This window comes from Melozone crissalis, unplaced genomic scaffold, assembly GCF_028551555.1.
Source record: "Melozone crissalis strain CALT ecotype California unplaced genomic scaffold, PUWL_Pcris_2 ptg000023l_1, whole genome shotgun sequence".
Taxonomy (NCBI): domain Eukaryota; kingdom Metazoa; phylum Chordata; class Aves; order Passeriformes; family Passerellidae; genus Melozone; species Melozone crissalis.
This window is the reverse complement of record NW_026535801.1, coordinates 25,450,025-25,586,300: the sequence shown is the minus strand read 5'-3', so window position 1 is coordinate 25,586,300 and position 136,276 is coordinate 25,450,025. Positions and strand designations below refer to the sequence as shown.

General features: G+C 56.5%; 8 protein-coding genes across 12 annotated transcripts; 4 read left to right on the top strand and 4 right to left on the bottom strand.

The window, feature by feature from the left end:
• The first annotated feature begins 2,690 nt into the window (after positions 1-2,690).
• On the top strand, positions 2,691-29,309 carry ASIC4 (acid sensing ion channel subunit family member 4). The gene is made up of 10 exons (XM_054277674.1): positions 2,691-3,809; positions 26,248-26,392; positions 26,556-26,683; positions 26,774-26,933; positions 27,334-27,390; positions 27,486-27,639; positions 28,034-28,125; positions 28,437-28,516; positions 28,817-28,921; positions 29,185-29,309. The coding sequence occupies exons 1-10, from the start codon at positions 3,234-3,236 to the stop codon at positions 29,302-29,304; spliced, it is 1,617 nt and encodes a 538-aa protein (XP_054133649.1). The 5' UTR covers positions 2,691-3,233; the 3' UTR covers positions 29,305-29,309.
• A 6,958-nt stretch (positions 29,310-36,267) lies between these two features.
• CHPF (chondroitin polymerizing factor) lies at positions 36,268-41,284 on the bottom strand. The gene is made up of 4 exons (XM_054277866.1): positions 40,957-41,284; positions 39,216-39,780; positions 38,848-39,030; positions 36,268-38,547 (listed from the first exon to the last, which is right to left on the bottom strand). The coding sequence occupies exons 1-4, from the start codon at positions 41,259-41,261 to the stop codon at positions 37,285-37,287; spliced, it is 2,316 nt and encodes a 771-aa protein (XP_054133841.1). The 5' UTR covers positions 41,262-41,284; the 3' UTR covers positions 36,268-37,284.
• A 2,846-nt stretch (positions 41,285-44,130) lies between these two features.
• On the top strand, positions 44,131-49,213 carry TMEM198 (transmembrane protein 198). Its single transcript, XM_054278427.1, has 5 exons — positions 44,131-44,168; positions 46,041-46,291; positions 46,397-46,972; positions 47,206-47,396; positions 47,847-49,213. The coding sequence occupies exons 2-5, from the start codon at positions 46,102-46,104 to the stop codon at positions 47,991-47,993; spliced, it is 1,104 nt and encodes a 367-aa protein (XP_054134402.1). The 5' UTR covers positions 44,131-44,168; positions 46,041-46,101; the 3' UTR covers positions 47,994-49,213.
• Positions 49,214-49,271: 58 nt separating this feature from the next.
• Positions 49,272-64,361, bottom strand: OBSL1 (obscurin like cytoskeletal adaptor 1). The gene is given in 22 exon segments (XM_054278393.1): positions 49,272-50,041; positions 50,169-50,273; positions 50,425-50,586; positions 50,687-50,840; positions 50,987-51,099; positions 51,472-51,738; positions 51,995-52,261; positions 52,344-52,613; positions 55,038-55,313; positions 55,403-55,678; positions 55,826-56,101; positions 56,394-56,669; positions 56,748-56,798; positions 56,801-56,920; positions 57,390-57,662; positions 60,094-60,366; positions 60,494-60,769; positions 60,866-61,144; positions 61,230-61,535; positions 61,860-62,120; positions 62,315-62,584; positions 63,320-64,361. Coding segments are annotated over 22 exon segments (5,997 nt in total). The 3' UTR covers positions 49,272-49,637.
• Positions 64,362-66,744: 2,383 nt separating this feature from the next.
• INHA (inhibin subunit alpha) lies at positions 66,745-68,645 on the top strand. Its single transcript, XM_054278467.1, has 2 exons — positions 66,745-67,003; positions 67,912-68,645. Exons 1-2 carry the CDS (start codon positions 66,745-66,747, stop codon positions 68,643-68,645), a joined length of 993 nt encoding a protein of 330 aa, XP_054134442.1.
• A 1,342-nt stretch (positions 68,646-69,987) lies between these two features.
• Positions 69,988-74,246, bottom strand: LOC128938047 (gap junction gamma-1 protein-like). Of its 3 annotated transcripts, none has more exons than XM_054278012.1 (3): positions 74,215-74,246; positions 70,824-72,019; positions 69,988-70,696 (listed from the first exon to the last, which is right to left on the bottom strand). In XM_054278012.1, exons 2-3 carry the CDS (start codon positions 71,992-71,994, stop codon positions 70,689-70,691), a joined length of 1,179 nt encoding a protein of 392 aa, XP_054133987.1. In that variant the 5' UTR covers positions 71,995-72,019; positions 74,215-74,246; the 3' UTR covers positions 69,988-70,688. The 3 variants fall into 3 exon arrangements, with proteins under 3 accessions (XP_054133987.1, XP_054133988.1, XP_054133989.1); XM_054278013.1 differs by having other exon boundaries at positions 74,208-74,228; XM_054278014.1 differs by lacking the exon at positions 74,215-74,246 and having other exon boundaries at positions 70,824-72,066.
• A 6,418-nt stretch (positions 74,247-80,664) lies between these two features.
• On the bottom strand, positions 80,665-99,836 carry STK11IP (serine/threonine kinase 11 interacting protein). The gene is made up of 24 exons (XM_054278363.1): positions 99,764-99,836; positions 99,462-99,664; positions 97,337-97,411; positions 97,014-97,109; positions 95,991-96,098; positions 95,714-95,785; positions 94,629-94,758; positions 94,364-94,467; positions 93,477-93,566; positions 92,411-92,452; positions 91,746-91,913; positions 91,362-91,443; positions 90,892-91,257; positions 90,518-90,708; positions 89,449-89,559; positions 88,522-88,717; positions 86,638-87,135; positions 85,023-85,138; positions 84,735-84,832; positions 84,382-84,560; positions 84,048-84,132; positions 83,494-83,576; positions 81,763-81,989; positions 80,665-81,459 (listed from the first exon to the last, which is right to left on the bottom strand). The coding sequence occupies exons 1-24, from the start codon at positions 99,816-99,818 to the stop codon at positions 81,319-81,321; spliced, it is 3,516 nt and encodes a 1,171-aa protein (XP_054134338.1). The 5' UTR covers positions 99,819-99,836; the 3' UTR covers positions 80,665-81,318.
• Positions 99,837-100,195: 359 nt separating this feature from the next.
• Positions 100,196-133,925, top strand: SLC4A3 (solute carrier family 4 member 3). 3 transcript variants are annotated; one of them, XM_054277487.1, is made up of 23 exons: positions 100,196-100,258; positions 105,130-105,270; positions 106,492-106,648; positions 110,182-110,516; positions 110,952-111,094; positions 111,664-111,875; positions 117,764-117,915; positions 118,538-118,718; positions 119,256-119,391; positions 119,492-119,666; positions 120,071-120,167; positions 121,874-122,058; positions 123,611-123,824; positions 124,130-124,351; positions 124,669-124,817; positions 126,210-126,404; positions 126,848-127,054; positions 127,645-127,734; positions 129,342-129,508; positions 129,887-130,140; positions 130,383-130,552; positions 131,021-131,194; positions 131,918-133,925. In XM_054277487.1, the coding sequence occupies exons 2-23, from the start codon at positions 105,217-105,219 to the stop codon at positions 131,993-131,995; spliced, it is 3,747 nt and encodes a 1,248-aa protein (XP_054133462.1). In that variant the 5' UTR covers positions 100,196-100,258; positions 105,130-105,216; the 3' UTR covers positions 131,996-133,925. The 3 variants fall into 3 exon arrangements, with proteins under 3 accessions (XP_054133462.1, XP_054133464.1, XP_054133463.1); XM_054277488.1 differs by lacking the exon at positions 100,196-100,258 and adding an exon at positions 100,315-100,378; XM_054277489.1 differs by lacking the exons at positions 105,130-105,270; positions 106,492-106,648 and having other exon boundaries at positions 100,210-100,258.
• The last annotated feature ends 2,351 nt before the right edge of the window (positions 133,926-136,276 follow it).

Below are 136,276 nucleotides of genomic sequence, written 5' to 3'. Positions count from 1 at the left end.
CTGGTGCGGAACCTTGGGGACCTGCAGACGTGTCAGCAAACACTGACACACTGCAGACAGCACCAGCCATTCCTAGCTCATGCTCTGTTCTTTGCTTGTCTGGGTAGAAAGCAGTCCCTAAGCCCTACTGCCCGGCTTCCAAAGCCATGCTGCTTCCCCACTCCCTGCACCTCCATCCCACTGTCTCTCCCAGTGTGCTCTCTCTCCTAGAGCTCCCTGGCTGTGAAGCCATAGTCTCCCCTCTCCATGGCTTGTAACAGGCCTGCAGCTGCAGCTGGGCATGGGGCTTGTGCTGTGGGTGCCACTCATGGGGCACAGCTTGATCCCAACCCACCCTGGCTGCACTCTAGCCTTGGGTAATCCTGCAAGGGGATGAGTCCCCAAAACCCCTTTGGCCTTGCTGGGTGGGCAGGCAGGAGCAGAGTACAACAGGAGAGGAGAGCCAGGAAAGTTGGGAGAGGACTTACCTCTTTGGCCACTCAGGAGGGGATCATGCTGTGGGGATGGTGCTGAAACATGTCCCCAGTCCAGGTGGCAGTTAATAATGGAGCTGAAGACACCCAAAGAAAGCAAGGGTGTGTGATCCACTTGGCATGGGGAACAGAGAAAGCAGGGGTGTGTGATCCCCTTGGTGTGGGGACAGAGAAAGCAGGAGTGTGTGATCCCCTTGGTACGGGGGACAGGGTCCTGGGGAGAGCCAAGGGACAGTCCTGCTCCCGTGCCATGACTGTCCAGCACACAGGACCCTGGGCTCCAGCTGGTCCCACACTCACACAGCTCAGCTTGCCCTGTACCTCAGGGTCTGTGCTTATGGGGTGACCTGTCTGGCAGACCCTCCATTGCCTCATGTCCCTCGCCACTACAGCATCTGAGAGGTGCAGGCAGGGACTACACATCCAGCTCTGCAGACCAAAGACACAGGGCTGGCCATTGCTGGCTCCATGGAAGCTCCTTCCACAGGATCAGGCTCTTTCCACCCATGGTCCTGGCTGGGCCAAGCATCCCCCAGGGGGCCAAGGGTCCCTGTGGGAGCACCTGGGCTCTGGTGGCTGTGTGTCTGGGGCACCTGTGGTGGCAGCAGCGCTTGGGGCACCTGCCCAGCCTGCTCCCACCATGTCCTTGGGAGCTGGAGGTGCAGGGCTGGCACGTGCGTGCTGCATCCCCTGGGCAGGGAGAAACAGGCGGCTGGGGCTGTGCGTGCTCCTTGCCGGAGGCAGCCTATCATGCTGTATTGACCCACAGAGAGGCAGAAACATGTGTGCCATGCACAGATCGATGGGAAGATTGAAGATGCATGTGCGCTTGCCGGACGGCTGGGGAAAGCTTTGCCGTTGGCATTGGCAGCACAGTGAAGGTCACGCTGACCTGCGGCGCAGTCCCCGAGGAGAGGCGAGGCCTCTGTCGTGCTCATGGGCGGCTGTCTCATCACTTGTCCTCCGGAGACCCTGGATTCCCTGCCAGGCACGCACCTTCTCAGCAGAGCCCTGTCTGCTGGGGGGGGTACCCAGCGCTGGGCTCGCTCTGGGGACAGGGACATGGTGTTTCCCCCAGCACTGTGCCACAAGGCAGTGTCACGGAGGGTTGCTTGACTTGTGAGTGAGTGGGTTGGTTCAGCAAACCCTCCATCACCAGCTGGTGAAACCATAGCGGGAGGCTGGGAGAGATCAAAACTTGCTGGCAGAGGTGTTGTGCATTGGGAAGAGACAGACCCAGGTGCCCTGTGGTTGGTGCCTCAAGGTTGAACCCATCACCTCATGACCGAGCCAGGCTGGCAGAGTCCCACTGCCGCGGGCAGGACAGGACGGGGCAGGAGGACACGCTGCTTGTCACGCTGCCTGCAGGGTAATGCTGCCTCGGGGCTGGGTGCTGATGGGGCTGTGCGAGGGTCGACGGCAGCGTGCCCTGGAGGGAGCAGACCCCGGGAGGAGCAAGGGCTCGGCAGGGCAGGACAGGGTGAGGGGCTACCCCGGCTCAGCCTTTCTAGCAGAGTTGATCTCTGCCTGTGGTGCCCCCCAGTTCTTGAGCGCTGCCGTGGAACAATGAGGAGCAGCGAGGGAGGGAGAGGGAAGGAAGGGGGGCAGAAATGAAGCCGGAGGAGCCCATCCCGGGGACACAGCGAGCGCTGTGTAGAGGGGGGCGGCGGACACGGAGCGCGGGAGGCGACACTGCCGCCCTCCTGGCTCCGGGGCACCGAGGAGCACGGCGGGGCCGGGGGGAGGCACGGCAGAGCGCACCCCTGGCGCCCCGCGTTCAGCCCCGGTCCGGCGGCGTCCCGCCGGCCGGATCCCGCCAGGACAGCCGGGACAGCCGGGCCGGCCGTGACTCGGCGCTGGCCGCCGTGGGTCGCGGCGGGCCGCGGCAGGGAGGCGGTTAACGGCCAGGGAGCCGCCGAGGCAGGAGGAGTCCGCAGGCGGGCGAGCAGGAGGGGGCCGCCGGGCGAGCTGCCCGCAGGCTGCCCGCCCCCGCCGAGCCTGCCGCGCTCTGCCCCGGGGCGCACGGGCCGGCGGGGCACGGCGGGGCCAGGCGGAGAGCGCGGCGGCAGCGGCGACGGCGGGGGACAGGCTCCGTGCCCCGCCCGCCACGGCACGGCTCGGCACGGCTCGGCATCGCACGGCGCGGCGCGGCGCGAACGACTCGGCATCGCGCGGCACGGCTCGGTTCCGCTCGGCACGGCTCGGCTCCGGCGGCTCCCGAGCCATTCAAACAAGTGGCTCCGGCAGCACTTCGGGGCCGGAGCTGGGGAGAGGGCGCAGCGTGGCTCCCTGCCCCGGAGGCGCCGGGCCCTTCACACTGCCTCTTTTCTCTGACGCTTGCTCTTTATTTGACGATGAAATAATGTTGACATGTCTTGAATTATTAAGTATTCCCTGGATTTTATTAGCACATGATGCCTAAATGCTGCCTGTATCTGCTGGGGTCTTAACCAGAGAGGAGCGAAGGAGAGAGGCAGAGAGACAGAGCGAGGGAGAGGAGAGAGAGGGGTTTTTGACAGCTGTATTTGTGCTGATAAGCGAAGGCACAAGGAGACGATCGACTAGTGAGACAAGAGGGAAGCGGCGGCTCGGAGCTGCTGAGAGGGGCTGCGCTTCCCTCCCGAGACGGCTCGGCCCTCTCGGTGCCGTGCTGGGGCTTGGGGGGGACCCGAACCCCCTCCCAGCGCCTGGCCGGGCTCTCGGCCGGTGCCTGTGCCAGGGGGCAGCTCGCTGGCTGGGCACACCAGCTGCACGGGGCAGATGCCGATTGAGATCGTGTGTAAAATCAAATTTGCTGAAGAGGATGAGAAGCAGAAGGAGAAAGAAGAAGGGGACAAGGAGAGCCTGATCGAGGAGCCTGCCCGGCCCCGCTCCCGGGATCTGGCCACCTTTGCCAGCACCAGCACGCTGCACGGCTTGGGACACATCTGCCGGTCGGGACGGCTGGGCGTGCGCCAGACCCTCTGGGCATTTGCCTTCCTGGCCTCCCTCGCCTTCTTCCTCTACCAGGCGGCCAAGTCGGCGCTGCTCTACCTGGAGCACCCCCACGTCGTGGCCCTGGACGAGGAGGCCATTCGTGAGATGGTGTTCCCGGCCATCACCATCTGCAACATCAACCGCTACCGCCACTCGGCACTCACCGACGCCGACATCTTCCACTTGGCCAACATGACCGGGCTGCCCCCCAAGGACCGGGACGGTCACAAGGCCACGGACTTGCTCTACCCTGACCCCGACATGGCTGACATTGTCAACCGCACCGGCCACCAACTCGACGACATGCTCAAGAGCTGCAACTTCAGCGGCGAGAACTGCTCATCCCGCGATTTCACTGTGGTGAGTGCACACCTGGCTCAGCTTCCCTAGGGGCCCCTACCGGCACGGGGGGCACCCACCCGGCCGCGTCGCACCGGAGCGGGGCTCCCTGGCTCACTCCGGCTGCTGAAGTTTGCATCTCTCTCTGTTTGAGTTTCCCTCCAAGTTTCACATGGAGAGAGGGAGAGGATCCTCCGTGGGAGCTCTCAGCAGGGCTCTGCGCCACAGGACTGGGCTGTCGCAGGTCTGTCACTGAGGGGCTCACGGGCAGGAGCCGCGCTGGGTGAGCAGCAGGGTTCAGCGGTCCCCAGGGTGGGTGTGCGGCGGCCAGGGGGAAAGCTGTGGCACAGAGTCCTGCTCCAGCCTGCCCTTACCCCGGATCGAAGTGCTCTGACACGGGGTGCTTCACTCAGCGAGAGGGGCTGGAACAGGGGGGGCGGCAGAGACCCTTTGCACACAGGGGAACCCTCCTGCCTTTGCGGGATTAGCGCTGGGATGCGTGTAAATGTGGGGACTGCAGGCATTGCACACGCACGTGTGCACATGGCGAGCACAAACGCCGAGCCGCTCCGCTCTGGAGGCACGGCCACAGCCGGGCGAGCAGGGGATGCCCGGGGCTGCCCACTCGCTGCCCGGGACTGGCAGCACGGCCTCTTCCGAGCAGCGCCCAGCCTGCCCAGGCACAGAGCCCCTGGCCGACCGCCGCCAGTGTGCAGCTCTCACCAATATTGAGCCTGGAATCATAAATCCCCGCTGTGGTTTGGGAAAATAAATGTGCTGAACGGGCGGAATACCTGATGGGACCCTTTTCAGACCTTAATGACTCTGGAAATGAGCCGCCTCTCTCCTACGGCTGCCAGGGGCTACTGCTCAGCTGGCTCCCGCCTTCTGAGGAGCTGCGCTGCCAGCCGGACCCGCTCGTTCCGGGGAGCGGGGTGGGATGCCATGGGCTGTGCAGGATCCTGGGGAAGAGAGGAGGCTCCGTGGGGCTGGAAATGGCTGATGCAGCATGTTCCGTTTCACTTCGTGCCCATCGGTACAAAGCCTGCTCAATGTGCACAGTGATGCTGTCCCTGAGAAAGAGAGTTTGCGGGGGGGCTGCCCTGTGCGGGGGGTTGGTGGTGGCAGGGGACACTGCAGTGGAGGGGGAAGAAGGAGCGGGGGACAGCGGGCGGGCAGCCCCACTCCTCCTCCTGGGGATTTGCTGGGCTCTGTGCCTGCTCCACGCCAGCTGCTGGAGTTTGCCGGGGAGCAGTGTGGTTCAGCAGCGTTTGGAGCAGGAAGCTCTGGTGCTGGACCGTCCTGCACGTGGCTTGGCCATGCTGACTCCAGCCCTGGGATCCTCCTGGAGGATCCTGCACAGCTTTGGTTTGCGGGGGAGGCAGCGAGCCCAGCCTTGTGCTGGGCAGAGGCGCAGCGTAGCAATGGGATTTGGTGTGTGCTGAGCCGCACTGTGATGTTGGCAGGGCAGAGCTCGGGTGGATGGAGCGGTGCAGGCTCCCCACAGCATGGACAGAGTGTGTGACATGTGCTGAGCTGTGTGGCAGTGCAGGGTGACCACCAGGACAGTCACTGGGACCCAGTTTCTCAGCATGTGGCCGTGCAGGACCAGCTGGCCTGCCTGCCTCATCTGCTCACGAGAATGTCCTGGGGAGGCTCAGGCAGCCAGGCTCTGGTGTGCTGGCACCCTGCACCGGAGCAGGTTTCAGGTGTAAGCATGGCTAGTGCCAGCTGATCCATGGGCTTATGGCCAAAGAAGGGGAGTATAGGGCTCCTAAAGCCTCCACCCACTCTGTCCACAGCTCAACATTTCTGGCCTTTGAGGCATCAGGGACTGTCAGCAGAAAGGGGTGTACCTGTCCCCCCTCACTTGCCTGCAGCAAAGGGGTGAACCTGGGGCAGGAGAGGCTGCAGAGATGGGTGTGGGGAGGGATGGTGAAGATGTGATACAACTCTCTGCCACATAACATGTCCCAAAGCCTTGCCAGGCAACAGTGGGACCTGTCATGGCATCACACCATTTGCAGCTGGAACCTTCTACTCCCATTCCCTAAGCCAAATCGGTCCCTTGTGCCTCCTGGGAATGACTGAAACACAACACAGGCCTCTTGGCAGGCAGGTTGAGTCCCAGCTGTGCTGTGTGGGCTTGGGTACTCCTGTGCCTCATAGCTGTGGCCCCAGTGAGGGCTGCTCATGTGGTGGGGAGCTCCAAGCTTTGTTGGTCCCATTTCTGGGTCCCCATGTGAGCCTTCATGTTCAGAAAGCTTTTGTATCTGCTCTGCTGTGGGCGAGTGTGAGTCACAGCATGTCCTAGCAGTGATGGGGGGCTCCCAGACTGCAGCACATCCCAGTAGGGCAAATGGCTTGGGATCCCAGGGCACCGAGCCCACAGTGAGCAGCCTGTGTAGCAGAGGCTGTCCCCCAGTGACACTGGAGAAGGGAAGGAGCTTTCCCTGCAGCCATGCTTGCAGGAGTGCTGGAGTCTTTCCTTCCCTCCTGGCACGAGGTGCACTTTGTCCAGAGGCTGGAAGTTTTTCAGCACGAGAGTGGCCAGGCTGTGGGGCTGCCACCGACTGCCTGTCCAGGAGCAGGAGCAGTGCCAGGGCTGGAGCATGTCCCCTCACACTGCCGCTTGCAGCCCGTGCACGCTCAATAAATAACTCGTGCGGATCCTTTAAGTAAGAGCCGTGAGTGCTAAATGATCTTCCCCTATTCAACGTCACAAATCCACATTCTTTATGGGACAGCAAATTAAGAAACTATCGGGAAAAAAAAAATCCCCAGCGTAAGCATCTTCCATGTAATAAAGCCTGGCTGGGCTGTAAATCTCCCCAGCGGCAGGGACAACCCTGAGCCGCAGCGAGGCTCCCTGCAGCCCCGCTGACAAATGTGCCCCGTGCCGGCTGCTGGAGGGCCGTGCTGGAGCCTTGGAGAGCCTCTTGTGACCCACAGAGCTGTGCCCACCGTGCTGCACAGCCCCCAGGCCCTGCAGGGCTCGGGGCACTGCCCAGTGCCCGCTAACACGCTGTCCCATGGGTGCCTTGGTGGGGAGCACTGCTGGCTGGGCAGTGCAGCTGCAGAGCTGAGGGTGCTGGTGCAGGAGATCCATGGTGCTCTTTACATGCCATTCAGCAGCAGGCTGGGAAGTGTCCCCACCGGGCTGGGGCTGAGCTGCCATGGGTGCCTTGCATCCCCCTATCCTCCCTGCCTGGCACCCCGCTACAGCCACAGCCCGAGGCCAGCTCTGGCCACGTCAGGTGGCCCTGAGGCAAGAGGGAGCCTTCCCGGCAGTGCTCTGGAGATGGGGGTACAGCCAGATGGGGTGTGCAGGAGTCTGGGGGCTGCGGGAAGAAGCACATGGAGGGGCCCCCTCAGCTGGCAGCAGCATCCCGCCTGTTTGCCGGCAGTGGCTGCAGCAGGAGCCTCCGCTCTCGCGGCCGGGAAGGAGCCCAGTGCCTTTCTCAAAACCTCATTCGTTGTCAAAAGCCTTTTGTTTGTGATGTGTGGCTGCCGAAGCCAGTTGTGCCGGGGCTGGAAGCTGGGGGGGAGCAGGGAGGTTGCTGAGAGCTGGCAGTGCCTCTCGGAGCTGGCAGCGGCCCCGGCGCTCCATGCTAGGCCTCCTGCCTGCCCGGGATTCGGGCTGTGAGAGGGATGTCCCCAGCGCCCCATGCAGACCCCAGAGGGGGAAGCCCTGTGCTGAGACGGGCAACATCCCCAGCTGCATTCCACATGCACACAGGAGATCCTGGTGCAGGGGGTGGGCGGGGGCAGCAGGCTGTCGCCTCCTCCAGCAAGGCTCTCCCACTGTTCCTGACTTGGGAACTCTCTGACCTTTCCACCAGAATCGTACTTAATAAATGTCACATTTTCAACCTATTTTTACTGGGTAAAAGAGATGGACTGATTGTTTTTCACCTGCCCTGCCCTGCCTGGTGCCTGCTCAGCCCCTGGCATTCAGCCACTCCATTTTCCCTGTACTCCTGTGCAGAGCTGTGCCTCCCACAGCTGCTCAGTGGGCTCCAGGTACAGAGTGGAACAGAGTGGCTCTTGGGCCAGGCAGTGGCATATTGGTCCCAGCACAGCATCCCCTCCTCTGGAGGGTGACACGGCTGTGACTCTGATGGGTGTCCTGCCATGCCTGGCAGGGACTGGCTGGGCTGGGGCTGGTGTTGTCAGTGCCCAGGAGAGGCTGGAGCATCCCTCACTGATCCCATGCCCGTGAGCCGCTCAGCTGAGCCCATCTGTGCCCATCTGGGTCACAGCACTCCACTCACTGCATCCACATCCTGCAGTCCCAGCCCAGCTCCTGAACCGGCTACCCAGGGGCTCACAGCCCATTTGGAGCCCTCCATCCTCGCAGTCTGGCCGCTGTGCCTGTGCATTTCCAGCCCTGTGTCCCGGGCAGTGCAGGCTGCTGTCCGGAGCAGCGCAGCGCCATCTCCGGCGCTGTTACACATGAGCCGCCTGGGCACGGCTCGAGGCGCAGTTTGTGCCAGAAAACGGGGGACTTTAATGCAATTCGTTGCCATTTAATTTTACACAATTCCTGCTGCTTAATCCGCTGAGAAATGCTAATTTATACAATTCACGTCTAAAAATAAATGTCAGTCCAGCAGCTCCCAGCAGCGGGTAGCTGCTCCCACCAGCCCCCACCGAAGCCTTCTGCAGGGACCCCAGTGTGGAGCCCACCTCACTCCCTGCCAGCCATGCTGCTGCTCCGTGTTCCAGGTGCTTGGGCTCTGGCAGCAAGCGTGTGGATTTGGGGATAATGGGATTTTGGGACACTGTGGTGGGAGAACAAGGGGTCGGCTGCACCTAGGGATGTCACTGCAAGGTCCCTCATGACAGTGGGGAGGGGTGACAAGGGGACAAGCAGGCATCTTGGCAATCTCTCTTTCAGATGGTTGGGAAGATATTATTGCTGGGGGGGTCATGAGGTGTCTTTGGGACCACTGCTTCCTCGTGGATTCCCCCAATAAATCTGGGAACAGCCCCAAGTGCAGCTGCACCCTGGGCTGTGGGTGCATGGAGCAAGAGGGGTGCCTGGTGCAAAGGCCTGGCATGCAGCCACCTGGGCTGCACATGAGGGATCCAGCCGTGGGTCAGGGCAAGTGCCACCTGGTTGGCAGGTACTCATTGGTCACAAAGTGCCATTAATGAATGTGGGATGGGAGGCAAGCATGCACTCCTCTCGCCTGGGTAGTGGGGATGCATCCTTAGGTGTCTGAGGAGGCCGGTCTGCAGGGGACAGTGAAGGGCTGGATCATGGGGACAAGGGGATCCATGGCTGGAAGAACCCATACTGAGCTCCCAGACCCCTGCCTCTTGCACTTGAGCATCTCCACACCCTGCTGCCCTCCACCCCTCTGCCACTGCCCCAGCCATCTCCCACCCATTCCCTCCCCTTCCCCTCCCTTTGCCTAGCAAACCCCCATGCCACCATCCCCCCTGCCTCCATCCATGTGGGGTGGCACTGACACCAGCAGCAGCACTGCAGAGAGGGTGCCAGGGCAGTGGGGCGGGCATCAAGGGCCATGGTGGTGGGTGCCAGCTCCGTGCAGGAGGGGGTGAGGCGGGGGAGCAGGGGGGTGCGGAGGCGACGCAGCGGGGGAGCAGAGATGCTGGAGGAGCCGACGGCTTTCCCACCGTCTCCCTGATTGAGATCGGATCACCGTGAGCATAAAAAAGCTCTCTTCATAATTATATTTAATGAATTGACTTTAAAAGCTCTTATGCTCTTATCTGGGTAATTTAATATCACACACTTAATAAGCCTGTCTGTGATACGGGGGGAGCCAGCGGCCAGGACGCCCGCGCCTGGTGTGTCTCCCCAGGGATGTGGGACGTGCCGCGAGGCTGGGCCCACGTGCCAGGCTGAGGGGAGGGGGGACACTGCTGCCCCCTGGGGCCAGGGCACCCGTGGGGTGACTGTGGGGCACTGCTGGCTGCAGGGGGGCTGGGCACCTCGGATGGCTACGAGAGGAATGGGGACAAGATAGCAGAGGGGATTGGCTCCAGGAGCTGGTGCTGGCTGGTGCCTGTGGGACCATGGGGCAGTGGGGACACGGGGCAGTGGGGCTGAGAGGGGGCAGGTTGGCAGATGGGGCAGGGGGGTTCATGGGGTGCTGCATGACTGGCTGGGCATGGGGCAGGACGGGCTGGGGTGCAGGTGCCCTGTGCCAGCGGGATGGATGGGTGCCATGTGTCCCCAGTGCTGAAGGGCATTACTGTGGCCCCATCCTTTCTGCCAGTGCCAGCTGTGGCAGGGGTCCCTTGGACAGCAGTGGGGACAGCCATGAGTCAGAGTGCACCACAGGCTCCAGTGCCATGATGCTGTTGTATCCCTGTCTCCTTCTGGCTCCAGCCACCTGGGCTAGTCAGCTGGGATGTCATGGAGGTAAAGGGAGGCTTGTCACCACGGTCTCTGCAGTTCTGTCACTCCCCCCCGTACAACCCCCGGCTCCTCGAGTCCCAGAAGGGGTGTGGGCTGCCTCCTGCAGGCCGGCATTGCTGCAGCCCCAACAGGAGTCTCTGCACCCCCACTCCCTTCGCCACCCCCCCCACGATCCATCGCTGCGTGCAGGAGGCGCCTGCGGCGAGCCGGAGGGAAGGCTCTGCCATATGGAGCCGGGGGCCCTGGGGACTGCAGGAGCCTGGGGCTGGGACCTGTGGCCATGGGGGCAGCCCCCAGGATCCTGCGCTACAGACGCTCACTGGGCAGTGGGGTTGAAAGCCATGGCCAGACTTGTGCTCTCTGCATGTCAGAGTTAGAGCTGCTGTGAGCTGGTCTGTCCCCCCACCTGGCACCGTGTCCCCAGTCACCCTGCGCCCTCAGGTCCCTGATTCCCAAGCGACAGAGGACAGAACAGCACCTCCCAGCATCCATGACTGTGCTGCCCCAGGGCAGGTGTCAGGGACAGGGTCACAAGGGCAGGGTGAGTGATATTGGCCCTTGGCCAGCCATCCCCAAGCTCTGGAGTGCCTGGCAGTGCCGGCTGCCATCCTGGCACTTGGTGCCAAGGCTGGGCGGGCTGGAGGGAGGCACATGCCAAGGCTGTGGGGCAGGGGAACAAGGACCCAGCTGCCACCTGGCCCTGCCAAGGCACCGGGGGACAGCCCCAGGCAGAGAGGGGATCCCAGCTCCTCCCTGGGGCATGGGGCAGCCTGCCGGGTCTCCCTCCATGAGGGAGTGTCTGGAGAAGGAGGTTTACGGAGCTGCACTAAGTGACGCAAATGGTTTGAAGCCCATAAAGAGAGACGGTTTTATGTAAGACGACTATATAAAGCTCTGCTGTTCTGCCATTGATGAGATATAGGCCTTTATTTATAGAAGGCAATGTTTGCGGTGCGAGTGCTGAAAGCCAGCCAGGGACCCGCAGATAGGGCGTAGAGTCATTTGACATGCAGCTGCCGTCGACACTGTTCACACATTAAAGAAAAAAATTAACAAGTTTGCAGCCAGTCAGGTGGAAAAAACAATAATTGTAGAAAAACGTATTTCCCCCGTTTTCCAATAACAAATAACTGGAACGCTGTTGGGGAGGCTTCAGCTTGCTTTCCCTCTGGCAAAGGATGGGCTGAGGCTCCAGTCAGGCTGTGGATGGAATGGGCAGGGGGAGGCAGCAGGGTGGGATGAGAGCTCAGACAGGGAATGCTGCCACAGGGTGGATGTCCCTGCCTAGGCATTTTTATGTCCACAACTGGAATAACAGGGCCTGCAGGCAGGGAGAAAGGCACCAACAACTCAACATGGCCATGTGTGTGCTGGGGGATGAGGAGGGGGGTCAAACACTGGGAGCTGAAGATGCTTACTACATGAGGGGCTGTGAACCAAACCCTGCTGGATTTTTCTGCCTGGCCCAGCATTGTCTCTCTCCACCTGCACACACAGGGATGCTCTGAGGATATTTCTTAGCCAGATGTGGCTGGGTTTTTACTGGAGAGCATGCAGCCAGTCCCTGTGGTCAGAGCGCCCTGCCAAATTCTGTTTCATGCACGAAAGGAGGAAAAACTTCTCATGATTAATTGTGCAGTAGAGGAAAACGTGCATCTCTAACCTGCTCCTTGCCGGTTCCTGGCCTTCTCTGCCAGGCACTGCCCCAACACACAGCCAAGGGAGGGTGTGAGGACAGGAGGGTGCTGACTCCTCTGCCCGGTCCTGCCCTGTCCTGACTCTGCCATGACCATGAAGGGTTCGAGCAGGGAGCAGGCAGGCTCAAGGTCAAGTAGCTTCCCTGCAGCTCCCTGCGCTGTTCTGTGGATGGCTGTCCCCTGCTCACATTGCAAAGCCTTCCCCCACCATGCCCTCTGCGCTGTGCCAGGCACAGGCTGGGCTCTGCCAGCCCCATCACCCACCATGCCACCATTGTGCCAGTAGAAGGCAGAGGGTGAGGGTGAAAAATGGCACTGCTGGATTGGGTCAGGGGACTGGACCCACACCCTGATGCACTGGGCTCAGGGCTGCTGCATGTGCCTGCTCTGTCCCCAGGAGCTGTCACTGGCTGCATAGCTGCTCCTCCCCTGCCACCCTCGTGAAGCCCCTCTGCAGATGCTCTCCAGATCACTTTGCTCATCTCTGGGCTCTCAGACAGAAGCTGAGAGCACACTCTGCACATGATGAGCATCAGCTGAGCTCAGCTGGGCTCAACAGGTTTTCTTCCAGCAGAACAAAAGGTTCTCACCTGATGGCAGCTTGGGGGAGGTGAGTGCAGGAGGAGCTGGGGGACAGGAAAGCCAGTGGCTGGAAGGACCTGTGTCCCAGTGGCATGGGGGGTGGGGACCCCTCTTTGTGTTGGAGAGCTGAGTCAGGCAGGGAGCAGGGTCTGAGAGACACCCTGGTCACTGCTGGCCACTTGCTCTTGGATGTGCAGGGCAGGAAGGGAGAGGAGGCACAGCCTTGTCAGAGCAGAGCCTCTGATTAATCACTAACTGCCGGCCCTCCAGCCAGCAGCTCATTAGCAGTTTAATTCCCGGTGCCCGGCATGCAGGAGGGCTGTGCAGCTCTGATTGAGCTGGATGCACTCATCTGGGCAGCTGCAATCAGTGTGACCCCCACTCGGGTCACAGTCACAATCAGTGGCCACATCCCCGTGTGCAGGGTGGGCTGGATAGCAGATGCTGCAGGTACCACAGGTGATGCAGGTGCTCTGGGTCCTCTGGCCAGGCAGGGGTGGAACACATCGGTGGCAGGGGCTGCAGAGAGCTTGTGAGCAGGGTCAGGAGCTGGAGATGTGCCCGTGTCTCACCCTGTATCCATCGATAGTCCGGCTGTGCCTGGAGTGTGGCGGTCCCTGCGGTGTCACGGGGCTGGGAGCAGCTGTCAGTGGTGTCAGCAGCCATGCAGAGGCATTGTGCTCAGTTGCACGAGGATATGTCACAGCCTGTCATCTCTGGGGTCAGTGACACCCTGCACATTCCTGTACTGCCCCGTCCCTCTACCCCCTGCCTGTGCACCCACAGGGCAGCAAGGTGAGGGCTGTGGTCCCTGCCTGCATCCTGGCGTTCCTGCCACCACCCCAGGGTCTTTCCTCCCCTGGATCTTCTTCCTCCCAGACCCCTTCACTGATGGGATGGGGGATTCACCTGGGCCATGGGAGCAGCACTGGGGCAGGAGGGAACTGAGTGTCCCAAGAAAGAGGCACTGTCTGTGGATGCTGCCTTTCTCTCATGGACCTTAAACTCCATCTGGTCATGCAGAGGTGGGCACTGCCGTGCCTCCCAGCTGCCTGGGGGTGTTTGCAGCTCAGCCTTATCCCTTTGCCCTCCAAAGCTTGCTGCGTCCTTCACTCCCAAGCTGCTGTCTCCACAATTTCTTCATAGCACAAGGAGTGAGGGAGAGACCACAGCACAGAGAAGCATCTCCATCTGTCTTCAATGCTCCAGTGGCTGGAGCAGGGCAGGGAAGGGGCCTGCAGGTGTCCCCACTGCAGTGGGGCAAGGAGGGCTAGGGTGCATGTGGGGGCAAGTCAGGGGCCATGCTGGGGCTGTGACTGCTGCAGAGGAGGCAGGGCCAGCCCAGCATCTGGTGCTGCTGCCCCTGAGAAAGGCTGGGAGCAGCCTGCCTTCCTGAGCAGCGCAGGACTGAGGGCACTATGCAAATCCAGCTGAGATTGATGCAAGTGTTAATTATGTCCCATCAGCTCAGCACTTGCCCAGCAAGGCAGGGCTACAGGTCGTGCTGCAATTTGTGCAGGAAAGATGGATTTGCAGTGGCAGTGTGTCCCCCATGCCTGTCCCCCTGTCCACAGCCTGCTCCCACCACCCTGCTGTGACTGTGGTGTGCCATGCCAGGTCAGCCTGGCTCTCCCAGCCCCATGGCACTGCCTGGCTCGGGGGTGAAGTCATCACTGAGCAGGAGGGTGAACAGTCTGAGGCAGGAGCAATGCAAGCGCTGTCAAGCAGTCTGCCATACCCAGCTCTGAGATCCTGCTAATTAGAGAGTGTCTGCAATTACATGTGCTAATTATGGGCAGGGGTTCACAGTAATTCCTGCCCTGTTGGCATGACACTGGTCACACCAAGATGCATTGCTTCTTCATAAGGACAGGAGGAAGTAACCAGGCTGTTCAGCAGGCTCTCCTGGCCCAGGAAATGGTGTATTACCAGGCCTCCTGCCCATCCCCATCCCCATCCCAATCCCCATCCCCATCCCATTTCAGCCCATCCCATTCTATCCTGTACTGGGCATGGTACGGCATGTACAGTGCCATACAGGGAGCCCTGCCTGTGTGGCCATGACAGCTGCTCTGTCCCCGAGCACCTGGCTGATCACATCTCAGTGGAGCTGCTTCTCAGAGGGAGTTTTTCAGGCTCTGACCCCCCTGTACTGCTGCGGCTGCTCTGACATCCTGTTTCCTTATCGCCTGACATGACCTTAATTAACTCCCTGTGCTGATAATGCTCTGGGCTTCTCCTCCAGGAGCTGTATCTCAGCATTGTGTCCTGTCTCATCCTCTTATGGACCACTGCAGAGACTGCACAGGCAGCCTGGAGCAAGGGGGAGAAAGGGTGTGTGGTGCAGGCAGGGCAGGGCAGTGATACTGGGGTCACTGGGATGACATGGAGTGGATGCCCAGCGCTGGAGGCAGGGCACTGGTGCTGCAGAGAGACTTTCAGGGAGGTGCTGACCTGGAGGAGATGGCTGTCATGGTGCAGAGGTGGGGGTCCTGGCAGGAGGGGGGCTGTGCTGATGCCCGGGGCAGGGTGGCAGAGGCAGTGGTGCCCTTGGCAGTAGCGTCCATCCCAGGCTCCAGAGGTGCTGTGCACCAGTGTGGAGGGATCCTGGCTCTCCTTGCACTGCTGCAGAGGGCTTGGGGGGCTGAGCTGGCAGGACCCTCCACCCCTGGGAGCTGCTTGACTGCCCGGCTGCCCCTCCACTGCCAGCCTCAGTGGACTGAAATGCCGGCATTGATGACTTGTAGCCACTTTATCTCCCGTGCTTGGCAAATATTGGCAAAGAGGAGATGTTTCAATAGAGAGGTTTGCCGATGGGAATCTCAGTGTGTGATCCCACCAGCTCCATGCTGTGCAGCAGCTCAGCTGCCTCTGAGGCAGCTGCTCACCAAGATTGAGCCTGGCATGGGCACAGTCTGGGGCCCATGGGGGGCTTCCAACACCTTTTCCCCACGGACTGGTGCCCAGCAGGGTGCTGTTCTGAGCTTACCTGTGTTGCAGATCATATGTCACCCTCCAGCACAGGAGCAGGGCTCTGGAGTAAGGTCCCTGATCAGGGCTCCTGTCACCTGCAGGTAGCTTTGACCTGGCAGCAGCTGGGCCAATGCCACGAGCCCTGCAAAAAGCAAAATTGCAAAATGCTCTCAGTCTCCTTCCAGCTTGCAGCCACACAACCCTCATCTTCACTCCTATTCCCCACAGCTCCTAGTCCCCAAAACTTTAGCCCTGCCTGTCTCACGTGCTCAGCATCCATCCCCAGGCCCACAGCCCAGGCAGTGATTAGGATGAAGGACCAGCTGTACCTGGGGCATGAGTGAGCAGGGTGCATTTTGACCCCTCTGTTCACGCTGCCTGCAGACACAATGGGAATTGTATTTTTCTGAAGCTGGCCATGCAATGGACACCTCAGGCATTATGGAAAGTGTGCACAGATATACCTGCTCCCAGCATGTGATGTATGGAATGCTGGGAGCAGCATACAGTCCTGGGAATGAGGCCCTGAATCCAAGCAGAAGCAAGGGGAAATGGTCTGAAGAGAGGAGGTGGGAGCTGCCAGTGCTGCTCCCCTTTGTGTGGGAGGCAAAGGGGTGTAAGGAGGGGAGAAGGAGGTCCCCAGCTGCAGGGGCAGGTTGCCTTACCCCATTGCTGTCCCTGCTCCCACAGCAAGCCCTGGGAGCTGGGACAAGCTGAAGAGGACAGCTGAGGAGCTCCTGCAGGTGCCAAGGACAAGCACATGGGCAATGTGGCCCAAACACGCAGGAGAAGCAGATGCCTTGGGAGTCCTGACACACGCAGCCCATCACCTCCATGGAGAGCAGACAATGGGGACAATGGGGACAGAAGGACGTGGGCTGCAGGGCTGTCCCTGCCTGCCAGCACCCGCAGCTCTTGCCCTTGCCGGCAGCCCCGAGGAGGGATCCCCTGTCAGTGCCCGGGTGCGGGGGCTCTCTCCATCAGCCCCTCTGCCCGGGAGCACCCAGGCTGGGGAAAGCCAACCCCTATCATGTTTGTTCCATTGATTTAGCGCCGCGGAGAGGGTTTAATCAGCCTTTAGCCTGCACGCTCGGGCATTAAGAACAAATCCATTAGCCACGAGATAACCACAAAGGGCTGCGCTGAGGCTGGATGAGGTCCCAGCGCCTTCAAGATGCAAATTGGCAATCAAAGATCAAAGCCGTGCAGCTCCCTAATCTCTGCTAAAAGGGCTCAGCTATTAAGGAGCCCTTTCCCACTGAGCTGTGATCACCCCACTTCACTAGGACTCCCTGTGTGCTGTCGGGTTGCACCATCATCCCCACTGGCCTCCTGGCCCCAGGATGGGGTGCCTCCAGGGCTCACTCAGGCTGTTTGCTTGCATGTTGTTTCCTTCAGTTCTGACATATTGGAGTCAAATTGGTGTTGTCAGAGAGAGCAAAGCCCACAGCAGTGTCGGGGGTCAGCGGCTGGAGGTGAGGAGAAAGGGAGGAGGTGGGGGTTTGGATGGGGCAGGGTGGTGGGAGAGCTGTGTGGGGCTGATGTGGTGCCTTCAGAGATGGGGAGGATGCTAGCAGGTGTCTGCCCCTCCTGCTGCTCGGGGATTTAGCCTGGTTCAGCCCCTGCCTGGTTGCACCAAGTGGCTCAGGGCAATCCCTGCTGGCCCCGGGGAAATCAATGGTGGAGAGCATAGTCTGGGGGCAGGCAGCAGAGAGCAGCTGAGGGATCATGGCACAGCAGGGTGTTTTGGAGCCAAGTTCCCCTTTTGAGGGTATTCCTGCTCGTCCCATGTCACCCTGGAGCACAGGGGTGCATGAAGCCCTGGTTCCCATAGCCACCCTGCCAGCTTCTGGTGCTGAATTGAGGCTGCAGGATGCTGTCTGTCCCCTGCTCCCCACCCAGGCCATATTGCCTGTGGTGGCTGCACACATGGCTGCCCCAGCAGCCCCACGAGTCCCCATCACCCCACACTGTGCAGGAGCGCCGCGAAGCTGCCGAGCTGTGACAGGAGCTGCAATGCCAGCACTGTCAGCAGATCTGTGGCAGCACAGATGTGTGCTCTGCTCTGCGTGGTCCAGCTCAGGGACCAGTATCCCCTGCATCCTGCTGAAATGGTCAGAGAGTGTGTGAGGCACCTTGCGACAGGTGGGCAGGGAGCCCAGCAGCCCTGGCAGCGGGGAGCAGAGAGTCATGTCTGGCTGTCCTTTTGTTTGGGGACCCTCTCTACTGGCAACTGCTCCTTGAGGTGCTGCTCATCCCCCTCACAACACCCCCCGGCAGGCAGCACAGCCCTGCGAGAGCAGCAGGCAGTGAGGTGCTGGCACCTCCGCCAGGGTGACAATAAATCTTATCAGTGCAAACCCATCCGTAGGCAGGAGGATAACCCCCGTGACAACCCGGCAAGAGCAGAGGCTTCATCTTCACCGTGTCAGAGCTGTGGATTTACAGATAAATGCCACGGCTGGAGGGACCCCCTCCCCTCCTGCCTAACCCTGCCCTGAGGCTGCGGGAGCTGCCAGGTCCAGGCCGCTGTGTCCCAGGGACAGTGGCCATGGTGTGCCTGGTGGGAAGAGCAGGCCTGGTATGGGACACAGCAGGGGGATGCCTGGATGGGTGAGGGTGGAGGGAAGGGCACATGCAGAACAAGGTGACCTTGCCCTGGCTGCTGTCCTGACCCTAGGGTGCTCTACACGCACTGCCCCATGAAGCCCTGCATCCTTCATGAGCCCAGGGGGCCTTGGGCATCGTGCTGGCTGGACCACCGGAGCTCAGTGTGACTGAGTGTGTGACACTGGCAGCGTGTCCCCGAGGCCGTGTGACAGCGCCTGGCGCGAGCAGCGTGCTTTGTGGGCGCAGGCTGTGTGCCCATCCCCGCGTGTGCTCCCCCCACTCCGGCCGGGCTCCGGGGGGTGCGGCGGTGCCAGGAGCGGGGGCTGCTGAGCGGGGCGGCAGGCGGCATCCCTGCCCCGGGCCCCGCTCCTCGGCTCAGCTCCCCCATCTCCCGGCAGCCGTGGGAGCAGTAATGAGATGGAGCAGCAGAAGGACGGCGAGATAAGGCTGCCTGCGCTGCCCCAGCAGATTAAACGCTGGGATTAAGCAGGCGGTGCCAGCTCTGCTGCCTTTTTATCTCGCTGCTTCTCCCCTCTTATTCTCCCGCAGTCGATAGAGAACGGTCTCCGAGCTGTCAGCAAAGGAAATTGCTTGTTAACCCTTTGGGGACGGGCGGCAGAGCTCCCTGTACGGCTGCTTTCAAAGAGAAGCGGTCCCCGGGGGATGCGCTGCCCGGGAGCCAAGGGAGACGCGGGGCCACATCCCCGCAGGGCCCCGCATGCGAAGGAGATCAAGACAGGCCCGGGGGTGCCCAGGATCTGCAGCCAAAAGCCACCAGCGCCCAACCAGCACCATGCAGAGGCACTGGGGTTCCTGCGAGGTGACAACAGTCGAAGAACAGAGGATGCCTAAGCTCCACAAAGGAGCCCCGGGGACATGGCATACCCCGCTTTCCGGTATCCTTGATGTTCCCTGCTTCCTCCAGCCTGCAAGACGTGTGGGCTCAGTGCTACATCTCTGTGAAACCACAGGGCTGGGGATCCTTCTCTGGTCCTGAGGACAAGTGGCACGGGCCAGCTGTGTCTGCACAGTACCGTGCGTGGTGCTGGATCTCCTCCAAGTGCCGAGGGGAGCCCGCTACCCAAACCCATCATTATTGCTGTCCGTGTATGTGAGTGTTTTGTTTGGTTTTGCAGCAGGGGGGCTGAGCTGCAGCCCATCCCAGCGCTTATCCCTAGCGTGCTGTGCTGTGCTGTGTGCCCGGGAGCGGCGTGCCCGGCGCGGGGGTGTCTGAGGGTGGGAAGCCGGCTGGAGAGCGCCGGAGGGTGCACAGAGGGATGGCAGGATTGCTGCTCAGCACACTCCAAACCCAAGCTAGGGAGTGTCTTGGCAGCTCGACAAACTCGTGGTGGCATTTTTGGGGGTGCAGCTTTGGTGCAGTCTTTCCCGTGGGGACCCTGAGCTCCTCCTGAAGCAGGAGGCAGAAACATCATTCAGAAACCTTCTGCAGCTCCAGCACCCCACTCGTACTACGGGGGAGACCAGGGTTGGTGGGCAGCATGCTCAGCAACTCAGAGGGGTTTTCTGGCTGCCCACAGGATGAACTGGACTTCCCCAGCCCCTGCCCCCTCATTTCACTGCTCCTGCCCGCCCTCCTCCTCATATCTTTGCCCTGCACTGCAGCATGTCTTGGCAACTGGCACTTCATCTTCTGCAATTCCCTTGGCGTTGGCTCCTTCACCTGCCCAGGTGTCGCTTTTGGTGGATTCTTACAATGAAAACAAGCTGTATGAAGGCACAAGCCGCCGGGAGATCTGCAGGGGGCAGGTTACCCCTGGTTGGGGCAGCAGTCCCGAACGGCTTGGGATGGTGCCCCATGGCTGCTGTGGAATGAGGGGCAGAGCTGTGTGTGAGCCCTGGGCAGGCAGGGCTGAGGAGCTGGAGCTGATGCTGTGCCGGGCAGCCGGGCTGTGCAGGCAGGCAGAGGCTGAATCAGGAGAGGAAACCAGAAGCAATTGGCACGTGAAGGCTGGCAGGCTGGAGACTGCGAGGGGATAGGATTGCTGTTTATAAATACATCAAGGGAGTAAACACAAGGGAGGAAAGAGAGCTATTTAAGCTAAGGGACAATGCTGGCATGAGAACAAATGGTAAAAACTGGCCGTGAATAAATTTAGGTTGGAAATGAGTGAGATTCTGGGACAAATTCCCCCCAGGAGCAGCAGGAGTAGAAAGCACAGCCACATGATGGCACTTTTCCCTGCTACAACAGGCTGTCATGTGTGTGCAGTGTGCTGCCATGCCTGTGCAGTGAAGTCAAGAGATGAGGAGCTGGGGTCCCCAGCTACTCCCCTCTGTGTCACAGCCACCCTGGCTCCATGTGGCATGAACAGCACAGCTCTCTCCAGCTTCTGGCTTGGCCAGGGCAGGACTCCTGAGGCAATGGTTTGCAGGGAAGGGTCTTTCTCTGGCACATGAATTTGGGGATGCTGTCACAGGTGCTGATCCTGAAAGCTGGATGGTGCCAATGTCCCCCTGCTTTAACAGCCACTGGCAGTACTGGGCAGATATTCTGGGAGGGTGTCCTTGCCCATGTGCATGGTGCACCCCTCTGCCTTGCATTGCATCCCTATGCTCCTGAGCAACCAGGAGCAGGATGCCCTGGTCTAGATCCTACCTGTTCCTGAGGACATGGGTTACACACTGTCCCTGAGGCAGCAGCCTGGTTGTGACATGCTTGCCCTGCCCAGTGCCGGGGCTGGGGTGTCTCCCCCTGCTCTGGCTGGCCAGCAGCACAGCCTGCAGCACAGCTGAGCTATTGGTATTCCAGCAGCGAGCCTGCTTGGCATGAAAGGGGCTCTGCCAGCCCCACACGCCCACAGCTCCACTGCTGGCTCGGGCCTAGCCAAGGGGACTCAGCTGGCAAGGGCTGTCCTGTAGCACAGAGAGAGGCACAGCTGCAGTGGCAGAGGGGTCCTGGCCTTTCTGGAATATGCCTGCAGCAGCTTCTGGCCCCCTTGCCCCACACTGTTTTCCCTCTTCCTTTGGAGGTAGATCAGGGAGCTGCAGGAGATATTCCAGAGCTTAGTCCTTCACAGGATAGGGGAAACAAAAAGCCTAAACCATCACTTATGTGTGCTGTGCCTAAGGTACCCTGCTCTGTTTGGGCTGAGGATGCAGAGCCTGGTGCCCCATGGAGGCAGCAGCCCCAGAGCCTCCTGTGTGTCCTGCAGGAGGCATCCCAGCAGCTCCGTGTGGGGCAGGGGCTGCACTGAGGGGCTGCTAGTGTGGGAGATGGTTGTGCTACTGCCAGAGCTGGGGTCGAGCCAAACTGGCACCGTTCCCCAAATCCTCCTGGGAACGGGGAAAGGAAATGGTGCGACCATGCATGAGAAGGGACGTTTGCAGTGGCAAAAACATCCCACTGGCTCAGAAAATTGCTGCAGAATCGGGCTTGAAATGAGTTGAAATTGCTGAATCCAAGCGGATCTCATATCCCGGGCAGTTGTAATGCTGGCGTCAGCGCTGCAGCTTCCCTCCCGGGGCACCCAGGCGGGGCTGGCTGTGCTGTGCGGGGGGAGCGGGCTGGTGGGGATGGGGGCTGCCTCGGGGGGGGCCTCTGGCATGGGGAGGGGCTCCAGCAGAGCTGGGATGGCCACAGTGTGGGGCAGGGGCAGAGCAGGAGGCAGGGTGCCTGGGTGTGCCATTGCCCCAGCTCTACCAGTGTCATCCCAGTTTGGCCCCAGCTCCTGTGCCATGTCTCCTGTCCAGGAACATCCCTGTGCTCCAGGTGCCTGCACTCAGGCAGGAAAAATAATTTCAGGTTTTGGAGGCTGCTTTCCTTTGTGTCACAGCCTTGCCCATGCTAATTTGCTCTCTGGGCTTAGGTACCTGGACATGACCCTCAAGGTTACCCCTGGGCTGGCATCCCCACCAAATCCAGGTGGGGAGCACTCTGGTGTCCTCCCATTCCTGTCCCCATCCCCACTATGCCCCAATGATGACTGTTCTCAGGGGTGCTTCTATGCTGGGGTGATTGCTCCTGTGTGGTGTGCCCATGCCCAGGGCCTGCCCGTCAGCTGCATGTCCCAGTGGGAATGTGAGAACAGGGCTGGCTGTCCCCGTGGGGATGTGGGAGCAGGGCTGGGTGGCCCAGGCACACAGCAGCAGGCCCCGCTGGCACCACACATGTTGCAGCTCGTTCCCCTTGCATGAAAACATTTGGCTGGAAGCTTAGTGCGGCCTCTTGTCTCCTCAGAGCAATCAGGATTTGTCACTGCCTGCAATGTTTAACGTCGTCTTCCAGAGGCTAAATACCATGGGGAGCCGTGTAAGCCGTGGAAATACCTGCATGAGCTGGGATCAGCTCGAGGCTGGCACAATGGGCTGGCAGCACTGGGGATGGGGGACTGGGAATGCCTGATGTTGGTCCTCGTGCCCCCAGTGCTCACGGGTGGGCTGCCGTGAGCCAGGATGAGGATGCTGGCAGTCAGCATCTTGCTCCCAAAAGGCCCCCCACAGCAAGGGGGCTGGGAAGCAAGTCTTGGGAGCATGGGGGGCACTTTGGGGCCCCCAGAATTGTGTGGGTTGGGGAAGAAGATGCCAGGGGCCCCAGCAATAACTGACTGGGATCTGCCTGCCGAGGCACAGGCAGCTATTTCTGTCAAGGTCAGCGTGTCTCCATGGGAGAGAGAAGAAAATGAGGAATCATGTCAAGAAATTACCTCCCTAATGGGGTCTCCCCTGCATGTGAGCATGGTGTGGGGATGCCAGCATGCACTGGCTGAGCAAGGAGACCAGCATGTAACACGGGAAGGCTGTGTCTCTGGCTCTAAGACTGCAACATGCATGGGTGCCCAGCAGGCAGAGCTGGGTGCCTAAGGGCCTGTATCTCAGTTGCTATCCTTGGCTGGACATGTGCACTTCAGTCCTGCAAGGTATTTTTCTGGGTCAGCTGCGGGAAGAAAATCCTGTTCCTGGTACAGGCAGGCTCTCCTCTGCTCTTCTTCCTCCTCCTCCTCCTCCTCATGCGCTCCCTGTTATCTAATTGGATTTGTCATGCTGGAAAGGCAAAGCCCTTCAGGACTGCGCTGTGCTCTCGCCAGTGTGATTTCACAGCTGGCCTCAGTACCCCAGTAGCCGACAAGTGAGTAACTCAGCTGGACGCCATGGGCACCCCTGCTCCTCACCCTCCCCGACAGCCGTGCCCACCTGCCTGGAACACAGCCACCACCACAGCTGGACCTGGGCCTCCAATCCTGCCCAACACTGGTCCCTGTCCCTAAGATCTGTCCCCATATGCCCCAGCCTCTGCATCCCATCCCCATCCCTCACCCCCTCCAGGGTGATTGCCATGCCGCCCGGAGATGTCTGAACTGACACGAGATGGAAGCGTTCACAGAAATGACATTTTCTCCAGCCTGGGGAGCTTATCCTCCGTTTAAAGAAAACTAATATAGAAGCTGCCCTGGTGTGCCGTGGCTGATGTTATCGGGCTGGCAGCCGCCGGCGCTCACAGCCGCGATAAATCTCAGAGAAGAGCCGAGCCGGCTGCAGCCGCCCCACAGAGAGGGGCTGAGCCGTGTCCTGGCGCTGCTGCGGTGATACAGCGCTGAGGGGACAGCTCAGGGCGGGTACCGCAGGGTCCCGAGCGTGCAGGGAGCGGAGCGTCCGCGCCGGGGATGGTTCCAGCGCTGGACTGGGGGGCGGGTGTACAGCAGGGGCCGGAGAGCTCAGCGGCCGCCCGGCGCGGCTCAGGGGCTGCCCTGGGGCTGGGCCGGGCCGGGCCCGGGGGCGGCGGGGGCGCGGGGCCGCGGAGCGCGGGGCGCTGCTGCCCCCTGCCGGGCAGCGCCCGCCGAGCACCCGGCACCGCGGGCACGGCCGGTGAGGGACGGCGGGCACGGCTTGCGAGGGACAGCGGGCACGGCCTGTGAGGGACAGCGGGCATGGCCTGCGAGGGACAGCGGGCACGGCCTGTGAGGGACAGCGGGCACGGCCTGTGAGGGACGGCAGGCATGGCCTGTGAGGGACAGCGGGCACGGCCTGTGAGGGACAGCGGGCACGGCCTGTGAGGGACGGCAGGCATGGCCTGTGAGGGACAGCGGGCACGGCCTGCGAGGGATGGCATGTGTGGCCCTGCTGCCCTTGGGTGCTGCCCGCTGCCTCCGCTCGCCCCCCTCGGGGCCTGTCTTGCTTCTGACCGGCCTGAAGTCCTCCAGCACCCGTAACCAAGCTGCCAGATGGGATCCTGGCCGTGTCCCCATCATGGCTATAGTTACGTGCTGCTCAGGCATCAAGGCCTGTGGCAGGGATGGTGCTGGGGAGTCACTGCTGAGGTCATCAGGAGTTCCCTTTGTTCCAATCTCTTCTGCCACCACTGGCCTTTTCCTGCCCTGATGCTGCTCTTGACTGGGCCCAGTAGCCCTGACTTGTCCTGGAGCTGTGGAGCATGAGGGACACCCCCTCCCCATGCCAGCCCACGCTGGGTGAGCACTGAAGGTGGGTGCCTGGAAGCTGCAGCAGCAGGAGATGAGAGGCTGAGGAGAGTACAGTGCTGAGCTTTGAAGGCAGCTGACAGGCTGTCGGGGCGCTGCCAGCCACGCTGACAGCTGGGTACAGACACCCACCCCCCCCTCCCCGCCACTGCTGCGCTCTGATCACAGCCTCCCGTCACTTCAAAGCACCCGCCAGGCGCAGGTGGGTTGTCATGCAGCCTCCCACCCCATGGTTCCGCTCCTCCTGACCCACAGTCTCGCTTCTCCCGCCCCACCTGGCCCAGATGCACTGAGGACCCCAGCTCCAGAGACAGGGAGACCAAGGTACAAGGTAGACAAGGTCCCAAGCAGAACTTGCAGCAGGTGATGGCCTCCCAAGTGCTGTCACTGTCCTGCCTCCATGGGGCAGAGTACCCAGCTGCCGAGCAGACACAACTGGGGACCCTTGAGGTCCGGGCAATATTTTGTGGTGACACTGAAATGCATGGCAAGGGACAAGGAGGAAGAGCTGAAGCATGACATTCCTAGGCACAGGGTTCACACAGTGTGCCTGAGACAGGTCATTTCTATCCAGACAGAGATGCCCACCATGCTGGGACACTGGGGGCTGCCAGTTCAGCTTGCCTGGGGTAAGACAACACACACCCCTGTCCCGACCCAGCTCGAGAAGGAATTTTCCATTCCTGAATGCAGGTTGGGGAAAGGCGTGTTTGCAGCAACCCCCTCCTCTCCCTCCCCTCACCCATCACCAAAGCAGCTCAGGAAGGCGCCTGCCTTGTTCGTCTCCAGGAAGGTGCAGAGCAAAAGCCTCCCAGGAGAGGGAGATCCCTGGAGGGGAGCAGGGACCCTGGGCAGCTTCAGGGGCAGTCTGCAGCCCACTTTCCAGAGGAGCCACCCTGAATGCAGCCATGCCGCTGCCCCTTGCCTGCTGCCAGGACGGGGAAGTTCTGACACCACCCCAGGACAGCAGCGCGCCCCAGCTCGTTGTCGGCATCCTGCGAACCACCCGGATCCCCGGGCTGCACTACATGTGTACCCGGCCCCAGTCCCGCCTGCGCCGCCTGCTCTGGAGCCTGGCCTTCCTGGCCTCCGCCGGGCTGCTGGCCACCGGCGCCGCCGATCGCCTGCACCACCTGCTCTCGCGGCCCGTGCACACCCGCGCACGCCTCGCCTGGGCACCCCAGCTCCGCTTCCCGGCTGTCACCCTCTGCAACCCCAACCGGGCACGCTTCCTGCACCTCACCAAGCCCGACCTCTACTCGGTGGGAGAGTGGCTGGGGCTGGCCCGGGAGAACCACTCGCTGGTGCCCGAGATGCTGGCCGTGCTGGGGGAGGACCAGCGTGCCTGGCTGACGCGTCTGGCCAACTACTCGCGCTTCCTGCCGCCCCGCCGCTCCGAGCGCACCATGCAGAGCTTCTTTCACCGCCTGGGCCACCAGATCGAGGACATGCTGGTGGAGTGTCGCTTTCAGGGAGAGCGCTGTGGCCCCCAGCACTTCACTCCCGTGAGTTCCCTGCTGGAAGGTGCAGGACAGCTGGGATGCCCCATGGCTACTGGGAATGATGCTTCACCCCCCCTCCAGCAAGGGTGGAGGAGTGGTACAGTAGGGAGTCAGGCTGAGATGAGCTTTTCCAAAGGTCATGAAAGACTGTACCTTCCTTCCATCACCTCCTTGGAATCAAAAAGGAGTTTCTGGACCTCATCCTGCTTGCAGAATGCTCGACCAGATCCCTGCCTGCTCCCTTACCACTGCTCTCTCCATCCCCAGGTCTACACACGCTATGGGAAGTGCTACACCTTCAATGGGGATCGGAGGAATCCACGTGTGACCCGCCAGGGTGGCATGGGCAACGGGCTGGAGATCATGCTGGACATCCAGCAGGAAGAGTACCTGCCCATCTGGAGAGAGACCAGTAAGTGGGGCTATGGCTCAGGCAGGGCACAGGTGATGGGTGCTAGGATGCAGGTTGCTGGGCAAGCAGAGCACCCTGTGAGGGGACTATGGATGAAGCAGGGCATCAGAGGGGTGCAGGTGATGGGCCAGTGCAGGCATGCAGCACCTCTGTACTCCCATAGATGAGACATCATTTGAAGCTGGCATCCGGGTCCAGATCCACAGCCAGGACGAGCCACCCTATATCCATCAGCTGGGCTTTGGTGTCTCGCCTGGCTTCCAGACCTTTGTGTCCTGCCAGGAGCAGCGGGTAAGGCGGGATGCCCCACAGCCCCGGGGTAGTGCCTGCTGGCACTCAGCCCAGCACAGCCCTGTAGCAATGCCCTTCTCACCCCAACAGCTCACCTACCTGCCACAGCCGTGGGGGAACTGCCGGGCCAGCATGCAGGGGGAGCAGCTGCTGCCTGGCTATGACACCTACAGCATCGCTGCCTGCCGCCTCCAGTGTGAGAAGGAGGCCGTGGTGCAGAGCTGCCACTGCCGCATGGTCCATATGCCAGGTGAGGGGTGTGCATGATGGTGTGAGGGGCGCCCCACTGCCCCAGCTGGGGTTGCTGGGGTTGCTCCGACTCCCTGCAGTCTGCACCCAAAGATCACCTCTGCCCCAACACTCTCTACCCAAGGATTCCCCTGGCCCCATCTCTCTCCACCCAGGGACCACCCCATCCTGTCCACATGCTGGGTCAGCCCTTGTCCTACCCTCCTTACACCACAGGTCAGCACCTTCCCTGTTTGCCTTGTACCTGGGCCACATCTGCCCCAACCAGCCTGCACCCAAGGGTCACTCATCCCCATTCTCTTTGCACCCTGCCCTCTGCACTACCTCCAAGGGAGTGAGTTAAGAGTGGGGGGGCAGAATCTGACTGGACTCCCCCCCTCCCAACCACTGCTTCTCCACAGGCAATGAGTCCATCTGCTCCCCTAATGTGTACATCGAGTGTGCTGACCACACACTGGGTAGGTGAGGCAGTGGGTGGGCATCTAGGGGCTGGCTGAGTGCCCCGGGGAGGGGGCTGGAGATTGTGCCTGTGCCAATGGGCGTCTGCCCCCAGACGCAGCAGTGGAGGACAGCCAGGAGCGCTGCAGCTGCCCCACACCGTGCAACCTGACACGCTATGGCAAGGAGATCTCCATGGTCCGCATCCCCAACAAGGGCTCGGCGCGCTACCTCGCCCGCAAGTACAACAAGAACGAGACCTACATTCGGTGAGTTGCCAGCACTGGGGTATTCCAGGGCATGGGCAGGGGGCTGGGGACCTGGGGAACTTCCACTCCACTCCTGGCAGCATGCAGGGAGAGGGTCCTGGCATACTTGGTTTCGCAGCATCCTCTGTGCACGGGTGTTTTCACTAGAGCTTCTTCCCAACTTGTCCAATCTTCCCAGCCCTCCTGCCAGCACCTGCCCACCCCACTGTCTCTCCTGGCCTGGGACATGTCCCCTCCATGTCCCCACTGCACCAGCCCAAATATTCATGAGGGCCATGGGAGCATCTGGGAGAACCTGAGAGCTGGAGGGCTGGGGGACACGGGAGGTTTGTGGGAAGTGATGAAGGAGGGTCCAGATCAGCCCTTTTTGCTCAGCACAATGATGTCCCCACAGGGAGAACTTCCTGGTGCTGGACATCTTCTTTGAGGCGCTCAACTACGAAGCCATTGAGCAGAAGAAAGCCTATGACCTTGCTGGGCTTCTCGGTGACTCCCCTCACCTTCCTCTGGGGCCCTAAGGCGCGGAGCTCTGGGTCCCAGCCCTGGGAAGATGAGGGTCTGGAGGGGAAGGGATCACACAGAGCAGCAGCCAGACGCAGGCTGGCTGAAGGGTGGAACACTGCTGACTGTCCCCTATCCTGCATGTTCCCCATGCCCTCGGTCCTGCTGACCCTGCCCCCATGACTGCTCTGTGCCCCACCATCTGGCAGCCTTGGCACTGCCCTGCTGGCCCACTCCAGGCTTCCAGTGGGCTGCACAGCATCTCCTGGTGACCATCTTCCCCTCCTCCTCCCCAGGGGACATTGGGGGGCAGATGGGCCTGTTCATCGGTGCCAGCATCCTCACCATCTTGGAGATCCTGGACTACATCTATGAGGTGTGTTAGCCTTCAGGGATGTGTCTCAGCAGTGGGTACAGAGACAGGCTTCCTGGGGAGGGTGTAAAATATGTGGCCACCCCAGAGGGCTATAGCAGCCCCCAAATTAGGGAACACCCGGAGGAAGGCAGTGGGAGGAGAATGGGTCCCTCTGCATTCCTCAGTGACCCGAGGACAGGGAGGGGGTGTGCCAAGGTACTGTCCCACTATCCCTGGGTGAGAGAGGAGCAGGCAGCAGTTCTGTGTAGACAGGGTGCTACCTGTGTGCAGGTCTAGGTCTGACCCCCCATCTGCACCCAGGTGATCCGAGATAAGGTGAGCCGGGTCCTGCGCCGCTCCAAGCCACCTCTGAAGAAGCCCTCGGGCAGCATCGCCACACTGGGATTGGAGGAGATGAAGGACCAGGTACCCCTGCAGGGCTGGGCTGCCTGGAGGTTGTGAGAACGGGGCCTGGCCATGTGTCTCCCTCCATGGGGAGGGCACATCATCCCGTCTGTGTGGCTCTGCATTTGGTGCCTTCAAGCTGCAGAGTCAGAGCAGTCCCAGGGGGGCAGGGAGCTGGGTGTCCCCTGGGGAGCTCCTGCGGACAGGCTGTGATGGGTGGGAGGACTAGGGAGGTGGCAGGATGCATGGAATCTGTGCCCACCCTAATGCCTGCTTCCCCACAGAGCCCCTGTGAGACACTGGGTCGGCACGTGGAGGGCGCCTACAACACGGGCATCCTGCCCAACCACCACCACCGCCACCACTACCCTCACCAGGGAGTCTTCGAGGACTTCGCCTGCTAGGCAAGATTGGGTTTGGGGGGCAGCCCCCTGTCACCCCCCTCCCCAGCGTTATGGAGAGGGACCGTGGCACTGGGTGCGGTGGGCACAGGCCCCTGCCTCCCCCACCCCACTGCCAGGACCAGCCACACCGTTCGCCCCCAGTGATGCCACTGGAGCTGCCTCAGCCCCGGCACTGGGGCAGCCCCCTGGCCCTTTTGCCTGTCCCCTCTGCTTGCCCCTAGCACGTGGGCTCAGCCCAGTTTCAAGCACACAGCGTGGAGGGCGATGGGCATGCCAGGGGAGTTTGGGGGAGCAGCAGGTGTGGGCCAGAGAGGCCCTGGTGCTGCAGAGCGTGAAGGGGGAAGCTGAGGTTCCTGTGAGCCCCTCCAAGACCTCCCTTGCTGACCCCTCCTGGGTGGTGGCCTCTGCCCTGCATGGTTTTCCCTAGGAGAGAGACATGCCTGGAACAGCTTCCCTCTGCCTGGGAACCACCTCCTTCCCTTCCTGCTGCAGGGCAGTGCAGCATTGCAGGGCACCCCTCTGAGCAGCATGGCCCCCGTGGCCAGCCCAGGGACACCCCAACTGCAGCCACACCTGCATGGCACCACCCTGACCCCTGGCACCACCACCACCACTGTGACACTCCCCTAAGCATCTGCCCACCCTTGCCCAACCTCATGCAGTCTCTCAGGGCTGCAGCCCCTCCATCACCGTTCCCAGCCAGACCCCTGCACTGTGACTCCCCCTGCCACTCCAGTGTTGGCCCCCAATAATCCCCAGTCATTTCAGCACTGCAAACCTACTGCCTCCCCCGTCTCCTGCCCCAATCTGTTGTGAACCCATCCTCTCCTTGCCCAGCTATTGCCCAGAGTGGCTCATCCCTTGGTGTAGCTGCCTGGCACAGCCCAGGCAGCGTGGCGGGTCCTGCCCTCCCTCCCCTGCCTGTCGCTGCTCTTTTGCACCGTGCACGTACCCCTTGCCATGCTCCCGGCCCCAGGTGCTGAGCACCCTCTGTGCCTCCCCCAGATTGCACATGGTTAGGAGGGTGCTCCGTGCCCAGCCCTGTCCAGACAGCCACAGTCCAGCCCACTAGCCGGAGCCTTGGCCCAAACTGGCACCCACAGCCCTCCTGCCTGCCCTGAGATGGCAGGACACACGGCAGGACACACGGCAGGACCCGCAGCACTTCCCCTGTCCTGTTGTACATTGCCTCCACCCCCTCCACTGTAGCAGCAGACACCAGCGCAGGGCAAACTGCCCCAAAATATCTCAGGAGGGGGGGCGAGCTGGCAAAGCCCCCCTCAATACACACACTTGGCAGAGGGGGACCCCAAGGGCAGGAATTTGGGACCTCTGGGGAAGGCTGGGGCTGAGCCAGGCAGCCTCTGGCCCTGCTGGGTTGGTCCCCGTCCCTGGTGCCCACAGGTGGATCACGGCCATGTTGTGCCGTGCCCAAAGCCATAGACGCAGGAGGAGCCATCATCCCTGCAGCCCTCAAGGCCCCACAGATGGGAGGCGCAGGGCAGGGACCGGGGCACAGCAGCCCTGGCTCTGGGTCTGCATGGTCCAACAGCTCCCCTGAAGTATGCACCCACAGTAAGCATGTTCCTGTGGGTGCAAGCACCCAACTGCGTGGTGTTCCACATTCCCCTGTGTGGGGATACACGGCGAGCCTCCCAGCAGGCCAGCCACTCTGGTGCTCCCCAGGGAGCCCTCCAGAGCACCCTGTGCCAGCTCCCCATGGGGTTCCCATACACAAACCTGCAAGCAGGAGGGTTCCCATAGGGGCACCACATGTTATCCCAGGAATGTGCCACGGCCATGCCAGCCAGCCTTACACCAAGGTCTCCTGTGACAAGAGGGGTGCAGGATGTGTCCCCTTCTTGCCAGTGGGAGCAGCAGGCCCTGAGTGGGGTGGGCACGGACACCATGGTGGGAAGGCCAGCACAAACTGCCCTCGTGCTGGTGAACGTGAGAGATGTGCGTCACTGTTTTATAAATGTACAAATACTCCCTAATAAAGAGGCACAAGTAGGTCCAGAGATGCCTGTGAGGGCTGATGGGGCAGAGAGATGGGTGAGACACCACCCTAGAGGACGTGGTGGTGGGACCCAGGGAACACTTCACAGTCTTGTGCTCATGTATGAGGGGTGCAGGGTGGAACTGAAACAGGGGAGACAGAGGATGGGTGGAGGGGAAGGGGAGCCCTGCTGAAGGTTCCCCTAGCAGAAATGTTTTTCCTGTTCCTGCCTTCTCCAAAACTTTATCCATCTGCCCCAGCTATCCTGAAGCACAGGAGAAAACAGAAGCTTCTCTCTTGGAGAAGGCTGCCAGCACCAGGTACCACAGGTTTCCTTCTAAAGCAGTGAGGGCTGAAAAAGCCTGAGTTAACTGGGTGCAGCTGGGACACAGGGCCACATCCCACAGATCACACCATGCCTTGTGAGAAGAGCATTGAGCTTGTGTGCTAAAGGGAAAAGCAGGGAAATAGCTACATGTTCCACATCTTGTTATCATCAAGTAAGAAGATTGGATCCCTTTGGGATGAGACTGTCCCTGCCACCAGATTCTGACCCATCTGCCCCTCCACGATGCCCCATCATTTCACCTGCACCAAGACAGTAACTGGGAGCCTCATGGTTCTTCCTGCTCTACAGTGAAGACGTGTCACAGGAGCTGAGTAAGGAGAGCAGGATTGTGTGGTGGGCCCACAAGGTCCTTCCTCACGATGTCCTCCAGCTCCTCCAGCACCATGCACAGGAGTGAAGCATGGCAGAAGGAAAGGCTGAGCTTCATGCATGGCCCATCCTGGCTTCTATGCCAACAAAGGAGCCTCAGGACCATTCCCAGAAGCCCTGTAGTGATAACCTAACGAAGATTTGACATGTATTTTTCTCTGTTGCTCTCAGCACCTTTATTCTTTAATTTGACAACTTCCAGGTGCTATCTGGAAGCGACAGCTCCTGTCACTTCCACTTCTCCAAACAGGACAGGCAGATGACATGAACCCAGCACCACCTCCCGCCTGTGATATGCCTCATGTCCCAGCACAGATGGCACTGGGCTGAGGAGGGCCAGTGGGACAATCCAGGTTTAGCACCCCAGGGTCAACCACAAACCCCAATGCTTTGGCTCCTGGGTGCCTCCTCCCATGCTGTGCCTGTTCAAGGGCCAGCAGAGGCTTAGTCCTGCCCAGAGATGGAGATGCTGCCACCTGGGGCTCACCCAGCACAGCACTGCTTGAAACACCTGTAATGAACCACATGAAATAGCTGGGGCATAATTAGAAGGAGATCCACCACAGTGAAACAGGCCCTTAATTTTAATGAGCACAGTGCTCTGGACAAATGCCAAGTACCTGATCACAGCAGGACCGGCTGTACTGGCGACAGCTTCTGTCACCGTAGAGGTGACAACCCCAGAAGACACAGCAGGAGAGGCAGTAGGGAGTAGGCACCAGGATGGAGCAGGCAGCAAGGATCTCTACTGTGTATGGGGTAGGCATCTCCTCTGGGCACTTTCCAACATGCCTCCACTGCCACAAACAGTAATTACAGCTGTTCTCATAGAAAAGCTGCATTTCAATGAAAGAAAAACCATCCAGCTTGGGAGCAGAGGGTTTGAAAGTAAGCCCTGAAATGCAGTGGGACATGTGGCCTCACTGCTGTCACCTCCTCCCCAAGCATGGAGATGCTGATGGTGACAGGCAGCACCTGGAGAAAGGAGTGACTCTCAGCATGTCTGTATGACGTGCAAAGCTCACTGCTTTGCTCTTTGATCATTTGCCCATGACGCCCTTGCTGGAAAAATGGACTGGTGGTGCCAATCAGTTGGGCCAGGTAAGGGACACACAGCATCCACTTTCCAGTACTCAGCTCCTGACAGTGGGCAAGGAGGCTGGAAAAACTAAGGAGGCAATTTAAAAAAAAAGTCCAAGCAAGCTGCCTGCCTCTTCCCCCAGTGCCACAGCTTCAGGGTCTTGCATTCTGCCAATGCTGGGGTGGTGTGGCCCCAGAGGGGACATCCCTGGGCATAGCCAGATATGCCAACACCCCGTGGAAGGAAACCCCTGCAGGCAGGCACACACCGACAGCAGCTGTGCCTGCACCTACAGCTTTCCTTCTTCTTCCATTGAAATGCTCTGATTTCCCTGAGCTTGGCCAGAAAACCCCCTAACCAAAGCCCCTCACACCCTTCAGAGGGCCTTAGCAGTAGGTTGGACATCCAAGGCATTGGATGCAGGCACAGCTTGGTACCTCCCTGTCCGCTCCTCCTCCTCTTCTGCCTTCACTTAGAGAGGAAATGTTTGCTGGAATTGGGTCCTGGCCCATGGTCGGTAGAGCTGCTCCTGTGTGGCAGGCACCCCTGGCCCCTTCCCAAAGAAAGCACAGGGAAAAAAGGGCATTGCATTTCCCCTTGCCCTCCAGCCCTTTCATGGCACAGCTGCAATTCCCAATCCTCCCAATTCCCATATCCTCCCAAAGGTCAGCCATCAAACTGAGTAATACTGCTGGGCCTGAAGTAGCTTTGCCACAGAGTTGAGCACACCCTGAAGTGACCCAAGCAAGGCTAGAGAAGTAGGTTTTGCCTTCCCTGCTCACAGGCTCACTGTTGTGTTTGCATACACAGGAAAACAAACCACGGGGAGGAGAGAATAGCAGTAGCTTGGGTTTTCCCCAGTTTGAGTCTCTTTCCTTGCCACAGTGCAAAAATGAGAGGAGGCAGGAGGGAAGTCAGGTGCCCACCCAGGCCCAGTGTATTCAGACATGCCCTTGTGCTTCAGAGTGCTCTGAACCACCTCTTTACTCTCTCTTCTGAAATAGTTCCCAAGAGAACATTGCTCTGTCTCTCTTGATTGCTGTGGTGAGCCAGTAACACTTAGAACATTTCCGCAAGGGAAGCAGAAGTCTGCAATGCAGGAGACAAGTTTTCTCCTGCCTCGTTTGTAAAATTGACCTTTCACTGCCCTGCCTCTGCAACTGGATAAGTGCAAAAATCCACACATTGCATGAAAGCACAGGTCAAGCCTGAAGAGGGATCACAGAATGTCTCTGTTTTCTCATCTGCCCACATCAGCTGTTCCTTCTGCCCCTTTCAAAGGTGTCACTGTCCCAGTCTGGCACCCTGCCTGCACCTGCTAGCCCTATGAGGGCAGGAGAGGGGCAGTGCACCTGTGCCCTTGCTCCTGTTGCCACAGGTCTCTGCCACGTCCCAGTGAGCACAGCCAGTGCTCACTTCACAGCCAGCACTCGCCTGCGTCATCAACCCCCTTCCCAAAGTTTTGCACATCCTTCTTTGGGGTTTCAACATGTTATGATGCTGCAGATAGCCTGGCAAACACTAAAACAGCTTCAAACCTTGCAAGCTCCCTTGGAAAGGGAGCAGTAACTGTGCTGGGAGTGCCACAAGCAGTCATTTGCTCATACATATGCCAGAGCAGGGAGCCTCTGCTGGTATTGACAGTGCAAAGCATTAAGTATGCAAATACCTCTAACTCGGTCTGGGTGAACAGCAGTGAGGCAACAGCAACTTTATCTTGACAGTCTCATGATAATTAAATGACAATTCTGGGTTTCTTTTTACAGCCAACTTGATTTGAAGCTGCTTTATTACCATTTGGATACTCTTCTAATGCCTAATCACATCTTACTACTTGGTCCACTTTTCAAAGGATAAATCTATCTGTAACACACCTGCATCTGCTTCGCTCCCTCTGCCCCAGATTTCCACTTGAAGGGAATTAAGGATCTGCTCAGGGAAGATCAAAAATAGAAATCCTCAGAACAAGCTAACAGTTACTGTCTGAAATATAATAAAATTATATTTAAACATATACACTCCTACACCATGGATACAGAGACTGGAGCAGGAAGAGATGAATGAGGTATCCTTGGAAAAGGCATACCACACAGCTCAGGGGCCTCCATGAGTTTTGCTGAGCACTAGCAGCTTTGATAAGTAATAGCGAGTAGGTTCAGTTGATTTTCTTGAGGGTGTCTCTTTGATACATGTGTTTCATGGAGCAGTAAAACATGATGAGTAAAGGCCTGGTGGGAAGGGCACATGGAGTTGTGAAAGTCATGCCTGGAGCAGGAAGCACAGGCAGGGGACACAGTCCCCACACCTCATAATGCAAATAGGAGTGTTAGGTGATGAAACAGTCCAGGACAGCACCACAGTGCTCTACCCAACTAAGAACTGGAAAACACAAGTGCTGAGAAGCCCTGAGATGTAAAACAGCTAAAAAAAGAGCGAGAACAATGCAGAGAGCAGATCCAGCACCAGTGATCCAACACAGTGCTCAGATCAAGTTTCTAGCCTGGGAGCTTTCTTGAGAGCTGATCCCAGATCCTGGAGGGCAGAGTTCACCTCACTTGAGCAGCCAGCTCAGTCTGCTCTGACATGGGCCAGGAGTCCCTCATGACTCACATACAGACCATGAAGGCTGTTACAGAGATAGCAGATGTGGGAGGACACACAGCTCCACCAGCCCTTTACTGGTGCTTTTCCACCCACACACAGGGCTGAGGAGGACTGGTCAGTGGGACCACAAGTTTACAGGAAAGACAGGGCACTGGACACTGCACTGGACTTCCCATGTCAAGGGGCTCAGCATTCTGCCACACCACCAGTGATGGCAACATGCAGCTCCAGCAGGACAGCCCCAGAGATTGTGAGCATCAGAGGAAGCGCAGGACTCCTGCTGCAAGCTGCAGGGGTTCAAGCAGGTATTTCCAAGTGTCTGCTTGGCACATCTGCCAGCCTGTCCATAAGGCAATGGGCAGCCACAGCCTCCTTAAGAAGCAGGCATCTCCCTGCTCAGGTAAAGGATGTTGCAGGTGCTCAGGGAAAGAGGCATCTCTGTAAGGAATATGTCCAGCCAGCTGCAGACAGAACTTATACAAGCAGCCAGCACCTACCACCACAAAGATCCCAGCACAACACCCACAGTTGCCTCATGAGAGAATCAGCCAGACCCACAAGTACATCTCTCCATTTTATTAGTGTAAATGCACCCCATCCCCCCTCCTTTCCCCCCTATTAAATACAAACCAGGAGCAGTGAGCGGCTCCTCAGTCGCTTTCTCCTTAGGAGATGCACAGCCAAACCCTCTGCCATGCCCATCAGTGTCAGGCACAATGTCCCTCGACCTTGAGGGCAGCCCCACAGCGGGGAGGGATCCCACCTCTGTCAGGAGGCTCTCGTCTGAGGGCTGTGACCTCCGACGTCCTATCAATACTGCGAAGGCCGAAGCGGCCTGGGTCATGGTTCCCATGGGGAGCAGCTCACGGTACATGAAATCAGCAGGATCCCCTCTGGCACCCCCTACACCCACCGGCCTCAGGGGCCCAAGTTCCTCACACCCCAACCGGCCAGGAGCACTCCAGCTCATTGCCAAGTGGCAAAACCCCAAAACCAACATCCTTATTGCTCTTTTGGGATGGGATGTGCCCCATTCCACTGTCCAAGCTTGTGGCAGGCACAGGGACATGATCCTCCCTGTACAACCAGGCCAATGCTCCAAAGGAGCAAGGAGCACATTCTCATCCTAGGACACTGGGAGAACTACGAGGGATCACTCCAGGCCCTGTGGCAGCCACAGCCCTGCAGAAGGGGGACTTTGGGCTCTACGTTCCCCCAGTTAAGGGGGGACAGCAAGAGACACAGTAGCCCATCTCCCCAGTGCTCAGCAGCAGGGCCAGGACAGACAGATGGAGCCAGCAGCCACCAGCTCTGAGTGAGGAGCCAGGTGTTCCAGCTTGCAGCTCAGTGACTCTGACCCCATCTTGCCCGGGGTCTGCACAGCCATGGCTGCTTGAGAAAGACCCAGGCACCCTGGGCTGGCAGACCCCGGCCTGGGGAGCCCCAGCGGGGCAGGTCACGAGCTTGGACACCAGCACTCTCTGCAGCCACTGCAGAAGGAAGACAGATTAGGGCAGAAGAAGGGGAGCGGGCAGGCAGGCATAACATGGCAGGGCCAGCCCCTCCACCATCCAGGGTTCAGGTGCTGTTCCCCTGCTCCTGCTCAAAAAGGACCATGGCCAGCTGGGAGCGAGAGCCTACGCCCTCCAGGCTGCTTTGCACACAGCGGTGGTAGATGTCCTCGCTGAGCCGGGGGTTGCAGGCCTGGTGCCGGTAGCGCTGCAGCAGGGCAGGCTCCACAGCCCGGAAGACGTGGAGGTTGGAGTACTTGATGAACATGTCGTAGATGTCCAGGGTCTCCAGGATGTCCTCATTCTCCTGCACGTCCCCCGCCATGCGGGTGCGTGCTGCCATGTAGTCAGCGTTGTAGAAGCAGGCTTCGTGGAAGACGTCACGGTCAAAGCGCCCCATGTCCCTCAGCAGATCCAGTGTGGTAGGTGGCACCTGGTTGTGGTAAGCAATGGCTGGGTTGTAGCCCTGGAAGTGGATGGGGAAGAAAACCTGCCAGTTGTTTATGGTGTTCATCCGGCAGCGGTTAAGGAAGTCAATGGTGATCTCTGTCCCCACGCCAGCCACAAAGAAAAGTGTGTCCACAGGATGCTTCTTGGAGATAATGTCCATGACCTTGATTTGGGAGGGCGCGTCTGTCTTAACACTGATCCAGGGGATCTTTACCTCTGCATACTTGCGCTCGTACTCAGTGATCTGGGACTTCACAGAGGCAAAGATGTCATTCTGGGTGACCTGCTGGGCCTCAAAGGGGTCATAGATGAAGAGGAAGGTGAGCACTGCATTCTCACTGCTCTCAAAAGCGGCTGCTGCATAAGCCTCCAGAAAGCGGGCGGCGTAATCCCGGTCGTGGGCCGTCAGCGGCAGGATGACATTGATGCGACTGGCCTCTGTCACATAGGGCATGGGGATGATCTCCACCTCGCTGAGGGGCCGCACCAGGTGCACTCGCTTAGTGACGGAGCGGCTGTGTCCCTTCTGGGTGACCACCTCCACCTGAAGGTCCAGCGTGTACTCCATGCCACGTGTGGGGTCGAAGCGCCGGTAGCCGTTCACCAGCTGCTGCTTGCGGACGTGAAGCACCGGCTGGTACTTGCGGTTCAGCTCCTCCATGGCCGTGGCCACCACGTCGGCCACGTCTGCCAGATCTGCACCATGCAGCTCACACTTGGGGGAGCCATCCACACAGGCATAGACCTGCTCCTCTGTGAAGTAGTCCCAGCGCAGCACCTCAAAGCGAGTTTTGGGCTGGAATGGGGGTGGGATGCCAATGGGCCATGTGGCGATGTGGTCCCCATCCGCAGACAGGCTGCTGGCATTCTGGATCTCCATCTGCAAGACAAGAGATGGACGAGTGAGAGCCCAGGCAGGCACAAGCAGGTCTTCCAGCTCTGGCAGCACTCAAACTGATTTCTGATACGCAGAGATTAGCCAGAGCTGGCTCAAAAAGCAGTGCCAGAACAACTCTGCCCTCAACCGGACTCCTGTCCAGCACCTCAGGTTTTCTCCCCACCCCACCCAGCCTTTGTGACAGACCTCTGCAGCCTTCTGTCCTCATCACCCTGAACCACCCAGAAAGCCCACAGGGGTGACAAACAGAACCAAGACCCTCCCAGCCAAGCCAGGTCTCACCTGGAGCTGCTGGATCTCCTGGTAGGTTCTCTCGAGCTCCACCTGTGCAAAGTACTTGTGCAGCCGGTACATCTGGAGGGGATCCAGCACAGGGTGGACAGTGAAGGCGCTCTGGAAGCGGAGGTCGGTCTCCCGTTCGGGGTCTGCGTTCTTCCCCAGCTCAAAATAGTGGTAATGCAGACCCTGTGCCAGCCAGGAAAGACAGGTCACAGCCAGCCCCAACCTGTACTCCCACACCACCAGATGCCAGCACAGCAAGCTCAAAGGATGTCAGGGTGCAACAGCTAGTCCTCCCAGGGTTGAGAGAGCCCACAGGGAGGAGGGAGAACACTGGGAATGGATCCAGACATCTCTGTTTCAGGACCTACCTCGTGTTCCTCAACACAGTTGACACCTGTGTAGTCAATGATGCAGCGGCCCAGCCACTCATCAGGCCGGGCACTGAGGATGTCATTGCGGCAGCTCTCCAGGTGCTGCTGCAGGAGCAGGAGGAGGCGGCGGGACAGCAAGTAGCCAAACCCTCCATAGCAATAACGTCCCTCAGTGTCCCCGCCGATGAACTCCTCAGGACGGCCCAGGTAGAGGTGGGTGTCAATGCTGAGGTGGGCAACCAGGCGGCTGATGCGGTGCGCCTCCGTGTAGGTATCGTCCTGCACCAGGAAGAACCAGTCGAAATCGTTCACGTAGTGGTCCAGAAGGTACCTGACGGTCTGGTACATGTTCCAGATGGGCCGCTCGTCGCTGTGTGTCACCACCGTCATGCCGTGGGGCACCTTGCGGCCCCGCGTGCCGGTGAAGTACACCAGGCGCTCCAGGCGGTGGGCCAGCGTGCGGTTGACAGCCACCCCCAGTGTGTTCAGCGTGCTCTTGGAGGTCAGCACGCCCACGAAAAGCCGCTGCCGCATCCCCAGCTCGGTGCTAATGTACCGGGTCCTGCAAGAAGAAGACAATGTATGGCCCCTAGGGCACTGCAACCCACCCCAGCCTGCACTTCCCTGCTGTAACCAATGGCACCGACCTCAGTTCCTCTGCAGGAACTGCTCCCAGGCTTCAGCCATGCATGTAAGACATCACCCAGTGTCACCAGCTGCCACTACACCTGTCTCAGAGGCACTGCAGAGCACTTTGCTGAGGTCTCCCGTCAACATGACATCAAAGGGGACCCTACTTTCCCATAAGCTGGCCAGTCCAGCTCAAAACAGATGCTCTCAAAAGGCTGAGCACAGCTAAAAGCAGGAAACAGGGCTGCACAACCCAGCTGTAGCAGGGACATGACCCACCAGACACCCCAACCATGAGGCTAGTCCCAGCCCCAGGTCTGAACTGGGAAGCACCTTCCTGCCATCCCTGCCAGTCATACTACTCTAAAGCAGGCCGGCAGGAGAGCCCGTGCTGCCCTCCTGGGGGAAGCCAGGCCCCACACAGGTTGCTGAAGCCGGCAAGGGGGCTGCTTGTGTCCCCCTCCCCAGCACGGCCCCCAGCTGTCGCACTCACAATGACTTTCAGGTTTAATTCTCCCAGTCTGGCGCAGTAGCAGGAAGCGACCCCCCCCAGCACGTCCCCCCACCGCCGCCTGGTACACAGTGGCCCCATTCAGCCCCCTTCATCCGCCCACCACCTCGCCAGGACAAGGAGGCCCTTTCACTGCCTGCTCCCTGTCATCCAGGGGACGCTGGGATGGGGCCGCAGCCGACTCCGGAGCGGGCTGGCGTTTGCAGCACTGGCTGGGGACGTGCCACCACGGCAGGGTCCCCGCTCAGACAGGAGGGGACCGTCGCAGGGCGCCCGGCAGCACGTGCTGCAGCGGGCAACCTTCGCACAGCGGGCACCAGCATGAGCGGGAGGCTCTTCGCTGCGGGCTGGGATCAACGTGAAGTCGGGCACAGGGGAGGAAAGGAAGCAGCTGGGAAAAGCACTCTCAGTGAGAAAAACCCGTCTAGATGGCTGAAAGGAGGGCACAGCCTACCGCCAAGCCTTCTGTAAAGCCCCCTTTGAAGCCCCCAGCCCCGCCAAGGCAGGGACCGGAAGCTCGCCCGCAGCTACCCCCAGATAAACCCCGGTGAGCGGCGGCCCAAGTCCCCAGCCCGGCCCGGCCCGGCCCCCCCGCACCTGACGGCCTTCTTGGCGGCCCTGCCGGGGCTGGGCGGTCGGTAGGGCACGACGCGGGGCTCCCAGCTGTCAGCGCCCAGCGCGGCGGGCACGGCGTTGGGCCTGCGCGCCGCGTTGCCGTTGGCGGGGCCGGGGGGCGGCGCGGGGCCGCCGTCGGGGTGCGGGCGGGTGGCGGGGCGCGGCGGCGGCCCGCAGGGCTCCTCCACCCAAGTGACGCTGAGCAGGCTGAGGGTGAAGCCCAGCGAGACGCCGATGGCGACGGGCCCGGCGGGCCGCAGCACCGACAACACCAGCGACAGCCGCATGGCCGGGACGGGACCGCGACCGGGGCCGGCTGCCGCTGCCGCTGGCGGCGCCGCCGTCCGACGTGTCACCCGCGGGCCCCGCCCTGCCGCGCGTCACCCGCCCCGACCAATGGCCCGCGCTGCGACCGACGTGTCACGGGGCGGGGCGGCCAATCGGGGGAGGGGGCAAGCGTGGGGGCCGGGTCAGGTTGCCGGGAGACCGCGGGGCAGCGGCCGGGCCGGGGACGGCGCGCGGAGCTGTGTCGTGCCCCGCACTCCGCACCCCGTACCCCGCACCCCGCAACCCGCGGGACTGCTCCGTGCCCCGCATTCCGTGCCCCGCACCCCGCATTCCGTGCCCCGCACCCCGCATCCCGTAACCCGCACCTCGCGGGGCTGCTCCGTGCCCCGCACCCCGTACCCCGCGCCCCGCCGGCTGGGCCGCCGGGAGCGCCGCCGGTGCTGCGGACCAGCAGGGCAGCGCCTCAGGCCCCGGCTGCCGGCTCACAGAGCGGAAAGCGCATCCACCGGGGACCGGCACCTGAGAGGGCTTCAGGGAGCATTTCCCCGGCCTTTTGTGCCCGGGACACGAGGACCTCCGCGGGGCCGTGTGTCCCCTCCCCGGGGCAGCCCAAATCACGGCGCTGGTGAATTCATGGTGGTCTTGAACCGCCACGTTCCCCAAACCGCTGCCCGAGGGTCGTCCCCTCGGTGTGGCTGATGGCTGAGTCGTCGGGGGAACTAGCGGGGGCTGAGTGTTTGAGGTCAGAGCAGCACAGTGCGGGCTGCGGGCTGCAGGAGGCAGCTGTGCACGCCGGGTGCTTGGGGAGCAGGCATAGCAGCAGAGAAACGGCGGCTGGAAGTCCTTTGGATGCACAGAACCAAACCATCCGGGGCAGTCGGAGGGTAGGCAGACACCAGGAGATCCCAGCAGCAGAGGCCTTTATCATGCATGTGTTTCAAACGGGAGCGAAGGGAGCTCCTCCAGCTGGGGTCGGGTCACTATCCCACTGTGAGCTGTCTTGCAGCATAGATGCACCATTGCACCGGCCGCCAGAAAGAGCCTTGGGGCAGACAGAGCTGAAAGAACCGTATCAGGGCAGAGTTTGCTGCACAAATGGAGCTTCCAGCACAGGAATGATTGGACCCAGAAACTGCAAGGCAAGCAGCCCTACATGGCTGCTCGGTGCCAGGCGTTGCTGAATAAGGGCAAGAAGGAGGACCTGGCCTTTCCACCCGTTCCCAGCCTATGGCTTCACTTCCACAGCCCTGCAGCTGTTGGGACTCTCGAGCGCCTCTGGATTTACTCTGGGCGGACAGACCATTCCACCCTCCCCATGAAACACAGCCCACTTGCCCCGGGGAGCACCAGCAGCCACAGAGCACTGCAGGGCACTGAGGGCATGTGGGGGCCCACTCAGCTCCAGGATCTCTTTCATTTTCTAAAACAAAGCAGCCTGTTTTCATCGGAAAGCAGTTGGCAGCATCCCACCCCCCTGAGATGCTAGACCATCATCCAAGCCCGGCTGCTTTTCATAGGCCTTTTTACTCTTGAATAGACCAAGACAAGCAATAGGCAAAAGCAGTCACGTGGATGGCAGTTTAATGAAGAACATATAAAAAGTAGAATCAGAGAGAATGCGATGGGATGAGGAGATACCACAAGGAAAAAAAGATGCAGAGCTAAGAAAGGAACAGAGATCTTCCATGCACAGAGGTCAAAAAACAGCTGTGATGATAAAAAAAACAAAGTATCCTGTTTTCTGTACATAGCAAAATGCATTAGAAATAGGTGTATTTGATTTCCTGTATGGGTTGGAATATTTAACTTTAGCCACCTTACACAAACCCAGATCATTTCATGTGAGGGATGAGAGGTTTCATTCTGAAATGACCCTGTTGATCTGAACTTATATTCAGATAGAGGTGCAGATCAGAGAAAGTAATGAAGTTTCCAGAGTCTGAGCTCAGGAAACATGCATGGGAAGCTGAGGGCACAGCATACACCTCCCCATGGCTTGCCTGGCAGAGGCTGAGCCCAGGGCCCCCATGCCTGGCGGCCTTGGAAGATTCTGTAGGGAAGCAGCGGGAAGGCAGCAGTGCCGTTCCTCCAGCAGCCCCTTCTCAGCCCCCTGCCAGCTGCAGCTCCCGCCTTTGTCTCCCCAGTGCTGGCAGGGGCTAAGAAGGGCTGCCAGAGGGAACGGCAGCTGCTGCCAACAGTCTTCTGTGTGCCAGGATTTCCTGGGGGTCCCTAGGCGCTACAGCCAGGAGGTGCCAGCTCCAGAGAGCTCTGCCTCTGCAGAGCACCATGTCCCCCCACCTGCTTGCCATGGCCGTATCTCCCATCCACTCATGGGGGACGGGCGGGCAGCTGCTCCAGATGCCCCTGACATGTGTGTTTGGCCCTCTTGAACGCAGGCACTCCAGTCCCCATGGACCTGGCACACTGCACCGTCAGGTCCCACCTGACACAAGAGTTTCCTGCAGCTCTCACATCCACACCCCGGCACCCTGTACTGCTCTGTCCCCGCACACAGTGCCGAGGAGCTCGCAGCCCTCGCAGCCGAGGCACGCCGAGCGCATGGCACACATGGCCCAGCGCGGGGTGAGCTGTGCCACATTGCACACACAGCCTTGGGCTGCGGCCCCGGCACAGGGCACGGCACGCCGATGTACCCCCAGTGCGCACCCCGGTGCACCCCCAATTTACCCCACCTCAGCCCCGCCCTCTGCAGAGGCCCCGCCCCTGCCACCGAGGCCCCGCCGCCGGCGCGCGGTGACGGCGCGGTGACGTCAGCGGAGCTGTCCGCTCAGCACCGCGCGGCGGCCGCGCCGCCACCATGCGCGGGATCCGCGGCCGGGAGCGCCGGGAGCGCCGGGAGCGCCGGGCGCCGCGGGGCCGCCGCCGCTGCCGCGCCGGGAGCGCAGGTGGGAGCGGGCGGAGCGGCAGAGGGGGGGCAGCACGAGGGGATCCGGCCGGCGGGTGACGCGCCGGACCCCTCGGGGGATGGGCTGGGGCACCGGGTTCCCGATCCTTCCGTCGTCCGGCGGAGCGAGCGCGGAGCCCAGGATGGGCGTGCGGGGAACCCGCCGTAGCGCCCCCGGGACCCCCGCCCCGAACAAAGAGAGGGGCGGAGCGGCCCCGCGCCCCGGCGGCCTTTGCGGCCGTCGCTCGGCAACGCCGCGCCCGGCCCGGGGCCCGGCGGCCCGGCGGGTGCAGCGGGGCCCGGCCGGGGGACGGCGATGGGGGCGCCGCGGCGGGGCTGAGCCCCGGGCGCTGCTCCCGGCCCCCGCCGCGCCGTGGCCTGCGGGGAAGGGAGGGGGCTCGGGGGCCCGGGGCGGGCGGCAGCAGGTGGGTAAGTCCCGGCGCCAATGAGCAGGCGCTGGGCTCCCCTAGCAACAGTGCCCGCGCCAATGGGCGCCGCGAGCCGCCCGCACCGCTGCCCGCAGCCCGGCCCCGCAGCCCGTGCCGGCCCGTGCCATCCCCGCACCGCCCCGCCAGCCCTGCCATGCCGCATCCCCGGTGCCCCGGGCCGGCAGAGCCCTGCTCGCACTCCTCACACCATCGCCCATCCCCAGCAGGGCCCGAACGTCGCGCCTGGGCTCTGCGGGTAAAGTCCAATCCTGCTTAGCGTCCCCCCGCGGGCTCGACAAGGGGCCCGACGCTTGGCTGCCCACTCCCTGCCCGCCTGCTTCCTTGGGATTAGGCTCTGCTCGGCTTCCCCACGGGGATTTGCCGGGGCTGGTGTTGCCTTCCCCAGCCAAAGGGAGGAAGGAGGTTGTCGGCAAGGGATGAGATGCCAGTGGAGCCCGTCTGGGCAGCAGCAAGATGCTGGGCAACAGGAAGCCATGCCTGCAGCCTTTGCCCTCTTCCCAGCTCCTTCCCAGAGCGCTGTTTTTGTGAGCTGTCCTGAACTGGCCGCATAAACTTGGCACTTGAAAGGAGTGATGTTGGCCTGGGGACAATTTGTGACAATAAACCCATTCTAAACCAACTGAGCCTATAAAGGGACTAGGGGAGTGAAGGGGTGATGGAACTGGCTCCAGGTGGGAGCAGGCAGACGGACGCTGTAATTAGGTTTAAACTGAAGCTGGATCAGTCTTTGCAGGGGATTATGACCCCTCCATCTGTGTAGGCGCTGCAGGGGGCCCGGTAACTGTTTGCTCAGCATCCCGGCATAGCCACAGTGTTATGGGTGAGCCCTGGGTAAGGGGCAGTGCCAGCTACAGCTGGTGCCCTTCCAGCCCCATGGATTGGCATGGGAGGGCTGGATCTAGCATGAAGGCCCAATTTGTTTTTACAAGGACAGTGGGAGCTGGAGCAGAGATGAAAAATAGCCAGAAATATGATTAGAGGATTGGAGAAAATGCCTTGGAGTACAAGCTTAAAGAGCTCAATCTGTTTAGCCTATAAAAATAGAAGACTGAGGGGTGACTTAATTACTGAGCATAATTACTTCACAGGCAGAAAATACCAAGTTGTGGAAGTCTCCTGGTAATCGAACAGGGAAAGGGTGCTGGAGAGGCATGGGCAGGAAATTGAAGTCACAGACAAATTATTAAGCGACACGAAGCTCCCAGGGACACAGGCAGATTCTCTGGGGACAGCACATCCCTTCAGCCACAGGTTGGGTGACTGTCTGCACCCCCACTGATGAGGCTGTTCCCCCATTCCCTACGTTCCTACCCACACAGTGGGGAGACAGAGCAGGGTTTCTGGTAGCCAGTGGTGAGTGGTGGGATGGCTGCTGGGTGTGTGCCACCAGTTCCTCCATTCTCCTTGTCTCTCTCTCACGCCAGGTGGGGCGGGTGCCAGGACACAGTTCTGCTGGCGGGCTATGAGGCAGGAGTGGAGATTCTGATGCCTCTCCCAGGAGTCTCCAGAGCCATGACTGCAACTGTGCAGACGCTGCGGTTCAAGCTGCTGCCGCACGAGCCAGGCCAGGAGTGGGGGCACAGCTGCCAGCAGGAAATTGAGCGTCGCTACCAGGTGGTGCCCTCAGTGGTGTGCGCCATGTGCTGCCTTTTTGGCATCATCTACTGCTTCTTCGGTGAGCCAGGCCAGCCCAGCTGCTGGTGGGGCAAATGGGGAGGAGGGCAGAGGGGAGCTGGGGGTGCTGGCCATCCCCTGCCTGACTGTGGTGGTCTCTCCACAGGCTACCGGTGCTTCAAGGCTGTCATGTTCCTGACGGGGCTGATGTTCGGCTCTATCATCATCTTCATGCTGTGCTACAAGGAGCGGGTGCTGGACACACAGTTGAGCGTGGAGGCCTCAGTGGGCATTGGGTTGGGCATTGGGGTCTTGTGTGGGCTGGTCACCATGCTGGTGCGCAGCGTTGGCCTCTTCATGGTGGGGCTGCTCCTGGGGCTGCTGCTGGCGGTGGCCACGCTGGTGGTGATGGAGCAATTCTACCACCCACCAACGGTGTGGATCCCCATCGCACTGCTCTTGGGTGTGGGCATGCTCTTTGCTGTCCTCACACTGCAGTGGCAGCGCTTCTTCACCACCCTCTCCACCGCCGTCTTCGGCAGCGCCATCATGACCGTCACTGTCGACTACTTCATCGAGCTCTTCCTCCTGGTGCAGTACATCTATGAGCGCATCAAGGTGGCCCCTGCTCGCCCCGTGTGCTGGTACAGCTGGGTCATCCTGGGCATCTGGCCGCTCCTCACCACACTGGGTGTCCTGGTCCAGTGGAAGGTCACGGCTGAAGGCTACTCCCATACAGAAGGTGTGTGGGTACTGGGGCAGATGGGCATGGCACAGGGTGAGTGTAGGAACTGGGAACCTGGGGACTGGGGTGGATGTTTCCAGCATGGGGCTCACAAGATCAGATGCGGGGTTCAGGACTCTGTGATGGCACAGTACCCAAGGGAGACCTGGTTGCACGAAGTTGGTGCTGGTTTGGCTGTGGGGATCGTTTGGATGTGCTCCCCAGTGCTCACAGGCCACTTTGCTCCACAGTGATCATCAGCCGGCAGCAGCGCCGCGTGCAGCTGATGCGCATCAAGCAGCGGGAGGACCGAAAGGAGAAGAAGAAGAAGCGGAGACCCCACCACCCCCCACCCCACCAGCACAAGGCCCACCCCCCCGAGCCTGCTTACCGCCGCAAGCCCAACCCTGTGCGCCGCTTTGATGGGGACGTGCTCTCCCCCGTGAGTCCCGCAGCCAGGGTAGAGATCTCCCCCAGTCTCCACACTCATTCCTTCACATCGGGGGGCTGGGGCATGGAGAGGTGCCCAGGCACCAGCTAACATCCGAGCTTCTCGAGGGATGAGATTGGGGTGTCCCAGGGACTGAGCAGCTCAGGTTGGAATGGGCCATTCCTACCACGGAGCACTTCAGCCTTTGCAAGCAGATGGAAACTGCTGGCCAAGAGCACTGTTGGCATAGCAGAAACAAGCAGTAGGCAAGGTGCAAAATGCCTAGGGGATGGATAAGGCTGTGCTCCCTGCTGTGGCCAGCTAGTGGAGGGCCTGAGTGCTGGGAATTTCACTGGGCTGTTTTTGGGGAGGGGAGGGCAGGGAGAGGCTGCAGCAGCATTTAGGATGGGGTGGAGTGGTTCAGGAGCAGAGCCCCCCTCACTTTCTGTTCCTCTGTCACAGAGCTACATCCAGAGTTTCCGAGAGCGGCAGACAGGACCGTCGCTGAACAGCCTCATCGCCAGCTCCCATGCCGTGGTGGACCTGGACTATGACTGCAGCTCCACCGTGCCCCTCACCTCGGGCTCTGGCCCTGCTGTGAGGGTATAAGCCAACCCAGTGACCTCGAGCAACACCAGCACCCCAGCCTGCTCTGACAGAACCCCTGAGACAGGCAGGGCTTTGTCCTCGGGCCCAAGTGGCCACATGCAGCTTGGGGCTGCAGATGGAAACCCTTCTTGGAGACACATGGGACTTGTCTGGGGAAGCCCCAGCTGCCAGTGGGGCCCAAAGGTGCTGGGGAAGCCCTTTGGCAGGGACTCAGCCCAAGGACCAGAACCCATGGACATGCAGTGCAAGTGGCTCTGCTGGGGTGGTGGGTCCCCGAGCCCCCACTGCTGTGCATTACCCTATGGCCCGGGCACGCTCATCCTGCATCTTAACGTTTCCCCATATTTGAGTCCCTCCCCTTCCCAGGAGCAGCTCCCCACCCCATTGCATCCCCAGCAACTCCCCAAGTGCCTGTCCCCTATGTCCCTTCCTCAAAGAGTAGGTCCCATGGCCCTTTTCCCAGCAGGGAATCCCCTGAGCATGTGAGCCCTGTCCCACCCTGTCCCCAAGAGCAGCTCCCAGGCAGTGCTTCCCAAAACCTGCCTCCTCAGAAGATCCTCCTGCCCTAGCCACCCTCCCTACACCCCAGAGCGGCTTGCCACTCCTTTTTCCCAAGCTGGACCGGGGTGGTCCTGGGGCAGAGACTGCCACGGCCAGGTGGTTCCCAAGGTGATGCTGGCAATCGGTGCCTGTCCAGCGGGAGCTGCACTGGCAGGGTGCATCCCCCACAAAATGTTTTGATGGGAGACAGGACATTGGCTCCAGCCTTTGGGCAAAGGCTGGGCTGCCTCAGGGATGCGGGGACCCCTGCAGCATCAGAGACCGTCGCTGTTTTGCTGGCGACTGGATTTTTATAGTGGCCGGGGGACCCTGGGGCAGGGCAGGGCAGGAGCCCCTGCCCAGAGCACTGCTGCGGGCAGAGGCTCACGCCTTGTATATATTTCTCTTGCTGTGATTTGTATTAACTTATTACGGAGTGAGCCAGGATTTCCCCATGGCCAGGCAGGCAGGATGGTGGTGAGACTGGACCGGGGAGCCCTCGGCTTTGGGAGCCCCCCCAGCCCAGCCCAGCCCAGCTGGCCCCGCTGCCCCAGGAACTGCATGTTTCTGCCAGGCACCCCCTTCCCGCAGCATTGTGCTGCCATCCCCCTTTTCAGTCTCTTTTGTAAATGTGCCAAACGCTGTTGAGGCCTCGGCCACACAGTAAAGAGCCTTTCGGAGTCTGGCGTGCAAAGCCAAGGACTGTGGGGAGCGGGGGGCAGGGGTGAGGGGGGCCCAGAGGGCCGGGCTTCCAGGGGTGCTGAGCAGGATGTAGAGTGGTGCCACCACCTTTTCTCTTAATGAGACCCCAGCTTGCTGGTGTGGAAGAAGCCATGTCAGAAAAAAAAGGCTGTTTAATGCAGAGCCCTGAGGCTGAAGCAGGCTGGGGATGGTGTCCATGTGTCTGTGTATGCCAGGGGGAGCATGACCCCATCTCTCAGCAGTGGCATCTGTCAGTCTGCGTACAGGCCCTGAGAACCGCATCCGGGCTTCTAGCTCCCTGTAGGAACAATGGGAGTCAGAGTGAGCTGGGGCATTGCCAAAGCAGCTGTGCCACCCAAAAGTTGTATCCCAGACAAGGAGGATCAGACCCCTGGCCCTGTATCAACCTGCTGCCTCCAGCCCAGCACTCAGACTCTCGCAAGCAATGGGGGACAGGGGCACAGGTTCTGGTGTCCCTTTACTGCAAGGCACAGCAGCACTGGCAGCTGTCAGTGGGTGTCCCTTAGGTGCCCACTCACCCTCCACAAGGAGCCGGGCAGTGGAGCGGTCGTCGAAGGCATCGCAGGTGTACGAGTCCTCGTCCTCAGGGCCCACACGGTGAATGATGAGTGTGCGGTAGCAGTCCAGGTTGCAGATCTCATACTTGTCACCGGCAAAGATCTCGGTGTCCCCACGGAGCCAGCGCACGCGGCCCCGGGCGTGGGACACGGTGCACTCCAGTGTTGCCTTGTGCCTCGCCAGCACCGTCTTGTCCCTCAGTGGCTTCACAATCCGGATTGGCAGTGCTGGAGGTGGGGACAGGGTGTCAGCACTATGGGGTGAGCAGGCTTCCATGGGCACACCGCAGGCTGACCTGGTACACCCCAGCCCTGGTGCTGGAGCCCAGCCAGACCTTGCAGCCTGCACTGGTACCTTCCACCTGCAGACTGGCCTCCGAGGTGACTGTCCTGGCTGTGAAGCGGATGAGTCCCTGGTCCTCAGGGCGCACACCACAGAACAGCAGGAAATGCCGGGTCCCTGGGGAGGGAGAGGCTGGCTCAAGGCGACAGCAATGCACACCCATAGGAAGCAGGGGGACAGGGACCTGCCTTTGTCTACACAAACTCCCCTTGCTTGAATTTGCCCTATCCCAGCCCCAAACCGGGTGTGGAGCCACCTGCATCCCCACCTTCTTGCCGTATCTTCACTGTGCTGGAGACCTTGATCTTCTCCCCATCCCGAAACCATTCGCCCTTCACATCCCCGTGTGACACCTCGCAGGTGAAGACTGCATTGTCACCTTCCCGGACCTGGACGTCCTGCAGCTCCTGCACAATGTGGACCTGGCGCTCTGCAAGTAATGGACAGGGTGCCAGGGCAGCCAAGGATGGGGGGAGCAGGCAGCGCAGGGTTTGGGGGTGTACACCCTGCTGGGAGCTGGGTGACCGTACCCTGTACGTGCAGCGTGGCGGAGGCCTGGCAGTCACCCACATCGCAGGTGTAGCTGCCGGCGTCGCTCAGCTCGCAGCGGCTCAGCTGCAGGATGCGGCGCCGTCCTGCCGAGTAGATGCGGCAGTTGGGCCCTGGCCGCAGCTCCTGCCCGTCCTGCACGGAAGCAAACAGGCAGCACCCCACTGCTTTGGCCCCTCTGCTCTGCCTGCAGCCCTGGCAGGGACGGCAGCGGCCAGGGGACAAAACAAGGAGGAGGACATGGCCAGGTGCTGGTGGAGGGGGCAAGGGTGAGCCCTCACCTTGAACCATTTCACCTCTGCATTGGGGCGAGACAGCTCACACTCAAAGCTGGCGACCCCCGTCTCTGGGACCCCCAGGTCTCGTGGGACCCTCACCATGGTGACTGGAGGCTCTGAGGAGGCAGGACACAGGACAGGAAGGCTTGATTGGACAAAGGCATGGATTTGGGGCTGCAGGGAAGAGTAGCTGTGGCTGTGGCATTTCAGCATGGGGTGAGAGTGGCACCACCCATGGGCAAGCACTCATCAGTGATGTTCCAGCTGGCTCTGGACCCAGACCCTGGCTGGGTGTCCCCACTGCTCAGTTCACATCTTTTCCCTGAGGACACGGGGACACTTGCCAGCACTCTATCACCCCTGCTGAGGACAGGGGAATGCATGTGCCCAGTGCGGCCCAGCTCAGCCTCAGTGTCTCCCAGTGCAGAACAGCAGCAGGTCAGACAGCGCCAGTGCCACCCACCCCCAGCCTGCCCCAGGGACCGTACCCCGCACACGCAGGTGGGCACTGCAGCGCAGAGTGTCAGCAGTGAAGGTGACGGTGCCTGAGTCTTCCAGTGCGAGCCTCTCCAGTGTCAGGCTGTGCCCACAGCCTGTGGCACTGATCCGGCACGTACTGCTGGGCTTCACCCGGATGCCGTCCCGTGTCCACACCCCGGCCACGCCAGGGTGAGACAGTTCCAGGTGAAAGGTGGCTGTCTCCTTCTCAAAGGTCTCCACATCTGTCAGCGGTGTCCGGATCGACACCTTCCGGGCTGTGAGGGACCCATGTCTGTGAGTAGGTGTCTGCTCCACTGCAGAACCCCGGCTTCCCAATCTGTGCTTGCTGGAGTGATTATCTAAATCCAGTTGTCTCTACAGGATTCCCACCCCTGCCCATACACCCACCTCTCCGAGCACCCCTTCCAGCCAAGTACCAGCTCTGCCCACATGCTCCCATTGCAGCAGTTGGGTGCCCTCCCTGTCCCCGGCCCCGTTGCCTTCCATCCCCATCCCCAGCCCGGTACTCACGCTCCACGTGGAGCTTGGCCTGCGTGCGGTCGTGCAGGCTCTCGCAGCGGTAGGTGCCGCGGTCAGCAGGGCCAAGGCAGCAGATGGTGAGGGTGCGCCGGCATCCCGACTCCTGCAGCTGGTACTTGCTGCCCGGCTGAAGGAGGATGCCCTGCTTCAGCCACTGCACCTCGGCAGCCTCGTGGCTCACCTCCACCTCCAGGCACACGTCCCCCTGCTCCTCTGCCACCACATCCTGCAGCTTCCGCACAAACAGCACCTGTGCCTCTGCATGGCCCGTGTGCTGGGTCAGCAGCCGGCCCCAGGGCTGTGTCCTGGGCTGAGCCCCAGCTTTGTCCTTCCCCCTCACCTTGCACACTCAGCCGAGCTGTGCTCACCAGCCCCTCGGCATTGGCTGTCACAGTGCCTGCATCACCTGTCTGGCACTGCCGGAGGGTGAGGCTGTGGCACAGCCCGCTCCTTGTCACCAGCAGACGCTCACTGGGGACCACGGGCTGGCCATTCAGCTGCCATGTCACAGCCACATCTTCGGGGGATACCAGACACTTGAAGGTGGCATCCTCACCCTCCAGCACTGTCAGGTTCTGCAGCTCCATGATGATCTCCACCACCCTGGGGACTACAGCCAGGTTGTCAGGGCACAGCATAAGGGGCCCCCCGTCATGTGGAGACGCTGAGCATTTCTGCAATCCTGACATCGCTGTGCCAGCATCCCCACCACCCCCATGGAATAGGCGTCCCCCAGGTGGTGAGGATGCCTTGGGCTCACCCTGCACCGTCAGCGTCGCCAGGGTCTGGTCGTCGTTGGACTCGCAGCAGTACTCGCCGGCATCCCCGGGCTCCACGCGGCTCAGCACCAGCGACCGCTCCCGTCCCTCTGCCGTCATCTGCCGGCGGGGGCCAGGCGCCAGCACCCGCCCGTCCTTCCGCCACACCACGTCGCCCCGCGCCTTGCAGAGCTCGCACCACAGCACCACCCGCTCGCCCTGCCGCGCCCGCACGTCCGACAGCCCGCGCAGGAACTTCACCCGCAGCTCTGCACAGTCAAACGCCCCAAATCAGCACCCGCTGGCACCGCAGGGGGATCCCCGGGCACCACCACTGCCCCCCTGCCCCCACCTCGGACGGTCACGTCGAACTGCATCTGGTCGTGCGGTGAGAGGCAGGTGTAGGTGCCCGCGTCCTCCATGGCCACGTTGTGGATGATGAGGCTGTGCACGCGGCCGTCCCGGCGCAGCTCGCAGCGCTCCCCGGCCACCGCCGCCTGCCGCGGGCCCAGCCAGGTGACATCGCACCGCTCCGTGGAGGTGACGGCAGAGAGCACGGCACTGCCGCCCTCCAGCACCAGCAGCTTCTCCTGCTCCTCTCGTTTGTTCACGAACAGCACGGGTGCTTCTGCCGGAGGAGCACTGCGCTCAGCTGTGGCCCTGCCAGCGGCACAGCGTGGCATGGGGATGCCAAGCATCCCGGCGTGAGGCAGGATGAGACTGCTCCTGCCCCTGGCATGGGCGAGAGACACCTCCAGGCTCACCTTTCACACGCAGTGTGAAATGCACCTCATCATCACCCGCGTCGCAGAGGAAGATGCCACCGTCACCCAGCTCCGCTTGCTTGATGGTGAGGCTGCGTGTGGGACCCTCGCTGCACACCAGCAGCCGCCCACCTGAGCACAGCGTCTGTCCATCCTTCTGCCACTGCACTGCGGCTGTCTCCGGGGACAGCCGAGCCACCAGTGTCACACTGTCCCCCTCCTGCACCTCCAGCGGGCTCTGCGCCTCCTCCTTGTTGACAATGCACACAGGCCGGGCTGAGGGGTGCAGGGGACAAGACTGGGTTCAGGGATGTCCCCACAGTGTGGAGCAGTGCAGGGATAGGACTGCTTCAAGAGGAGAGGTGATCCCTCAGTGTGGGGCAGAAGGGCTGTGGGGCTGGCTGGGGGTCATGGTGGGACTAGACAGGGGTCCCAAGGGGCAGGCATGCAGGACGGAGAGGTCTGGCAGCTCAGGGTTCCCTCAGGGAAGGGACAGCAGCAGAGCCCATCACTCCCACATCACTCCCCGTACAGGCAGCACAGCTGCCATGTTGAGACCATTAATTCCATTGTACCCCCCACCCAGAACACCTTGCTGGGGAGCTAGGACACCCGCCTGCAACAGGCCCCCTCCCACCCTGCACAGCCCTCCATCTCCAGCTGATAAGGGTCCAGGCTGAGCTCAGCCTTTGGCAGCCGAAGCAGGAGGAGCGGCGCCTGGGAGCCAGCCAAGGCTAAATTTAAACAGCCCCTGGCTGGGGGAGGCAGCAGGGACATGTCTCGCCACGACCCTGACGTGTCTCTTTCTAACCAACGGCTCCTGGAGGGTTGGGGACAGGGCTCCCACCCTTCCCTGCCATGCTGCCACCCCAGCCTCTGCATCAGCAGGGCCACAGAGGCTTCCCCTCCCCTTGTGTCTGTGGCACAACCCCACCATTCTGGGGGTCCCTGGGTTCTGAGCCAGCTCACCCGACACCTCCACGTTTGTCACCATGCGGTCGCTGGCAGCGTCACAGATGTAGCACCCCGCGTCGCTGGGCTGTGCCCCGGTGATGGTGAGCTGCCGCAGCACCCCGCGGGCCTCCAGCTGCACCCGCTCACCCGGGTGCACCTCCTGGCCATTCCGGAGCCAGCGCACAACAGCGTCGGGTCGAGAGAGCTCACAAGCCAGCACCAGGTCTTCCCCAGCCACCAGGCAGCGATGTGCCACGGCACCCGTGCTGCCCACAATGGTCACCGGGGGCTCTGGGGCTGGAGAGATGGGCTGTCACAACAGCAGCCTGTGCTGGGTGGCACAATAGCCAGACCCTGTCCAGACTCCTCTGGCTGCAGCTGAGCAGCGCAGGGGTTTCCACAGGGCCACCACACAGATACAGCTCACTCCCCATGTGCCCCCCACCAGCCTCCCTGTGCTCACTGCCACCCAGCCCAGCCTCACACCACCCCGGCAGCAGCCACAGACCCACCTCCCTCCTGTTCCCCCCACCATCCCCACCAGGAGCTCCTGCTCACCTTCTACAGTGATGAAGAAGACGATGCTGTCATCACCAGTGTCACAGAGATACTCCCCAGCATCCTTGCCCGCAGCACCCAGGATCACGAGGGATCGGCGCACCCCGTCCTCCTCCAGCCGCACACGCCCCGTGTCCTGCAGCTTCTCCCCGTCCTTGTACCACTTCACCTCCCCGTGGGTGTGTGAGAGCTGCACCTCCAGCACCAGGTCCTCCATGGCCTGGCAACGCCGGTGGGTAGGCAGGACATCCTTCTCCAGGATCCTGACCAGCGGATCTGCAGCATCCAGCACCAACAGAGCTGAGGTCTCTGGGGTTTGTGCATCCAGCAGCCCACACCAGGCTCTTCCCTACCCTCATGCTCACCCAACACTTGGATGGTGAAAGTCACTGTGTCATTGGCGGTGTCACAGGTGTATTTTCCAGAGTGCTCAGCTTGGGCAGCGGGGATGAGCAGCCGGCGATGGACACCCTCCTCCTCCAGGACCAGGCCGCCCCCAGCCTCGAGCCTGACACCCTCCTTTGCCCAGCACACAGGTGTATCCGCATGGGACAGCTCACAGCACAGTGTCACCGTCTCCCCCGGGGACACCGTCATGACAGGGACAGGTCTGCAGGGCTGCAGGATCCTCACCGGGGGCTCTGCAAGCATGGCACATCTGTGATACAAAGCAGCCCAGGGACAGCACAGCCCTGGGCACCCCTCTGCTGCCAGCCCCGGGTAAGCCTCTGTGCTGGGTGACCCAGAGGATGGGCACCCACCGTGGCCAGAGCCACATCAGCACTGACCTGACACCTTGACATCGAAGGAGACGGCCTCGTCCTTGGTCTCGCAGATGTACTCGCCTGCATCCTCTGCACTGCTCCTGGGGATGAAGAGGCAGCGCCAGGCCCCTTCCACCAGCAGCTGCAGGTTGTCAGTCTCGTCCACCTCCAAGCCGTCCTTGAACCAGTGCACCGGAGCATCCGGCACGGAGAGCTCGCACCGCAGTTCCACACACCCCGGCGCCTGAACCAGCAGCTCCAGGGAGCGCTGTGGAGGCTGCAGGATCCTCACTGGTGGCTCTGTTGGGGGTGTAGAGGAAGAGTGTGAGACCTGCTAACTGCTCTGCTCCTGGCTCTGCTGTGTCTATTTGCTGTCACCTGTGTCCCTCTCCCCTTGGGGCTGTATAGAAGCTATATCCTCTCACCCCAGAGCAAAGAGCTTGGAACTGCTCAGGGCAGGGGCAGCAGGCACAGAGATGGAACTGCATGCCCTCCTCCACAATGCTGAGGGCAGGGAGCAGGGCTGGGGACCCCAGAGCACAGAGATGGGGCAGTGCTACCCTTTCCAGGATGTCCCTGCTGTGCCACCAACCTGCCACCAAGATGGAGTAGGAGACAGATGCATCGCTGGCATTGCAGAGGAACTCCCCTGTGTCTTGTATCCGGGCACAGGGCAGCACCAGGCGGCACTGCAGCCCTTCCTGCTCCAGCACCAGGCTCTCGCCCACCTCCACTTCTTTGCCATCCTTGTACCAGTGCACCGGGGACACTGGGCGGGACAGCTGGCACCACAGCTCCACACGCTGCCCGACCACGTAGGAGTGAGAAGCCTCCTTGTTGGAACTGACAATCCTCACTGGTACCTCTGCTGGGGACATGGCAGGGCTCAGCTGTGCTGCTGAGTGAGTCCCACGTGAGGACAGGAATCCCCTGGGCAGCTCACTGCTCACGGTCACCCCAAAGCTGGCAGCATTGTCCCCAGCATGGCACAGGTACCCCCTGAGTCAGGCAGTGCAGCTGCAGCAATTTGCAGCCTCTGTGAGCGTCCCTCTGAGCAGATGGCCAGGACCTGCATGGGGACCATGGCCTCCCTGTCCTTCAGCCAGTGGACAGGGGCATCTGCTGGGGACACCTGGCACTCCTAGACCAAGGGCAGCCCTGCTAACACCTCCCAGAGCTGCTCTGCCTCCAGCACTGGGGTGAGGCGGACCTTCAGGGCTGAGAGGACCAAGACCTTGTGTCACTTGGCCTCCCATCCTACCTGCCCTGGCAGCAGTGGCCATGGATATCCCAGCCCTGCAGTGCTGCAAGCTGAGGGAACAGCAGGGCTGGGGTGTGAGGTGGCATCACCCAGAGGCAGGCAGATGGTTGTGCTCTGGAGTGTAGGGGGGCAGTGTGACACAGAGCTCTGGGAGGAGACAGACCAGCTTTTATGCTCCTGCCCACATCCCCTTCCAGCCCAGGGGCACGGGCAAGGAACTGCTCTCAAGGAGGTGAGAGGCAGCTGAGGTGCTGAAGCCACAGCATGAGCAAGGAGCTGGGGCAGAGGGAGAAGGGGGAGAGGGATGTAGGTGTCTGTTGTACCCACCTGCCACGGTGACTGTGTAGAAGACAGAGTCCCCACCAGCGTCACAGACGAACTCCCCTGTGTCCTGTGGCCGGGCGCAGGGCAGCACCAGGCGGCACTGCAGCCCCTCCTGCTCCAGCACCAGGCTCTCACCTGCCTCCACCTCCTCCCCGTCCTTGTACCAGTGCACGGGGGCTGCCGGGCGGGACAGCTGGCACCACAGCTCCACACGCTGTCCGGCCACGTAGGCGTGGGAGGCCCCCTCGTTGGAGCTGACAATCCTCACCGGCTCCTCTGTCACGGAGAGAGATGGGGCTCAGCCAGGACATAAGGAGCAGAGCCAGTGATGGTGGCCATCACAGCCCTGTGTGGAGTGATGGCTTCACCACTTGTTGGCTTTAAGGTCGGAAGACACCAATCACCTACATTCTACACAGCACAACCTTCTGGACCATCGTGCCTGGGTCTCCCTCTTCTCCTCACACACTACAACCAGGAGGAGCACCAGGCTTTGAACTGGCTGTAAATTGCTGCAGTGCCCTTGCTCCCACAGTACCTGCCCTGCTTTGCCCTGTGGTGGAGCTGAAGGTTGTGGAGGGAGGATGCATATAGACAAGCCCCAGCACTGATAACCACTGTCTGTGGTGCCAGCAGCAGCCCCTGCAGCTGCTCTTCCAGGGGCTGCCCTCCCCTCTGCCTATTGCCCCATTCAAGTGCCAACCAGTGCTTCTGTCCTGGCTCAGCCTTGACATTTGCTTTTACTGTGGCACAGGAATGTGGTTTGCTTGCAGCCAGCAGCCCCGTCCCTCCAGCTTACCAGGACCCAGGACCCGATTCCAGATTGCAGTCATCACTAAAATCACCATTAATTTGCTATATAAAATGTGTGCCACTGCTCACACCACCCCTCTGAATTGAGTCAGAGCTCTAAAAACAGAGGGGCTCCCAGCACAAATTTTATCTGACCAGCCCTCCTCTCTCCTGGGAAAGTTCAGGATGCCACCTAGAGCCAGCACTGCCTGCCTGGCCGTGCGCACTGCAGCCAGCCGTAGCTGGCCTGGACTCTGGTGCTCACAGAGCCCACGGCTCCATGCGGACACAAGGCACGGCCAGCTCTGGGCCACAATGGTGGGCAAGCACAACCTGCCCTTCCACAGCCCTCATCTGCTCCGTGCTGGGTGTCCGGGTGGAAGCTTCCCAGACAGCTCCCAGCTGCGCTGCCAGGCTCAGCAGCACAGCGCTGCCCCGCAGCGTGCGGAGCGGTGCGGCGCCGCTTCGCAGCGATTAACCTGCAGCACGCTGAGCCTGCATCCGCCCAGCCCCTGATCAAAGCACTGCCGGCCGCCTCTCTCCCTGGACCTGCTAAAAGCAATCACATTGCTGGAGTGCAGCTGGAGATGTTGAGCAGCGCTGAAGTGAGGGGATGGATAATGTGCCAGCCCTCAGCGGGCAGCATCGCTCTGCCCTCAGCCTCTAGCTAGTTCTGAGGGAGCTCCAGTGCTCAACAGCTGACAGAAAACCCAGAGGATGCTGGGGATGGCCGAGCTTGAGGCAGGCAGGCTACATGCCATAACAGCCCGATAGCTGAGATGCCTCAGGGAAACCCAAGCGTGCCACAGCAGTGCTTGACTGCAGCAGCCAGCCTGGCACTTGTGCCAGAGAGGTGTCAGCCTGAGCCTCCAGGCACCCACCCCCAGCCCTGCGGTGACATTGATGTCCAAATCCAGATTGAACCAAGACAGCCTCCCTAAGACCCTTCTGTCAAAGTTATGCAAAGCTGCTCAGCCAAAAGGCTGAGCTTCAGCAGATGGTGTTCCCTCTCCCAGCCTAGGGAAGCAGAGCTCTCCATGCCCCACACTCCCACACAGCACATGACTCCTGCCTCTTCCCAAAGCCCATGCTGCCTGTCCTTCCCACTGGCAATTTAACCTTTATCTCACTAGAACCCCCTCCCTTCCTCACCCTCCCAGCAGTCACCACTCCACTGACTCTTCAGCTTCTCTTATCACTCATCCTATCTTCACTCCTACATCCTTGGCCATCAACTTTGGCCCTTTGCCGTGTGTTAATATCACAGCAAGGCTTTACCACTGTGGTCACATCACCTTTCAACTGGGCTTGAGCTCTGCCCCTGCTTGCCTTCCTGTGGTTGTGGGATGTGGGTTTTGGGGCCAGCAAGGGGAAGCCTTTAGTTTGCTTTCAGCTTTCATTATCCTCTGCCAGGCGGTGACGCCAGCAGCCGCTCCACAGCCGGGGCAGCCGCCCCAGGTGCTGAGCCCTGCTCCCATCCAGCAAACACCTCCCAGCCATCGGTCTCCAGGCAACTGCTCATTTTCAGGTCAGCAATTAACGCTGTCCATCAGAGCAATGACCAACCATGAGTCACCCCAAGCCAGGTGCCAGGCCCACTATTTTTAGGACCTTGGAGGAGGGCTTGGTTACTAGCCGTGGCAGAAGTCCGGCAAACACCCTGGGTGCTCTCGTGTGCTCTAGTGTTTCAGACAGGCTGAGTGAGCTGTTCCCTCTGGCAGCTGGTCTGAGTCCCACAAGGACCCCAGCAGAGCAACCAACCAAACTGCTGGTGAGCACCTGGCAAGATCAAGTCTGACAAATATCCCATCGCAGCAGGTGACAGCAGTACTGACACCAGCACATGTGTTGTGGCATCCTGCACCGGCAAAGAAAGCCCCCTGAGACCCTACCAGCCCTCCTGCATCACACTCACCTGCCACAGTGATGGTGTAGAAGGCAGAGTCCCCCCCAGCATCACAGACGAACTCCCCTGTGTCCTGTGTCTGAGCGCAGGGCAGCACCAGCTTGCACCGTGGCCCCTCCTGCTCCAGCACCAGGCTCTGGCCCACCTCCACCTCCTCTCCATCCTTGTACCAGCGCACGGGGGCTGCTGGGCGGGACAGCTGGCACCACAGCTCCACACGCTGTCCGGCCATGTAGGTGTGGGGAGCTTCCTCGTTGGAGCTGATGATCCTGACCGGCACCTCTGCCAGGGATAACGTGGGCCTCAGCATGACTGGCTGCAGCTTTCAGCCACATGATGGTGCAAGAAGCAGGGCAGGAGCACTATCAGGAGGTAGGGGTCAGGCTCCCACACACAGTCCCCAGCTCACCGGTCACGGTTACCACGAAGCTCACGGCATCATCCCCAGTGTCACAGGTGTACACCCCAGTGTCTGAGGGACACGCTGAGCGGAGCAGCAGCCTCCGCACGCAGCCTTCTGCCTGCACTGCCATAACGTCATCCAGGGGCACGGCCTTGCCATCCTTCAGCCAGCAGACAGGGGCATCCGGGGTGGACACCTGGCATTCCAGCAGCACAGGCATTCCTGCTGGCACTTTTCGGAGCCGTTCAGCCTCAGACACTGGGGCGATGCGGACCTGTGGGGCTGAGAGACATTGAGGAGCGGTGAGAAGCATCCTCCAGCATGACAGGCCCTGCTGCTGGGGTCCTGGTAGGACCCCAGGGTGAGTGCCCTGATCACCTTGCACATGCAGGATAGCCGAGTCCCGCACACCACCGGACACAAAGGTGACCTGGGCCCCACTGTCAACCAGCCGTGCTCCTCGGATCAGCAGCGAGTGCTCCATCCCATGGCGCTGTACACTCCACCGGCCGCCCGTGTCCTCCTCCTCAGGCAGCCTGGCACCGTTGAGGAACCAGGACCCATGCACCACAGCCGACAGCTCCAGGGAGAACTGCGCATCCTCACCGTCCCTCACCCACGCGTCCTGCAGACCCCTGTCCACACGAGCTGCTGGGGCTGGAGCGCAGTTGTATTGAGCCCCAGTGGCACTGACTGCCAGCACACTGTGGCACGACATCCCAGCTTTTGCCTGTCTCCTCACCAAGATGCACGGATCCCGGGAACTCCACGGGGCTGCTCCTGCCGTGCTTGTTGGCGGCAGAGATGCGGAAGCAGTAGTCGGCCTCGCGGGGCGCGCTGTCGCCCAGCACCCGCACGCTGCTGGGCAGGTCGGTGGCAAGGCACTGCACCCACTCCCCTCCCGCCGCCTCCCGCCGCTCCAGCAGGTAGTGGCTGGCGGGGCGGAGGTGGGAATCGGGCGCGGGACACCAAGTCAGCAGAGCCGTGTTGGTCTCCACCACGCTCATCTCAGCTGCCACCGGTGCGCTCGGAGGGTCGTGCTTCACACCTGCAAGTCACAACCCAGGTTGCCTGCTTGGGGAGGCTCTAGGTGGGACGGCAGAAGGGCTAAGTGGGGATACACAGCCTGTTTCTTTGAGGATTCTCTCTCTGGTGGAGAGGACGGTCTTGCTCCCATGTAGCTGGCTACAGGGGTTTCTAAGTGCCTGTAAAGCTGGGATCCTGGAGCCCTGCTCAAGGCCCCCTCCCCAGAAAACACATTGCAGCATCACACCCCCAGCATATTGGGTGCCTATTCCATCTCCCCCTCTGCATCATCCCTCTCGAACAGGCAGGAGAGAGGACACAGGACCCCTTCAAGGCTGGAGCTTACACTTGATTCGGAGCTGGGAGGATGTCTGCGACTCCCCGACAGTGAAGGAGATGATGCCCGCGTCCTGGCGGGTGACATGCACCAGCACCAGGAGGTGTGTCCTGCCGAAGCTCTTGAGCACGGTACGGGGTGACTCCCGCAGCTGCAGCCCGTCCCGGCTCCAGCAGCTGCCCTCCACCACATCCCGTGTCTCCACACAGAAAACTGCATTCTCCCCCTCCATCACATCCAGCTTCCGTGGCAGCCGCTTCGCAATCACCCCTATGGGAAGAGATATATGAGGGAGGAATTCTGGGGAACAGGATGGGCTCTTTGAGGTGGGAGAGGAGGAGGAGGAGGAGGGGCAGCAGCAGTCACCAGCCAAATGGAGGGAAGGCGAATGCAGGGGGCAGTGGAGACCCGGGCAAGGAGGGGAATAGGAAGGCAAAGCTGTGCTCCCGGAGGCCTGAGCCCACCTCGGACAGAGACCTCGGCGATGCTGCGTCCTTTGTCCTTCATCTGGCAGAGGTAGATGCCGTCGTCGTCGATGCGGGCATCGCGGATGGTCAGGCGCCGCACCACCCCCTGCTCCTCCATCACGTACTTGTGGCTGGGCTGCAGCTCCCTGTCCTCCAGGTACCAGGAGGTGGGGATGGTCTCCAAGGGCACCTGGCACTCCAGCACTGCATCCTCCCGCTCTGCGACCTCCACGTCTGCCAGCTGCACCTGGAACCGCAGCCGGTGCTCTGCCACAGAAGAGACAGGAACTTTGGGCATGTGGGGTACAGCATCCACTGTCAGCCCTTCAAGGTGCTGCCAGCTCACAAAGAGCAGCAAACCCTTGTCCCTCCTTTGCCCTCTCATTTGGCTTGCAAGAGACAGACACTGCCCTGACAAGGACATCCCCCAGAGCAGGGAGGACCAGGGCATAACCTGGGGAGACGCAGGGATGCCTCCAGTATCTCAGCAGGGAGTTCTGAGGGATGCAGGAGCATGGAAGCCAGCATGCTGCAGCAGGCATCTCAGTGGAGGGGAGCAGTGGGGTGTAGGCAGCGGCTGCACCAGTTCTGGGTAACCCCGGCCACGGGCTGTCCCCAGCTGGCTGGATGGCTCGGGGGGAATTGGGCAGCTGCCAGTGCAGAATGTTGGAGCCGTGCCCTGCAGGGCTGGCTGCCAAAATCACTCAGCACTTCCAGGGGAATTTGTCACCAAGGCACTCTCCCTCTTCCCTGTTTGTGGCTGGACGCCTGCAGTCATCTCGAGAAGCCACACCTCTGTTTGCAAGGAGAGGGACATGGAGCAGGACACAGGTCCTGGAGAAGCCCACAGCTCTTTCCTGAGGAGCCTGGGGTGATCCTGGCTGCACGGGGCAGGAAGGAGCCCAGAGATGCTGGGCTCCCACACAGACGCACCCCTGCCAACAAACTTCCCTGAGCCCCCAGGGCCTGGCCACCTCTGACACTCCTTGGGCGTGTTCCTACCTTTCACCTGGAGCTGCACTGCGCTCAGGGTCTGGCCAGCAGTGTTGGAAGCGGTGCACATGTACAGCCCCTGGTCCTGAGGTTTGCAGTACAGCACCTTGAGGATGAAGTAGCCCTCCCGGTCCTCGTAGATGAGATGCCTGCGGCCGGGGGCAAGGGGCTCACCATCTTTCTGCCAGATGATCTCTGGCTTGGGCTTGCCAGTAACGTAACAGCGAAACTTGGCGTGCTTCCCTGCGCTCACGGCAAATGCCTTGGCCCCTGGCACCCTGGCTGGCACTACTCCATTGGGCACCCAGGTGTCCGGTGCCAGGCGCCGTGCCGCTGCGTGGCGCCGCCACCGCTGCCGCTCCGCCAGAGCCTCGGCACCATCGGCCGGGGGGCAGCCATTGGGGAGCCCGTCCGGCAGCGCCCGGGGCTCAACCAGGAGCACGGCAGCAGCCAGGGCCTCCTGGGAGCCGCTGCGTGCCCGGCAGACGTACACTCCTCCATCCTGGGGCCGGGCACCGAACAGCTTCAGGAAGTGCCAGTCCTCTGGTTTCTGCCCCACTGCAAAATGGCTGCTCTCAAAGAGTTCGGAGAGCTTGTGCCCGTCCTTCTCCCACTCCAGCACAGGGCAGGGCTGCCCAGACACCCTGCAGGTGAACATCACATCCTCCCCCCGGCACACCCGCAGGGACGAGGGGGCAATGAGGAAGGCAGGTGCGACACTGCCTGAGCATCCCTCCTCCTCTCGCCGCTCCGCTGGCTCCACCCTGAGCATGGTGGCAGCGTAAGTCTCGCCAACGCTATTCTTGGCCCTGCAGACGTAGAGTCCACTGTCCTTGGGGGTGGCACAGGACACCAGCAGGCTGTACAGGTCCCCTTTGGACTCCATGTGAAAACGGCCCGAGGGCTCGATGGTGTTCTTGTCCTTTTCCCAGAGGATGCTTGGCTGGGGATCACCCATGATCTGGCAGCTCAGGACCGCATCGGTGCCGCTTTGGACCGTGAAGGCGCGTGGATAGGCCAGGAACCTGGGGGCTCCCCCGAACCCCTCCATCTCCAGCTGCCAGGGTCACGGCAGGCAGCTGGCTGGAGCAGCAGTGGGGACCATCAGCCTGGGGGGATGTACACACAGACTAGAGTGGAGGCTCGGGCTTCACCAAAGAGATCAACCAGTGAGGAGCCCCAGCCAGGAGGGACCCACACCTGGAGCCAAATCCCCATCGTGGACCCCCTGCCCTGCTTCAGGAGCATCACCCTCATTCGGAGCAGCACAGCCCCACTGGATTTGCCCCCGAGTCACCCAAATCATGCATTTCCCAGCCCAAGGCAATAGGAGAGGTGACAAAAGGTGGCTCTTTGCAACCCGGGGGGCTGAGGCACTTGGAGCGTATCCCAGGGTTGCAGAGGGGACTCCAGTTCCAGAGGGGGGGGACTCCTGTCTAGACCGGGTGCATGGGCAGCTGCTTGCTGGGTGCTGGGGCTGGGGGACAGCAGAGGCAAAAGGGCCCCCGCCCGCCCCTTCCCCACCCGCCGGGCATTCACATTCCTGCAGTATCGGGTGGTGGCAGAGCCGCATTCCTGCAGCATCTGGGCCGGCTCAGCGGGCAGGTGCTGACACGGGGCTGTCACGGGCCCGAGGCTCCGGCTGGACCCGGGCTGGGACTTCGTCCCAGACTTGGGTGGGCAGGAGACCCCCTGTGCCACCCCACAGGGAAGTGCTCTGGGGCAAAATGGGGCTCTGGGAAAGGGTGCCCCTTCCAGAGAGTGGTCCCACAGGCAGGACCCAGCCCCTGAGCACTCAAAACTACAGCTGGAAATCATCAGTCTCAGGCAGAATAAATGAAAGCCGGGGAGGTGGGTCCTGCTTTTGCAGGGCACTGCCTCCATCCCGGCTTTGTGGGTAACCGTGCCCACCGTCAGGGGCAGGAGTGGGGCAAGGTGCTCTGTGGCACCCCCCGGTTAGTGCACCCCACCCTCTGCCCGCACCATGGCCGGGACTGGGGCAGGGTCGTCTGTGACTTGCTCAGGCAGGGGGAGGGGAAACAAAAATACTTCTTGAATGAGCCAGAGGGTAGGAGAGGGCTGGTCCCCAAGGAGCCACAGGGACTGCGGCCAGCTTCTCCTCCCAGAGCCTTACCCCAGGGACAGTGCACCCATGCAGAGCCACCTCTCCATCCACACGGCCCTGACCCGTGGGCCACCCCACAGCAGCTCCTTCGGACACAAAGGGACGGCTCTGATGGCTCGGCCACACCATTGCACCCTTCAATCCCCCCTTCCCCAGCCCCCCTGCCCCAGGCAGCCCCCAGCCCAGCCCCTGCCCCTCTCAGGTACCTCGCTATGCTGCGTGTCTCTGCGTCTCTCAGTGCCGGCACCCAGCTCCTGCTGCTTCCCCCAGCTCCCCTCCGGGGTGTCAGTGCGCAGAGACCAAATGTTACAAATGCCTGCAGCTGCTGTCCCCAAAAATACCCTCTGATGACACGCGGGCTTGATAAGAGTGAGCCTGCTCCGTTCAGTGCCTCGCCGAGGCTGGGCTGGCCTACCTATGTATAGCAGCCACCCCAGGGAGCTGCAGGGGTGCTGCAGGCCTGGCTGTGCCTCTGTGCTGCCCCAGCCAGCAGTGAGGGACGGCGTGCCCTGTGGAGAGCATGGCATGGCGTGCAGGGTGTGCTGTACCCTGAGCTGGACACCAGACTGAGTGGGACAGGACGTGTCACCCGGGACATGCTGCACAGGGGGATGTGCTGCACTGGGTGCTGCATGAGGTGCCAGGGATGTGCAGGACACTGAGCTGCCAGAGGCACAGAGGGGATGCACAGGCTGCCCACCATCCACAGTGCAGGCAGGGTTGTGGAGATGCCACAACCACCCTGCCCCTCCCCTTGCCCTTTTCAAGGCCCCATCCTCACATTTTGGCTGCCCTGGGGACTCCCCCATGCCAGATCCTCACAGGCCTCTGATCCCAACCAGGTCCCTGCCCGGATATCCCTGCTGTGCACAGCTGCTGTCACTTCCCACTAGCTCCCCAGAAGCCCTGGACCTTCAACTTCTCCGCCATGGGGGGCACCCAGCATCAGCAGCTGCAGAGCTACCCAAGGTACCCCCCTGCATCCCTGCCAGCTTTGGCTCCTGGCACCACCCCAGCCCCACACACTCACTGCTGCCGGCAGCATCCCCCACACACACCCCCCTGCCCGGGCGCCGGCCCCCCCAGACCACACTGTCCTTGCAGTCCTCGCATTCCAGACGTCTCAGCGCTTTCACAGCTCAGAGATAATATTCACGGCGAGCAGACGTTTGCGTCAGTGTCAGATAGATCTCAATGCCACCCTGCCCCGGGGGGAGCGCCGCGGGCAGACGGGCCGGGCGGGCAGGCAGAAGCCCGCGGCAGAGGAGCCCCCCGAGCTGCCAGCCTGCCAGCCGTGCGCCCCACGGCCATGCTGCTGCTGCTGCACCTGCTGCCTGCCATGCTGCCCAGCGCCGCCCTGGCCAGCTGCACCGCGGCCGGCCCCGACCGGCAGCTCGTCCTGGCCAAGGTGCGGGCCCGGGTGCTGGAACACCTGAGCCCCCCCCTGCTCCAGGAGGAGCCGCAGATGGAAGCCAGGAGGGTGCACCGGAGAGACGTCCTTGAAAGCACCGAAGTGGAGCCAGAGGAGCTGGAGGACACCTCCCAGGTGATCTTGTTCCCTGCCACAGGTGAGGACATCCTGATGAAAGGGTGAAGCGGGGTGGGGGGTTGGAGCGATGCAGATGCTGAAGGATGGAGAGGCTGATGTGGTGGTCTGGGGGAGAAGGGGAAGAGGATGTGCCAGGTTGAGACATGGGCAAAAGTGAGATTTGATGGAGAGCCAGGAGATGGAAAGGTATGGCAGGCAGGGACAGGCAGAACAGTTCATGAGGACAGACAGCAGAGGGACAGGCAGCACAAGAGGGTGCTGAGAGGCTGGGAAACAGGTGGCCAAGCTGGATGCAGAGACATGGGGAGGGCTGAGGAGCAGGGTGGAATAGGGTGGGATGCTAGGGAATGGGGCCGGATACTGGAAGGTGGATTGGGATACTAAGGGACAGGGCAGGATGCTGAAGCATGGAGCAGGATGACCAGCTAAAACAGCAGGGATGGGGCAGAATGCTGGGGGATGGGATGGGATGTACATGCTGGAGGAAAGGAGCAGGATGACCAACTAGGGGACAGGACTGGGAGATGGGCCAGGATGCTGGGGAGATGGTCAGGATGCAGAGGATGGGAGAAGGGGACAGGATGACCAGCTATGGGGCTGAATGCTATGGGGCTGAATGCTGGGGGACAGGGCATGATATGGACTCTGGGGGAAAGGGGCAAGCTAACCAGCTGTGGGGCAGGATACTGGGGGACACAGGGGACAGTAATGGACCAGCCTAGGGCATAGCAGGGATCAGCTGTGGGGCACAGCACAGAAGCTGCTGCACAGCACAGCAGCTGCACTGCACTCTGCCACAGCCTGTGCCAGCAGCCAGGTGCCCTGCCAGCACTCCAGGGACCTCTGCAACATCCCACTTGCCATCTGGCATTGGGGTTTCTCCCCAGGTTTGGCTGCACACCCTGATCATGTTTTCCCACCCCACAGATGTTCCCTGTGAGCCCACACAGCCAGACAAGCTGCTGGAGGAAGAAGGGATTTTCACCTACCTCTTCCAGCCCTCGGCACACACCCTGAGCCGTGTGGTGACTTCTGCCCAGCTCTGGTTTTACACGGGCCCCTCGGCCGCCCCCAACCACTCCACCCCTGATGTGCTGACCCTGTCACCTCAGGGCCGGATGCCGGTGCCGGCCATGGTGGAGCGGACACCCGAGCACTGGACCGTGTTTCACCTGGCCCCGGTGCTGCTGCCCCAGCTCTGGCAGCCTCTCTTCGTGCTCCTGGTGCGCTGCCCCGGCTGCCCCTGCCTGGCCGAGGGGGAGAAGATGCCTTTCCTGGTGGCCACCACCCGGGCCAAGGGCAGCGAGAGGGCTCGCCGCTCTGCCATGCCCTGGTCCCCAGCCGCCCTGAGCCTGCTGCAGCGTCCGTCCGAGGAGCTCGCTGCCCACACCAACTGCCGCCGGGCTTCCCTCAACATCTCCTTCGAGGAGCTGGGCTGGGACAAGTGGATCGTGCATCCCAGCAGCTTTGTGTTCCACTACTGCCACGGGAGCTGCGCCGCAGGCCACGGGCTGAGCCACCGGCTGGGCGTGCAGCTGTGCTGCGCCGCCCTGCCCGGCACCATGCGCTCCCTGCGCGTCCGCACCACCTCCGACGGCGGATACTCCTTCAAGTACGAGACGGTGCCCAACATCCTGGCCCAGGACTGCACCTGTGTCTAGGGCACCCTGCAGCCCAGCCCCAGACCGTGAGCCCACCCAGGAGGAGTTGCTTGCCCAGTGGAACCCTGGCCGCTGGGATGGGGCAGTTTGGCTGTACCACCCTCCCCTGCACACGCCAGATTTTTGGGCTGGCCCTGGTACCATCACACTGCCAGACTTGCCCTAGCGCCAGTCCCAGCTCAGAGCAAATCAGGGCATGGCTGGGCATAGATAGGCACAGCCTATGGCAAAGGCATCGCTGCCCTGCCAAAGCCCGGCTGCTGTCTGCAACCAGATCAGCCTTCATCTCTCCCACCTGCTTCCTTCCTGCAGTTCTGCACCTCCACAAAGATCAGTGTCTTCCTCCTGCTGCAGAGTTCAACAGCATCCCCCATGCTCCAGGCAGGGCCAGGCTGCTGCAGCAGGATCAGAAGGTGCCTGGGTGAGCCCATGAACCTCACACTGGTGGGCAGGGCTGGTAGCACACATGGCACCACAAGTGAGCCCTCTCCCAGCAGCACAGCTTGTTGGAAAGCTTCATGGGATGAGTGAAATAAACCTGTTCCCTTTACTAAAGCAGCCTGGAAACGCCAGCTTCTATCTAGATGGAGAAATGAGGGGATGGGCAAATACTGTTAGAGGAATCCAGTTCTGATTTGGGGTACCAGGGCGGGCACTGGAGTATGCTGGCCAAAATGGGCACGGTGTGGCTGGGTTTGATCCTGCCCCAGGCAGGGGTGTGCAGAGCAGAGCAACATCCCTTCTGCTCTGGGCAGCAGGTTGTGCAGGAACGGGGGCAGTGGAGGGCTGGGGAGACATGGGCACGGTGGGAGGATGGGGAGGCAGAGGAAAGCCCCTCGTCTGGCCCCCTGACAGTGATAGGGCCAAATGGGAACGTGGCCAGTGCAACCCCTCTCCAGCAGGATGATGACGGCGGCCCCGGCCCGCCGCAGCCGCATCCTCACGGCAGGAAGGACTGAGTCATCCTGGGCAGCAGGGAGGTCCGAGGCACGGCAACGCCGGCCCAGACGCACAGGATTCCCTTCCCACCCCTTCCTCCCAAATGAGCGGATGCAGCAGTTCAGTACAAAACGTCTTCAGCCTTTACTAATATAGATATTAAAAAAAAAAAAGAAAAACAGAGTGACAATCATTTCCGAGTAAAAAACAACGCTACAAAAGTCCCCATGTGACCCAGGCTGAGATGATGAGGAATGCTCCACTGGCTCCCGGCCGAGCCCAGCTCGGGGCACCACGTCCCCACTGTGAGGCCAGGGTCTGGCTCCGTGCAGGGGGTCCCAGCCCTGCAGCCAGAGTGGGAGGAGACAGTTTTGGTCCGAGGGCGGCCTGAGGGCGGCCTGCCAGGACAGGGCGGAGGCAGTGGGAACAACAGCCCCTGACCTCTGCACAGACATTTCCAAGCAGGCCAGCCACGCAACTCACAGCCCCGTGCCAGGATGCTGCGCAGCACGGCCCCCCAAGGTACAAAGTCACTTTCTGGCAGTGCAGTGCCACCAGGACCTCTCCCACCGCCTCCAAAAGTAATGCCAGCCCAGCCCTCTGTCCCACAGCTTGGCACAGCCAGCCAGACCCCCAGCTTGCTCCCCTAAGTCCCCCACACGTCAGGGAGCCGTACCAAAATCACCGGCACATGCACAGCACCAGCCAGTGCTGCCATGGGTGACAGAGGGCATGGGGGGCACAGGGAGGTGTGAAAACAACATGCTGGGGAAAATGGGTGTGGGAGGAGGAAAAGTGGGTGAAACAGGAGATGGGGGGGCACAGGCCCAGAGTGGAGGTTGGGATGGAGTATAAAAATGCCAGGGTGCACATGTTGATGAGTTTATAAAAACGTACAAAAATAAGATATTCCCTTTTTGAAAATTAAGTAGGAATGAACCCCATGGCCCCCGACCCCTCTGCCGCCCACCGGGACAGGGCTGTCCAGACTGCCTGGCTGGGCAGGCGTGAGGCATCCTCTGCCCTGTGCTCCTGGCAGGACGCCTATCCCACGGTGGCAGTGGCAGCCACTCCGGCAGACACCGCTGTCGTCCCTGGTGACACTCACAGCCCTGTGGGGAGCAAAAAGCAGGTTAGCACCCACCCCATGGGGAACAGCATCCTCTCTCCAGGGGAGCCTCGGGGCAGCCCCCCACGCCTCCACCCAGTGGGCGGGATCCATCCCCCGTCCCGGCTCACCCGTGGTCCTGTCGCAGGCGGCGGTCCCCTTCTCGTGGGCCAGGTTGAGGCGGTTCTGCTCGGCGGCGATGCCGTTGGCCTCGGGGCTGCTGCTGCGGGCAGGGCTGGGGGGCCGTGGCGGGGGCTGCAGGTGGAAGGCCACCTCCAGGTGCTCCTGGGCCAGGCGCAGGTGCTCACGCAGCCGGTCCAGCTCGTGCACCGGGGGAGCTCCAGCCAGGGCGAAGCGCCCCTGGGCCAGGCTCTCCCGGTAGTCCAGCTTGCTGTTGGTCAGCGGGGCTTGCGGCAGCTCCTTCTTCAGGGAGTGGTAGGTGGGGGGGGCGCTGGGGGCTTTCTTGGGGTATTGTGGTGCAGGGCTGTCGCCAGCTGGGAGTGGGGGGCCATCGGCTCGGCTCAGGGCATCGCGGATACGCCCCACGCCAAGATGCAAGAGCTCGCAGAGGTTGAGGAAGAGGCAGAGCCCGCTGACGGCGTACATGATGAGGAGGAAGATGGTCTTCTCAGTGGGGCGGGAGACAAAGCAGTCGACAGTGTGTGGGCAGGGGCTGCGGCTGCACACGTAGGAGGGGCTCACCTCGAAGCGGTACAGCAGGTACTGCCCGAAGAGGAACACCATCTCCAGCACGGAGCGGCACAGCAAGTGCAGCACATAGGCACGCATCAGCCCGTCCTGCTTGATACGGCGCCGGCCGTCGTGCTTCTCTCCGCCCTCCGGGCTCTTCTCCTTCTCCACCTCGATCTCCTCAAAGATCATGGGATCTTCTTCATTGTCATCTTCCGCCTCCTCGTAGTCTCGCCCGGCTCCCCGGCGCACCACGGGCATGCGCGCCCGCCGGGCTGCCGGCGGCCGGCGCCGCGAGGCCTCGGGCATGCGGGCGATGCGGTGCATGGCAAAGCCCAGGTAGAGCACCGACGGCGTCGCCACCATGATGATCTGGAAGATCCAGAAGCGCACGTGGGACAGGGGCGCGAAGGCGTCGTAGCAGACGTTCTCACAGCCCGGCTGCTGCGTGTTGCACACAAACTTGCTCTGCTCGTCGTAGTAGATGGACTCTCCCCCCACGGCCGTCAGCACGATGCGGAAGACGATGAGGACGGTCAGCCAGATCTTGCCCACGAAGGTCGAGTGGTTGTTGATCTCCTCCAGGAGCCGCGTCAGGAAACTCCAGCTCATCCTGACCAGGCAGTTGACTCAAATCCTGCAAGGAAGGGGCAGGCAAAGAGGCACTGAGTAATTTCACAGGCATCTCACATCTCACTGGGACCCTGAAGTCTGCCAGCCGTTAGCCCAGCTCTGTCCCGCTCCCTCTTCCAGCACCACTGTCCCTTCCTTTACCCACAGATCCATAAACACAGCCCTGCTCAGGAAGGGCCTGCCTTTATTCCCCAAAACTTTATTCCCTGCTCAGCACCGCCTCCCTGTGCTCCCATCCTGCTGCCAGTCAGGTGGGTGGAGGGATGGGGAAAGGCTGGGACATCCTGGTTGCCTGCAGGGACATATCTAGGGGAAGAGTGAGCACAGTCACAACCAGAGCAAACATGCCAGCGTAGGGCAGCACCAGCTGGGGACTGTGAGGGGACAAGCAGGAGCAGAACCACTTCCTTCTCCCCTAGTGACACAACACCCTTTTATCACCTGGCACTGAACAGGTCCCTAACCAGCGACACACCCTGTGAAAGCACTCACACCTTCCCATGGGGGTCCACAGGCCACTGGAGGAAGGCAATACACGGCAGCTCCACTGGCCCACTGCAGCTGCCAGCCCTGAGCCCTGGCCGAGGGGGGCAGGTCCCCAGAGCAGCATCCTCCCCATGTGCTAACCAGCCAGGTCCCCTTCACTCCACAGAGCTCTCCTCCGAGGGCCAGTAGAGATGTAGCATCACTCTCCCACCAAACCTCAGTGCTGTGCCCTCTCTCCTGCAGGACCCCAGCCCCCAGAGCCTGCAGTGGCCAGTGCTCACAGCACCCTGCAGCTCAATGGAAAGGGCTGGTGGGGGGGTGGAACAGGGAACAGGACAGTGATAGCAAGGGGCAGTGAGGGGTAGCCAAGGAATTGCACAAAACCCTGGCAAAACAGCTGACACTAGAGATTGGGGAGGAAATTACAAGGACCATGTCACATCTCCCGACCAAAGAAGACACAAGACACCCACACCCACCCTGGTTTCAGCAGCTTGTGCATGAGATGATGCAAGCCAGGGCAGCAGGTGGCAGGGATGGCCCAGGGTGAGCAGAAGGTATGTGTCTGCACAGAGCCCCCAGCAGCCCCTGCCAGCCCCATCCCATCACCTCTGGCCAGGGCATGTCCCTGCAGATGATGATTGGTGCTACACTGATTCCGCTATTGTCCAGAACAAGAGGATCTCTTACACCAAGCTCAGCCAGCCTCCCAACCAACCTCACCTAAGCAGAACAGTCCCTCCAGCACAAGCATCTGTGCTGGGACATGCTCTTGCTGCAGGAGGTGGCACAGGCTGGCGGCACCAGGGACCCAAATTCAGCCCACCAGGGCCACCATCCTCCTGTGGTGATATGCCCTGCAAGGTTTCAGGGCTGCCCTGTCTCCCAGGTGTGAGCCCCTCTCCCCCAGCACCTCCCTGGAAGGTGGGTGCTTTGTGTCTGCCTTTACCCCAGTCTCTGGCAGCACACCGCCCTGGCACCGGGGTGAAGAACAAGGTGAGAGGACGAGGCAGGAGGACAGTTCCAGGAACTAAAACCCAAGCTATGTCAAACCACGACAGGTACCAAGCCCAAGGAAATCAAAAATAGGGCGGCATTGCTGTGATGGCAAAGGCACAGTATGGAAGTGTGGCATGGGAATGGCTGGCGACGTGGGATGGCAGCCGGGGCACAGCTACCTGCAGGCTGTCCCCCAGCCGGGGCAGGTGTCCAGAGGCCAGTTCCCAAAGGAGCACAGCCACCCAGGGCCTCCCGGCCACGCTGGGAGTCAGGACTAGCACCACATACCTTGGCTGGGCCCCACGCCCACCCCTCAGTCCTACCGACCCCAGTCCCCCCGCGAGGGGCTCCCAGTCCCCTCTGCCCTGCCGGAGACCCCCAGTTTCCCCTGCCCGGGGCAGAGCAGCAGGCATCCTCCCCTGGGGCTCACCGGCCCCTGCCCATCCGGGATCGCTGTCCCACTGACCCCTGCTACCCTGGGGACCCAGCCCTCAACCCCAGCCTTCTCCGGGTCCCCGCTCCCACCGACTCCAGCGCCCCGAGGGCCTCCAGCCCAGCTGGCCCCGCCGGTCCGAGACCCCCAGCCCGCGATCCCGCCCGCCCGCGGCCCCAGCGCACTCCTGGGGCTCCCGCCGCCCGGGGACCGTCCCCTGCCCGGCCCTGCCCCGCCGCCCCGCTCCCTCCCGCAGCCCCCCGGCCCCACTCACGGCGCACCGGGACGAGCGGCTCCCGCCGGCAGGGCGGACAAAGCGGTGGGGCGGCGCGCCGCCGCCTCCCGCCGAACAAAGGGGCCCGGGGCCGCCCCGCCCCGCTCCCGCCCCGCTCCCGCCGGTGCGCACCGACCGCCCCGCTCGCATCCCCGCCCCGCGGGTCCCGCTCCGCGGCGGCAGCGTCCGCGCCACGCGGCCCGAGCGGCGGCCCCGGCCCGCCCCGCCCCGCTCCGCTCCGCTCCGCGCGTCCTGCGCCCGTCGGGCCGTGCCGCCCTCGGTGCTGCCCGCCCGCGGCTCGGGAGGCCGCGCTGGGCTGCGGGCAGGGACCGGCGCCGGCCACAACTCTCCCAGAGGCGCCTCCCGCCCCAGCAGTTCCGCCCGGCCCCGCTGACCGGCTCTGTGTCCGCGCCCAGCGCAGCTCTGCGCTCCCGGAGGCCGCTCCCTCCCTGGGCGAAGCGGAGCCTCCCTGCCCGCTGATGGCTGCGAACCGCGGGTGCGGCTCAGCCCGCGGGATTTTCAGGGTGAGTCCGGCCGCAGGGTCAGAGGAGGGAGCCCCGGCCCTGGCCTGAGAGGCTTCTGCACAATAACCTCCTGTTCCTAATAGCGTACCTCCCCGCCCAGTGGAGAGCGAGGATGGAAGCAAGGAGAGATCTGGTGGCACAGAGGAGAGGTGGCCGCACACATGGTGGGAACGCAGAACAAGACGTGCCTGTGTGGTGGTAATGTGCCTCAAGCCTTTTGAAGCCCGTGCTGCTTCTGGTGTCCCAGGCCAAGTTCCTGCAGCAGGACCGGGCTCAGCATGCAGCACCTCGAGATGTGCCCTTAGAGTCACCTACTGCACCGCCAAGGCCAGCACAGAGGCAGCAGCGGCTTTGAGTCACCACCCTGGAGCCGTGCCCTGTCCTTTCACCAAGGGACCCTGGCCACTGAACTTCTGCATTGCTAAAATTGGCTCTGTGGGAATTTTGTCGGGGCTGAGTCTCCACACTGGACCAACCACACCCTTGACATCCTGGGCCCCCTTGTGTGGGGACCAAAAGGGATACTGAGCAGTCTTGCACAACCCGAATCGTCATGCCAAAGCTGGTGTCTGCATAAGCTCATGAAGAACTGCTTCTCCTTATTGAAACACCTGCTCCTTCCTGCTGAAGGGTTTCTATGAACTGGCACTCTGGTGCAGCACTGGGGCTGGCCGGGGCAGGGCTAAGGCCAGGAGGCTGGGGCAAGGACAGTTATGGGGACTATGGCCATCACATCCAGTGTGGGGTCTTGGTTATTCTGCAGCAGCTCTGCTGCTTCCCTAAATCAGCAAAGCCACCTGGGCATTTCATCAGCACTCATAGAGCCTGGACACAGGCTTAGTGCTCTGACATGGGAGGGCAGCTGGAACCCCCCAGAGCAGTGCTCTGTACCCTGACAGAGATGCAGGTGTGTGCACAACAGGTTGGGGGAAAGGGCGCTGCTTTGGGCTCTTGCTCACTCCTTCCTTCTCCCCAGCTCATGGATGGGTCAGTCCCAGGTAACGCATTAAGTTATATGGAGGGAGAGCTGCAGCAAATGGAGAGGAATTTGACCAGGACATGAAGAAATGGTTTCCATTGAATCCCCTTCTCATGCATACAACTGTGGCATTAACATTTCTGTAAGGGAAAAGTTCGTTCCAGATTCAGCACAGACACTCTGGTCACAATCTCCATCCCAGTCCAGGAGAAACGGAAGAGGTGGGTGCAAGGAGACAGCAAGCTGTGCATGGAAACTCAAGCTTTTTTTTTTTTTTTTGAAGGATGTAGGGAAACTTTCAGCTCCAGAAATGGAACCTAGAGCTGCAGGAAAGTGGCACCTGCAGTGCAGCATGGAGAGGTGGGAACAGGGCAGTGGGCTGCCAGCATGAGGATGGCTTTCCAGCATGCTGGGGAGGTCAAGCAGCACATGTTCAACCTCCTGCTCTTGCCTGGCAGTTGAAGTGACTTGTGGCTTTCCCACAGTAACCACTTGTTTTCAAGTGCTTCCAGCCTGGAAAGCTTGCCTCCAGCCTGGCTTCAACCCAGGCAGCCGAGCAGTTTGCCAGGGGTAAGGGACCGATGTGACCCCTTGACTCTGGTGCTCAGTGCATTAAGAACAAGCCCCTGTTTCACCAGCCTCACGTTAAACCGGGAGTGTGACCTCTGGGGCGCTGCAAAATGAAGCCCTTGTGCCCAGAGAGAAGGTGCTTGTTGCACTGGGGTCAGGCACCACTGCTGCAGCATTTTTGTACAGCACAGCTCAGCCCAAGCCTGGCTGAGGATGGGGATGGCCTTGGCAGGCCAGGCCTGGGGCTGGTGTCACACAGCCCATGGACAGCATTAGTGTGCTTGTCAGCATCCGAGCATTGGCGTCAGAGCCCTCCAGCTTCCCCTGTGCTGTTGCCCTGAGTGTTCCTGCACTCCACCCTTTTCTTAAGCTTGCATAATCCAAATGCCTGCGGAGGCATCATTCTTTCAGCTTGGGGCAGAGGGAAAACCCACATCATCCGGGAAAGGAAGACGGGGGACAAAGGGTGTTGCCCACCCTCATCCCTTTCCACATCAGCTGAGGCTGACAGCATTGTGGGCAGGAAGGATGTACAGAGCAGCAGTCTTGTGGGCCCTGGCCAAAGACCAGCTTTGCAGAGGAAACAGGGGCACTGTCACTAAATCAGCCCCAAACCACTGAGTCTGTGGGGCAGAGCCACGGAAGGGCAGCTGCACAGCCCAGCGAGAGCAAGGGGAGCTGGCAGAAGAGGAGATAGTGGCTGAGGGGGAGTGTAAGCAGAGGGATAAGAAGAACATCCACTTCTTGGACAAGTGCTGCAGCTCAGGATGGACATTGGCAAGAGCTGGTGCAAGAACTCCCTCTCTGTTTAGGCACAGTGCTGCAAGAGAGGCACCCTCTGAGATGCCAGTGCCAGCCCCTGCTTTGGCCACCAGACACAGCATGCAGGGCCCAGCCTGGCTCTTGATAGCAGCCTCAGTTTCTGCTCTGATCAATACAGCAGGATGGGCTGGGCCCTGCTATGACTGCCTCTGCTTTTGGGGACGGTGGCAGTAAGCAGATGGTGGGGCTGGGCGCCCTTGCTGTGGGGTGACATGGACAATGCCTGGCTGGTGCTTGGCAGCAGGCTGAGGAAGCCAGCTCCACCCTCTCCAAGCAGGGCCGAGCAGGCAGCACTGCAGGTAGGCAGCATGCAGCCCTGGCAGCAAACACGCTCTTCCCAGATTAAACAGCTTCTCTGGCACTGGGACAGGGAGCAGACAATTCTATTTGTTTGTCCTGACACAGGACAGCTCCATAACTAGCTTAATACCCTTCCTCTGATAAGGGGCAGAGGCACACTCCATTGCAGCAGCACAAAGGGCAATGACCATGCCCTCCATCAGAGGCTGGGCAAAGGCTAAGATGGCTTTAAAATAGTTTCCTTCCCTTTTATCCCCCCACTTGATTCACAGCACAGTGGGGGCACAGCCCCTACTCTCCTCTCTCATGCTACAGTGTCCTTCACAGTTCCTGGGTACTTCTGGTGACTTTTGCCAGCACCATGCACAGCACTGAGCCCAGCCTGTGTTGGCTGCTCTTCCCCTGCCTGCCAAACTGGAGGGCAGCCCACAGGGAAGGGCTTTACACAGGCCTGGACACTGCTCTGTGTGCTGGGTAAGGATCACTGGCACCTTGGAGAGATGAAGCTGCCCAGACAGGTCCATGACAAATGAGGAACATGTGCCCTTTGCTGCTACATCTCACATCCCCTGGAGATGAGGCCAGCAGGGATATTCTGCTAGAAGTAAATGACCAATCACTCCAGTCACCAGGCTTCAGTAGTTCAGCACAGTGCAAGGGGGCTATGAGCATACAAACTATATATGCTCAAGGCAGCACTGCTTTAGGGGGCAGAGAGATGCAGCAAGAAGCACTGAAATAGCCAAGCCCACAACTGAAGGCATCATTTTCATTGATAACAGCAGAGCAAAGCAGGGCTGGTACGTGCCCATGGAGCAGTGGTGGTAGCTTCAGGCTGGTGGCAATGGCTGCCTGAGCCCACGGCTGCCTGCAGCCTGTCTCCAGAGCCCTGTGGCCACCCCGGCCTGGGAATCCTTGCAGCTACATACACCTTGACAAGAGACTGCTACAGGCAAGCACAGGCAGGGAAACAGAGGGTCAGACCAGCCTTGCTCTGTGCTAGCAACTGAATGCTGGAGCGCAGTGCACCCAGAAAAGGAGAAGAAGGAGCAAAATCCAGATTGTTTAAGAGCACAGCTAGGGGATGTCATAATCAAAACTGAGACAGGCAGAAGGTATCTGCAGCTGGTTCAATGTATATTCCACCTTTCTGCAAACCCCAGCTGTCCTAAACAGCCCCGGCTCCCACACAGCCATCAGTGGGATGCCTGCAGTGCTGGATGGTGGAATGTGTTAGGGGAGCCCTTGCACACACCCAGCTGATGCAAGGAGACCAGTTAATGTAATCACTGCACCAGGTGCAGGAGGCCCTACAGCAAAGCATTGTGATCATGGAGTAACCAAAAAAGGGTTAATCTGTAATAACCAGGAGAATATGCTAAGTGAAAACAAAGCAAATGTTTCGTGAAAAGGCAGGAGACAGGTTGCAGCAGTGCATGTGAGCTTTCCTGTCAGTGGAGCAGCCAAAGGAATGCAGAAAAGCAGGGTGCTGTTAAGGGGACCAAGAGGCTGGTGCTGAGCTGGGAGCACAGATACCACAGACATGGCAAAGAAGAGAGGCAAATAAATAGTCACCTCTGAAATAAAACGTGAGAAGAGCTGTGGACAGACACACAACCAAAACCTTTGGTTCTGGCAGTCCACACTTTGTCAGGCCCCTCAACACACACCCAGATACTGGAGTAGCAAAGGTGCAGCTTGGCTAAGACCAGAAAAGCAAGTTCCAGGGATGAGTTTTCTCAGGGAATCAGCTGGAGCAGAAGACACATCAACAAGCTGGTCCAGTAACTCCAAATTTGACTCTTGCCCTTTGTGAAAAACACAGCTATAGAAGGTGAAGGCAGAACTTACACAAGCTCCTTAAATGGCAAGATGAAGACATAAAATCCTACTGGTGTTTACTGGCTCGGCTCTCCCAGAGTCCTTCCCCCAGACAAAGCTGGGGACTGAGCTCACTCACTCTGAGATCCCCAAAGGAACAGAGAGCAGCAGCCGACTGAGGAAGAGGGGAGAAAGTGGGATGAGTTGTGACATCTGCCTCCAGACAGTACAGATCTTATCAAGTCTATAGATGGCTAGATAAAAATATTGGCCACTGCGGGCCTTCAGCAACTCAACTGCCTCTGGAAGTGACAGAAAAATGTCCAATAGTACAGTGACCCCAAGAAAGAGTGGCCTTCAAACCCAGGATGGAAACTGAACTTCCTGCTCTCCTAAGGCTATGAGAATGGCATAGATGGGTTTGAGCAGCAAGGGAAACTTTATTGCATCTTTTCAGGGAAGCAGCAGGATGCAGTGGGGCCAAGTCCCTGCTGTTTTCTCGATGACAGAAACTGAAGCCACTGACACCAACTTTGGGCATGTGGAAAGTTTAAATGTCATAAAGACTACTGTGAATAGCTGCTATATTCAATATCCAAAGAAAACAAGCATCAGGTCACTGAATGTCAAATGCACATCTTTATAAAAATCAAGATCACATTGACATAAAATACAGGTTTGTCACTAAGGACTGAACAGTCAGAAAACTTGCCCTGAAGCTGCAGACTAAACATTCATAGGAAAACAGAGATGCTGTTCTGGGAAAAGCTACCATCAGTAAAGGTCCCTACTTAGGGTATCAGATCCCACTATCAGCACCTAATGTAACAGGTCCATTTCTGCCCACCCCCACAGGGAGCTTCAACTGCATCAAAACATCACACACAGTTCTGTCTTTGCTCTTCTCTGGGCAGGGGCAGAGACTGTGAAATCAGCAAAGCCAGCATTTTCTGAGGCACATTTAACTCTGTAGGAGAAGTTGGGACAAGGTAAAGCTCTGTTTGGGGAAGAACACAGAGGCAGACACTCCCACCTCTACAGCCACACCAACAACAGCTCCTGAGACAGGCAGGCCTCTGAGGGTCTGTGCAGCCAGTAAGCAGCATGCTGGGGCTGAAAGGCCACAGGATGCCCACATAAGGGCAACAGTCAAAGGAGAACACCACAACCTGTACCTGGTGTCAGTCTAATCCTGTTTAAAATTGTTCCTTTGTTGCTCCTTGGAAGAAAGTGGAGAAGATTAGCTTAGCACCCCATTCACACCCACCCTGAACAGGACAGGAAGAATGGCCTAAATCCAGTGAGATGTTAGGGAACCCTTGAGGCAGCAGTATGGAAGCCCTTAGAAAGACATTACACCACTGCAAAAGAATGAAACAAGGAAAACATGACAATTCAATAAATATAAGCTTTTATTACAATAGAAAATAGTAAAACTCATGTTAAAATAGACTCTTGCTTTTGGACTTCTCAGAAAAAGCCTAAGCCCTGCTTATTCTTGTTGGTGCCCATCAAGGTCCTGACCCCTAAGCGATGAGCAACACATTTCTGTGCTGAGAACCTCGAGGCTCCTTCCTCCCAGTGACAGTGAAAGACTACAGCAGCAGACTGAGCCATGCCCCATCAGGCACAGAGGCAAGGGCTCTCTGTGGGGTTGTGTACAACATGCTTCATCCCCTTGTGCAATCAGGCTCCAGTTTCAAGCAGGTAGCTTTAGGGAAACCATGGACAAGAAGGAGGGAGAGGAAAAAAAAAATCATCAGCATATGGTGATAGCTGTCCTGAAACAGCTAAGAAGGCAGCAAATGCATCTGCCAGTAATGGCACCTGACTGCCTTTGGGTACCTTACACACTATTTATTACAAGGAACACTCTCCACTTTCTCCTTGGGTGTCCAATCCAGTGCAAATAACTGACTGTGCAGCCTGAACCATCATGTGCTCCCCTCTTACCCACCAGAAGGGGCCAGGGGCAAGAGTAGAGTGAAAAGCAGAGGCCACAGGACAGCAAGGCCAGATGGAGTGGGAGACACTTTGCACCACTGCTGGCACAGCAGCACTTGGCTGCAAGCCCCGGCTGCTCCAGCCCCCAGGCTCACTCCAGTGCCTCATGCACAGCCTTCCGGAGCTCGATGGAGAACATCTCCTCCCAGGGCCCGCGGATCCACTCCACCAGCTCCACCAGGAGCTCCGGGCACTCTGTGCGGATGTGCCACGTGCTCTCTAGCTTCAGCACCTGGCAGGGAGGAAAGGCAGGCAGGTGAATGAGCAGACTGGCCTGACAGGCACCAATCAGCCCTGAGCCACCATCCCCCAGCACAGCTGCCGGCTCCTCCTAATGCCTCTGTGACCTCCTCGACCCTCTCTGCTGCCAGCAGCCGAGTGTCCCTTGCAAGACTTTCCAGTGTGCTCCCCTGGCTCTGTGGTACAAGGCCTTGGGTTAGGATGGGAGATGACAGCCCCGAGACACTCCTGCAGGAACAGGATCTGAGCACAGTCAGCCCCCAGCACCCTGAGCCCATGAGCACCTCCCGCTTACCTCATCGTAAAGCATCAGCTTGATGTCACAAGGGCAGAGGCGATAGGTGATGATATTGCTGATACTGGTGATTGGCTGCTTCTCCTTCAACTGCATGTTGCTCCTGGGAGGCATTTCTGCCTCATGGTCTTCATCCAAGGAGGGCTGCACCTGCCACTGGTGATTCTCCTCCAGCAGAAATAGCATGCTTCGGGTACTCAGCAGGGTCACAGGAAAAGCAGATGCCCCTAAAAGGATATGAGGGAATAAGAAATGCTTTGCTGAGAGCCTGAGTCACCACAGAACCAGCTTTGCTCTCCATTCCTCCCCTAGGGAAATCCTTTACAGCAGCAATAACTTGGGTGAATGACTTTATCCAGTTTCCTGAGTGAAGAGGGGACCAGGGTACTGAAATGTGGCTGGGCTTGACCAGCTTATCCAAGGATGTTGCAGGAGCATGCACATGAAAGACCACTGCCCAGCAAGGCTTGTCCAGCCCATGCCCTCAAGTGAGGCAGGAAGAGTCATCTGAGTCCTTTGACCTCTTAAACAACATTTTACTACTCCTTAGTTAAAATTTGACAGCTGCAGCTCAAAGCCTGCCTTTTTTGGCCTGAATTTCTCTGGCTGCAGATATCTGATGGGTGGAACAGAGAGCACACACATAAAGTTTAACAACAAGCTGGGATGCGTCATAAATACGACAGGAAGTAAAGTAGTTTTGATAAACTTTAGGCAACATAAATATAATCCAGCTCTTTCAGTTGATGCAAATTAAAAGCACTACAACTTGGGAATAAGTTAGATGCACAGTAATAGAAACCATTAGCAAAACTGGCTGAGGTCACAGGGGATCACAAGCTGATGCAGCAGTATGTTGCTTTTCTCATCACATCTCACTCTTGGGAATTAGTAGGACTATCAGAAAGGGGATGTTTAATTAATCCTGTCTAATTGGTAATGAGATCTCAGCTGGAACTGTGTCCAGTCTTGGGCACCATACTCTAAAAGAGGAGAAAACTTTAGAGTAAGAAAAACACACTGTAAGTTCTCCCTCACATACTATTTGTTCAGCTTGGGGATAGCAATAAACATACTTCCCACAGATTCCTTCTGATCCTCACACTCCCGTGCCTCCCCAATGGCCAATGGTGACCAAGGGTGCAAAAGCTTAGCAAATTGGTCAGAATGTGATTAAGAATTAGATTGCTTTTTTCAGTGTCCCAAGCTATGACAACACTGGAATTATTCACTCAAACCTCAAGTTTAACACGTCTGTCCCTCGCAAGGCCTGGAACAAAACCTGAAGGGCTCCAGCAAGCTCCTCCTGTACTATCATCTCAGGTTCTGGTCACCTACTTCTGTTTTCCCAAATGAAGAAGCCTTTCAGCAACTCAGACAAACCATCTGTTTTTATGACTCCTCATCTTTCCCTCAGATCAGGGCAATGATCCAGCCCTCAGATAATCTCCAGCTTCTCAAGCTGTCACCAAAACTGGTGTGCAGGACCAGCTGCTCCCTGGAGCTTAGACTTCCATGTAGAAAAGGACTGGGAGATTTGCTGGATGAACAGAAGTATGCTGCTATTCTACACAGCCCAACACTAGAAAAGAGCCCTCACCCATGCCCCCACCTAATTTCACTGCTGGAAAAAAGGCACAGCTCTTTTCCCCCAGACTGTGCACTAAAATCACAAGCATGTAAGCAGACAGCACAATGTGCAGGACATCTGGCTACTGAGATCTCCTGTACCTTGGATCAGGTATGCCAGCAGGTAGAAGAAACAAGTGTCATCTGCAGCTGCAGAATCTGTGCTCTTGGAGTCCAGCAGAGGCCTGGAGGAGATACAACATTGGGCTGATAAGGAAGCAATCTGTTTCCAGTCTAGGCTTGCTGTGAACTAGCTACTATTTCCAGTCCTCCCAGTGAAGGGAAGGACCCATGTCTCCCAGATAATGCAAAGTCCTCCTTCTCCTGGTCCTCTGACTACCACCTTGACAGCCAGGAGCCAAATGTTTCTTGCAAGTAAGAAGGCTGCCCTATGCCTCCCACTTTTACTCCCTCCATTATAGTCTGGCTCCTCCAGAAGAGCTGAAGTTGCCCTGCCTGGCTCAGCCCATGACACCCTTTGCCTGCTCACCCTCTGTGCAGCAGGCACTTGAGACAGCTGCCCTAAACCACTAACACAGGCCTGGCTGCAACTCCAGTGGTGCCTCCTTCTGTGCTACCCCCAATGCTTCCCAAGGTCTGCTGGACAAGCAGACATCCCTTCCTACCTGAAATCCAAACCTCTCACAGGCTCTTACCATAGCCAGTGCTGGGGATTCATTTCCACAGTGGGGATTTCCTTCACCTTACTCCTGTGCTTAGCAGGCAGCTCTTGCATGAGATCTAAAGAGGGGGAAAAGGCAGGTGTCGTTTATTGCAAACCCAAGGGCAGCACCAAACAGCTCAGGACACTTCTCTACTGTTCAGAGAGGTGTTCCAAGTTATGATGGCAGTGAGATTCTCTCCCAGCTCTTTTTCTGACCTGTCAAGAAGTTTATTTCCAACATCTATCCAACAATAGCTGTCCTGATAGTTCCCCAAGAACGAATCTTTCAAATCCTCTGCCCAATGATCCTACAGCTCTACTCTTACCTGTCAGGGTCTGCAGGAACTGGTCACAGCAGCTTTGGTTCCGGATCAGCAGATTGTAGGAAGTTTTTGGGTTCTCAAACTCCATTCTCAAGGTCTGGTGGCAGAGTCCCACTTCCAGATGAGAAATATCAGACAGGTAGTGAGAGTCATTCTTCTTCAGCCAGTCTGCAGGTTGTCCCCTAATCACAGAGCACAGCCCCCAGTTGCAGCAGGCTGCCCCATCTCCTCTCCCACTGCAGCAGGGGGTTTGCCAGCAGAGCCTGTGCATGTCACCACCCCTGCAGGGTAAGGGCAGCAGGGCTGGCACAGGCTGGCACTACCCAGCACTCACAGACTTGCTGCAGGGTCCTCACCTGATAGCTCCAGTGACTTCCAGCACATAAATCTTGAGGTCAGAAGCAACCAGGATTGAGAGGAACTCTCCTGGCCGGCCAAACTTCACCATGACCACCTAGAGCACACAGAGGGTGGGTCACAGCTTTGGCCTGCCCCTTGACAGCTCATCCACAGAAAGGCCAGACTCAAAGACACTTCAGCTCCCTTCACCTCCCACAGTCTCTGAGACGCCACCTCAGTGCAGAACTCACAGGGTGGCAAGAGGGACAGCAGAGAGCTGTAGGAGTGGTGCTGTGGGAGCTCACCTTGAGGAAGCACTGGAACTCCTCAGCATTCTCCTCAAACACTTCCATGTCCAGGTAGAGCTTCAGGCGATGATCCACTGCGCGGAAGTCCCTTGTGTTCAGGACGCTGTTTAGAGCTGAGGAGAGCAGAGGGCAGCAATGACACTGTCCCCTGGCCAGGGGCTGCTCGAGCATGCACACAGGCACCAGGGCACAGTGTCACCCCCTCTGCACACCTGCTTCCATCAGGTCTCTCCTCAAGACAAAGGGCCAAACCAGTGGGCTTTACAGGCCACAGGTCTCCATGTGGAGATAAAACAAAATTCATTCCTCCAACACTTGCTTTTTTTTTCCAGATATACAAAGCTTTGGTCTAAGTCAGATTCAAACTGTTCTTGGCTGTTTAGTCACAGAAGGACACTGCTTTGCTGCTGGATTTGGCAGGAGGACAATTCTTTATCACAAAGCCAGAAAGATATTTCTTATTTCAGCTGGTGTCAGCTCAGGTCAACTTTTTAACTGGCTTTGATCATGGCAAGGTTAAAGAGGCCTGAGGAAGACACCAATAAAACTGCTAAAGAGTATAATTAGGTTTGTCATGAAACTGTATAACCAAAAAATTTATACAACAGCCATAGTACTGCCTGAGAGTGCACAGTTCCCAGCAGAGCCTGTTCTCCACCAGAAGTGCTACACTAATCAACCACTCCTCACCAGGAACTTTCCATAGGCTCAGTTTTAAATTGGGACCTTGCAATTTGACCCCAGAAAAGAGACTCCCTTATTTCTCATACTTCAACTGTACAAGACTGAACATAGCAACCTTAAAACTTTGATTCTACACTGACTCCTCTTCTGAGGCACAGAAGTCTTGAAGGACTGGGGGAGACCTCTATAGATCAATAAAACAACAGGTTGTAAATCAGAACTACACTCAGCTGCAGTAGAGTCACTTGCTGGGCTAGACCAGATAACCTCCACAGCTCCTTTCCAACTTGTTATTCTGTAAATCACAAGCTGCTACCCAGCCAAAGGCAGTCTGATAGATCAGAAATCCAAGGTCCTTCAGAAAAATAATTTGTGGACCTCCTGTCTTACATGACAGCACTCAGTCATGTAAGACTTACACACAGCCAGCATGCAGTCTCTTGGATAGGTTTTGTCATCTGAAGCTCACAAAAAAAGTGAGGAAAGCACAAGCAACTGTAGATCCACAAACCAGAGCCTCCTACTAGCACACCAGCCTCACACTGCACTTAAGCCAAAGAATAAATAGAGAGTAATTGTGCATACTACTCTTCAAAGGTAATGCTCCAGCTGGCAGCTCATGGATGCCACAGGAACCCAGTGTGTCCATAACTGAGCAATGCAGCTTCTAGAACAAGACCCTATTACTCAGAGTCTAAGCAATAATAGGTATTAGGAGCTGACTCACTTTTCCTACCTTCAGGCATGAGGATTTAACAGAGAGGGGAATGAAAATCTCTGCTTATAAGAACCACATATTTATGGCTGCTCACATTTGATGTCCCCCTTCCCCATTAAACAGGAGAAAGTGTACCGTGCAAGCACCAGTGATAAAACCAGCAACAAGCTGCCAACACCCCTAAACCCTGCACAGCTTCCTCATACTCACAAGGACTGAGATTCCACGTTTCCTCGGACTCAGAGTTCACAGAGAGCGGGGAAGGCGTGGGCCCCCGAGAAGCGCCGTGACGGCAGCTTCCCACCAGGCTGGCCCCGCTGGTGTCCGGGTGGCTGAGGGACAAGGACGGGCTCTTCACACCCTGCTCCTTCCCAGGGCCACCCTCTGATCCACGGCAGGTGGGATGAGGAGTGCTGCCAGGCTCAGGCTCAGCGCTCAGCTCCGGGCTCCTGGCGCTGTTGCTGGTGTCCATCTCCGAGCTGTCCTCCCCACCAATGTAGAACTGCCCGCTCCCAGTGGCCAGGACAGACGTTTCCTCTGGGCCCTCCTGCTGGCTGCCTCCCTCCAGCACGGAGTCTGACAGGTCCTCACTCGTGCTGTCGGCACCGGGCGGCAGAGGTGTGCTGGAGCACTCCTCTGAAGGCAGAATGACCACATGGTCACTGGAACAACTGGGACAGGCTATGGGCTCACCAGCTGCTGCAGGACCTGTGAAAGAGTTTGTCAGGTATAAAGAAAAGGCAGGATTTTACTTCCCCCCACCCCCTCTGCAAACCAAGAAACCTCCCTTTTCAAAGTAGAGAATAGTTACAGTCTGACTTGAGCAGCTTGTTGAGCAACTTGTTCAGAAGCATATCCTACATACCTCCCCTCACAAATCAACCAGAAATTCTGGATCAGTGCCACATGAAATAGTTCTGCTCAGATTTAGGGTAGCCCAGTGTGTGCTGTGGCTGCAACTGAAACTGTACCAGGGCTTTGTCTCCTGACTTTCCTCCACTTCACATCTGCAAGTGCCCACAGAACCTCGGAAGCTCAAGCTCATAACCAGTCAATCCAATCTTCCCTAGCCACCTCCATCCCCAGCATGCTGTGTCCCTTCCCCAGCTGTCCCCATCCCTTCTGACACTGATTCCTGTTGCTCCCTTCATCCACACCAGAAGAGACTCCCAGCTGGATCATGGGATTCCCATTACTCTGGCAGGGACAAGAAAGTATCCTGGGGTGGAGAAAAGTGCTGCAGCCAGGACAGCACTTCTGTGTTCAATGCAGTACTTCAATCCCAGGATACTTTCTCAAAACAGCATCTTCTCAGCTATGGCACTCCCCACTTGGAATATAAACTGAGCTTCAAAAAACACAGCAATCACAAGATGCCTACACAGGAATAGCCACATCTCAGCTGAAATACCACATTTAGTTTTAAACAGCCAAAGAAAAGCGTGGACAAATGGGAAAAAGTACAAAGACCAGCAAAAAACTGAATGTATGAGATATGACTGACAAGTAAATTATCTAGAGAATTGAGCTTATTTAGTCTAGAGGACAGAAACTAGGAAGAGTTGCCAGGGGAGAACAATGGCCCTCAAGTACAAAGAAAAAAATAAATTGCTCCTCTGAAGTGACAGCAAGAGTGGGCTTAAGATCACAGACAGGGAGACTTAGATTAGGGTTCTGGTTGTTTTTCTGATGTCTAACAGCCAAAGTTTTACCTGAAATACTGAAATACAGATTCCCTGGAAGCTTCCATTAGCAAAAGCTCTTTTGAACAAATAAAGTCTCTGTGGCAGAACTGACTACATGAACTTTAAGTCCTCTCCCACACTTCAGTTTCCAGCACCCTTGTGTTCCCCCAGGCCACTCAGCACAGGAGTGGTGTTTGCTTAACCTTAAACCAGTGGTTTATTCCTGCTAGGAAACAAGGCTTTTCCCAGTCCAAGTAGGCCAAGTGAGAGTTCATCCCAAATAGGTTTTAAATTCCAGTACAGACAACACATCTCCTATACATTCCATGCTCTGCACCACAGCTGCCACCCTGGAAGTGTGCCTGGGCATTAATTAGCAAACATCCTTCTTCTGGGCACTACAACCTACCTTGACCTGGGGCAACTAGAGTCTCCAGGATTTTGGTGTCTCCAAGCTCTGAAGAATAGGAACCTTGATGCCAAGGGGGCAGGGACTGTGAAAACTCCTGCTTGCATTTCAGGCACTGGAGCTTCATGGATCCCTTCTCTTGGTCCTGATTTCGCCGATTCTCCTCAACAGCTGGGGACAACACTTCAAGGATACACTATAAATAGCAGCACAGGGAAAAGGGTTCTGTCAGGTAGCTATGATTGTACTAATAAAATCAAGCTTCTGACACCAGCAAGTCTTTTCACATGCCTCACTATAGCATTTCAGAGTGTAAGGGGTGCAAGAATATTTCCCAGCTGTGCAAGACTTGCCAAGGGCATGGAGTTTCACTGCAGAAGACCAAGACAACCTGTTTTTGCAGGTCTGTGCCTGATAGCTACATACTGACAGGCTCCCTCTGGAACTCTGATCTCAAGTACCCCATCTATTTGTGTCTTGTCCCTAACAACTTGTTCAAATGTACTTAAATGGTTTCTTGAGAGAAACTACTGAATGAGAGTTCAGAGTCCCTACAGCAGCTGTGTGGACATAGCACTGACATTCACTGTCCAGAGGACCAAGCACAGGCCAGCACATCACTCAGCACTCACAAAATATTACATTGCAAGTGCACAAGTAATGATCACTAGCTTGACTACAAACTTTTCATCCCAAGAGGGAGGAAACTGCAAGACTCTCTCCTTGAGAGCAATGTTTATGCTACAGGAGCTCCACTGCCCAAGCCATGCTCACAGGGCCCTCCACAGGTCACCTGTGCAGAAGAAGAAACCCCTACAAGCCAGACATGGGCAGCAGGTGCTCGTGTGATCTGAGAACAGCAGCCCTATGCTGGCTGGAATAATTCAGTGCCTTGCAGTGACAGTGTCCCCTCCCCAAGGCCCCCACCTGCAGACACTGCTCGGGGCAGTCGTCAAGCACCACGTATCTGCGCTTCTGCCGGTCCTTGCGGATGTAGCTGAAGTGCAACGTGAGGACAGGGAAAACTCGCTCCAGGTCCTGCAGGAGACAGAAAACACCCTTTCTAGGATGAGGGAGAAGCTTTCACAGACTACATTTGCTTGCAGAAGGCTGAAACATGGTCATACAAGAACTTAATTTAGTGAGTCCTAAGCATCCCTCCACAGCTGATAGCATTTGGGAGTCTGGTAAAATGGGCAGAAATAAATAAACAAATATAAAGCTATTAAGTGCTGACAAGACTTGCATTGAGTGCTTGAAAAATTGCATGAGCGCTTGAAACTTACAACAGTAACTCTCAAGGCCTAGAACAAAGCGTTTCAAACAAAACATCTTTTTCATAAAGGTATTTCAGAAGAATATCAAACCACAAACATTCAAAAAGGCACAAGGGCAGGGTTTAAAAATGAGTTGGAGCTTTTAGAGAAAACAGAATTAGAGAAACCTGTGAACATGTCTGTATGCAGACTGAATGTTAAAATCTTACCACATGGAAAAAGGGATTTCCAGACTCCCTTTCTAAAGAACCACAAAAGCCAAATAGGGCTGGTAATGCTGAAGTGTGCACCTAGAACAGATGGCACACTGCCCACTGAGCTGCTAAACTAGCCTCTGTGCTGCTCTAGAAACAATGCAATCCACAAAGAGTCCTCGAAAACCAGGATGATATCCCAGTGAGGAATGGATGGGAAGGAGATCTCCATTTCATTTAAGTTCCTCTTGAGAAGTCTCTCCTTCCTCCACACCAGAACAACTCCAGCCACTGTCTTTAAATTCCAGCTTTGGAATGGATTTGATGCTGGCTTCTGCTGCATTATCACAGTTAGTCTAAGCAATAGAGATGCCATTAGATATACATGCATTGGGTTGAAGGGATGCTCAATCAGGCTTTGCAGGAGCTAGGAAAAGACCTGCAGGATTCTCGACAGGAGCCCAAATCTAGAATGCTGCCATACACAGGGAGTAAGACAAAGGCTCACAGAGAAGTGCAACTCACCATCCTCTTCCAGGTCAACTCAGAGGTCTCCACATTCTTCAGGCATTTCAGCTCCAGCTTGTGGAGGACTCTGGCAGCCTTCAGCTCCACCTCAATCACATGCTTAGCTGTGACTCGCAGGAAGATCCACTCTGGCTCTGGATCCCCTTCTCCTTCTATTTGGCTCACCAGCACTGGCTGGCACAGGTCCACTGCCAAACAAGACACAATACAGGTCAGTACATGCAGTAGGCCTTCAGTCCTGCTGGACCTAGGTCCTTAGCATTCACACAATACTGGGCACCATGGTACAGCTTCAGAGACAAATCACATTTGATTGATCTATTTTGTTGTCATCCAAGCCCTTAAAAACAGCAGTGAAAGGACCTGTTTACCTTCTACCTTCTCGTCTTCTTCCTCTCCAAGCATTAGCTCATCTGCCTCCTCCTCTCTCTGTTCTCCTTCCATAGGCTCATCCAGCTGTACTTCAGGCTCTTCCGCCTTTGCAGTGTCATTCAAAGGAGGAGAGGATCCTTCTTCCTGGGATACTTGGGGCTTTCCTTGCTCTGGGTCAGAGCTCTCGCTCTGCAGGTCCATTGCAGCAGGTGTGCCTGTGATCTCCTCTGCAGAGCGGCTGCGGGACATGACGGGCACTTGGTCATGCTCCTCCAGGTGTCTCTTGTACTGCAGCCAGTCGGCACCAAAGCGATCCCTGAAGCTGGCCAGGCGCTTCATCTCCTTCTGATGCTCTAGGACCAGACCTGCAAAGAGAAAACTTGGGAAGTATGAAGGTAGTCACCAGGCCAGAGCCCTCTTACTGTGGGCACTTTAGCTGCTATGTTATTAAGGAGACAACAAGGCTCACCAGCAGAGAGGGGTAATGCCTGGGGCTCATGTTCTGTGTCACTTGGCTCCGAAATACTTGCTCTGCGCACTTTGACTTTTCCCTGGGAAAAAACAGGATAAAAGTAGTTTTGAGGAACTAGAACAATGAAAACAGCACCTGATGAGGGGCTCTGCCAAGCTGAAGGGTTTATAGCTGTTACAGTATAGGGACACACCCTGAAACACTTGTGAGGGTATATGAAGATTAACATTAAAGCCCTTTCCTAACACACAGCAATGTAGAGGCTCACTAACCACACAGTCAGTACCAGACCACATCTCAGTGCAGGAGGCTTTCACATCAAGGCATCCCCTTCACCCAACACACCAGCTACATGGCTAAGAAGCTATGTCAGTCTCTGACCTTGCTTTTCTTTCGGGAGACCTTGACAGCCACATTCTCTGATGGGGACTGGCTGTCGCTGAAGTCTGCGGCACAGGAGCTCTCCAGTGCACTGCGGTCCAGTGCAGTCTTCTCTGAGGTAGAAGTGTGGATGGACTGGGACACACTTTGCACAAGTCTTGGAAGGTGCTAAAATAAGAAAAATAGAGTATTTCCAGCTGAGTGCAAAGGGCAGACAAGGTAACCAAACCACAACTCAGGCTGACAGCTTTCCTGCTCCTTACCTCAAGCTTTCACCATCTCTAAGCACTGACAACAGATCCTGCCTGATTGATTGGATTGTTTATCACAACCACTCTCATTTACCTCAATCTCTGCCTTTCTTAAAAATAGCAGATGGGAAACTGATAACTATTTTGCTGACATGTAGCTCAAGTGTCAAGTACTATACAGTACCTGAAGAGGAAGCAGGCAAGGCTCCAAGTCCTGCAAGGCTACATAAGCCAGAATAAATTACACTGGCCAGTTCCAGCAATTATTAGGAATCAGCATGAACTGAGACAAAACGATCTGTGTCAAAGTCAAGGTAGCCCATAAAGATTTAATAGGACACATGACAATGCAAAAACCTGTCAGAGTTCCCAGTCCCAAAGCCAGTAAGATCAGTTTTTAAGAATTGTACTTACCATTAGGTCTGAGGAAGAGAGTGGTTCCCCGTCCAAAAAGAACTGTAATTAGAGACCCATTTGCAGTCAGATTCCATTTGGCTGGCACATACTCAGGACAACTTCTGCTGACTCCTACATCCCTTCAGGCCACCCTAGGGTTGGGATCCCTGGCAAAAAAACTGCAAAGAAACAACCCTGTTCCTGCCTATCCACCACTCCTTTAGCTGTAGCTACCTAACAGCATGTAAGGCCAGAAGGGACCCTCATGGCTTTCCTGTTTACAGACTTTATAACTTCCAGAAACGTATCCAAGACAGTTCACGGAAGAGGTACAATGGATTATTCTACAACAACTCAAATTGTTTTGAAAGGTACTCACTTTCACCTCAAAGCCTTTATCCTACTTCTACCCTGACTTCACATAGCTTCCAGTAATTTGAGCTTTTTCCAAGATGCAGTTTGAAGACAATGAATCCAGCCATTTGCCACTAATCTGAAGGGCAGACCAGCTCTGGAACACCTTTGACCCTTAGCAAGTAAGTTTATTCTGCTAAACTGCCAAACACTGGATTTGCTGCCTTCTTTATTTGAAATCAGATTACCAAGAACTGACCTAAGCACTGGAGTGTAAGGGAACAGTAATGACACCTGACTGAGAACAGAGTGAAGGAGACAAAGAGGTGGCCATGGCTGCCAAAGTAGTACATACTTTGGTCAGGTGGGCAAAGACGTGAGTTCCTTCTTTGCACAGTCCAGCTACATCATTACTATCTAGCATGAACAAAGTTCCACCAGTGAGCAAAACTGAAGAGGTAGACAGTGAAGCCATATTAAGATCTGAAGTGTTGCAAACCTGAGATCAGTATTCAATTCTGTGCTGGCCAGCACATTACTTAAAAATTTAAGGTTAAACTACTCTACTGCAGGTAAAAAAAAAAAAAGAAAAAAGAAGCAACCACAAAAGAATCACCACTGTTACACAGCTGGAATAAATCTGCAAGTTTCTTTTCCCTCATTTGCCCCAAGTGTTAGAACACCCTATGCCTTCAACAGCAGGGGCAGAAGGCAAGTGGCTAATACTCACATTGGAGAAGGCTGCCCTGGGAGACACATGGACAAGAGCTGCAGATCGGTGATTTTGATGGAACCATATTGGGTTTCCCTCCAAATATAGCTGGGTGAGGGAAACACACAAGTTGTTATTAGAAGCAATATTCTCTACCCCAGTCTATCCTGCCTGCAGGCTCCAGTCTTTCTCTCTGCTTCGAGAAATATCCTTGCAGTGGAACAGTTATCAAGCCAGGAGAGGACTAGGCTTTTAAAATGCTTCTTGAAATTAGTTCAGCAAATAGAGAAGCAGATTAAAGTATCTCCTATTCATGACCTAAATCATTATGAGTTTTTTCAGTACTGACTCTGAGAAGTGTCGAAAGAACAGTCCTTTGCAGGCCCAGAGAAGCTGTAGATGTCCCATCCCTGGAGGTGTTCAAGGCCAGATTGGATGTGGCTTTGAGCAACCTGGTCTAGTGGGAGGTGTGTCCCTGCCCATGGCAGGAGGGTTGGAACTACACCTTTGAGGTCCCTACCAACCAAAACCACTCTGATTCTATGATCTTCCTTCACAAGCACTATAGTGACTGCCATGCTCCTTCAGACTTCTCTGAACACACAAATCCACAACAGGATTATGGGAGGATCTTTACTGAATTTGACAATGTTAAAATCAGAAAGGATGAGCAAGGAAGTGGGGATGAATATATGAAAAAAGGTTAGCTTGAGGAAGGGTCACTAAAAATGAAGGTTGAAACACGGGTGTCTATGTAAGGCTCCCCCATCAGTTTCCTGCAATAAAATTAAATGCTCAAGAGTTGAACCTATCTTTCAAAACTCTCTGGTTACCATCAAGTCTCCATCTGGCACACCCTGACCATGAAATCCCTAATTTACCAAATCCTCAGGCTTTATGCTTACTTTTTTTAAACAGTGCAGAGTGGACAATGGTGCTAGCTGGGTATGTTCCAGCAGCAGGTTATAGGCCACATCCAGGTGCTGCAGATTCACAAGCTGTTCCACCCCTGTGAACAAAGCAAGAAGCCATCAGCATGCTAGACAACATAACCTCCCCCAAAACTGAACCCTAGTAAAAATAGTTGTGCCCAAGATTCCAAGTTCTGTTCATTCCCAAGGACGACAGAAAGGCTTCAAACTCAGAAATGCTTCTCCCCTGTGGGCTCACCATTGATGCTGTCGAGCTCATTGTTGCGCAGGATCAGAGTCACCAGCTTGGATCGGCTGAAGATGCCAAGGGCTGGCACCTTGGACAGGAAGTTGTATGCCAGATTGAGGTATTCTAGCTCTGTAAGGGTCTGTTCAGAGAGAAGAGCAGCATTGGATCAGTTGGGACCTTATCTCAAAGCCTGGCCCTGAACTCAAGGCAGGGCACTAGCTTCTACCATTTTTTTTCACCCCAACAAGGTGAACCAACAAGTGAGTTTCTTTAGACTGTTTCTGCAGGAAGAGTTCGGTGTTCACATTGGGAGTGGTTTGTTTAGGGGCACTCAGCATCATCTGACTGCTTTACAGAATTTGCCAGGAGCACCTTTCTCTTTCCTCACCAACTTTGATGGAGCATAGGAAAGGACTGGACATCCTGCCTCAGCAAAAGGAGTGAACTACCAAAATAAACCCTTTCTTACCTTTGTAAAGATGATGGGGAATGATACATTGCGAGCCCACCAACTCCACAAAAAGCTGTTTCATAGCTTTCCTTCACAGAAGCAGATCCAGCCCAGCAAAGCATGGATTTCACTGCTTTTCCCCAGAAACACACATGCCATTGTGATGGACTATTCCTTTTCTAGAGTAACTGACCAGTTTCTCAGAGCAGGAAGTAAATGCTGCTGGCAGTTTGGACAAACTGAACTACAGCCCCATGCCTGGCGACATAATTCTCACTGGCTGCACAGATTACAGCAAAGCCCTGGCCACAGTGGGGTGCCCACCCTGTGGGGGGGCTGTACACCCAGAGTACTCTGTGTGTATCAGCGCATTTACCACTCAGCCGTGCTGGGCTGCCAAGTGACAACTAGAGCTAACTCTCTGTCTTAGAGGTGAGGAACACAGCGTTCTCTGCCTCAGTGGCACTCGACTGCACACACAGGGCAATGGTTTCCAGGCTGCAAGCACTAGCTCTAAGCCACACCACGTCTGTCATTTCTTTTACTATACCTCACCTGTAGGAAAGTGATGTCAATGATTACAGAATTTTAGCAGTATCCTCTGCACAGGAGAAAACTCTGCTGGTCAGCCCAAAATACTCACCGTTAAATAGTGCTCACAATCCTGGATCTTGTTGTGACTCAAATCCAAGACCCTCAGAGCATTCAGTAATTGCTGAGGGACAAAAAGATACTAGATCAGATCCTACAACTGTCTCTGTTACAGCATGAAAAGCCTCTCCTGCTGGGAGAGGCCAGCAAAATTAACACTGCCCGCTCCCTCCCACCCAGACCTAGCAGCATCAGTAACAGAAGGCCTGGCTCTTGGCTGTGATCACCTCCTCTTCTCCTCAGCCACGCAGGAAGGATGCCCCACTCACCAGTGAGTCATCCAAGGCAGTGATTGAGTTATAGCTGAAGTTCACAGTCTGCAGTTCCAACCACGGGAGAGCACAGCTCAGATCTCCACCGCACGCTGAAATTATTTCCTAGGAGGAAGAGAGGAGCCATACCTTGGTTAGTACTAGCTGTTAAAGTAAAAGCAGATGAACACAGGAGAACAGTCTAGAAGGTGGCTGACATACTTGTTTTGCTTAGAGAGGCAGTGACTTTTATGTCCCTAATTCAAGTATTTGGAGGTGATGTGAATCCCATGGCCAGATATTTAGAAAGAAGGGAGATGCTTTTGTTTCCTCTGAAGTGGCAATAGTTAACCTAATCTGTTAGATTTCTTAGGCTCAGAACACTGAGCACAAAGATTCATGCTAACAAAATCATTTCCAGGTCTCCCTCAAATAAAAGCAAGATACACACCTGTATCCTAACAAAGAGCTCTGAAAGCACTCCCTACCATGAGCCCCTGCTCTCCAGCAGGTGTCTGCTTCTACATCCCAGAGAGAAGCCCAGAGGCCCATGGCCAGCACAGCCCATGCTACTCAGCTCTTCATGGCTGGAGCTTGCCTTCATGTCTCAGAAATGTGCTGGGCAGCAGTGCAGGTAAGACACTGTGGCACAGTATTTCCTCTGACAATAAGCTCTAAGATGGCTGCTGAGGTATAAGGAAATAAACCTTGACCAGCTGCAGTCCTTGAATGTGGAAACAGCCAGATACACAGAGCTGTCAGACCTAGCTGGCACAAATGTTGTCTAGAGCCAGAAATTCTCAAGAAGCTAAAGAGAAGATTACAGAGCACATGTGCTTGCAAGCAGGGGATCCTTCAACACTGCTTGAGACAGGAGTAGGACCCCAGAAGAGGGAAGGGAGATGAAACCATACACAACATGAACGAATAAAAGGAGTGACACAGTTTCCTACATCTTCCCTGCGTGAAGAGCTATAGGAGCTGTAGGATGAAGACAGCCTTTCTCTTGCAATTGACCCCATGAGCTGTGCAGACACTCACCTCCAGTGTACTGATACATTTGCAGCAGGTCAGAGATTCTAGCTGAGAATAGACGAATCGCAGTCCCCGGAGGCAGTGTGGAGGGACAGACCTCAACTGCAGCAGTGATGAGAAAGTAAGAACAACATACATCAAAATATTACAGTGGTGAAGCAGGTCCAAGTTTTACCCCAAGCAAGTGTTGCAGGAGCTTAATCTTAGCCTTCCAGGGAAGCCACAAAAGCCTACCCAGTTTTTAGGAGCAGAGGCATTCTGCAGCCACAAAACTAGCCAAGAAAACCCAAACAGCAAGACTCAAAACCATTCTTGCCATCTATACTTACTTCCAGATGCCGGAGGGACTTGAAAGGGAAGATCTTCACAGTAGATTGCAAAACACAGTTTGGAATGTGAACAAGCTGGAGAAATTAGAAAAGAAGTCTCATGTCAAGCTTGATTTGTGCTGCATTATCACCTTCCTGATGCACCAACTGCAGCACCTTCAACAGGCTGTCCCTCCAGCTCGGGTAATCCCTTAAAAGCCCTCTCCCAGTGCTGGTAGTGGCACTGTCTCCCTGGATCCATAGTACAGTAGAGGTCACAGAGAATAGCATGTTAGTTAGTGTGGTCTGCCAGCCCACAGAGCTCCTCTTCATCTCCCCTGCCCACATGGCTATGCCACTTTCAGCACCACTGGGAGGTCTGACAGCTGGATTCCTCATCAGCCACAACCAGCAAATCTACTAAAGACAAAACTAACTGCTGGAGGTATGTTTATCAAGCAGCTGAGTAGAACTAGTACTCTGGTGGGAGGTGTGCATGTACATTTCACCACAAGAGGCCAAATAAGGCAAATCACAAGCAGATACAATGGAAAACAGTTGGTATCCAAGGCACTGTTAGTGTTAGACTGAGGTGCCTGCAAACCTCCTTTTTGCATTCTGTAGTACAGCCACAGGTCCTTTCAGCACAGGGCAGTTAGGCTGTGTTCATGCACCATAAAGCAGCTTATTAAAACCACCTTCTAACCTTTTTAGCACATAAACAGTGTTTCTGGTTGCTACTGGAAGTGAGTAATGAAACAGTTACCACTTCCACTGTGGACAGCAAAGTACAACCAGAAAGACCATCTCTGCCAGTTACATATACATTCAGATAGAAGTGACTCATCAGATGCAGAACTGACATCCTAAGGTCTCATCACCACTACTGCATCCACAGCTACAGCCCTGCCAGGAATGAATCACTGCCCACTGCCTGTCAGCACTAATGTTGCGCGTTGAACAAGAGCATTTGTAAGTGGAGCTTGCACTGGCAAGCTTTAATGACCAGGTCTAGCAAAGTTTATTTCAGATGCCATTCTTGCTGTGTCTTGATCATCTCCTCTCCCTCCACTGTCTTAAAAATCTGTCAGGCTGATATAAATTATTAGCTTCTCCAAGTAAATGAGTTACCAGACATCAATGGACAGAGGCTTCTTTAGAGGCTTGTTCCAGAGAGAGCACATTTTCCAGTGAACAGGAGCACTCACCACAACATCTCTCTGTTTGCAGTGTCCCTCCCTGCCTCCTCCTGCCAGGAGACCCATATTTCTCCCCAGACTCTGGGCCCCTCTTTACTACACTGTTACAAAATCCTCCAAATAACATTCTGACACTGCTCCACTCTCACAGGGAAAACAGGTTTTTAAAGACACCACAGATTTTAGTGCTCAGCTGTAATACCTTTTGAGCCCCATGGCAGAACCCAAAACAGCTGCTAATGCCTCTTCCCCCTTTCAGGCTCCTTTCACCTCTGCTACCCACCCAGCATGTCTCAGTGCTGAGCAGAATCAAGTGCAGCATCAATGCATAGGCCACCTTTCAAAAACCTCTCTGAAGAATTTCTTGATCTGCAGTTATATCTTTATTACAGCCTCTTTACTACAGCCTATTTATTGTTAAAATTAATGAGGATATGTTACTAGAAACATCACGTGCTGTGAAACTGATCAAACAGAACCACTGCCCAGGCTGCCGAAGTAAGCAGCAGCCTCAGAGTGTGCACAGCATCTGACCCCTCTGCTCAAGTTCCCTGGCTCCGCTGCCTTGGGCACATCAATTATCACTCCAGGAGCACTCAGCTGTGCTCAGGTGCCAGATACTGCCTGAATTGCTCAAGCCCTTCAGGAAATAATCCTTTCCCCAACAATAACAACACCTTACCAAGGTCAGAACTTAATTAACTCCTGTTGCCCCTGTTTTTAACTCCGAGAAACTTTCTGCTGAGTTGCACGGCTGACCCTAGGTAAGCAGCTATAGACTATCGTGCTAAGCGACGACTCCACGCAAGAGCCCTGGGAGAGCCCTGTGACCCACGAGGCCCGCAGGTCACACGGGGACAATGGGCACCAGAGGAGGCTGCTCTGAGGCTGTGCCTGCCACCTCCCCGGCCGACCCTGCAGCACGCCCGGCCCCGCTGGGTACGGACCTTCAGAGAGTGAGTCTTCTGCAGGACATCGAAAAGGAACTGCGCCTGGAGGATGGCGGCTGTCTCGGCGGGGTGCGAGGGCAGCGCCACGAAGCCCCGGTTCTGGTTGCGGGAGCCCAGGTGCTGTTCGAAGACCTGCGTGAGGTGCTGCAGGGTGGAGGTGAGCAGCGTCAGCGTGCTGGAGCCGTCCAGGACGAGGTCCCCTGCAGGACAGGGAAGGGACGGGCCAGGCCGTGAGTGCCCACACGCCGGGGGCACTGACGCGACCCGGCCCGGCCCGGCCCGCGGCGGCCGCCACTCACCCGCGTCCTGCAGCAGCCGCGCCAGGCCGCGCACCAGCGTCTCGGCCGCCGCCATCTACAGCGGGGAGGCCGAGGCGACCCCGGCCCGGCCCGGTTCGGCACGGCCCGGCCGGTCCCGCCGCCGCTGCGCCGCTCTTCCGCGTTGCCGCCGAGGCGCGCCCTTCCGCCGCACCAGCGAGGCGGCCGCCGCTCACATCCGGTTGCCATGGAGCCCGCCCCAGCGTCCCCCTCCCGCTCGGCGGGGCCCTCGCCCCCCGGCCCCCGCCCCGCCGCCGCCCCGCGCCGCCGCCCCGCAGCCCCCCCGGTAAGCGGCGGAGGCCCGGCAGCGGCGGCGCTCGGCGCGGAGCGGGCCGGGCCGGCGGGAGGCCGGGGAGCAGCGCCGCCCGCCGCCAGCGCGGCGCGGCACGGCACGTGTCGGGCGGAGCGCGGCGGCGGCGGGGCCGGGGCGCGGCGCGGCGGCGGCGGCGGGCGGCTCTCCTGCTCCGGCGGTGCGAGGTACGGGCCGGAGGGAGGGGGTCGGGGGGTGGGTTGTACCTGCGCTGCTGCCCCGGCTGCAGCAGCTCCGCCTGGCTGCCCTGCCCCGGGCCCGTCTGCGGAGCGCTCCGGTGCTGCACGGTGCGTGGCGCGGTGCGGGTGGCTGCCGGTGCGGGGCATGGTGCATGGCACGGCACGGTGCGGGGCGGTGCATGGCACGGGGCACGGCACGGCACGGCACGCAGCGCGGTGCTCGGGGCTGGATGCGGCGCGGCTTGGAGCAGTCCCGCGCTCCGCACCGTACGGGCTTGCACGGCACGGCACGGCACGGAGGTGGTGCAGTGACCCCGGTGTCTGTCTGTCTGTGTCCCTTTCCTTCCCCGACTGTACGTGTGTCTGTCAGAGCCGTCCGTACGTCCAGTGGAGGGGTGGCTTATTGTTACTGTCTGGTGTTGGCACTTCGTTCTGGAGTGAATTTTGTTCCGTGTGTTCGTTTATGTGTCTGTGGACCGTGCAGGCTCGTCCCGTCTCGTACCCTGTGAAGGGCCTGTTGAGAGGGAGAGTCATGGAACAGACAGTGCTTCAGGAGTGAATGGCTGTGATGGTTCATCCAGGGTAGTTCAGTGGAGTAGAGGATTCATTGAAATATTTAAGCCTTCTAAAATGTTTGTGTAATAATATAGATTTCAACATAGCCATGTGGGAGAGAGATCTACAGGTTAAAACCTTCGTGCCACAAAACTTTGTGTGTTTACTGTCTTATGTGTTGCCTTTTCATTCTGGTATGTGTGTCCTGTTCCTCGGCCATGACAGAGGAGAGGTAGGGTCAGCGCAGCCCACTCCTGTTTTGTTTGGCTTTGAGGCTGTCAGTGTCACAGTAGCATCCAAATGCTTTGATGTATGCAGCAGCACCCCTCCTGCTCCTTTTCTCTGTGGATACGCACATCAGTATTTCTTCCCAGGAAAATCTTCCAAGGCCTCTAATCCTTCTCCTTTGTGAGCTCTCCCAGTCTGTGTCTATCAGCCAGAGTCCCTTCTCCTCCCCTGTCCTCAAACCAGCTTTGCCCCTGTGGCTTTATCCCTATCTTAACATCCACTCCTAGTCTAGACACTCCACAGCTAAATTATTTTCGGCCAATGGCCAAGGGATTAAGGAAGAGCTGAGGGGATGGATGTGGGACCTGATGGCTGTCTCCATGCAGCCCCTTGCCCACGGAGCTGGGGCAGCCTGCCTGCTGCGTTACTGACTCATCTTTGTTGTTTGCAAAGGGACAGTGTGAACTGCTTGCCTCGGTCCTCAAAGATGTGCCAAATTTTGTTTTTCTCAGCAAAACAGGGAAGCACTGGCACTGTGAAGCAGCCTTTGGGGATGAGGGGGAGCCCCACTGGAGTCCCTGGGATCAACATGTGGGAGATGCTGTAGCTGCCAGCATTGCAGGGATGTGCCTGCTCACTTTCCTTCAGAATCCCTTAAGCCTAGGGGGTCGGTACAATGGTCAGTACAAGGTATGGTGGTTTTTGTGAGCCAGTTCTGTTTACTGATGTGCTCCTGGAGAGAGCAGGGATGTGTGAGTGCACACAGGTTGGCAGGCTGTGGATTTTTCTGGCCTCCCTTCGAATCTGGCCTGCTGGCATGACGCTTCTATTACTGAAAATTACTTCTAGCGGGAATGCTGAATCACGTACTCCCCATAACCAGGAGATACAGTAAGATGAAGGTATCAGTCATTTGCTTTTCTTTAGTGGTGTTTGTTTTTTTATTTTCCCATTTTATCTTGTGCTCTTCTTATGGCAACCCAGGCAGTGATGCCGGCAGGCTGGGTACTTCAGCATGGTGCTTATTAGCAGAATTCTCCCTGATACTCCTTTTAAGTTTCTATTTTCAATTTTAACCTATTCTTAAGTCTCTTTATGGAGGGCTGCCTGACAAAAAAATAATCTTCAGTTGTGTTTTACATCCTTGAGATCTTTCCAGACTGCTGGTTTGTTCCATCCCCATCTTAGTCATCCCATATTGTGCTAGATAAAATTAGCTCTAACCTTTCCTTATAAATCAATCCCTCTGGCCCACTGGCAAAATTTTGCTCTTCTCTGAACTCCATCTGTTGAGGGTGGTAGAAACGCCAGGCAGGATCCTGAAGGTTTCCATCCCACCTTCCTCCAGAGGTGTCACAAAGTGAGGGGCAAGTGGCCTCTAGTGGCCGTGGACAGCCGTGAATGTGCCGAAGGGGAGCAGCAGTGTTTCAGGCTGTGGGCTCTCCATTCTTCAGGACCAGGAGAGCTGGTAGGGTTAGAATCAGAGAACACACCTCTCATCCTCACCTCCTCTCTTGTCCCCAAAGCATCAGAGCCTTCCAGCAGCTGAGCCCCAAGTCCTGTCCGATTGAGGTGCCCACACACTGCATCGTGCTTTCATTGATGGAAACCCCATGGGTATCTCCCAGTCCCTCTGAAATTTCAAAGCAAGTCCCCAGGGCTCTCTTACTGCTACAACTGTCTGGCTTTTAGCTGTTCAGCCTCATTAGAATGATGGCTTCAGCATAATTCTGAATGTGCTGCTATGATGGGTAAAGAAAGACTAGGTGCTGGATTTTCCCTCCCTTTTAACTCTGCTTAGGCAGTCGGGCTGTAGTTTTAAACTCAGTATAACATCTTAGAAAGCTGGTGTCAGCAGAATACCCACATCTCAGTAGTTCTCCAGGATGTGGGTTTCCTCCCTCCCAGAGCACAAAACGCCCCTGGAGCCTCTGCCTTGCTTCAGACATACCTAAGGTTGCCCTGAAACAAAGCACATTGCTTCACAGCCCTGCTGGTAGTTTTAGTTTACTTCAAAGGCCCCACAAGGCATGTTAGTGGCACAGAGGTGAAGCTGAGCATTAGCATTTCTTTTGTTAAATTACCTTTACCATTTTGCTAAGTATTAGGGATTCTGCTTCTACAGGACCCGCTGTCCAAAGCTCCATTATCTTTTTACTCCCTAAGTTATAGTCCTTGCAACATGTTTTTTCAGTCATTCTGTAGCTGTGACCGTTCTGTTCCTTAAAAATGTCTAATCCTTTCTTTAACCGTGGTGATGCCATGACCCTGCAAAGTGAGGTTCCCCTGCCAGCTCTTCCCACTGGAATAAAATGTTCCCTGCCTTCAGTTCCAAAAGTACTGCTGTTTGTTTTCATGGAATTATACCCTTTTCTTGAATTAAATTAAAAAAAAAAAGACTAAAAAAAAGGACAGGTATTAACCTTTTCTCTATCATGTCTCCTACTAAAAGGATGGCCTGGTTGCTGCAATTGCTGTTTAGCTGTTTAGATGTCTGTCTTGGCAGCCTATTTCTCTTGAGCTGTTGATGTCTTACTGAGGATGAAATTAGTGATGAGTCCAATGAAGTGTGTTTCAGGGGTTTCTTCCATTATGGTTTGCCTCATTCCTGATAATTAGGAAGGTAGAGCAAAGAACCATCGTTCATCAGTGGTCAGATTAGCTCCTCAAAATCTTGCCTTACAGATGGCCCTGGGATTTTTGATTTGAATAAGCTCTTCATGTAGGCAGAGTAAGCAGACTGTAGACGTTCTGGAGATCTTCAAAGATAGAAGGAATGATGAAGTGACCTTACTGGTTTCCTCCTTAGACAATCTTTAGTGTTTTGGTCACCTGTCTTGAACAGTGTCCCATGCTACGTACTTCAGATGAGATAGTAAGAAGCCCCTCAGCAGATAGCCAGGACATGGACTGTAGTACTTACTCCAAAGCTTTCATAGCTGGAGAATAGCTTGTTCTGAAAGATGGGTTTAATTTCTCTTAATTTTATTTGCCATAAATACAAGTTGTTACCAGAGAGATGGCCAAGCTATCCTCTGACATTGCAGTGTTTTGCTTCTTGATGACATCACTGAAAAAAAACATTTTGTCAATTTTGAATTAATTTGTATTCTACCCTTGTAGTTTTAACGAATGTCCCTTTTCTTGTGCTGTGAGCTGAGGACACTTTGCTTCTCCCTGTGCCCAAATCACTGTGTATATGCTTACATCTTCTCTGTTTCAGATGAGTTTTTTGGGATCTTCCCAGTGCCAGCCTCTGTATCATCTCCAGTTCTTCCTGGAGTGCAGCCCATGCTGTTTAGGCTGTGCTGCTGCTGTAGATGGTTTAACCTGAGGTGTTTCTGTGTTAGTCTGTATCGCTGTCCTTGTCAAGCATAGCACCTCTTTGCCTTCCTCACCTGCAGTTGTGTATTGAGCAGATTGTTCATTTGTGCTGTCCTCAGGGACTTCTTGTGTCCTTTAGCCCTGCCAGTGCTGACAGAGCACAGATCTGCAGCCTTGGTCTCCTTGTAACATGTATTGTTTTGTGTGTGGCGTTTGAATGATGAACTGTTCGTCCTTGTCCTATCTCTGTGGTCTGCACAGCTCTCTCTGTGGTTCCTTCTGGCCTTTTTTGGGATCTGTCCAGTTAAAGCTAGGTGCCACAGGACCACTCTGCTGCCTGCTCCTGGCATGTACCCCCAGCACCTGATCTCTCCCACTTTTTCTTTCCCTGGTGGTCAGTCACGCCCCAGCTTTGCACTGGTGTGCTGCTGTAGAGGTGGCTGAGCAGGAAGCTTTCCTTTCCCTTGCACAGCCCATGCAGGAGCTATATGTAGCTGATGTCTCCATTGGCCCCTCTGACTTTTCAGAGAAGGACAGGATCCCATTTATCCTTGATGAGCTGGAGCTGGTGGCCAAAGCAGCATGGGCTGGGCCACTTGTCCCTGCACACTGCTGGGGACAGGCCTGTCCTAGTGACGCCAGGGAGGTTCTCCAGGGGCTGCTGAGGTGACCTCTGGATCAGGAGCCAGGGGCTTGAGGGCAGTGGCCAGCAGTCTCCCACGACATTCCCTTGTCCTGCCCTCTCTCCACAGGTTATGCCACTCTCCAGGTTTGCTGGGTGCCTGCCGGTGAAAGAGAAGGGTTGATATTTTGCCCAGGCCCTTAGGTCCTGAACCAAAATGGCAGCTGGAGAGTCCCCTCCCGTAGGAGATGTCTTCATCAACTTGCAGCAGGTGAGCTGGGAATCCAGCAGCAGCAGCAGCAGTGGGGCTGTCTCTTCCCCGGGGGCTGTGCTCCTGCTGGCTGAGAGCAGGGCGGTGTCCTGGGTGTCCTGGCAGCGTGCTGCAGCAGGGCAGGAGACACAGCCTGCGCTTACCGGGACAGGCTGCACCGAGCTGCCCGTGAGCCTCGGTCCTCAGCACGCAGACAGCAAACTGCGGCCCAGGAAAGGCCAGAGATTGCTCTCTGAGGTCCCTGTGCCTCCACATGCCATTGGGTAGGCTACACAAGTGACAGAGGAGCTGAGCAGCTTGAAAACAGACTGTCCCTGTTTAAGCTGGGCTTGGGACACCTGTGCTAAGGTGAGAGGAGGAGCAGTCGCACCCACAGACACAATGCTGCTCCTAGGCCACAGCTAAGAACAGTGATGCGAGGAGAGGGATGTCTCAGCTAAAGCTGCCTTGCTGCCTCTTTCTGCCTAGCAGATTTGTCACAGTTGGGCCTCCTCCTGTTTCCATGGAAACACGGGAGTCCACAACAGCTCCACACAGGCATTTCGGCTATATTGATGGAAAATTTTACCAGCTGCAGCTGCTCAGGAAAAAGGAAGAAAGAAAGAAAGAAAGAAAGGCCAGCGGGCACCTGGTGATGCTCATGTCAGGGCACTTCCACCAGCAAAAGGCAGAGAAGTTCCCATTGTCTGAAACTAGAGGAAAATGGGCAGAAAAGCCTGAAGAAGGCATCCAAGAGGAATGGGGAGTCTCTAGATTGTGGAGGGGAGGTGGGAAGGCACAGGGTAGTCACTGACTCAAGGGCAACTTACCAGAGCAGGGATGCTGTCTCCCAAGGGGAAATACAGAGGAGGTCTAAGAATGAGAGAGATGGCAGACTGGGCGAAGGGAAGACCAGAGAGCAGCAGTTAAATGTGAGGAGAGAGCAATTCCTGCCAAACAAAAGCTATGCATTTCCTGTAACAGGAAAACTGGTGCTGGCATATTCCCTTGATACCTGCCACTCAAGAGAGGTGTGGAGAACCACTAAGGTATCCCTGCAGAGTGTGCCTTGGAGCTTGATGGTCCGTTCTGGCACTTGATTTTGAGCAGAGCTGTGCCTCTATGTGAGACATTGTGCCCCAGGCCTGTTGTATGGAGCCTGGTGCTGTTGGAAGGGCAGGAGGATCCAGAGGGCTTTAGGGGTCTGCCGTGTTTGATTCTTACCTGGCGGTTTCTGTGCAGGGCAGAGATGACGCAGAGAAAGCCTCTCCTGGTGCCGAGGACGATGAGGACTTGGATAAGACTTTGTCAATCGAGAGATTTGGGGACCTGATAAGCAAGTCAGCATCGAGCAATCTGGAGAAGCAAAGTCGCAGCTACAGTGAGAGAGATTTTGAATGTATGTAGGTTTCAAAACGTTGTACCCCCTTCTACCCTCACCACCAGCCCTCTCTCAGTTCCACGTGCTCTGCAGCCTTGTGCCAGGACTGCAGATTGTATTAGCCTGCTATTCACTTCCTTCCTCCAGAGCATTCCCAAGGTGCTATGTACACACAGTTTAGCACCAGTGCCCACGGCCTGTTTCCAGTCTGTTCCTGTTTTCTCTGTCTCCATAGGCATAGCTGCTGCACAGCCCACCCAGCAGCCGTAGCTCAGCCCAGGGTGTTCATTCACCTCCTAGACCAGTCTCTGAGACCTCTGCAGCTACTTCTCCAAGTTGAATTTTCCAGTTTTGAAACAATTTTTCTTCCATGTGGCTGCAAAGAAACAACCAAACATGACCAGAAGCCAGGCTGTCCTCCCCAGTCTGAAAGCAGACGGCTCCAGTCAGACATGCCTGTGTATTTCTATTTAGAATCCAGAGAATCCACTGGGCTTATCTGATCAAAGAAAGGAACTGCAAAATAAAAATGGAGTGTGAATTTAAAGTGCTGTAGTTATCTCACCTGAATTCATCTGAGCAGCATATCTCTTCCTCTATCTGCTCTTTCATGATGAAGGCAACTGGCCTGCCCAAAGTCACTTTGTGTGTTAGATGAGAATGTACTGACAAGAGTGACCATAAGCTGTTGCCTGGTGTAGGTGGGTTATGTTACTTTGTAGTAACAGCAGTGAAGGGCAGGAAGAGGCCCCCATCCAGCAGCCTGTTTGTGTGGCAGACACGTAGCAGTGGTTGGGAGATTTTCCCAGTCTGTGGCTCTCCACAGTCACATATTGCTTCTTTTCCAGCTTGGCTTTGATGAGCTACAACCTTGGGAACATTATGTCCCAAGTACATCACCAGGCTGTTTTCTGCTTGGCCACTCATTTCCAATGGCTGTTATAAGAGCTTGCTGGTAAAAGTCTATTACTGTAGTGCACCTCAGCTGCTGTTTTTTGCCTGTGTCATTTCTCTACAGAGGCTCCATTTAAATAACACTTGCCATCTGGGCTCACAGTCACTCGTGCACATGGCTGCAAGGTGCTGATAGCTTTGCTGTGGATTGAATTCCTGTCCTGTAGGACCTACCTGCTCAGAAGCTCTGCCTGTGTGCACAGGTGTGCAGGTTGGCTTGGAGGACATGGATGATCTGCTTGAGCATGCATGGCAGAAGCTTTTTGAAAATTTTAACTAGAGATTTGTACTGTTTGGGGTTGGGTTTTTTCCCCTTATTAATAGGAGAATAATTTTTCTTTTGTCAGAATCAAGCTTGTTTTCCTCTGAACTCCTGATGTATTTCTCTTGTCTAGGGCTACATCAACCTTGGTTATCCAAAGTTTTATGCAGTTTGTATTCATAAAGCTGGAAGATCTGGTTAGGTCATTAGACTTTTAAAGATAACATACCAGCCCATAGAGGTGAATGTTCTCTAGGCTTAGAAATGTTTACTGCTCTAGTCGAAGCCAGGAATTCCTAATATGTAGGCTCTTCCTTCTGGGCTCCCTATCTAAATTATTTTTTCATATCTCTTGTATCAAGTTCACCAAGAGATGTAATCAAACATCTGGGACACTAGTTTGGCAGTAACTTTCCATACAGGCAAGGAAGGGAGCAGGGAGGGAGGGCAGGGACTGGATGCACAGGAGGACAAGGAGGAAGAAGAGGGAGGTATGAATCCTTTAGTGTTTGGGAGAGGTGTGTTTTTCCCACCTGCAGACCACCTCTGTGGAGATGTGATCAGTTGACCTGAGGAAGGCTGAGTGCAGGGGTGAAGAGGAGAGCAGTGCTCCCCTCTTCTGTGCCGGATCACACACCATCACTGCCTTCCCTGCAGCCCAAGGCTTCAGTTTCCTTCTGATCCAAAACATAAATGTTTCTGTCTTGGACTGAAGTGAACATGCCAGAAGGGAAAGATGGACTGTGTCCTCATCAGCAGCTTTGTGCTGTTGAAGGAGCAATGTGTGTATAGTTGGGGTCTTCCTTGCTTCTTATATTAGAAATTCGTGCCTGACCTACCTGTGGCATGCTATGGAAGTACAGCAGCAGGACAGGAGGGTTTATCTTCCACATCTTGTGAATGAAATAGGGTACACCCAGTTAAGTCAAAGAAAAAAACACTTTTGAGAGAAAAGTGTTTCTAAAGAGCCCAAACTCTTTCCAATGTGCAGACGTCTGACCATTCTAAATCTCCTCAAATCTTGCCACAAGCTGCTTCTTCTGAACCAGGGGGATGTGTGAAATATCCCTGCTGTTCCCAAGGGGGGAAACAAGGAAGAAAAGACTTGAGAAACCAAAGGAAAGGAAACATGACAGCAGAACAATGAACCTGCCTGGCTCTCCCAGGGAGAAGGTTACAGCCTACATTGAAAATGTCCTTTGAAGGTAGTTTTCACTATAAACAGATTTTGCTGCCATGTCACAGGAAAGCTGGGAAGGAACCAAACCTAAACCGTCTGGAAACAATTGCTCAGGAAGAGCTGCCGAGCAACACCCCCTTGCCAAGTGGCTGGTGCCCCCTGATTTCAGCCTCTCTGGGTGCAGCCCCAGGACTTGTGCGTCCTGCAGACTGTCCGTGGGAGGCTTTGTGCCTGCAGCTAGCCCTGGCAGCAATGGCTTCTCTTTCTCTCACAGTGGGGTGCTGAACTTACCCTCTTCCCTGCCTGGTGTGTTGCCTTTGTTTTGGAATGAAGGCTCAGAAATGTCCTTAATTTCTTCTCATTCTGTAATTCCCATGACACCCAGGTCAAACCTGTATGAATTTCTCTTTGTAGATTAGTTTAAAGAAAAGTCCTTCTGCCCTGTTTCTTTACCCTGGTTTTTAAAAGACAGCCTCCTAACTGAACCTGAATTTCAGAGGCTGGTACAACACATACTCTCAAAATACCTGGGATTTGGACTTGGGTTACTTCTGCACTGTTGTTCCTGTGGCTGTGTAGGAGGAGTTTTTTGTCAAAGCCTGGGGGATAAATAAGCTACATCTATTCAACTCAAAGAAACATTATGCAGAAAAGAAATCATTACCATTTAGGATGGAAATGACCTTTAAGATCACCAAGTTCAACTGTAAACCTAACACCAAGTCCACCACTAAGCCATGGCCTAACCAATAACTAATGTCCCTAAAAAGTTTGTAAAGGGTTCAAATTATGCTTGTTTGAGGATGCAAGAAACATTTCCCCATGTTTAGGAAGGGGATGTTGCCCGTGGCAGGTCACTGCAGCTCTGCACAGCCATGCAGATGGCTTTTGGCAGCACAGGGAGAGTGCTGCCTTCCCCCGGGCAGTAGAGCTGTGTTGGGGTGGTTTGGGATTGCACAGGGGCTCTATCCCCACCTATCCGAGGCTGGACACAGCCTGCCACATCAGTGAAAGAGCTTTGCTATGTCCCTGTGGGCTGGTGGCTCTCCTTGCCCTTCCTGGCCCTTGATCTTCAGACCATGCTGTTTCCTGGAGGGGCGCCTGGCAGGTTCCTCCCAGCCTCTTCCTGCCCCTGACTCTCTTTTTCTCTCTCAGTCCACCGCCAAACCTCGCACCACATCCATCATCCCCTTTCCACTCACCTCCCTTCTGCCCTCAAGTTCCAAAAGAGGCCACCCCGTGCCAGCAGGAGGAAAAAAAGGAGGAGGAAAAAGAAGAAAACCTCAATACCTCCTTCGGAGGTGACCCCCACCATCCAGGAAGAGGACGAGGAGGGAGGAGAAGAGGAGGAAGAAGAGGAAGAAGAAGAAGAGGAAGAAGGAGAGTCTGAGGCAGAAGAGGTCCAGGAGAAAGAAATCTCTGTAGAATCTGAGGCCGAAGCTCGTGGGAAGGACACATCCCCTAAGCTGGAGTCCCCAAGCAAACCAAAGGCAAGGCCAGGATGTGCCTATCTGGATGGGGCTTGGAGTCTGGAGGGAGGTGGTAGGAGGGTGCCAGCAAGTTGCTGCTCAGGGATAAGAAGTTGTAGCTGTGCAGTATTGTGGGAAGAGTGTTTTTGTCCTTGCCTAGTAGAGATGGTCTGGTAGAGATGGCTGCCAAAGGACAGTGACAGGTAAGTCATATCTTGGAATGGATGCAGAGGTGGGTGTGCATGAGCATTTTGGGGCTGTAAGACCCATGGGGGAAGATCACTGTGTCTTGTTCTTAAGTTTTATAGTACAGTGGAGGGCTCAATATGAGCAGTCCCAGGGTATGGGGCATGTGGGGAGAGCCACTGTGGCCCATTTTGGGGCGGATGTGTGTGCCAAGGATTGGGGTGAAGGCTGCCTGCCCAGCTCCTGCTGTTGGGGCTGTTGTCTCTGCAGTTCACCGTTGGCAGCGATGAGGAGGAGCCCAGCAGCACTGCGGCCCCCGCGCAGTTCCGCGTGGAGGAGGAGTGTGGCATCCTGTCCCCCATGCCTCGCTTTGCTGACCTGCTGCAGGACAAGGGCCCTGCCTCTCTCCACAGGTAGGTGAGCGGTGCCAAGCTGCCTGCTGCTCTCCCTGGCTCAAGGTCACTGCACAGAGTCTGTCCCCAGGGGCAGTGGCTGTGCTTAGCCCAAACTTGCCTGCTGAGTCAGAATGGACATGGATGCGCCCCAGAGGGAGAGCATCTGTGAGCAAGAGGGCTGCTCTCTGGGAGGATGATGATTCCATGGGACTCCTGCAACCTCCCTGGGTCCCTGGGATCCCCATTGTGTAGGGTTAGAGGCACTGGGCTGCACACCTGAAGTACCCTTCCTCCCAGCTAACTTGTGCTGTCATGCTGAGCTGCAAGCTGGGAAGTTCCAGGAGGGGACCATGAGGCCATTGACTCAGGGTTAGGTCCCTGACACTGGGCACAAGCTGATCCCACTCTGGGGTAGGGAAGAGGAGGAGCAGAAGGAGCAGCCTTCAGGTTTTGCAGGAGATGACTCCTGGCCCTGCTCCTTCTCAGGGGCTTGGTGGTCAGGGCTGGGCCATGGGACCCCAACCCCGAGGCCACTGGCCGTTGTCATTCACCCTGCTTACTACTGTCAGTCTCTTTGGTTCCTACAGCCCCCCTGGGCCTCGAGAGCGTCTGTCCCGTGGGTGGGAGAAGCGCAAGGCCTGGGGCCAGGTGGCGAGCGGCCCCAGGGGTACCTATGACTTGAAGGAGAGGATGTGCATCGGCAGCATGACCACCCTGGAGAGCGCGGCCTACCAGCGCGTCCCCACTGACGAGGCCGAGGCCCAGATGCTGGCGTCTGCTGACTTGGATGGCATGAAAAGTGAGGCTTTACAACACTACTTGTCTTACCAGTGCCTGTGTCCCTTTGTCCTGTGCTTCTCTTGGTGTCCCTTTGTCCCATGCTTCTCTGGCTCTCCCCTAGCAACCTCAGGCATGGTCTTCAGCCTGCCACAGGACCTGGTCCTCACCTTCCTGCTTCCCACATCCTTCTTTTCCATCAGTGTCTCATCTCTGTTAGCTTTGCATTGTCCACAGTGCTGATCCTTATGTTTTCAACATCTCTACTCCCACCTACCCCATGGATGCCCGCTCCACCGCCCACCCCCCTGTCCTCTCCAGTTCAGGGTTCCCAGCATTTCCCTGAGACCCAGCTCTCTCCTCTCCTGACACACTTTCCCAGCAATCAGCCCTCTGTGTGACACGCTGCCAGCTCTGCTATTGCAAAAACCTGAGGTGAGGAGCCTCCCCTCTCCTCTGCTCTCCTGGCAGAGGCAGCTGCCTCCTCTGGAGCGCCTCAGAGGGGGACTGCCCCTGTGCGTGGCACGAGGACAGAGACAGAGACGTCATGGAAATGCACGCTCCGGGCCTGAGGACATGGAGAATTCAATAGGTTGCTCTGCAGGCTGGAGAGGGAGGGAGACACCAGAGGGGAGTGAGGGAGAAAAGCGGTGCTGCACATGCAGCCTGGCTGTGCCCAGGCCACGGGTGCTGCATCCCTGGGCATCTGGCACAAGACCCCACGGAAAAGCAAGGACCCTGCTCTGGAGAAGCTGGTGGGCAGCCCCCCACAGAAGCATCCCTGGGTGGAGCCAGGCTTCCTGGAACCTCATCAGTCCCCGGGGCTGCTGCAGCCGGCGTCTTCATGCCCCGTGAGCAGGGGAGCGAGGCACCGGGGCTGGCCCCAGGGCTGTGCTGAATCCCCCAGGGGGGCAGCTTGCTTCCCACACGTCAGCCTGCCTGTCCTGGCTCCTCATCTGAAGGCGTGTCATTCATGACACCTGACCCCTGACCTTCACAAGGACAACATGACAACCCTTCAAGAGAGAGAGGAGCCAGCAAAGGAATCAGAAGGGGGCAGCAGCCCGGAGGTAGTGATAAGCACTTGTATTCGCAACTCACTCGGCTATGAAGACTTTGATGAATTTGCCTTCAATTTTGAAGACTATGATTTATGGGAGGCCATCAGAAACCATCTGGGCTACCCAGGCGGGGAGCCCACCTGTAAGTACCAGAGCAGTGACCCCATGATTGCAGCTGTAGATCAGAGCCCCCTGCTACAGTGCATAACCCCCTCCTGTGTTTGTTGTCTGTACCCTCTCCATGTCAGGTTGGTCTTCTGGTTTAGAGGAAGTACAGTCTGCCCCACTGTGTGTCTGGGGACACCAGAGGAACTGCCTGATGCCCGTGTGTCTGTGTGAGGTCTTAGTACCAATGTGTGTTGTAGTGCTGAGGTGCTTTCCCCTGTGTGTCTTGCTCAAGCAGCTCCAGAGGCAGCTGCATCTTGCTGTTTGTGCTTGTCAGGATGTGTCCCATGCCGTGGGCAGAGAAAAATCAGCTGCTCTGAGGTGTGTAAGGACAAAGAGATTTCCCCTTCCATTTGTAGCACAAGGTGACAGTGTACTGCTGCTCTTTTTCCTGGAATTTGAGTTGAGGTGCGGATCTGACAGCAGAGGTGGTATCAGGTTCTAGCTCTGCACCATAGCCTAATTGCCCAAAGGAAAAAAAATAACCTAGTCTTTGTATCTGCATGCTTGAACATGGCTGTGAAACTAGCTGATGGCAGGCTGGCTGGTGTGCCTGGAGAAAAGAGGAAGAAAGGAAGCAAGAGTGGGAAAAGCAGGGAAGGAGAGAATAGGAATCTTGAGAGTCAAGAATGTCTTCCTGTTCTCTGCATCTGTTTCTGTACTTCACATCCCCTGCAGAGCAATCTCTGAGCTGTTTCAGAGACCGTGCAGAAACCAGAGCCTCACTCCCATCTCTCACAGGGCTCCTTCCTTGGTACCTGTTGCTAAAAGGTAGCCCACCTTGGGAGTGGTACTACTCATAGCCATGGCTCATGGGTGTCTTCATCTGGATCATGTGTTAATTTTTCAAGGGATTTTAGGAGTGCATATGGGAGTGTGGTGTCCCAGAACTAGCCCACTAAACAGCTTTACACAGAAGAATGGGAAAGCAGAGTGATTGTAACTGGAGCTCAGGATGCCTCGGTTCAGCTTCTGCCTCTGCCACAGACTGTTTGATCTCAGGCAAAAAACTTAATTTGCCCTGCCTCTCAGTCCCAATATTGAGTTCTCTTTGTCATCTGTTCCATCTTTACAAGCCTTCAGGAAAAAATGTCTGCCTATGTGCTTCTGCAGGGACCAGCTAGTGGGGATTAGCTTCTGGCTGTTACATTAACAACTCTGCTACTTGTTACTGTAAATTGATAGGGCATATAATAGTAGCAAAGTTCAAAATAGAAACCTGGAGCAAATTGGTCCCATCAGCTGTCCCAAGCTGAATGAGCTGTAAATTAAAAGTGTGAAGAAATTGTTCCAGGTTCACCTTGGAAAACATGGATATTCTTGGGAAGGTAAAAGGGGCAGATCACCCTGCAAGGTGTGATAATGCATCACTTACAAAGTGGGGAAAATGGGCTTTCTAGTAGTTAACACATTCATTGATTGCTACTGCTAATACTGTAGGTGCTCTGTACAGCAAACTCTTAATTGTATAATGAATCCACATTGTGGGTCAATCCTGCAGAGAGGTATGGCAGAGTCAGACATGGCTGAAACATCAGAGTCTGTTTTGTGCAGAGCCAGCTCACTTTCAGCCAGTGCCATTTGCCCACCTATTTACTCCATGGCAATGTCTCTTCCAGAACCAGCTCAGATCCAGGAGGAATATATTTTAAACAGAATTGAGTCCTTGGTCTCCTTGCATTCTTTTAAGTGTTTGGGGTGTGGGGAGTGCTGGAGCTGGCACCTGGTTGGCAGCAGGGATGAGCTATCCCTATCACACTGAACTCAGCATCAGCCAGGAGAGACTTGGGCTCTGTGCAGGACAGGGCACTAGCTTTTTCCAGGAGCCAGCATGAGGCTGTGTCTTACAGTATGTTGATTAGCATTTCATTTAGTCTAGTTTGAAATATTTCAAGAATCTGAGTTTTAAGTATCTTTTTATATATTCCAAGAGTCTGAGTTTAAAGTCTCTTTTTTCTTGCTATAACTTAAGCATTGGGGTGAATGGGCAGTGTGCATTATCCTTGTGATGCCAGGATACAGGTTGCTCTTTAGTGCTGATACAAATACTCGGATATCTCTTCCTGGTCTTCTTTCTTGTGGATTGAGGGAAAAGAAAGGAGGGGAGCAGGAGCTATTGAAGGTGTAAATTAAAGGCAGTTGCCTGTTAGTGAAGGCATTCTTGGGGAAGACTTTAACCAGTAGTGTCATATTTGTCATATTCAGATTTAAGCTGGTGGAAAATGAACTTGTTCACCTGAAGAAATCTGACTGTGGAAGCTAACGTGACGAGATCATCTTCTGGAAGAGACTGTAGGAGATGCTGTGTGGGAGGGTGACATATCAGTTCATTGTAGTGGAGCTACCATAGGAATTGCTCTCTGTCCTCTGACATCACTGTCTTCACACTCAGACCCTGGGGAGCACTGGAGAGGAGCTACAGCAAGAGCAGCACTCCTTGGGGAGTTTGGCTTCAAGCAAAAATGACAGATGTATGCCCTGAGCATATCACCCTTTGGTCTCAATCTAAGATCCTGTCCTGAATAAGGACTTTTAGGTGCTCTATTGAGCTTGACTTTCATTGGGGAAGGCACCAATCTGACAGGATACAGAAAGGGTCTCTGTAGAGCAGCCTGGAGCACTTCAGCTGGGTTCTGCTTGGGTCTCCCTAAGCCAGTGGTTCTCCTAAATTAAGACCAGGTGCCCACCCTGCTCCTATGAGTTGTATCCCCCAGCTGGCATCTCAATAGGCACAAACACTACCAAGGAAGAGCAGCAAAGTAGATCTCTCCTTAGTCTGCTGTAGGTAGGGCTCTGGAGATATGCATTCACTGATGCTCTTTGACCCTGCAGCATTCTGATTCCTGTCCCTGTCAGTGAATGTAGGAGTCCCTGGAGGTGCTGTCAGGAAACCTTGCTTTTTATCTGTCCTCCAGCCATTATCTGACTAAGACTGTGGATGCTTTCTAGGGCTGTTGTTGAAGAGCACTGTGTAGTAGGTTGTCATTGCTGAGAGGAAAGCTTGCTGTCCTCTGTCTTGCTGGGTAGAGTGTACCTGGGGCCTGGTTTTCCAGGGACACAGAGAAAAGGAGTCCCAGGGTGCATAGGAGAATCAGAAGCTGCAGGGACTGGAGCAAAGGTGCCAGATACCAAGATCATCAGCACGCTGGACTGCTTGTTTCATGCATGAGTTCATACTGAGTGTGCTGAAGTGGCTGCTGTGCGTGCAGGAACGGAGAAATCCATGTGAAACTCAATGGAAGCCCCACACGTGCCCGGCTCCCAGAAACGTTCGTGGTGGTTATTGGGCCGGTATTGGCTCCTATCGACATTGCAGGGCAGTAAGTGGAGCAGGGAGGAGTCCCACCATCAGCAGGACGTGCATCAGCAGGGCAGCCAATAGGGGAAAATGCCCTCAGGCTCAGTATTGATTCCTTTTATATTTAATTTAGCGACCCAGATTTCCAAGGTGCAAGGCCATGGTATGCCTGGCCTGATGCTGGGTGTGTCTTTCCATGCCAGAGGTGTACAGATATTTTTCTGCAACATCAAAGAGGCCACTCAGACTTAAAACCCTCTGCTTTTTACTGTTTCTCATACCCTGAAAGCTGCAGGTCTTGAAGTTAGGTGCAGAAAGATGTATGCAAGCAGAACATTCACCCCAGTCAATGGAGAGCTGCCCTTGCTCTGCCAGGGAGAAGACCTTGGCATTGTCTTACAAGCACAGCCAGCAAACCTCAATTGACCAAAGCTGAGCAAGAGCCCTGACTCCATATTCTAGTTGGGTGAGCCTGCCCATCCTGTAATGAGGCTCTGAGGGTTTCCACATTCCTGTGGGTTGTCTGTGCTGAGAAAGATACACTTGCTGTCCCTGGGTAGTGTCCAGGGAAATCCTCCCTGGCAGGCTGTTGCCTGGTGCTGTTTCTCTCGCTTCTCTTGCAAAAAGGCTGGCATGGTTGTGGCTGCATTTTGGTGGGCACTGGCTAGCCAGCTGCACAGTGATGGGTCTGTGGAGCAGCCTTAACAGCCTTTGTTGAGGCTTTGCCTCAGCCAGCCAGTCTCTAACTCAGACCTTTTTGAGGGCATTACAGCAGCACTGCGGATCATTTAGAAGCAGCGATAGCTCAACTTCACTGCCAGCCTCTGAGCCAGCCCCAGGCTGCAGTGTTATCCTACAGTCTCGTCACACAATTAAATAAAACAGACATTGATATTTCCTTATGTCTCCCAGACCAGCAGCTAAATAGCCTTCCCTTTCACTGCCCTTCATGCTTGCTGAGCACCAGACCTTCCCTGGTGCAAGGGGTGAGGCTCAGCTAGGTGCCTGCCTTTGCTGTGTGGGTGCAGAACTGTGCAGGCAAGGCTGCAGGTTGCTCTTTTTTGGGAGATTATGGGGAGGATTCCCACACCACTTATTTGAGTGCCATGAGTAAAAGCATTGGTGATGAAGCCCCAAGAGTAAGCACAGCCTAGGAGGAAGCCTTCTCTGTGAAGAGGTTAGCTCACATCTCTGGAAGAGATGAAAGTAGGCAAATGAGGCAGAAAGGATCTTCAGAATTCTGGCGGAGGATGGTGAGTTCTCCAGCTGCCAGGGCTTTGATAGCCTAAGTTAATGACAGAAGGACGTGCTTGGATGTGTTTCCCTGCCAGACAGTGTATATCCACTAGACAAATTGGTGGCTTTTTTCCTTTCCTATGTCTTCAGGCCACCGCTTTGAAGACAACCCAGGTGTGAGGAGGCATCTGATGAAAAAACCATCTCGGAGTCAGGTCACCAGGACAAGCAAAAAATTAGCATCAACTCCATCTGTCAAGAAAAAGAAGAAGAAGAAGAAGTTGGATAGAAAGCCCCACGAGGTATCCATGTGCTGTCCTCCCAAACTTGTTCAGAAACCATAAATCGGGACTAGAAATATGCAATTTATAAAGTGATGTGTTTCAATATAATTAATTATTTACATGACCTTGAGGGTGACATTTCATGCTGTTATCCATTACCATGAGAGCTGAAAATACACTTTTTTCAATATAAGGGGAGATTTCCCTGAAACCACAAAGCTCTGACTTTAGGAAAGACATTTAAAAGTCACAGAAATTGTGATGTTATTGTGGCAATTGGCAGCACAGTAACATCACTATCTTTGGTAAGTGTGGGAAATTTAGGGGCGACACCAAGGAGAAGGCAGGGGACAAAATTGCAGCAGTTGGTAGAAAGGGATGCTGCATTGCATTATTCTCTCCTTTCTGCCCACATCATGTGACTTGGAGCTTTCTGGTCCTCCATGTGCTGATGGAAGCTCCTGCCATGCTGTCAGTGATATTTATCCTGGCTGTTCTGTGCAGTACACCTCTGGTTAAACCATGGCAGGTCTGTTCCAGTATCCTGTCAGACCAGGCAGTACCTTGAGAAGAGAGCTGAGGCTTTCTGTGTGCTGCTGGTAGAGCTGTATACATCTCATGTCCTTGTGGTCCACATTAGGTGTTTGTGGAGCTGAATGAGCTGGTGGTGGATAAGAACCAGGAGATGCACTGGAGGGAGACAGCCCGCTGGATCAAGTTTGAGGAGGATGTGGAGGAGGATACAGCAAGGTGGGGGAAGCCCCATGTGGCTTCACTGTCCTTCCGCAGTCTGTTGGAGCTCAGGAAGACTATTGCCCACGGTGAGTGGGGAAGAGCAGACCAGGGTTTGTGTCTTGCTCTAGGACAGGTTTTGCTGGATAGCTTCTGTCACTGTTAGGTGCCTCACTGGAAGCATGAAACAACATCTGTGTCTAGGCTTCATGTAGGGTCTGTGGAGACAGACACTCTGCAGCCTGTTTTCAGGGTTTGCATTAGCTCAAGGGTGCCTGTGTTAGTTCCACACTCTGCTTCACTGGTCTCAGGCACATGGAAGCTGCAACCCCCAGCTGTGCCTTGGCCAGCAGGCCTTGGACCCATCTTTGATGTGGTCAGTGAATTTGGTCAGAGTGGGAGACTGAAATGAAAGGAGATACCAGAATGACAACTGCATCTTGGAACTTTTGGGTTCTCTTGGGGCAAGGGTTTACAGAAAGGACATGGGGCACTTGGGCATCTCTCAGCTGAATCTGTACCCCAACCAAAGCCTGGCTCCTGGTGGAACAGCTGTGTCCCCAGAGTGTGAATGCAATGGGGAATGTTGCACTCTAGGAGCAGGGCTCTTCCCCTCATGCTGGCAGGTGCCGTCCTCCTTGACTTGGAGCAGACCACTCTGCCTGGCATTGCTCACCTCATGGTGGAGACCATGATCATCTCTGACCAGATCAGGGCAGAAGATCGAGCCAACGTGCTGCGTGCGCTGCTGCTGAAGCACAGGTGGGTGCATATGGATGTGGGCTCTCAGGGCTGGGGGTTACCTGTGAGCCCCAGGTGGCAAGGGAGGTACGTCCCCTCACGGCCACCACTCTCCCCTCAGCCATCCCAATGATGAGAAAGAGGGCTTCTTCCCGAGGAACCACTCCAGCTCCAGCATGAACTCCATCGTGGGGAACCACCATCACAACCACACCACGGACACATGTGTGCCCCTCATGGGGGAGGAGCGCATTGAGATGGCTGACCCCAAGGCCAACGAGACCGAGTGCAAGGAGGTGAGGGTGACCTGGGGGGGTTACTGTGTTTTTTCCACATTCTGGGGACAGCTGTTGGCTGCCAGCAGGCCATGGTGCCCACCTCTGAGCCCCTTTGTGGGGAAACTTTGTAATGCAAGAACTGGATCACCTGGAGCACTGGACATCGGGTTGCTGCATTATGATTTTGGTACCTAGTTATGGTTTTGCACTGTGTGCAGATGTCTGCTTGAGCATGTAGTGGCAGCAGCAGCCCTGGCATTTGCAGGGTGGCCTTTGCTGTGAGGGTGCCTTGCTGTGAAGCAGGCATTGGGTGTGCAGCCAAGGCAAGCCCAGCTGCATTTGTGCCAGTGGGGTGCGAGGCTGTGTGGGGAGACCAAAGCGTGGGGACTTCACCCTTACTTATTTGTATTCTTTCTTGGCAGAAAAACCCACATCTTCATAACTCTGAGGGCCATCGTAAATACTTGAAGCTGATGGAGAAAATCCCTGAAGATGCAGAGGCCACAGTGGTGCTTGTGGGTAAGAGGTGGCATGTAGAGTCCCCCAGTGACTAGTGCAGATCCTGGTGTGCCCTCACTGTATGAGGGTCCCCTGGGATATTTGGTCCTCTCATACATGTTCAGCTGGGGAATGAGCCTGGTACACTCCCTCCTTTGTTGATGGTTCATCTTCTGTTTGTGTATAGCAGATATATGGCCTGCCAGGCTAGTTCTTTTCCTAAATTAAAAAAGAGGTTGACTGATGTTGCTCCTGGGAGCTGGGGCCCAACTTAGGGGTGGAAGTCCTGCTAGACTCACAGTATGTCTGGTTTTGCAACTCAGAAGTAGGTGAGTGGTGCCTGAGGGACTGATGGCCAAGCCATCCCCTTGGCCATTGCTGCTCTCTTGTCTGGCCTTTTAACACCTTGCAAGCAGCTGGGCCCTGTCCATGACCAGTGTTGGCTGCTGGCTGTGTGTGCCAGCAAGCTTTGAGCTGACAGAAGCAGGGCCTGGCTGGTGGCAAGGTCTCAGGTATTGGCTGTAGCACTGCCAGGACATATTTCCCTGTACAGGAGGGCTGTGAGCAGACAGGCCTGAGCATCAGTGGGCTTGGTGCCTTCTGATTGCAAGAGTATTCCTCTTGGCACTTTGCTGGCATTAACTTCTCAGCTAACTACACTACAAGCAAAATAAATGTCATTGTCTACCCAGTAGATTAAAAGCTCAGGCAAAGAGGCTTGGCAGCTCAACCAAACTAATGCTTAATCACGATGAGGCCAACTCAGGTTCATAAGTGCACTTTTGAGTACTCAAATAACTAAACATTGGCTTGTTTCTGAGCTAAGGCTGTGTCTTGGGATTTGCTTTGACTCTCAGAAGGCCCAGATTTGCCAGCCTGACATAGAGCACAGCTCTTTGCTGGACACAGATGGCAGAAAGATCAGTAATAATGCCAGTGAAATACCAGTATTCAATAAACATTTGTGCTGGGTATGTGAAGGAAGTGGCTGGTGTGCTGGAGAATGCAGGAGTACTTCCCAATCTGTTAGGAACCAAGGAGACTGCCAAGCACTGATGAGATGCAGACATTGTAAAACAAAATGTGCAGTTTGCACCTATGAGCCTTTAGAGCACTGACTTACTTTTCTCTGGAAAAAAAAAGTTTAGGAATACAGGGAAGGTACCAGTTAACAGAGAAAACTCATAGCTCAAGGAGGGAAGAACAGTGAGCCAGTTCCTATAGGCTGTTTAACCTGACATCCTTCTCGGCCAGCATACGGGCAGAGCTAATATGGGATTCAATTACTAAAGAGCTAAAGAATATGAATGTAATTATTGCCAAGCAGTAAGGTTTATGGGAAATAGGTCATGTCAAACAAACCTGATTTCATTCTTTGATGAGATTAGAAGTTTGTTTGATAAAAGTAACATGTAAAAGTTTTCCTTCCATAAGTGGGAAAAAACCTTCTGATTTAAACTTAGACCCTTATAGTGTAGGTAGAGCCCATCTATAGGGGTTGAGACTGGGCTAACTGGGAGGCTAAAGAAAGTAGCACTGCTTTTGAATGATCAGTGAAGCACTTGGAGCAGTCCTCATTGTGAAGTTCAGTGCTGTGTCTGTGGTCTGGAGAAAGTACACGACTGCAGGGCTTGTAGGAACCTCCAAAACCCCTGTCTGCTGTTAAAGGCAACCCAGTACAGCTCACTCCAGTGATTAACTCTGCTCCAAACATTGCCCCCTGGTAGGTTGTGTGCAGTTTCTGGAGCAGCCAACCATGGCCTTCGTCCGACTGAATGAGGCTGTCTTCCTGGAATCTGTCTTGGAGGTCCCAATTCCTGTCAGATTCATCTTTGTGCTGCTGGGACCTAGCCAGGCCAACATGGACTACCACGAAATTGGCCGCTCAATCTCCACCCTCATGTCTGACAAGGTGAGGAGCTGGTGGGCAGTGATGCTGTGAGGGAGCTTTGCTGGCTCCTCAGAAGACAGCCCTTAGATGAGAGCTGTGCAAGGGCTCAGGTGGGGTAGGCAGGTGTGAGCACCTGGGCTTTTTAAGATCAGCCTGGCTTGGCCAAGGTAGAATGCTCCAGTGGAGAGGAAAGAGTAGGACAGACACTTATTTGGCTGGGACAGAGCGTGCTAGGCTGGGTGAAGAAAGGGACCATGAGTAAAAGCAGGAGAAAAGGATGTCCCAGGGTTAGAGGAGTGGTGTTCAGTTGACATTTCACAGAGAGGTGGGGAGGCTGAGTGGTGCCTGTGACCATGGCACCTGGCCTGGACCACACTAACAAAAACCCAGCAGTTCCTGGGGACTGTTTTCAGGTGTTTGGATGGAGCTTTTTTAGCTGAGTCCCATGGCTGGGGCATCCATGCAGAGGAGTACATCCATATGGGAGAGATGAGGAGACAGGAAGGTTTTTCACCCAAGCAGGTGCACTGCTAGAAGTCCCCCATCTGTCTAGATGGCAGAAATTGAAATTGATTACCTTAGAAAGGAAAGACAATCTGAGCATCTGCTGCATACATCCAGCACAAGAGGATCAGAGGTTCACAGGTCCTTCCTGCTGGTGCCATGTAGCTATAAGCAAGTAACAAACCTTCCTGTACTGCCTCTATTGCACAACTTTCACTGAACTGGAGACTAAAAGGCTCAATCAGAAAAAGTGCATTAGAGGCAGCAAGACTGAAAGATTCCTTCCCTGAAGTTGTGTGGGGCTCAGCTGAGAATGTGTTTTCAGCCAGAAGAGGTGAGGTGCCATTCCAGCTCCAGTGCTGTGTTTGTGGGCTGACCTCATTCGTTTGAGTTTCTGGTGCTCCTGCTGGAAGAGCAGAGCCAGCTGCTGCAGCCAGGACTGGCCACAGCAAGGTTACGCAGTCCTGGCGCCGTGGAGAGAGCACAGTATCATTTACATTGAAGCTGTGGCTCCAGGGAGTCTGTGTGCTGCAGGGACCTTAGCTGTCCCCTACCTCCTTTACAGGCTGTTCACTCATTCATCATCCTCCAGCCTTTTCTCTGGAGGCATGTTCCAGAGGCACTGCAGCACTTCCACCTGTTTGCCAGCAGCTCCCTGCCTGGTCTCCTTAGTCCTTCCTTGCTAGCCTGCTCTTGCAGTCAGAAATATCTCCCCTTTTCTGCCTAGTTTCCTTTGCATGGCTTCCCTCATGCTGTAGATGCCTGTTTTCTCGCTCTCTTTCTGTCTCCCATGTGGACACTCCCAAGAATTTCTTATGCTCCCTGCTCAGTTTGTGGTTCTTGTGCTTTTTAACTGTGATGCTTTAGAGCTCTACCAGCTTCTCCCTCAAAACAGGAGGTGGGATTCAGGAGTATGGGTCACAGAGTGGCAGTAGTGAGATGAGTAGTGGATGGAGGGGGAGAATGTTCCTCTAAAGATCACAGCAAGCATTGTCTTTCCCGGCTGTAGTAGCTGGGTCTAGCCTTGGTATGACCCTTCTCCCTCTCTCTTTTTCCCTGCCCCTTCCAGCACTTCCATGAGGCTGCATACATGGCAGATGACCGGCAGGACCTCCTCAATGCAATCAACGAGTTCTTGGACTGCAGCATTGTCATTCCCCCATCAGAGGTGGAGGGGAAAGACTTGCTCAAATCCATTGCCACCTTCCAGAAGTTGCTGCTGAAGAAGAGGAAGGAGAGGGAGCAGAAGTCCATGAAGGAGGGCACTGCTCAAGAAGCCAAAGGTCTCTCCATTCACATTTGGGCAAGTTTGTGCCTAGTGCCCTGTGTGCACCAATGGGCCCTCCCCTCCCAGAGCCTGGCAGAAGGGTGAGCAGGGCCTGGCTCCTGCAGTGGGGAGTGGGGAGCAGGAAAGGGGAGCAGGACAGTGACTGGGCAGCCCTGGTGGTTGGGGACAGCTGGAGACAGTGGGATGGGCTGTTGCAGAGGCCCACCAGGCTAGTGCTGCTCTGTGAGGTACTGGGGAGAGGGACAGCCCAAGGACCCAGCTGTGTTCCTTGCTGAAGCCTTGCCCTCCATGCACCTCCAGAGCTGTGTGAAGTGAAAGCTGAGGAAGAAGAGGAGGAAGCTGAGGATGACCCTTTGAAGCGAACCGGGATCTTTTTTGGAGGTCTGGTTCGGGACATAAAGCGCAGGTACCCCAAATACCTCAGTGACATCAGAGACGCCTTGCACAGCCAGTGTCTCGCAGCCGTTCTCTTCATCTACTTTGCTGCTCTCTCTCCTGCCATCACCTTCGGGGGACTCCTAGGTAATGGGCCTGCTTTCTGGTCTGCTCTTTGCACTCTGGGACACTGGCTGTGTCTGTGTGATGCTGTTCTGGGGTGGGCTTTGGTGCTGTTCACTCAGGGAGAGTGGTAGTGCTGTGCCTCGGCTGCTGCCTTGTTCCCTCCCTGCCATTTGGCATCTCCAGCCTCGGCTGCCAGGGCTCCCTCCATGCTCCCTGCCTAACACAGGGCACCTCTGACTGATGGGATGGGGACCTGCCTCCTCTGTCCAGAACTGCCTGTCTGTGGTGATGGTGCCTGTGTCCGGGCTGCAACACTCATACATTGTTCTCTTTCCCAGGAGAGAAAACTGAGGGTCTCATGGGGGTCTCCGAGCTGATAATCTCCACCTCGGTTTTAGGGATCCTCTTCTCCCTGCTTGGAGCCCAGCCACTCCTGGTCATTGGCTTCTCAGGGCCTCTGCTGGTGTTTGAAGAAGCTTTTTACAAGGTATATGTGAGGCAGTGTCTGTGCTTGGCACCTGCTCACTCTGTCCTTGCTCTGGAGAGGGCAGCTGGCATTTCTCAGCTATACAAAGGGTCTTTGTTACTGTGAACTCTTTGAGTCCTTCCAGGCTGCTCTCAGCTCAGCCAGGGCTGCCCTTGGCTCTGCTGACCCTTGGCAAGTCCCACTACAGGGACTTCTACCTCCCATTGCTGTATCCATTATATCCATTATCCCTTGAGGTGTGACACTGATAACAGCACTCCTCTACATGCTGATTGTGAGGAGAACACTGTCTCCCAGCCCTGTGCTGCAGCTCATTGGGATAATGAGCACTTGTAGCTGCATCCTAAAACTTTATTGTTCTTGGGGCTTCCTTTGAAGTCCATTTCACCACTTTTATCTGTGTCCAGGTTTCTTTTTATGGGAGCTCAATAACATTGAGTGTACCACCCATTTGGGATGTGCCACATATATTACTCCCACCTCTAAGGAAGAGCCCAAGGGTGTGTGGAGGGGTATCCTGGCCAGTCTGGATGGATATGTTTCTTTCTCAAGTAGCATGACCTCTTTGCTCTTGAAAGCATCCCTGTATCACTGTACCTTCAAGCAGAGGATCTAATTCTTCTCCTTTTCTCTGACTCCCAGCATGTCTGTGTCTTTAAAAAAGCATGGTTTTTTCTACAGCTGGATTTTCACCTTGTCAAGAGTTCGGAGCTGGTGATGCTATTGCAGAGTGGGCATTTCTCTGCTCTCCTGTGACTGCACTTCTCACTGACCACTTTTCCTTTGTCCAGTCACTATGTACAGAGGAGTACCTCTGCCTGTGGTGGTACTGAGGAAGGCTGCAAAGGGAGGGGTATGATTTGTCCTGGAAACAACTGGGGTGCGTAGATGAGAAGATGCAGTGGAGATGGTCTCCTCTGTGGTGGCAGCCTGGGGCCTTTTCTCCACACCCATACTACTGTCTGTACACAGGGTGCTGTGTGAGATCGTGGCCTTTATGCACTGGGATGTAGCAGGATGCTCAGGCTCTCCTTTATAGGGAACAGGCATGTGCTGTTGAGTGCATGGAACAATAGAGAGCTGTGTTTGAGCAATGGCACCTCCATATGGGTGGGATGGGGAGTGTTATGCATGGGCTGGCTTCAGCAGAGCATGAAGGACATACTGTTACAAAGACTGGAGCAGTAAAGACCTGCGTGGTGTGAGCTGTCAGGTGTTAATGCAAAGTCTGCAAATTTACCTGTGATTCTAGCCATGAATTGACTGTTTCTGTGCTGGATGCCCAAGCAGATGTAGATGCTTTTTTCCAGGACAGTCTTTGATCTTAATGGGGAGTGGATGTAGGAGGCAGCCTGAGGAGACATGAGTAACTCCTTCCCCTTTCCATTTCAGTTCTGCCAGACACAAGGCATTGAGTATCTCACAGGCAGAGTGTGGATTGGTTTGTGGCTCATCGTCTTCATCTTCATTATCGTGGCAGCAGAAGGAAGCTTCTTGGTGCGCTACATCTCGCCCTTCACCCAGGAGATCTTTGCTTTCCTCATCTCCCTCATCTTTATCTATGAGACCTTCTACAAACTGTACAAGGTGAACCTTCCCTGGGGAGATGGGCTGCTGCATCTCTTAATGCCTTAGGAACCTTCTGCTTTAGCACACAGGAGGCGAGGGAACAGGGCCAGATCAGCCACAACTTTCCTAGACATTCTGCAGAGCAGTTCTTTGCTGGTCTCACGCCTCAGCCCAGCTGGCTCCTGTGCCACCACAGAGAGTGGCAGGAAGAGCCCTGATGTCTCTCTCCCCTTCTCTTCCTGCAGGAGGCATTAAAGAGGGGCCACTTTTCTCTCCCCAACCCTCTCCAGCTGGGTAGGTTGCGAGGCGAGGTGACGGATGCTGGGATTGTCCGTGCCCACCATCTACTGCCCTCACCTCTCCACAGAGCAGGACATCTCCGCTTCCCCTTGCCCCAGTAGTGACAGTGCCCCCTGCCCCTCCTTGTGGTAACTTGTGTGCTGCTTCTCTCACCTGCTCAGGTGTTTGCAGAACATCCTTTGCTGAAGTTCTACCCACCAAACGTGCAGAGCAGCCTGAATGCCAGCGTGCTCTCTACGGATGCGATGTCACTGGGAACCAGGATGCAGCCCAACACTGCTCTGCTCTCCCTCATCCTCATGCTGGGCACCTTCTTCATTGCCTTCTTTATGCGCAAGTTCAAGAACAGCCGCTTCTTAGGAGGAAAGGTGAGAAGTGTGTGGGATTCACATGTCAAGGACAAGGAACACAACAAACAAATAATGCTTCTGGCTACAGATCTTTATTGTCCAGAACACTTGGACGTCCCCCAAAGAAACACCAGAAACCCTTTAAATACCTTGCAAGAGGGATGGTAGCCCACCTTAGGGTGCAGACAAGAGCTGACTGTTGATGATGGTATCTGGACTGTCCTGCTCCAGTGAGGCTGCTGGAAAGTCCTCTGGACCTTGGGAAAGCTCCTTGGATTGGATACAAGTCTGTTAAACTAGAATATAAGAAGAAGAGCTTACAACTTTTTCTCTTTGGACATCTCTCTACATGCAGGGTACCTGTGTAGTACCTGGAGCACTGTGTAAATAGGCCAGCAGGAGCAATTAGCCAGTCATATAGGAGCATGTTGTGTGAGCAGTGGGATGCACAGCCCTAGGGGTCAAGGCTGGGTTTCCTTGCCGTGCCCATCAGCAGTGCTCAGGTTTGCCGTGGTGTTGGCCCCATCTGGGGCTTCTCTCTGCCGTAGGCTCCCTGTGCCTGCACGGAGCTGCCCTGTTCCTTTGCTAATGACAGGTCTGTTCTGCAGGCGCGGCGGATCATCGGAGACTTTGGGATCCCCATCTCCATCCTGGTCATGGTGCTGGTGGATTACACCATCACTGACACATACACACAGGTAGGTGCCAGCACTGCCCTCCGAGCCTTTCCTGCAGCCCAGCAGTGATCCCTGTGGCACTGGCCTGCTCTTGTGCAAAGGGGAATTTGTATTTCCTGCCTCTTTAGTCATAACAGCACAAAGCAAACAGAAACATTCCCCTCATCCTCACTCCCACGCTAAAGGGAAGCTCCAAGGGTCTTGCTGAGGCTGAGGCCAGAGCTACAGGGACTGGAGTGCCCTGGTATCCTTCTGCTCCTCTACCTGCTAGGAGGGGAAAGTTTAGGGGCTTCAGGGAGATTCAAATGCAGCTCGTTCCTTCTTTGCAACACTGAACACTTGCATTCAATCAACAAGACATAAGCTGTTTATGCACCCTGAAGAAGGTGGCATGTAGAATAGCTTCAATGGGGTATTTGTCATGAGTTTAGTACTTAATGTACTTATTCTTTCCTTGATGGTAGGATACTAATGTTTTGATAACTTTATCTCAAATACAATTTTTTTCCCAGTTTATGCACAAACTTAAGTTTCAAAACTTAATGTTATCGAACAAACATACTCACAGATTTTATTTTTTTTCTCATTTTTCAGTAGATATGGAATTATATATTGGGTTGGGTTTTTGTTTTTCTGGTTTTTTGGGGTTTTTTTTTTTGCACTAAGATTGGGAAGAGGGTGAAAAGTATTTCCTGTTCATCATGCAAGCTTTTTATCAAAACGGCCCAAGGCTTGGTGGAATCCAAATGCATTTTTATTCATTTGAATTTCAATGAAAAATTTCAGTCTATCAGACATTAGTAAAATCATGCACTTTGTTACATTCTTTTCATACCCTTCTACACTTCTACAGTTAATATCAAAAGCATTATCATTTTAGTATTAACTCAGCAAATGTACAAAGCTTTCCGAGAAAATGGTACTTAGTTACACAGCTTAACTCAAGGACAAACATTCCAGAAATATTATTCATACTTATGCTGATTAACATAAATGCAAATCATAAACTCTGCCTGCAGTGCAGATAGCAGAAATTGCTGTAGAGCAGCACAGAACCAAGGGTTCAAATGCTGATGAACGCAGGGTCAGGATGATGTACAGCTAGGAGTCTGTGTGGTCTGATGGGAGCACAAACATGATATTCCCTCTGAACATGGTCAGGGTGAGGTCATTTCCACAGAATGTGGCCACTTCTGGGGTTTGCACTTCAAAAACAATGCTGTAAAACGTCTCAGAAAAGCCTTGGAAAGTCTAGAAAGCCACCTCAGAAAATGGTAGGCAGTTCAGAACACTTAATTTGTCCAAGCAGAGGTCAAGGAAGCATTTTAACCATGGTCTGCAAGGACTGACATGGGAGCGACGTTCCTGAGAGAAATTTCCTTGGTCTCTTGGAAAAAATGAAGGGAATTTATGTAGCTAAAAGGAAATTACACAGGCCTATGTTAAGGAACATGGGGTTTTTTATACTGAAGGGGATTATCCATGAGAAAGTCCTGCTCAGTTCAGGGTGGCTTATCCCATCATTGGAGGCGTTCAGAATAGGGAGAGCAGGAGGATCAAAGCTGTGTGAGGCTGTGGGCTTGTTTGTATTAATGAGTAACTGCTGGGTTTTGCAACTACATCACCAGAAGCTGAATGTCCCCTCCGGCCTGTCGGTCACATCCCCTCACAAGCGTGGCTGGTTCATCCACCCCATGGGCAGTAGTGGGACCTTTCCACTGTGGATGATGTTTGCCTCTGCCATCCCTGCCCTCCTGGTCTTCATTCTTATCTTCATGGAGACACAGATCACTACGTGAGTACCTCCCCCTCCAACCTCAACCACTGCTAACCCCTAGACAGGCAAGGCCAGGATGGGTGCTGGTTCACTTGGAAATGCAACGGACATCCCAGAGGAACAGCAAGAGCAGGATTCTGGCCATTTCAGACTGTACCTTGGCTTCTCCCATCATCCTTTGGTTCCCCTCTTGGCAAATGCTGTGGTGGAGACTGCCTCAGCCAAGCACAGGAGGAAACTGCTAACCTGAGGCTAGCAGCCACCATTTTCCTCCTCAGCCATCTTCTTGTTATCCCCATGTGTGCTGTCTCCAGAGAGCGTGTTGTCCCCAGCTGCAGTGCTGTCCCTGGGCCCTGACCTGGGCCTTGCACTGACCCAGGCTCTATTTTCTTCCAGGCTGATTGTTAGCAAGAAGGAGAGGAAGTTGCTGAAAGGCTCTGGCTTCCACCTGGACCTTCTGCTCATTGGCACTATGGGGGGCCTGTGCGCTCTCTTCGGGCTGCCCTGGCTGACGGCGGCCACGGTGCGCTCCGTCACGCACGTCAATGCCCTGACTGTCATGAGCAAGGCCATCGCACCCGGGGAGAAGCCCAGGATCGAGGAGGTGAAGGAGCAGCGTGTCACCGGAGTGCTCATTGCTGCCCTTGTCGGTGAGCCTCTGCTCAGGGAGCAAGGGAGGGGAGAGGTCAGCACCGAGCACTGCAATCTCCTGGCAGTGTCCCTGCCCCGTGGGCCTGTCCGTGCTCTGCCTGCTCACTGCAGGAGTGCCCACACCTACCCATACTGAGCTTCCTTTCCCTTGTGCTCCAGGGCACAGAGGAGGTGGGGAGGCTGAGGTGCCTTGTGGAGGGGCTGGTGTGGGACACACATGCCCTGAGCTCTGTCTGTGCAGGTCTGTCCATTGTGATGGGGAACATGCTGAGGCAGATCCCCCTGGCTGTGCTCTTCGGCATCTTCCTCTACATGGGGGTTACATCGCTCACCGGCATCCAGCTCTACGAGCGCCTGCTCCTGATCTTCATGCCATCCAAGCACCACCCTGACCACATCTACGTTGTCAAGGTGAGCAAAGGCAGGTTGCACAGAACGAGGTAATGAGGAGAAGAGGAAGAAGAAACAGGTGAGAGGAGGATGGCATTTTGTTAGAGTGATACTTGGCTTAGTGATCCTGCTTGGCTGCAAGTTTGTGCTGAGAAGTGCAAGGCATGCAGAGAGGTGGTACAATGCTGGCAGGCTGCACCCAGGAATGTATTGCCAGGATATTGTATGGATTTGACAGATAATTTGTAGGATTGAGGCACTGCTTGAGGGGGTAGAGGGACACTGCCTTGCCAAGTGGGTATGCTGCCAGGTAGCACAGAGGCTGATGTGTTATGGAGTTCTACCTGGCTGTAGAGTAAGGGAGGATGGACTCTGCAGCAGCAGTACTCTGCTGTACTACGCTATGCAGAAGGGTTTTGTTTTGCCAGTTGGGTCTTTGTTAATCTGTGTGAAAAGATAATGTGTTCTTAGACTGGATTTACCTACTAGGTGAAGACCTGGAGAATGAATCTCTTCACCTGCATTCAACTGGCCTGCATTGTACTGCTCTGGGTGGTGAAATCTACAGTGGCATCGCTGGCCTTCCCCTTTGTCCTGATCATGACAGTGCCATTGCGACGCTTCGTGCTGCCCCGCTTCTTCCACGACAGGGAGCTCAAAGCGGTGAGCTGTCTTCAGTCTAGCTTGCAACACTGGAATAAGGTTGAGGAGATTTGGCAGCCTGAAAGGCTGGGAGATCATGGGCCAGCAAAGCCTTGAGGGTGTTTGCTCAATAGCAGTAAGTGGGTGGATGGCTTCCTTGGATCTTGTAGCCCTGGGAGTGCAGTAAGAGATGGATGGGCAGCCTGGGGCAAGGAAACAGGTTCCTACCAGGCAGAGGCCTGGAATAAGGATTTCCCCTTCTATCTTGTGGCTTATTCATCAAGAAACACACCAATTCCCCACTGAACCAGCAGCAAGAACAGCCCAGCAGCACATCAGGGCCTATGGCTGTAGGCACTTCAGCATGTAACCACAGTGCCAGGGTGCTGGCAGCTCTTCAAGAGCTGGCAGCTCCTCTGCTGCTGTCAACATCCTGAGCTTTTGTTGGAGGAGAGCCTGGAGCAGCACCCAGAAGTGAGTGCTGCCAGCAGGGGGAGAGGAAGGAGCTGCAGTGCTGGACCAAAGCCCCAGGCTTTAGAATAGAAAGGGCATTGGGCTGGGGACGCATGGATGGGCATGAGGGTTTAAAGAAGGAGCCTGTTGGGAGGGGAAGGAGCAAGAGCTTTGCTTTTCCCAGCACAGCTCAGCTGACTGGGTGGCTGTGTACTGATCCCTCTGTGCCAGGCTTGACCCCACAGTGGGGGCAGCTGTGGCCTTCATAGCCTGGTCTCTGCCTCTTCTCAGTTGGACTCGGAAGATGCGGAGCCAAATTTCGATGAGGACGGCCGGGATGAGTACAACGAGCTGCACATGCCTGTGTGAGCTGGGAGCTGCCCTCCCTGCTCCTGAGACAGGCAGCTCAGGCCTGCTCACCCCTCCCAAGAACTAACTGGAGACTTGCCATGAGTCCCACTGTCTCTTGCCTGGACCAATGAATGCCTGTTCCATAGCCCTGCAGGATGCAGCCCGGCTCTGGCTGCCCCATCGCTCGCTCAGCAGAGGCTGTGAGTCTCTCTCCTCTTGGACCTGGTGTGCTGAGGGATGCCTCTCACATCCCAAAGCTGTGTGGGTCTTGAGTGCCCCTGGGTCAGGGGTCTGTCCCCTCCCTGCTGGAGGCAGCCTGTGCCTGGTTTCCAGGCGGTGAAGGGGAACCATGCCAGCTGGTGCCACTGCATTCCCCTCCACTACCATGATGCTTGGGTAGCTTGGGCATCTCAGCACGTGACACTGAGCACTCACAGGAATGGGCCAGAAGCTGCCTCTTCTCCCAGGCCAGCAATCTCCTTACTCAGCTGGCAGATGCCTTGCTCCTGCTCTCTCTGCCCCCTTCTAGGAGTGCTCACACCGAGCCTCTGCCACAGCTTCTGGCCCACGAGGCTGCTGCAGCCTGACAGACAGGCAAAGAGGGACTGGCACCCTAGCCCAGTCCTCCAGACCGTTTTCTGTCCAGTCACCTTCCCAACTGACTGTTTTCAGCTCTTGCTTGACGTGGAAGAGGCTGTTTGGCTCCTCTCCCTCTCAATTTTCCTAACCTTTTTTCCAAAGGCAAACTGCACAGGGAGGGAAGGCTGGAGACAAACAGGTATTCAGAAGCCTTGAATGCTTGCCCTCTTGCAGGAATTAAGAGGAGCCCCCTGCCATTCTGCACCTCCACAGAGGTTGCAGGAGTAAACACTCATCACAGGGCTGTATCCCAGTTCCTGATCCCCACGTTCCTGTCTCTGAGAACAAACCATGTTTAAGAAGCTACACACGAAATGTAGTGCTGGAGCACAAAACAGTCCTTTGGGTCCCCTCCTTTTCCCTGTGCAGTGATCCACTGAGTCTGGCTCCCTGCAAGCCTGCAGGGAAGTCGCTGAAACCCCAGCCCCAGTTTTGCTGCCATACTGAGATCGTCTTTCATGTCCAGCAGTGCCCTCCAGGTGGGAAGGAGCAGCACTCAGGGTGCCCAGCACTCAGCCCCCATCACCTCTGGGCAGCTCCACAGAATCACAGAATGGGTCAGGTTGGAAGAGACCACAGCGGATCATCTGCTCCAACCTCCCTGCCCAAGCCAAGTCATCCCAGAGCACATGGCACAGGATTGTATCCAGACAGTTCTGCAATATCTCTAGGGAGGGACACTCCACAGTCTCTCTGGGCAACCTGTTCCAGTGCTCAGTCACTGCACAGTAAAGTTCTTCCTCGTGTTCAGGTGGGACTTGCTGTGCATCACACCTTCCCACCTGACAGACCTGTTCCCTGGGGTGTCCCCGAGCTGGCAGCTTGTGTTCAGAGCTGGCCCAGGAACTGTTTGATGGTGCCCTTGCTGCCCCTGGAAACTCCAAGGTTAGTGCCAGGAGAGAAAGGCAGCTCAGCCTCTTCCTGATGATCAGAGCTGGGCTGTTCTTCCAGAGGAAGCTGGGATGCTCACTTCACCATTGGACTTGGGAGAAGATGCTGCCCCCATTCCCACGTACCAGCCTGGCTCCTGCGAGAGATGGTGGGTGCTTCATTACCGGGAGGGTCCAATGCCTTCCTCGGGAGGCTGCAGAAATATCCCATCAGAGAAAGAAGCCTCCCCACAGCAGGTCCTGCCCACAGCCTGGCCCCTACAGGGCCCGGGGCAGAGAGACGAGTGTCTCTGTGTGTCTGTGGCCTTGTGTGTCCTGTCCTCCCTGTGTAGTGTAGGAGGCCTGTTGTTTCTGTGCATTGTGACTCTTCTGATTGTAGTGGAAACAGCTACACCAATAAACTCTTCACAGGAACTGTGCCTCCGGCTCTACGCTTCTGGTTTTATCACCAATGGCAATAAATTAAATGGATTGAAATTCCCCAGCACAAAACTTCCTTGCCCACCACAGCCAGCAAGGCAGCAAGCCCCAGCTGGAGCAGGGACTGTCACCATGTTCCCAGCATGGAGGTGGGCTTTCTGTCACCATCGCTGAGCAGACTGGTTACTGTGGACTCAGCCTCCACACTGGCTGCTGGAAACAGGAGGCTGAGCCCCATGTTTCACCACATGAACCACAAGAAACACATTCTCCTGCCTGTTTGCCACCAGTTCTCCAGGGAGTGATCTGGGATTGGGCCAGTGTTCACTTTCTCCCTCATAGGGGACTCATGCCAGTCCAGGACTGCACTTCTACCAGAAGTTTCTCCCTCTTTGCTATATGACAAGGGGTTTATATTTACAAAAGTAAACCTGTCCAGAGACTTAAAAATAGAAGTTTTTTTGCCAAAATTATCAACCTTATTATTTCAAACAATTGTATTGTTTAAGCAAACTGTTTGGGTTTCTGTTTCTGCCACCTGGGTTCAAGTACACTCAAGTTATCTTCTCCAGTTATTTTTGTTCTCTGCAGCTAGGAGGGACTGGCACACCTCTGTCAGATACCACTGGCAGCCTTTCACATGGCTGTGTGGCTGGGAAGTTAAGGAAACTGCTAGCTAAAACCATTTCTACAACAAAACTGTGAACAAGGGCCAGTGGCAAAGTTTCCCCTTTCCCTTGTGTGTCTGAAAGTCCTTGCAGAGGGTTTTGTGTCTGCTTTTCAGACACTCAAACTTCATTACAATAAAATGTGAAAACCTTGTTTCCTCTTCCCCATGAGGAGGGGTTTGGGGGGTGTGGGGCAGGTAACGATGGCAGGAGGTGGCAGCACAGTCCATTCCTCACACTGGCAGGAGTGAGAGTGGCTCTGGTTTGCAATCCCCAACACAAGTGGGTTTGTTCAGATGTGAATTCCCCATTTTGGGGAGGGCAGAGCTGATGCAGGACAGTGTGTGAAGCTCCAAGAGCAGCCCCAGCTCAGGGGTGCTGGGGTCCTGCTGGCTGTTGCAGGTGCCAAGGACCACCCCCAGCAAGTGCTGCTGAACACTGGGGACCTTGCACGTCCCTGCCACGGCCCCAGCCCAATGCTCTCTGTCTCCCGCCCTCCATCCACCTCCCCTTTGTCCCTGCAAAAGAAGGGACTCACCAGCCCCAGGAGAAGCACCAGGAAGAGAAGAAAGAGCTGAGCAGGGCCCTGCTGACCAGCAGGGGAGGAACCTGCCCTCTCCAAGCATGGACACAAACCTTCCTTCCCATGGGAACAGCAGGTTTGGACATGTCCCTCGTGCTGCAGCCAGCCTTTCCCAGAGCCAGTTGCCAGGCCCATAGACATTGCCACAGAACTACAGGGCAGAGATGAAGCTCCATAGAGCTCCCTCACACAGGTCTTAGCAAAGGATATTTTCCTAGCAGGGATGTCTGAATCCTGGGCACGGGCTCGGACATCATGTTTCTTCAGTACAGGTGAGTGCTCCTGTAATTTGTCTGGCCTTCACTCCTTTCCCTGGGAGGTTTGCTTCCTGGCTGCTGCCCTGTGCCCCTGCCCCATCCCTCCCAGCTCATCATCCCCTCAAGGCTCTCCAGCCCTCCAGCTCTCTGAGGTGCCTGTGCTGGGACTGGTCTCCAAAGGGACTCTGCAGAAGTGATTGAGGCACTTCTGGGACAAATCTGTGCCTGTGCAAGAGGTTCCCCTGTCCAGGTGCATACTTTTGCCTGGGATATACCTGGCCACAAGCTGCTATGTCTTGCTCAGCAGAGATGGCTCTCATGAGCTCCCATGCAGAGAGGGGGCAATGCTGCTGTGAGGTGTGGACAGGGAAGGCTCAGCCTGAGCTCTGAAATGTGACTGGCAAAGCTTCTTCCCTGCAGGGAGCAGCAAGGAGGTGGGCTGGCACCCATGAGTGTCCTGCATGGCTCAGAGGGGGCCATGCAGGAGTCAGAACAAGGAGAAGTGCTGAGCATCAGTGCTGTACAACATCCCCCATCTCTGCTGCCACTTTGTTCTGTGACCCCCTGGGCTGCCAGATGTGATCTTGTCATTGAGCAGGATGGGAGAATAATCCTCCTCATGTGATTTCTGCAGAGAAGGGAGGACCTTGTGATCTCTGCTGCAAGAGCCCAGCTGGATGATTTCCTTCATCCATCAGCCCAGTGTCCCTGGAGGATGTCCCCTCCTCCAGCACACAGAGTACAGCAGCCTCACTGGGGCTGGGACAGGCTGGGGCTGACTCGTGCCAGGCTCTCTTCCTCAGCCAGACACCTGGCCAGAGGCTGGGGCTAGCTACTGGTGC

Excerpts from the sequence above, each read along its gene's own strand:
- ASIC4 (XM_054277674.1), top strand. The coding sequence starts at position 3,234 with ATGCCGATTGAGATCGTGTGTAAAATCAAATTTGCTGAAGAGGATGAG. Across the intron at positions 28,126-28,436 it reads TGACCTTGCTGGGCTTCTCG|GGGACATTGGGGGGCAGATG; the intron begins GTGACTCCCCTC and ends CCTCCTCCCCAG. Across the intron at positions 28,922-29,184 it reads TGGAGGAGATGAAGGACCAG|AGCCCCTGTGAGACACTGGG; the intron begins GTACCCCTGCAG and ends GCTTCCCCACAG.
- LOC128938047 (XM_054278012.1), bottom strand. The coding sequence starts at position 71,994 with ATGAGCTGGAGTTTCCTGACGCGGCTCCTGGAGGAGATCAACAACCAC.
- SLC4A3 (XM_054277487.1), top strand. The coding sequence starts at position 105,217 with ATGGCAGCTGGAGAGTCCCCTCCCGTAGGAGATGTCTTCATCAACTTG. Across the intron at positions 106,649-110,181 it reads CAGTGAGAGAGATTTTGAAT|TCCACCGCCAAACCTCGCAC; the intron begins GTATGTAGGTTT and ends TTTCTCTCTCAG. Across the intron at positions 131,195-131,917 it reads ACGACAGGGAGCTCAAAGCG|TTGGACTCGGAAGATGCGGA; the intron begins GTGAGCTGTCTT and ends GCCTCTTCTCAG.
- INHA (XM_054278467.1), top strand. The coding sequence starts at position 66,745 with ATGCTGCTGCTGCTGCACCTGCTGCCTGCCATGCTGCCCAGCGCCGCC. Across the intron at positions 67,004-67,911 it reads GATCTTGTTCCCTGCCACAG|ATGTTCCCTGTGAGCCCACA; the intron begins GTGAGGACATCC and ends CCCACCCCACAG.
- TMEM198 (XM_054278427.1), top strand. The coding sequence starts at position 46,102 with ATGCCTCTCCCAGGAGTCTCCAGAGCCATGACTGCAACTGTGCAGACG. Across the intron at positions 46,292-46,396 it reads CATCATCTACTGCTTCTTCG|GCTACCGGTGCTTCAAGGCT; the intron begins GTGAGCCAGGCC and ends GTCTCTCCACAG. Across the intron at positions 46,973-47,205 it reads AGGCTACTCCCATACAGAAG|TGATCATCAGCCGGCAGCAG; the intron begins GTGTGTGGGTAC and ends TTTGCTCCACAG.
- STK11IP (XM_054278363.1), bottom strand. The coding sequence starts at position 99,818 with ATGGCGGCGGCCGAGACGCTGGTGCGCGGCCTGGCGCGGCTGCTGCAG. Across the intron at positions 91,444-91,745 it reads TCTCCCGAAAGAAAAGCAAG|GGAAAAGTCAAAGTGCGCAG; the intron begins GTCAGAGACTGA and ends GTTTTTTCCCAG. Across the intron at positions 83,577-84,047 it reads AATCCCCAGCACTGGCTATG|GCCTCTGCTGGACTCCAAGA; the intron begins GTAAGAGCCTGT and ends TATCTCCTCCAG.
- CHPF (XM_054277866.1), bottom strand. The coding sequence starts at position 41,261 with ATGCGGCTGTCGCTGGTGTTGTCGGTGCTGCGGCCCGCCGGGCCCGTC. Across the intron at positions 39,781-40,956 it reads GCCGCCAAGAAGGCCGTCAG|GACCCGGTACATTAGCACCG; the intron begins GTGCGGGGGGGC and ends TTCTTCTTGCAG. Across the intron at positions 39,031-39,215 it reads ACTGTGTTGAGGAACACGAG|GGTCTGCATTACCACTATTT; the intron begins GTAGGTCCTGAA and ends TGGCTGGCACAG.